The 123,571-nt window shown below is 48.4% G+C and overlaps 5 protein-coding genes across 7 annotated transcripts; 4 read left to right on the forward strand and 1 right to left on the reverse strand.

Annotated features, from left to right (window-relative positions):
- The first annotated feature begins 10,300 nt into the window (after positions 1–10,300).
- Positions 10,301–22,581, forward strand: PCMTD2 (protein-L-isoaspartate (D-aspartate) O-methyltransferase domain containing 2). Its single transcript, XM_048322323.1, has 6 exons — positions 10,301–10,572; positions 12,952–13,280; positions 14,553–14,655; positions 16,435–16,606; positions 17,433–17,556; positions 19,072–22,581. Exons 2-6 carry the CDS (start codon positions 12,974–12,976, stop codon positions 19,452–19,454), a joined length of 1,089 nt encoding a protein of 362 aa, XP_048178280.1. The 5' UTR covers positions 10,301–10,572; positions 12,952–12,973; the 3' UTR covers positions 19,455–22,581.
- Positions 22,582–23,450: 869 nt separating this feature from the next.
- On the forward strand, positions 23,451–71,567 carry LOC125335051 (peroxidasin homolog). 2 transcript variants are annotated; one of them, XM_048322320.1, is made up of 23 exons: positions 23,451–26,151; positions 36,012–36,083; positions 43,618–43,689; positions 43,933–44,004; positions 47,035–47,106; positions 48,634–48,705; positions 50,209–50,378; positions 52,426–52,543; positions 54,069–54,238; positions 54,704–54,976; positions 55,142–55,258; positions 57,384–57,542; positions 58,699–58,811; positions 60,026–60,182; positions 61,753–61,861; positions 62,621–62,778; positions 64,031–65,534; positions 65,998–66,132; positions 66,689–66,897; positions 67,666–67,780; positions 68,131–68,224; positions 68,381–68,487; positions 69,774–71,567. In XM_048322320.1, the coding sequence occupies exons 1-22, from the start codon at positions 25,988–25,990 to the stop codon at positions 68,474–68,476; spliced, it is 4,221 nt and encodes a 1,406-aa protein (XP_048178277.1). In that variant the 5' UTR covers positions 23,451–25,987; the 3' UTR covers positions 68,477–68,487; positions 69,774–71,567. The 2 variants fall into 2 exon arrangements, with proteins under 2 accessions (XP_048178277.1, XP_048178278.1); XM_048322321.1 differs by lacking the exon at positions 69,774–71,567 and having other exon boundaries at positions 68,319–68,402.
- Positions 71,568–73,227: 1,660 nt separating this feature from the next.
- Positions 73,228–81,131, forward strand: LOC125335052 (tyrosine-protein kinase Srms-like). Its single transcript, XM_048322322.1, has 8 exons — positions 73,228–73,708; positions 75,947–76,068; positions 76,926–77,092; positions 78,005–78,143; positions 78,619–78,777; positions 79,678–79,859; positions 80,014–80,170; positions 80,538–81,131. The coding sequence occupies exons 1-8, from the start codon at positions 73,353–73,355 to the stop codon at positions 80,729–80,731; spliced, it is 1,476 nt and encodes a 491-aa protein (XP_048178279.1). The 5' UTR covers positions 73,228–73,352; the 3' UTR covers positions 80,732–81,131.
- Positions 81,132–86,271: 5,140 nt separating this feature from the next.
- PPDPF (pancreatic progenitor cell differentiation and proliferation factor) lies at positions 86,272–88,893 on the reverse strand. Of its 2 annotated transcripts, none has more exons than XM_048322182.1 (5): positions 88,779–88,893; positions 87,927–88,015; positions 87,047–87,121; positions 86,786–86,882; positions 86,272–86,586 (listed from the first exon to the last, which is right to left on the reverse strand). In XM_048322182.1, exons 2-5 carry the CDS (start codon positions 87,979–87,981, stop codon positions 86,475–86,477), a joined length of 339 nt encoding a protein of 112 aa, XP_048178139.1. In that variant the 5' UTR covers positions 87,982–88,015; positions 88,779–88,893; the 3' UTR covers positions 86,272–86,474. The 2 variants fall into 2 exon arrangements, with proteins under 2 accessions (XP_048178139.1, XP_048178138.1); XM_048322181.1 differs by lacking the exon at positions 88,779–88,893 and adding an exon at positions 88,462–88,662.
- Positions 88,894–102,686: 13,793 nt separating this feature from the next.
- EEF1A2 (eukaryotic translation elongation factor 1 alpha 2) lies at positions 102,687–115,800 on the forward strand. Its single transcript, XM_048321859.1, has 7 exons — positions 102,687–102,909; positions 106,973–107,152; positions 108,189–108,485; positions 112,626–112,776; positions 114,156–114,412; positions 114,499–114,733; positions 115,453–115,800. The coding sequence occupies exons 1-7, from the start codon at positions 102,766–102,768 to the stop codon at positions 115,578–115,580; spliced, it is 1,392 nt and encodes a 463-aa protein (XP_048177816.1). The 5' UTR covers positions 102,687–102,765; the 3' UTR covers positions 115,581–115,800.
- The last annotated feature ends 7,771 nt before the right edge of the window (positions 115,801–123,571 follow it).

Genomic DNA, 123,571 nt, shown 5'->3' on the forward strand with positions numbered 1-123,571 from the left:
GGGAGAATCATAAGTCCCAGGAATGCTGCAGGCAGAACTCCTCTGGGCAGGACTTGCCCCCTGCAACCCCAGTGCTCCACATCCCCAGGAGTGCAGGAACACCTCTGCTATGGATGCAGGTTGAGAGAGCTGGGGTGTTCAGCCTGGAGAAGAGAAGAGCCTCTTCCAGTGCCTGAAGGACCTCCAAGAGAGATAGAGAAGGACTTGGGGAAAGGGTGTGGAGGGACAGGACAGGGGGGGTTGCCTTCACACTGACAGAGGGCAGGGTTAGATGGGATATGGGGAAGGAATTCTCCCCTCTGAGGGTGGTGAGGCCCTGGCACATGTTGCCCAGAGAAGCTGTGGCTGCCCCATGCCTGGAAGAGTTCAAGGCCAGGTTGGAAGGGGCTTGGAGCAACCTGGGATAGTGGAAGGTGTCCCTGTTCATGGCAGGAGGTTGGAATGAGATGGTCTTTAAGGTCCATTCCAGCCCAAACCATTCCAGGATTTCATGATCTTGTGGCTTTGTGCTCCCACAGGTGGTGTGTGAGCAGAGGAGATGCCACTGGGAGTGGTACGGGAGATGCCAGCCCTGGGATGCGACACAGAGATGGACACTTTTCCCTCCTGGATTTCCAAAAAGCTTCACCAAACTGATCTCTGAGGTTTAGCTCAAATGCTGGGCAGTGGCTGGTTTTTGTCAACAAGATTCGCTCAGTTGCCTCAACCCAACTGTGATGTTCGCAGATCGCCCTCCTGGAAGAACGGAGCCTTTTCTCCGGTAAGAGTTTCTGTTTTGAAGCTGCGGCAATGAAGAGAATTTTTGACTGATCACTGTGTTGGAGACATAATTTCTAAAGTTGCCAAAATTCAGTTTTGCTCTGCTGTAGCTGAGGTGAAATAGGGTAAATCACGTTAAGGCCATTTGGAGCTGAGTGAATTGGATCAAATGGGAATTTCAGGCAGGTTCATCACCAAGAAATTCAATTGTCTGATTAACTGAACTGAACTTCTCTGTCTGTCCCTGCACGGAAGCACAAGCACTGCTGGGTTACAGCAGAAGGAGGTGGTCCTACCACAGGCATGAAGGTAAAGGGAGCAGAGTGAAATACAGCCAAAAAGGTAAGAACTGCAGTCAGAAAAGCATAGAGAAAAGTTTGGGTTTCCTAAAGATTTCCTAAAACCTTTCCTTGAGCATGTACATGGCCATGGGTGCTCACTGGAAGTTTTTTTGCCTTCATTTGCTGTCTGCAAGGTGTGCTGGGGCAGTAAACTGGCAGAAGCTTAAGAAAGGCTTAGGATCCCTTAGCCAGTGGTCCCAAATGCCTGAAAACAAACACCCCCAGCAAGGAGGACTGCTGGAGATGGAGCCATGCTTGCTCAAGAGTCCCAAGGGCAAAGTTTGAGGCTTTGCTGGACATAACTTGGAGTTGACGGGATTTTGTCCCTTTCTCACAGGAGGAAAAGCAGCTGGACTCATGTTCACTTCACCGGCTGGCACATTGTTTTCCTGAAGGGCACGTAATTGTTTTATGGGGGTTTCGCCTGACTTTGCAGTGCCGAGCAGTTCCTTGTGCCAATATTTGATTATGATGATCGAGCTAATAGACGTGCTCGCCTGTCCTTCCTTAACGAATTGGCTGAGCTGGATAATAGAGCGCTCAGATTTGTGCTAAATTGCAGCTCGGGGAGCCATCACTGGGAGATGTTATCTTCTTGGAACTGGTGTCCTTTATCGCAGGGAAGGGAATTGAATTGGTTTAAGATGGTACACTGTCAGTTTATAGGTGTGCTTAGGAGAGCTCTTAAGCCTCCTGCAGCGGGCGTAGGGTGAGAGCAGAATGTCAGAGCAGTATGGGATTTGGCTTCAAGGATGCCAGGGAAAAGATACTCGTCAGCATATGGTTGTCTCTAAACATGTCGATAAACCATTGACCAACGAGCCTCATTTGGCCTCGCTGATACCACTGTTAATTGTTAAAAGCTGCTAATGACCCATTCCTCCAGTGGTACCTTCCACTTGTCAGCGTTGACCTAATCTCTCCCAGAGCAGCGCTCCAGCCATGGCTTTCAGCTGTAAGCAGCGAGGGGGGGGTTCTTTCCCAGCCTCGTGCATTTTTTCTGATTGTTGTTCCCCTTGCCCCACAGCTCCTCTGAGTGAAGCCTTGAACCACCTCACCCCACTCCCACAACCAAGGGGTCCTGAAAAACACACAGCTGGGTGGTCAGGAAGGGGTTGCCTCATTCCCATCAGGTTACTGGGGAGAGAAGGCCACTTTGCTCTTCAGAGATGCCATTTAGCATCAAATTCATCCCCTCTGGGCCTCAGAAAGACAATGCTGAGGCTGGGAAGCAATGGGATAGGCTGGAGATGACACCGCAGCCAATGGAGCAGCCCTGAGCTGGAAATTGCTCCAGCACAGCTTGGTTGGATATAAAGGCTCTGGCCTGCACTTGTTAGCACACTCACTTCTCCTACACTTTTACGAGAAGATATATCCTAAAATGACCTCCCACTTTGTACAGAAGGGCTTGTGGGATTGAGGCTTTGGAAAGCATGAGGATAATGCATTCTTCAGACAAACAGCTCTTGTTACTCCAGCTGCCTTCATCCCTGTCTCTCAGCGGGATGAATAAACCAGAAATTGTCGTAGAAACGGTAGTATCTGTTTTAAAGACACTTTCGACCCTGTCAACAAGGAAGTATAAGAACCTCTAAAGCCTGCCTTCATTTCTATGACTGCAGTGCTCCTTTGTTTAAGTGACAGGGACTATCTGTGATGACCTGAGGAAAAATGAGCCATGAAGGGGCAGAACAAGGACATATTCTCTGCCTGAGCTTCCCCAGAAGGACCTGTCCATGCCAAGATGCCCTCGCAGCATCCTGCCCACAGCAGGTTAACAGCAGCACATCCTTATTGAAACCAGGATATGCCAAAACTTTTCCTTGCCTCTTCCTTACTCACACCAAGGCCCAAAGTCCACCTACACTGAGCATGAGACAATGGTTTGGACTCAAACAGGGGCTAACCTGGCCTTAGCACTGCAGGGGAGTTGGTTTTGCTAAGACAAGTCCAAGATCAAGGTCCTCAGGTTTTGCCATTTGTTAGAGGACTCCTTCTCAGGCTCCAATATTTAATAATCCAGCCTAATCATGCTGAGGCTGTTTAGCAATTAAATAACATAAATCCAGAAGCTAGATTAATAAACAGTCTGGTCTGTCTAGAGCAGTCTACAGGGTGGAGAGGTAAAACTATAAAATATTTATTACCAGCTTGGGGATGAAGTCATTAATTTAATAACTACCCATTGCTTTGCTTCTTACAGTTGTTAGCAGTCTGAAGGTTGCAGAAGATTAGGTGGGAAACTTACTGCTTCCCTGCTGAGTGGAGCCTTTCCCATGAAAGCCAGGGCCCAGCTCCCATCTGTCACCCCATTACGTTTGGAGGTGGTGAATATATTACTGTGCCGCTTCCCAAAATAAAACAAAACAAAATTTCTGCTGGCCACATGGCAACCCTCCGTGGGATTTAATGATGACACTGCCCTTTGTGCACAAGGCCACTTCCAACAGCTGTAGAGACTGAGGCAGGGGGATCTTTGACCACACGCACGACGTGGCTCCCACGGTGAGCACGGCCCCAGCAGCACCGCCAGTGCAAGTGCCTTTGGGGACCAAAGCTTTGGCTGCCTCTTGTCCTGAGATGTCGGGAGCACTGTCTGAGCCTCCCTCATCAAGGATTTCTCAGTGGGTCTTCATGTTTTCAGGAGAGGGAACAAGGGTATTAGTTGTGTCCCTGCTGTGATGTGATATTGGGGAGCATCCAGGACTTAGATCCACGCATCTGCTTTGCAGTGATTATGGCTAGAGTCCCCTGATGAGCGTGGTCCCCCGCTGACAGCTACGATTTGCAGCGATGTTGTAGCAAAAGTCATGGGGGGAGAGGGAGGGAGGGCGGCTGTGCGCCCTTGGCATGTTTTGTCATCAGTTTCATCCAGGGACAGCACAGAGGTGCCAACTGAGGGAGTGGGGTTTGAGCGGGAGCAGCGTGTGATGTGGGACATCACTGCTGATGAGGGGCTGAAACACTGCTAATCCTCCCCAATGGCTGCACTGACAGCAAAGGTAATCCAATTCCCCGAATAATTTAATCAAATTGTTAGCCTGTTTTTTAAAATAAATAAACTAAAAACAGGCACGGCCTGTGAACACCAACCACAGCATGGATGAACACAGGGGTGCAGCCAGCCAGCCCTGCCTGGCCTGTGACTGCTGACTGGCTTGGGAGGGACCAGCTCCAGCAGCTCTTAGTGTCCACCCCTGTTCCTGAGAAGGGCAGGGGAAACAGCTCAGGGAGTACTGAAGGGTCCTGGGGGGCTCCTGTCTTGACAGAGCTCAGCCACCAGCCTTGGTAGAACCCTGTTGTCCATGGGCATCCCCATGTCTCGGAGAGCTGCAGAGCCACAGGACTGATCCCAGGCAAAGCAGGAATGAGTGGGAATCCTAAGTGGGTGCCTTGAGGAAGTCAGAAAGGTCAACAGGAGAGAAGGTGGGCAGGGATGGAGAAAGGCATCTGTGCTGTCCAGGCGAGAAAGGAAGACAACAGCTGTAAAATAGTGCTCTGGCTTCTGAGGCTCCCACAAAGGAGATCCTTGCATGAGGTTTGTGGGCAGCTCAAAACAGACAAGTCCAAACCTGGGTCTCCAAGTACTGGAGATGAGAAGCTCTGGACAGATGGATCAAATGAGATATCTTGGCCTAGATTTTGCACTAAGGTTTAATGACATCACGCTGTGCTTTAGCACAGAGAGAGTGAGATTTTAGGGGTACTTTTAGTAGGGTAGGGAGGAGAAGGAAAGAGAGAGAGAAAATTCTCATGAATCACAACAGACCTGCAAGATATTTCTATTGTCACCCCAAAAGTAACAGAAATGATTCTGCAGAGCATTCACCTCAATTTTTCTCTCACAGCAGACTAATTTGGAACTGTCAGCACAAGTATCTTTGTCCTGACCATCCTGTACATCCAGCACAGGCAGGGCTAACTGCAGAGGCCCCACTCCAGTATCATGTCATCGCATTACCCTTTCATTTCTCTTATCAATGCTGCCATTCAGTTCCACTCCTTTTTCCCAGCCCTTATCACAGTGAGCCAAAAAAGTGCAGACCATCAGTCAGGAGGGAAAAAAAAAAAAGAAGAACAGGTGAAATTCTGATTTTGTCAGCTAAAATAGCTTCCAGATGAGCTCTGCCCACAAAGAAGCTGAATCTTGGTGATTTAGTTGCCAAATTTTACATTTTCTCCCTCTCCCCCATCTCTCCTCTCATCTCCGAGCTCAAAGTGGAGTCCTGACACTGCAAAGCATTAATAGAATTAGTGTCCTGCTATAAACTGTTCACTGGGGCTTGTTAGCTCAATTGTTGATGCTAAATTCTTATCAGCAGAGACACCTAAAAGAGCATTAATCAAGAAAGGCTGAACTCCCTGCTTGGGTCACAGAAATTTAATTAAACCCCAAGTAAAACTAGAAAATCATTTTGAAAAGAGAAGAGATGAATGCAAAATGTTTTTCGTCATTTGACTCTGCACCTCGGCAGTTCAAATCCTCAGCCGTGATTTCAAAGAGAATTTTGCCACAGAAAAGGTTGAGGGAAACACAGACAAGACTCTCCTCTGTGCCTCCTTTAATACAAGGTCCTGATGCTCATCCAGGGTAAATAAAATATGGAAAACCACCAATTAAGGCCTGTTAAAGACCTGCACCCACTAATGCAAAAGAGCAGAATGCATGACCAAGCAACACAGTGATCTCCTTGAGTAAGGTTCTGTTATGGTTAAGGTCGTGTTATGGTTATTCATTTACAGATTTGCATCTATTTTCCATTTGCTGTGCAAAAAGTCTCATGCAGCAAACCATGTATTTGGCAGATGCAGAGAAATATCAGTATTGGTACGACCTCGTGCGGGATATTGTGTGTATTTCTGGGACCTCTCCTTGGAAAAAGAAAAGATTAATTTATCCCTGAACAGGTGCAGAGAAGGACTGGCAGAGTGATTAGCAGAACTGAGAGCCTATCTTAGGAGAGGAGATTAAAAGAGCTTGGCTTGTTTAGCCTAGAAAAACAAAGGTTAAGAGGGGATATGATTACTTTTCATAAATACATTCAGCGTGGGAGGAAGGGGAATGATTTTTGTTAGAGGATAATATGGGTGGGAGATCAAATAAGGAATAAATTTCCACTGGAAATTTGAAGATGTTTTCCTGTTGCTGGAGGAGGGAGGTTTTGGAAAGGCCTTCCGAGCAGGATGGATGAGCCCCTGTGGTCTTTGAGGGGACAAATGTGGCTAGCTCAGCCCGACCAGTGAGTCTGCAGATAGGACACGTAGGACTGCCAAAGGCAAAGCAGGGAAGTGTGACATGGCTGCCATCTGATTGCATTTTTATTATTTATAAATCCATAAAGTCCATCGATTTTATTTAATCCATGAATCACTTGAAAGATCCGGGAATGGTTTTCTTCCTCCATCAATATGAAAAGCTTGGTTTTTGAGGATTTTTATTTGGCAGTCACCTCCTAAATCACGGCAGATGGGCCACAACAAGGCAGCAGAGGGACAGGACAGAGAGCTGCTGGTGCTCCTGGCAGTACCAAGAAGAGATGAAACACCTCTCTGCTCCATGTCCCCACTGCCAGGGATGTCTGGTGACACCTTCTCCCACTCTCAGCCAGGCTGCACCATCTCCTGGCTGCCTTCCTTCGATGACACACTTAAGTGAGATGAATCCAGGGCTTTAGGAGTCCTTTTTCCATGTGGCATTGGTTACGCATGGTGCAATCCAGTGGAAATCAAGACATATGTTCTTCCTCTTGCTTCAGCAATTACTCACAGAGCCCTGAGATGAAGTGAAGCAAGAGGACACACACACACACACACACACACACACACACACATAGATAAATATATATATATATGTATATATACACACACATATATCATATATATAGATCCTTTGCATGGGCAGGAGGATCTCAAGCGATTTGCTGTCAGCGTGTTAATATTAATTCTAGTGTAAATGCATATGTCTGCATGCATTTGCATATATGCACGTGTGTGCATATGCATATATGGAATATTTGCATATGAAAGTGGTACAGAGCCAAACTGACCAGAAAAGACAACACAGCATATTTTACAAAATGAAAAAAAATGGTGAAAATATACCCCTATGATTTAATGCTCCCCCAGCTCTTAATTTATGTGAGTCCTCCTGTCACTCACTAATTACCCTGTTGACTTAACCAACCATCTGTATTGCCAGGCTGCAGGTCAGCTCGGTCTGCTGGGCCCTGGCTTGGGGGCTAAAAGGCATTTCTACTGTTTGATCTTCCAAATAAATAAAAACATCTCATTTTAACTCATCATCACTAAGAGTTCAGAAGTTAATTCATGCTGACTGCTGTTTTGAAAATACTTATTAAAGAAACTGTATTAAAAAAGATGAAGGTGGAAACTGTAAAACACGGGGAAATAAAGACAAGGAAAAGCAAGAAAAATCTTGGCTTCAGCTTGGCCTTATGAAAATTGCTCACTCTCAGCAATTATCTCGGCTAATGAAGGATGGAGACTGATTCTCTCTGGTAAGACCGTGGTTGCTGAGAGTCGGGACTCGTGCCTGTGAGGGTCCCTGCCCTGCCCCAGCCAGGGAGAAGATGCTGAGGTGCCACCTCCGAACCCCGCGGCAATGCCTGTACTGCTGGGGACACCTTGTGGTGCACGGCTGAGAGAGAAACGCTGCGATTTAAGTGCCACCAAACCCTGCTTTCCCAATCCTACCCCTCTTTTTCCATTTCCAGGGGCTGCTGGGGCTCTCCAAGCCAAGGGCAGCTGCCCACAGGCGTTCGCAGACAGGAGAGAGTCACTGGTCTATTGCTGACTGTAACTCCTGGCTAACAAAGCCCCAGTGAGCTGTAAGGAGGAAAGGAAGGTCTTTGTAAAGAGTAGGGAAAGAAGAAACACAGAGAATCAGCAGCTGGAGATCCGTGGAATCTCAACTGTTCTTTTTTTCTAAGTGTGGGGCTTTTTGCAACATTATCAGGCAGTTTTTGGTATCCTCCAGAGCTGGAGCCCCATGCTCTAACACCCATGGAGGTGTTTTCAGCCATAGCTACACTCTCAAAGAGAAGAGATGGGAAAAAGCTGCCAGGGGAGGAGAACCAATGGGAAGCTGGGGATGAGCCCATGGAGCAGTGCCAGCGTGGCTGCCTGGGCACAGCTTGGCACGAGGGATTTGGGCCACGTGCAGCAGAGATGTGCAGGACTTAGAGGTGCAGAAAACAACCTGTCCCTGGAGGGTGACCATGTCCTTTCAGCTGCTCCCTCCCCATGGTGGTGCTCCTGACATGTTTGGGGTGCAGGCAATGAGGTGGGGATTTGCAGTGGGTAAATATCCTCCCTGTGTGTTTCTCCTGGCTAATCCCTGTAATTCTCTGGCTGGAAACAGGGGCTGCAGGTCTCACTGATCTTGGCAGTTTAAGGCTGGAAGGAATCATGAATACACCTGGGAGGGCACAGGGTACTTGGAAATTCCTTAAACACTCTTCAACTCCTTTCTGGGCTTCCTGAGGACTCGTTGCTGCCAGAAAGAGGCACAAGCAGCGCTCTCCTCTGCCCCTGCGAGCTCTCTGCTGACAGCACAGCTGCTTTAGCAATAATTGCACATTTTTTTACCCACCTTTTATTATAACAATTTTTGCAAACAAAAAAAACCCCCAAAAAACCAAAATCCCAACTGCTATTTTCCAAGTGATTCCAGCAGCGAGGGGAGCAGATGCTGAATGGAATCACACGTGCAAGGAGTTTGTGTGTCCTGCGTTTGCAGTTTCCAGTGCATTGCCATTATCCCTGAGCCTTCTCCGTATGAAAGATGAGGAGAGCGCAATCACCACGGCCTGGTTTGGTTGAATCAGCAAGGAGGAGTTTCAGAGCTGGCTCTCCACGAATAATCCCATTCTCCCAGGCAGCTGTCTTCTGCAAAATGAAAGTGCAGACATCTACAGTATTACCCTGCGCCTGTTTGCAGAGTCTGCTGTTATCACGTTAATGAGGGGAGCTGAGATAATCACCTTAAAGCATAAATAAATCTCGGATGCTGATTCACTTTCTCCTATTTGAGTCTCATTTACCAGGGTAATTCTTATTTCTTTTCCGCTGCGGGCTTGTTGTGTCTGCCAAGACAGCTTTTTTTCCACAATTCATCTCCAGAGGACTTGAATTAAGAGGCCTCTTGTCTTGTTGCAGTTTTTCCTTCTCATTTTGCAGCATATGAAGTCCTAGATCCAAGGCCAGTCCAGACAATTTTATTTTATCTGCAGCATCAGCCAATGCTGGGTGAGCCACTTACATATGAAAACAAAGATACACTTTTAGAGGATAATTTCTCTCAGACAGGTGACAGGAGACACCTTTGCAAAAATTTTCCCCAGGTCACTGAAGGAGCTCACACGGGAGTGTAAAATTTAAATTCGTGGCCTATATAACCTTGGCCTAAATAACACTCAGTTGTGGGACAGGGATCCGTCACACTTGCCACAGATGGCAAGTCAGATACTGTGGAGTTTCACAATATTCCATATTTCCCTCAAGCCCCAGCCTCTGGAATCAGGTGAATCTGCATCTCACTGATTTATCCCTCAGTAAATTCACATCTGGCATTTACGGTTGCAGGAGGGCTGCCTGTGCCAGCTGCTCACCGGCATCTCCCCAGCCCCTCGCTCCCTGCATCCCGTCCCGCATCCTGGGATGTCCTGATCCCACCAGGAGCTGGGGCAATGCGCTGTCACAGCGGCATCGCAGGGCACGAGGCTGGGAGAACTGGGACAACTGGGAGAACTGGGACAACTGGGCGATGAGTTGGAGGAGCAGGTGTAGAGATGAAGCCTCGTGCTGCGAACAAGGGAAGGGCAGAGGGTCCGGGAATGGGGAAAGGCATCCACGCTGGGATGGGGAGATGTTCCCAGGAGCAGTGCGATGGGACAGACGGCGAAAAACGAGAGTCACAGTCTGTGTCTGGCCCTGGTACGCTGCACTGAGTGTGCATGGCAAGGCTGTGGTAGCGGAGTGCTTTCTGGGAGAAGTTGCTGGAAGATTTCCCTGGATCTGATGGGGTCAATTCCAGCCGGCTCCATCCCTGGGACTCCCCTCACGGAACAGCCGTGGTACAGTCCTGCCCCCCGCGCCGGCTCTGCGTGGTACGGTCCAGGGGGGCAGCAGTGGTGTGCTCCCTTCCCCCCCCACCCGCGGCGGTGGTGCGCTCCGCGCGTGCGCAGTGCTGCGGCCGGCGCTCAGCTGGGCAGTGTTTACAGCCCGAGCGCGCCGGCCTGGGCTGCGCCGAGCCGAGCGGAGCCGAGCGGAGCCGAACCGAACCGAACCGAACCGAGCAGCACGGAGCCGAACCGAACGGGGCCGAGGCGAACCGAAACGGGCCGAACCTAACGGAGCCGAGCCGAGCCGAACCGAACCGAAGCGAGCCGAAGGGAGCCGAACCGTGCCGAACGGCGCCGAGCCGAACGGAGCCGAGCCATCCGCTGAGGTACCGCTGTTGCCTGAATCACTGAGCGAGCTCCCCTTGGCTGCTCCCCGTGCCGTGTCGGGGCCGGGGTTCCCCGCAGGTCTGCTGGCCGTGAGCAGCTGCAGTTTTGTGCCTTTTGTATTGTTTTGAGCCCTGTCCTGAGCGTCGGGCGGCGTTGGTGTGCCTGGGCAGGAACCGCTCCGGGTCCAGGTGTTGTTGCAGGCGTCTGAGCGCAGCTCCTGCCGTCGCGCTGGGCCGGTTCGTGTTCTGGTTTGTTTTTCTCGAAGGGGAAGGTGGCAACGAGGGGATGTTTGAACACTCAAAGGCGCCTCTGATGTCTCTGTTGTGGGCAGCGACCCGAATTTCTGCGTGTGGACTTGGTCCGTGCTCACATTTAGGGAAATCGCTGTTTTGCATTAGAAGTGAGGAAAATGCACCTGGGTTTGCTGCGGAGGGAGAGGGTTTTGTTTTGAAAAGTTTAATAAAAATAAGCTCTACTTGGTTCCCATTTCCCACCAAGTGAAGCACAGATGTGCAATCACATAAAGAGAAGAGTTTGAATGTCAGAGTTTTAAGTTCTGCCTATAAAGCCTGCATTTTACTGGAAATAAGTTAACGTGCAGTAAAAGCGATGATTTCAGAAGGGACTGACACCTGTTACACTGTGGATATTCCTTGGTCCCATTGTCAGAATGTCTCAGCCAGCAGTTTTTGTTGTTGTTTTCCATGGTGTAGAGCATGGAAGAGCACTTGTTGTCCATGGAGCTGAGCTAAAACCAGGTCAGACCAGTTGTCCCAGTGGGGCTTGCATACATCAGCAGGAATTTGTTGGGGATCCAAAGTGGAGCACTGTTAAAGGCACAACTTCTTGTTCTTGCCTTGAATCTAACAATGTAGATTTTTATACTTTTTTTTTTTTAAATAGCAAAAAGAGTGGAAGAATGAAGGAGGCCTAAGAACAAAAATATATAAAAGAAAGTCAAGGGAATCAAGGCCCTCGGTGAAGAGAGTATTTTAATGTGGAATGTTAAATAAAGACCAAAGATACAGGCAACCCTGTGTTGCAAATGCAATGAGGTTTTGTGTATGTAAGAGGAAGGGGAAAAAAATAATTGGTAGATTAACCCACCTGAGCCTTCAACCTGATGTGTTCCCACTGTGAAGTAATAAAACACAATCATTTTTTGTAGATAAAATGATGGAGTAACTGTAGAAAGGGGAGGGGTGGCATTTTATTTCAAGTTTTTTAATGGTCTTGAACTGGATTGATGTGTTTGAGACATGAATGGATTAAAAACTGGCTCGAGTTCTCTGCCTAAGTATATCCTGTTTTGTGTGCCTCTACAGGTAATCAGAATGCTGTGTTATTTGAACAACTGTGAAATTTCCTTGCGGTCAGGTAGCTTTGCTTTGTTTCCTCAGAAAATGAAAGTGTATAATTTGCTCTGGCTGAATGTAACAAATAAACCCCAACAATTTCGCTGCAGGCAGATCTTCTGATCCCAGGAATGAACTCCAAAGCTTCTGCTTTGTGGTTATTACTGTGAGCAGGGAAAGGCATTGTAAATAAACACGTTTGAAAAATCATGGTGTGCTTTCTGGAAGGGATTTTGTTCTTAACATATGAGAAGGGGAGAAAAAGTGAGGTTAATTTTGAGTGGTTTTCTCCCCCTATACATTTTCCTTTAAAACCTGTGGGCTGCAGTGGGAATTCTCTCTGGAGCTGCCGTCTGTGTCATTAAGTGCTTTACTAATGGTGGTGGCTCAGGCTCTGGAGATGAGCTGTGTGAAATTGCATTTGCTAAAGTGCATTGGCTAAAGTAAGCAAGGTTGACAGGTCAGAATTTTGTTGGGTTTTTTGAACCTCTGTGCAATCAACATCCTGATGCATGTTCAAAGGAAATGTAATTTGAGATTTTTCTGGATTTCCTGCCTGTGTCTTAGTCTTTTCAGTTGCCATTGATGCTGTTAGAGGTAGAAAGTCTGTGTGTGACAAGAATTCTGACAGACAGCCCAAACTTGCACTGTTGTTTGGGCCTGCAGTGAAAAATGACCCATAAGCACAGGAGCTGGAATAATCCTTTATATAAAAGGGTTCAGTGGAAAAGCTGATGTGCTGGTAAAACGGTGGGAGGGTTTGAAGACAGGCCTTGCACATTGAAATTGCTTATTGTGATTTTTTTCCCCCACTGGTGTCAGGTACTGGATGCCAGCTCTGCTGCCTTTTGTTTTCCATTGTTGGGATGGGGGACAGGAGTGCTGGGGTGAGGTTTTTCTGGAGCTTGTGGCCCTTGGAGTATGTAAAGACCTCTCTCAAAATACTCCATGTACAGCAGCGTAATCTAGTGTTGGAGTGCACGTTCTGTACCTCACCTTGCTTTGTTGTTATTTCACTTTCAGTGTTTATAGGAGGCTGCTGAAGATGGGAGGCGCAGTGAGTGCGGGAGAGGATAACGATGAATTAATTGATAACCTGAAGGAGGCCCAATACATCAGGACAGAGCTGGTGGAACAGGCATTCCGAGCCATTGATCGGGCAGATTACTACCTGGAAGAGTTCAAAGACAATGCTTACAAGGACTTGGCATGGAAGCACGGAAATATTCATCTCTCAGCACCGTGCATTTACTCAGAGGTGATGGAAGCTTTGGACCTGCAACCAGGGCTGTCGTTTCTGAACCTTGGCAGTGGCACTGGTTATCTGAGTTCTATGGTTGGACTCATCCTGGGTAAATACCTTTTCAGTCACATTAACTGTTTGTGTTAGAGCTTTAAAAAGAGATTTTGAAATCAGGGATGAGGCATTCCTCCACTAATGGAGCTAAAAAGATAGCTGGGAAAGTAAAGAATGTATTAATCCAGCTCGGCAATTTATCAGGATTCTCACAGCCTTCTCTTGGGAACTGGATGGGACCCAGATTTCTGTGGCAGATCAGAACAGGCACCGATGTCGTGGTGGCTGTAGGGGATTCCTGCAGGTGGGGACACAAAGCTGGGTTTGTTTCCACTTAAGCACGACCCCAGGTCAGGATCAGGAGTACAGTGTTGAAACTGGGACTGAGCAAGTCCACAAAAAGCTGTGACTGCACCTGCTCTGTGCCTGGTTTTTGTTCATTTCTGTCTAGACTGAGACATGTTTGAAATCCACTTTTGACTCCTAACTGCCCAGCACACTGATGGGAATATTGTCTGGGAAGCACTGTAGTGCAGCAGAACTGATTCTGTGACCACATCTACAGTGGCACAAAGCAAATCATCAAAGTGTAATTGGACAATTTAAATTCCCCCTGCAGTGTTTCAGTCAGAGTTGTGCTGCCAGGATAGATACAGCAAATGGCTGTAGGGTCCTTTCTTCAATTTTGTGGGAGTGTCCGGAATTTTAAGTGCTGGGATGTTTATTCTCAGGGTGAAGTCTCACTCTCATTTCCCATTTGTGATTTTCTTCTAGGTTTGTTGGCATTACTTAGGATACCAATATGTAGCTCCAGGGCTTTTATATTCTGTTTTGCAAAAGTTACCCTGTCAGTTCTGAATAAAAAGCATGAGTGTTGAACAACTTCTATATTTTCCAATTTGTTTTTGCTGTTAGTTGAGGTACAACGTATGATGACTGTTCCTGATTTATTGCAGAGATTTTTAGCATATCAGCAAGGGGGTATAAAAATAACATGAATGTGCTAAAACATGCAGGCCATTGGAATTTTTTTCCAGGTGGTCACTTTCACAGCAATGGCATCAGTGTTTCCCTCCTATAGAGAAGTTTCCTGCATAGTTAAGAGCAAATGATTCAGAATCAATTGTGCAGAAGAGGCTCATTTGCTGCCAGAAATTGCAGGTATAGGATTGCAATTCCCATTGTAGCAGTGAGAGAGCTGACCCTACACAAACACTGACTCTGACACTCATGGAACAATCTGCTGGAGGAAGGAACCCAAAGTGTATCGATCCTGCTGGATTTTGTGTTGCTGCTGTTGCCATTCCCTGGTGTTCTGCACTTGCAGGTCCTTTTGGTGTTAACCACGGTGTGGAGCTTCACTCTGATGTGATCGAGTACGCGAAGCAGAAATTGGATTTTTTCATTAAAACAAGTGACAGCTTTGACAAGTAAGAATGTAAAATGCCTGTTGGGATTAATTTTGTGCTTTTGGCTTTGCTCAGGGCAGTTCTTGCTCCCATGTGGCCCTTCTGGATTCAGGGTAATCTGAGGATTCAGGCTCCTTAGGCTTGCTGAGCTGCAGTGTGTGACCTTTGAAGCTGGTGTGTGTCGTGGGGGAGTTTCGGAAATGTTTGCTGTGTTTTTAATAGCACTGCTGATGTTGCAGGGCTTAGAGGGAGCTGAAGAAGTTTGTTTATTTTTAAATGCACTTGCAGTAACAGCTTAAAACTTGCAAATAACAATACTTGGTCGTGCTTGTGATCTGAGAGCCTGCATGGTGATGAGATTATGAAGTGGTTTCTGTGCTGGCCTAATATGTTATATCTGAGAAGAAGGAAAAATGGCATTTTAAAATATGAAGGTAGTTTTATGATGATTAAGTTGGTACTAAAACTGCCTGGGGTTTGATTTATGTTCTTCCTTAGATCCTCCATTCTGCTGCTGTCACAAGTAATAACTTCCCAGCCAGATAACCATTGCTAATAGTAACCTCAGCAGTAAAAGTTGTGGCTGTCATATTTTTGGATCAGTTTCACAGTTTGTTCAAACGGGGAAGCAAAGCATCTGTGAATACCTGATATCCTCCTGTCCTGGGAGGAAGAAAATTAAAATCATGACATGCAGGATTTTAGGCTATTGAGCCTTTTGCTGTTCCTGCTGCCTTGGGAAGCTGCTGAGGAGGGGGTTGTATTTTCTGCATGTTGGCAGCAGACTGAAGGTTTCTGGCATGGATGGTGCTCAACAGGGTTTTTTTCAGTCATGTTGTTATTGTTTGAGTAGATGTTTTAAGGAAGACTGTCTTCTCTCTCCAGACAAATATAGCTATGGAGCAAAAGCGAGCTGAATTCAGAAATCAACATGCCTGGAAAATTGGCATTGCTGAGTGATGTCTGCTGGGTTGTGCTCCTGGAACAGCGTGTGCAGGAACTGTTCTCTGGCTGCTCTGAATGTCCAGCACTCTTTGCAAACCCAGAAAGCTCCAGGAAGTGTTTAGGAATAAATAGGTGCTATGTTGAGCTGCCGCTCAAGATACCTGTAAAAGAATGGATGTGTTGAACACCTATCAAAATCAGCCTTTAAATGTAGGGCTTAAAACTTAGGGAGTTTTGGAGCTTGTAAGAAAACCAGAGGCATCACAGAATCACTCATTTTTCTCTTAAACCGAGTCAGAAATGCTGTAGGCAAAAGATCTTTTTTTATGAAGGGTGAAATCACAGTTCTTTTGAAGCTGATGGCAAAACTTCCATTGGCTTCAGCACAGCTTACTTCTGTAGCATCAGGTGGTAATTCCCAGATCTAAAAACCAGTTAAAAGCTTTTGAAAATAAAATAAAAATAAACCCAGGTGCAGTCCTAAAAAGACTTTGACATTTGGAAGCACAGGTCTAATATTTGTACTTGCATTTTATAACTGAGTCAGCATCAGGTGACTAAAAGTAGCTCATTCTGAAGAGTTACCTGCAGCTCAAGTATGAAATTATGCGTCCTTACCCTTTGGAGATTTTAATCCATGAATTCTGACCTCACTGTTCTGTGGTTTTGAGACTTCTAGCTGAGGTCTGTTACAATAATGTCTAGAATAGATGGGCTTTGGAGGAGAAATACTGTAAAACTGTTTTGGTTTTTTTTTTCCAAGTTTTTAATAGTTCAATTTTTCCAGAATTGTGAAAATAATCTATGTGATAAATTGTCATATTCTTGTCTAATACAAGTCTTCTTCACTTTCAGGTTTGAATTTTGTGAGCCATCCTTTGTCACTGGCAATTGTTTAGAGATTTCTCCAGACTGCACTCAGTATGACCGTGTTTACTGTGGTGCTGGAGTCCAGAAGGAGCACGAGGACTACATGAAGAACCTGTTGAAAGTTGGGGGAATTCTTGTCATGCCTCTAGAAGAGAAGGTTGAGTGCCTTTTTACTCATATTTCAGTTATTCTTAATTTTGAGCTTGGTTTAGTCAGTAGCTGCTCCTTTAGCTTGCCCTTGTAGCAGGCTGAAGAAAGAATTAAGTGCACCAGTTTTCACTAGGACTGAAAACTGAACTCTGCACATTCCTAGTATTTAAGAAATTTGTAGTTCTGCAGTCTTTCATATATTGCAATCTGTTGTTAATTACAGTTTGACACTGCAAAAATGTGAGCTAGGTTTTGTTCAGTTCTATAATTTAGTGTTCTTTATGGCAAAACAAAACATTTTGCACCCTGACTGGCTTGTGAAAGAGCATGCAGGATGTCTCTCTTTACAAGTGTCAGTGGGTTCTTTTTAGTAAAAAGTGGGTTAAGTGCCTGACCTTTTACCTCTGTTGGGGAACTTGAGAGGAGCAGGGTGCAGGGTTTTTTCCCAGTGCGAGGCTGTGCAGTGGGTCAGTGTAGGAGATTTGATCCGATGACCTTTTCAGGAGTGAGTGCTCGTGGTGACTCAGGAGTTTTCTCAGAGGTCAGACACAGCTGCTCTGGTCCAGCCTGGAGGAAGATCCGGGCAAGCAGAGTGACCCAAATTACCAGTGCCCATGCTCTGTTGCAATAGATGAAGTTACTTGGGGCTAATCCTGCAAGGAGTTCTCAGGTTTTTTTCAAAAAACCACCATTGTTTCTCCTTATCACCTTTTACTATTGCAGCTTCCAGTACTTCAACTTGTCCAGGCAGAAAAGTCATTTGTTCATTTTTTTTGTTCAAAAATCTCACTGTAGTTCCCACAATGGACAATAATCTACCTGTTTTGCTTCAGTTGACTAAGATAACTCGGACTGGTCCTTCTGCCTGGGAGACGAAGAAGATTCTTGCTGTTTCTTTTGCTCCTTTGATTCAGCCAAACCATGCAGATTCAGGAAAATCAAAGCTCGTTCACTTGCGTGAGTACAGACATTTGTGAGCATGAGGGAGGTTCCTTCTGCTGCTTGGCTGTGAGCTGTAACATCCCTGGGAATCCTTTCAAGGAAAATTACTCCAAGCCCTTCCTTTTTTTGAACAGTTGTCTGTCTTGTGCAAGAATTGGAGTTGTATGATCTAGATTCTAAATCACAGACTCACAGAATGGTCTGGGTTGGAAGGGACCTTAAAGATCATCCAGTTCCAATATCCCTGCTGTGGACAGGAACACCTTCTGCTGGGCCATCATTCTAAACACAAATGATTTCTTGTGAAGTTGTACCTGGACTTTGCAGGGTGTTTTATCCTTGTTTTTGCACATTCTGTTCCAGTCCTGAATGATTGAATCCTGTCGTGGTTCTCGGGCACTGTGCCACAAGGAGGGGAAATACACAAGCAGTACCTGTGAACAAATGTTCTATCTGCTCAAAGATTCTCACCCTCAGCAATCCAGAATTATCCTGAACCTGGAATGCTTGAGGGATACAAGTTGTGCAGTTCTTGGTTAGCTGTTTGAAATGCTATCAGTGGCCCCAATCTTTAGATTAAGACTTCAATGTCAAGAGGCCTCTTAAGAACACATGAAGACAGAGGTACTTTCATAAAGAGATTAGTCAGGCTTTGGCCTTAACCTGGAAAGGTGTCTGCAGGACAGAGAGGAGCTCAGGAAACAGTGTACAGCATGCTAGAAAGTCCAATAAGTGCATGTTTCAGCATGATCTCACTTTGTAGTGAGACCTGCATGTAAATTACATGTAATTATTTCCTGCTTCCTTCACTCAGGTCCCCGGAAAGCTCACTTGTTGGCAGAGGACAGGGACTTTTTGTATCAGTTTTAATTCATTTTAGTTCATGGATCTGTGTGCATCAATACATTTTTTAAACATTTTTGCTGCATTTCTGAGCTGGCAGCAAATAAGTGCAGAAGACAGAATAGTCTTCCAAACCATTAATGTGGGAGGCATTTTAATACAGGAACTTACTGTAATGTTTCTATAATTACTTTTACAAAGTGGTTTCCAGCCTGTCTTCACCCACTAAGTCTGAAGCAGTTTTTGAACAGCATAAATAGTACTTGTGTTTTATAAGTGCAGAGCTTGGCAAAGCTGAAGGAACTGTACAATAGAAAAATCATTTTATGGAAGAGTTAAACAGACTTCAGGTCTAGTTATCTACCACAGGAAAATACCTTATTCTGTGTCATTAAACAGTCACAGCTCCCAGCACTAAGTCTGCATTCATACAATCTTTAAGATTACAATAATTGAGAACTTGAAATCAAAGTAGGAAGTTTTTTAATGAGAGAAATGCACAATTAAATTTTGTTTGGAAAGTTGCAACACAGTTTATCCGAGTTGACAGGAGCTGAATAGAGCTGTTTGTGTAATCCCAGCAGGGAATTCAAATGGCCTAATTTAATCTGAGCAAACAGAACTTTTCCTGGGAGTACTTTTGGGGGAGTTTCTCTGTCTCTGCTCACGGGTTTCGTTTGGTTGCAGCCCCCGTGGCCGTTCGCAGCCTGCAGGACCTGGCTCGCATCGCCATCCGAGGCACCATCAAGAAAATCATCCATCAGGAGGCGATGAGCAAGGCTGGGAACGGGCTGAAGAACCCCCCCAGGTTCAAACGGAGGCGGATCCGGCGCCGGCGCATGGAAACCATCGTGTTCCTGGACAAGGAGGTGTTCGCCAGCCACATCTCCAACCCCTCGGATGACAACAACAACAGCGAGGACATCGAGGAGGAGAGGCCAGAGGAGGAGGAAACCAAACCCTCTGAACTAAAGCCAGACCCTCCTGTAAACTTTTTGAGAGAAAAGGTCTTGAGCCTGCCTTTGCCTGATCCCTTGAAGTATTACTTGCTTTATTACAGGGAAAAGTAGTTTTCCTTCTTCTAGAAAGCGGGAAGTAGGCAGAGAATAAAGTATTCCTTAGGGCTTGACAAACGTGTCCCACTTGCTTGCCTGCGAATGTGACACCCGAGGCAGTAGGCTGGCTGGGGAATGTGGCTGCTGTAAACTTCGACATTATAGCTTTTTTGAGTTCCTTCTTTCTTCTCAGTTGTGTGCTATAGTTTTATCCTACAGCAGGGATTCCTTAGGAAGCAAGTTGGTGAAGTGCTCAGCTTATGGAAAGGAGGATTTAATTCCCTTAAAACTAACTGCAGGAGATATTCCTAAAAATCTCATGGCTGCTCCACTGAATATGAGTTTGGAAAAACTCCTAAGCAGTTCCCCAAAGACCTTTCCTGTCTGTGCTCTCTCCCACTAAACCTGCCATGTGTTTGCCATGGTGTGTGTTTAATGGAGGATGAAGATTATTAGTTAAAACCTGACCTGGCAAATCTTGTTTCTTCCAGTAATCTGAAAAAGCACAACTTTTACAGAAAGGAAAGAATTTTTGGCATTACCCTTGTGGCATCCAGATTTTGAATGAGAAGGAAAGCATCAGCTCCCCTTTGGTTGGTCTGTTTTGCCTATAAATTATGTATAATTTTTCAGTGAAAAGTGTTTTACAAAATGCTGGTTTTTAATGGAGAACACCTGTTCTGTTGAATGAGTTGGTGGGTTTTTTTTTTTTTAAAGCACAGGAGGCAAGTGAGGAATTGCAAAGCTGTTTAGCTTTGACAGGATGCAGGGGTAGTTAGGGTTGGGACTGTTGTCTCTGGAAATGTTTACAGAGTAATTCTGAATGGGGAAAGGGGTAGAGACGAGCTGCAGAGCAGTGAGTTTGTGAAAGCTGAAAGCAGAATCTGGGTTTTGCTGTTGTGTGAGATAACTTAGATCGTCTGGGCTGTACAGAGTGTGGTGCAGAGCACCAGCCTGAGCAGTAAATCAGCCAAACGGAGTTTTGTGGAGAGTCTGCAGAATGTGAAAGCAGCCTAGAGAGCCAAATTGGTGCAGTTCTTAGGTGTGTGTGTTCCTCTGTGTGTGCCCCTGCTGTGGCAGGGTGGCTGGAATGCAGCTCGTGCACAAGAGTGGAATGAAATTACTCAGCTTGGCAGGTAATTTTATTCCTGCAACAATGAAGCAGAAATTTTAACAGGCTCACGTGGAAGGACTTGTCACTCTGCAGTTCTGTGGATGTGAGCTGTAATTTTTATTCCCAAGTCTTTCTGTCATGGTGATGGAAGGAGATGCTATGGAATCATAGGATCACAGGATGGTTTGGGTTGGAAGGGACCTTAAAGGGACCTCATCTCGTTCCAACTCCCTGCCATGGACAGGGGCACCTTCCATTAGGCCAGGTTGCTCCCAATGCTATCCAGCCTGGCCTTGAGCAGTTCCAGGAATGGGGAGGCCACGGTGTCTGTGGACAATAAAATACTGTCTTTAGAAGAGGTTTACTTGGTTCAGCCTGTTTGAAAAATCTACCTAAACTGGTAAAGGCTGGAAAGAAACCCTGGAGTTTGTGTTGATGTGAAATAGTCCTAAAGCTGGGGGGCTGGAAGGCTCTCCCAGTAGGCAATGAAGCTGAGTTAAGGCATTGCCCCATCAGAAGCACTTAAGTTGGTATCACTTTGATATCTTTTGGTTTTTTTCATGTGTGCTGTCTCCTCATTTTCTGAGGAGGAATGAGTGAAGACTGTATTGCCAAATGGTCCTGAGTTGCACAACTTGCTTCATGAAAAATAGTTTCCAAGTTCTGTGTGGCTTTGAAAATAAATGAGTTGCTTGTATGTCTAAGCCTGAAGTGGAGAACTTTTCCTTGCTTAACAGGATTTTTGTGTTTCTTTGGGAATATTATCTGATAATCCTGTATCATGTGGCTGCTGGCACATAACACAGTCATAGGCTGGGTTTTGCCTCTGGTTTCCTGTCTCCACTTCTGGTCTCAATGGTACCCCCAAGCTGTCTTTCTCCCTTGGATTTTGATTTCCTTATTTGCAGTGGGGCCGTTCTGTGGCCACTGAGCTGATGGTTTCCTGTAAAGGTGCACGTCCCCGTCCTGTGATTTTGGCAACTCCCATGAATTTCTTTCTACAAATGCAAGTCCTGAATGTGGTGGTAAATAGAGGCTTAATAGAAGTGTGTAATTATTCTCAGTGCTTCCCTACAGGCTGTGCCCTCTTACTGGTTGGAAAATTCTGCTTAATAGGTGTCGTGCCAGGTATGTGCCTTTCTGGATTGTGGCACAATTTCCACACCCCTCCATAGTACAGGGTGCCTCCTGCTTTTGGCTGCCAGGTCATCCTTCAGTTTAGTCACAACACTTTTAAAGAAGTTCCCTTAAAAATGACATTAAACTTCAGGTTCCTGTTAGTAAGCCTTGCAGAGATTCTGTTAAAGCTGACTGGTTGAGAGAGGATTATCTTTCATTTATCCCTTGTTTCATTTTTATCCCCATCCCAGCCCCAGTTGCAAAAGGTATTTTATCAGATTTTTCACCAGATTTGCCTTTTTTATTGCATTTGCTAGATTTTTGTAGCTTTCTATAAGATGCATAAATACTGCTATTTTTTCCTGGATAAGGTTGAATAAATAAATATATATATACAGGAAATTTATGTTCTAGGTTGTCAAATTGTCCCCTTGTCCAAAAAAACCACAGATCTAAGCAGATAGTAGAAATTTTATGTATAATATAACTGAAATAGTATTGCTTATAGCCTGTAAATAAAGGGCAGTTGTAAATACATTTTCCCTGTGCGCAAGCACTTGCACTGTGGTTTTGTAGGCATTTCTAACAGAGGGGTTGAGGCAGAGCTGGGTTTGTATGGATCTGTGAGCTGTCCAGGAATTGTACCTGCTTTGTTTCCTTTTGTGTTCTAAGTAGTTGTCACTTTTTTTTTGTGTGTGACTCCTTTTACGTTTTGATCCTGCAGTAAATTTGCAAAAAGAACTGAACTTCAAGCTGCTTTAGTCATGAGTGTGTAAGCTGAAAAATCTCTGTATAGAAACGAGAGTTAATTTGGCCGGCCTGAGGCATGCAGAAGTGTTATGCATCTTAAACTTTATTAATAAGTGTTTCTGTATCAATAAATTCAGTAAAGACTTTTTAGCCTTCTTACCATGGCTTTGCATCATGTTGTGATTAGAATACTTTGTAGGTGAGTGCTTATTTCCATGATTGGAGGTCAAGACACAAAACCATGAGAAAAATTGCTTAATCATGTGGTGCAGGTGCATAGTTTTAGATGAACTCTGCAGAATGTGATCTCTCAAACCTGATGAATTCCAAACCTTGATGTCATGCAGTTGTGCAGGATGATTTTTGGGATCAGCACACACAGAACTGATCTAGATTTAATGTATCAGAGTGGTTAAAGAGTGAACTCACTTCCCTGGCTGTTTTGAGTATAAACAACACATGTCAAAAGGTGATTTAGTCCATTTCTGTACTTCAAGGAGGTGCCTAAGCCAACCATGTCAGGAGTTTGTTCTGTGCATTGTGAACTGCAGCTCCCCTCTTGTCCCTGGGCTCTGTCTGAGTGTTTAATTAACGTGGATTTTTAAGAGCTGGTGTTCAAGGCTTTCATTTCTCCAGCACTGAGAACAATATTTTGGTTTCAGCTGTGGTAGGAATCTGATCATAATAGCAAATACAGCTGCTGCTAATTAAGTGAATCTGTTAACCTTTATTCCATAGCATAATTGCCTGTCTGTATGTTTCTTCCTGTCATCTGTGTGTATGATAAATGTCCTTTACCCAGCTATAACAGGAGATTAGTCCAACGTTAATGTTTTCCTTCACGTGATGCGTGCTGAAAGAAAATCCGTTTCTGCTTTGGAAAGCCACGGATGTGTCATACCAATGGTATTGGAAATTAAATTTGTCAGATGATGTTTATGTTCACTTCATTGTAAAACGTAACAACATCACAGTTCCCTGGGGTATAGAGAGGGGGCAGGTCCCCTGAGGGAAATCATTTTACTGCAGAAAAAGGGACAGAAGGGAGAGTTAAAAAATAAAACAAAGGGTGAAGGGGAGAAAAACCCCACCTGAGGGAACCCCCCCAACTTTCTTGCTTTCTACAGGTGTGAAAAGCCTGTGTAGCAGAGGCTGGAAATGCTGGAGCATGGGACACAAGTGTTCACTTCATTCCTGGTGTTCAGGAGAGAAGTTTTGGTTGTTGCTCAGGGTTGCACGCTCCTTTTTAAAGACTTTGTCACAGTGCTGGAAAATAAGAGAAATTAATGTGAGAGTAAGGGGCCTGGGATTGCTGGTGTTCCAGAACTCCCACCAACATCCCGTTTGTCATGAGGGGAGATAGGCAAGGCAGGAGAGGTGTGGTGAAGGTCAGGTGAAGATCTGCCTCTCAGTAAAGGTGTGGGTTGTAGAACTTCCCTTCTTGCACTGAAATGACTCCCTGTGCTCTGTTAAATCTGCTGACTTGGCTCAAGATGCCATCCTTACAAAGTAGTGGGCAAATACCCCTCAATCCTTCCCAAGGCTGCTCCCCCACAGCGCAGCCGGGCTCGGAAATGCGATTCCACAGACCGGACTCGTTCCACAGAAATGGGACTGAGCCCTGGCCCAGCTCTCCTCTTCGCAATACAAATAAACCTGGAAAGGATTTTTTTGTTGTTGTTGCAGAGGGTTGGTTTAGAGCTCAAGGTTTGTGCACCACAGAGGCAGAAAACAAAAGCTTCCTATTTGCAGAGCGGCCAGATGTGCCAGGGGAAATGATGGCTCCAAAATATTGACGCATTGTTTGGAGAGAGCGTTTTTGTTTCTTTTCCCAGCTTTGAAGAACAGCTCCTACCAGCTGTGCTACCCTGTCCTAGCAGAGTCCAGTGTGCTTGGGAAGGAGATGATGTGGGGAGCAATCAGGCTGGAAGAACAGAGAACTTGAGTCAGGAAGATTTTCATGTAACGCGCGTATCCTGGTGCACACGGAGGATGTGCTTCTAATGCACTTAAAGCCTTAAAGGGGAATTAAAAACTGTCATGTTTAACCCAGAGCAGTCTGATCTCAGCTGCCAGTTGTTGTATAAAGGCTGAAGATGATAATTTGGCCTTTTACAACCCATTTTTGTAAGCAGGGTTGGCCTGGGTTGGGTTGGGTGGCCGCTAGAGGACACTCTGCCCAAAACCATGAGTTCAGTGAACTTGGTTGGATTTCCAAGCAATGGCAGGGCAAACAAACAGCAGATTGCCTGAGGACTAAGTGCAGAAAGCCTGCAGTATAATTCTCTTTTATAGCTGGAAAAAACATCTTTTATCTTCTATGGCATAAAATTTTAGGTGAAACCCCAAACCCAATGCTCTCCCCAAATGCTGCTCAAGTGACAGAGAATCTGAACTGGGAAGGTTTAAATGTCACTCTCGTGAAGTACTGCTTTGTCACATCGATTATTTTTTAGTGTACAGTACAAAGCACCTGTGCAGTTTGATGGGAAACCATCATTTGATCTTCCAGGCTCTGTGAGATGGTGCCGTGTTTGAAATTCCTCAAGTACCTTTATATCCTAATGTGTTTTAATACCTCCCTCCTGCTCAACCCACACATTTAGGATCTTGTAATAACTTGAAACCCAAAGATAGGCTGGTTTCACTGTAGCTTCTCTATAAAGGTGATTAATTCAACTGGAAACAAATCCTGCCTTTTGCAACTCAGTTTTATCATCCAGTGGGGAGAAACAAGTGGAGGACTGCATTTCCTACTGCTCAAAATCAGTTGATTTTATTGTTTGTTTCCCTCTTCATCCCTCAGTTGCCTTGAACTTCTCAAAAATCCTGACATTCTTCCAAATGACATCCTTGTAGAAAGAAAGGCCTTTGAAATGAATCAGCTTTCACTCTGCCTAAGAAACTTTACAGATTCCAGGGTGGGGTTTTGTCTTTATTTGCAGGTTTTTTATCTCTGTTAGTGATACCTCCCTTTTAAAATCCCTTATCTGTAACATCCCATGCCCACATCAATGGTTGGAGGCATATTTTTGCTTGATGTTGTAATTACATGTGATAAGAGACAGCCTTTATCCTGAAAGTGTTACAGCACAATACATTTGACAGGCTGCTAGATAAGACTCCCTATTTAGTCTGCAGAGAGTGCTAGGGCAAAAAAATGGACATAAAAACCTTGGCCCTGCATCTTTTGCATCCCAGCTCAGCCCTGGAAGCACGGGGTCATTTTTTGGTTGCTGTCCATGGAGGTGCATTGTGCTTTCAGACAGATGCCCGAGGAGAAGGTGAGGAGTTAACTTGCTGTTCAAAAGAAGCAACAAGGTGAAAATAGATCAAAATGAAGAGTTTGTATTTCAGCGCCACAATTAGAGAGGGGTGGGGGCAGTGTGAGCTCCAGTGATGTGCAGAATGGCAGAGAGGGTGGGCGGTTGGACTGTCAAACTGCCTTAATTTAATTGCAAACACATGCTGATGAGTCCCCTCCTCCTGGACCTCAGGGCTGGGAAACTTTTTTTGTCAGCTCCCTGCAGCTCAGAATTGAGGCAAATACGCTCCAGCAAACACCATGCTGATCAAACCTTCAGCTCTTGGAGGCTTTTTGTATTTTCTCCTCCTGCCTGGTTTCTCCTGCTCCTGCCCCAGCCGCTGCCTGTGCTTCAGGACTACAGTGAGATGCATGCATCTGATGTTGGAAACCATCCCCGAGATCCCGCCCCAGACAAACATTCTGTGAGTAACCACTTCATTTTCCTGCCTTTCTTACCTGCTTGGGCTGTAGAAAGAAGGGAGAAAAAAAAAAAAAAGCCAAGGCCAAAGGCATACTTTTATCCTCCTTTTTTCGCCACAAGAACTGCCTCGAGAACTGTTTTGTGCTTTTAAAACATGAAACAGAAACTGCTTCTTTTGGCATCAGTTCATTGCTAATAGGACAATCAAGGGAATTGAAAAATTTAATGAGACTAATTCCAGGGCAAGCACTGGAAGACCGTTTTGGGGAATCAAAGGTCAAAAATATTAAACTGAGCTTATGGAAAGGAGCACAGTTTGCATTTTAGGATGCTTTGTATATGGGTGTAGGGGAGAGGGGAAAAAGAGCAGCTCAGGCTTTTGTCTCCAGTGACACAAACACTTTCCTTGTATATACAACACCATTTCAGTACTGAACTTTTAAGTACTGGTTGTCCGCTTTCTATTTGAACTGTTCAAACCAAAGTTAAGGCTTATTTGGAAAGTAGCAACTGTGGTAACTCAATTCCTTGAGAAATAAGAAGGTGAGGGAGCTGGTGGCTGGGTCCATTCAAACAGGAAAGGTGGAGGAAAAGGATGTGTAATGCTTGGAGACTCCTAAAGAGCTCTTACTGATAGGTGCAGAAGAGCACTTCCCTGTGATTCTAAACTGATCCTGAATTTAAAGGTGGCTTTACGATGCAATGGCACATGAGAAAATCTTTCCCTTCGTGCTGCTCTTATCTGATCCCTTGGCTTGGAAGACCTTTTTTTTTTAAGTAGCTGGAAAGGCTTGTCAAAAATGAATCTTCATTCTCATCCTCCTTAAACTTTGCAAAACTTTTCCAACACGAGTTTGAGCAGCTTTCCCCTGTGCTTGTAACAAAGTCAGTTTTATCTCAGCTAGCACATCCATACTGGCTTTTCTCCCATAAACATCTCACTAATACTCCTAATGCACTTTCTCTGCTGGCAGCCTGTGGAACATGCTGTGGGCAGGATGCTGGCATGGGTTTGCTGCCATCCAGGTCTGCTTTAGTGGGTGCAGACCACAGAGGTTTTTGCATTAGTGGCCCACTAAGGATAAGATCTACGCTTGCTACAGCTGCCAAAGCTTTCTCACCCCCTGGGCTGGTGCTGGCGTGGTTATTTTCAGCGGGACCCTGCTCAGGACTTGCTCACTGGGCAGTGGTTATGTGCTTTTACAGTAACTTGCAGCATCTGACTCTTCACACTCTCACCAACATTTTCTCCCCCTTATTCCCCTTCATCTTGAAATATTAAAATATTTAAAATACCCTGACACTGATTTTAGCAAAGTAACTTGTTCCTCCTTGTTTAAACCTAGATTTGTTTGAGGGAAGGGTTTTTTCCATTGGCTGAACTGAGGTATTTCTGAGATCATTGAAGCTTAACTCCTGTTCTCTGAAATGAAGCAACGTTTGCTGTCACAGTGGAGCCTGAGAGTGTTTCTGCTAGAGATCCTTTGAGTGCGGAGGGAGGGAAGTTTACTGTGTCACCACCTCTTTCCCAGTTCTGGAATGGTGTGGTTCCGAGCTCCCTCTGGCAGCAGCACACGTCATTCTCTGCACCACCTTGAATGGGAAACTGGGTTTTAAAACATTAAAGGAATAGTATAGGTGTGAGATATAAAAATTGCAGTATTGCAAAGGAAGATCACTTTTCATAGACCAGTATTTTTTAAGGTGGTTTATGCATTTTATTCTCTTTTACTACTGTCTGCATAATTATAAGCAAATAATATGTTGGTGATCAGAGATCCTCACAGACATAAAGATGGATGAGCCTGGTGAGTGCTCTCTGTTGGCAGATCATGGGCCTTTGTGTGGCAAGGAAAAATGCTGACTTTCTGGCTATCTTGAAGATCTAATGTACAAAAATACATTTCCCAGCCAGCATCCCATTGTATCTGTTATAAATAGCATTGGAATAATTAAACTTTTTTTGAATTGTGGAAGATCAAGGAATGCTTCTTAACCAAGCCCTGACTCCTCCAGCTTTTTTGGCATGTCAGTGTTTCTCCTGGGAGAACCCTTGTGTCAGACTGAACATTTGGAATTATAGCAAGAATAGTCTTGATCACGGAGTTATTCTGAGCAGAAAATATGGGATTGGGATATTTTCCACAGTTAATCTTTGGTGTGAACAGGACTGAGTCTGTGACTGCTGCTCCAAACACCGATCCCGGGCTCCAGCTCGGTTCCCTTGAAGAACAGCTGCAGTTTCCAGATGGAGTTTCCTTTTAAGTTGGGAGTTTGGGACTTTCTGACCTCCATGACTCCATGCCACCCTCTCTAAGAATCCTGGAAGAGTGGGGAAGTCTCCTGGCTGGCACAGGCTGTGCTTCACCATTGGCAGATGGCCCCTGGGGCTGCAGCCAGCTGGCGGCACTTGGAGCCGCCCATCGCCTTCTCCGAGCGATGCTGGGATTGGCATGGAACCAGCTCCAGGATTGATGAGCTGTTACTGGCTCCTCTTGGGTTGCCATTTCCCTCCTCCCTTCCCAATCCCAGCTGGGTACAGCTGAGGATCTGGCCCAAAGTCTGGTTTTAGCGATAGACTATTTATCTTTGGTAATGGAGTGTGCTCACTTTATCCCGAGCAGAGAATAGGATGGCAGGAACGACTACACATGGACAGATAAGCCATAAAAACTCATTGTGTAGAACTGCAGATGTATTTTGGCTGTTCAATTGGAACACGATTATCCAGATGTGATCTGCTGGTTACCGCTGGGATTCAGGCAGTTCTTTCAGCCAGCAGCCCAAGGAAGGGAACAGCTGTGGAACATACACTCCGAAAATTTCAATAGGTCTTTAACCTTCGCAGCCATTTGTTCAGCAGTGTGACATTTAAACAATAAACTTCGAAACGTGTGGGCATGAGTAGAAGAAATCCATGGAAAGAAGTTCCCCTCTGGCTGGCAGCTAATGGATTGCAATCCAATTATCCGTGGGTTATTCTTCTTTCTGCATTATGCAGGACACATAATGAATGAGTACTGCTGGAGGAACATAGCTGAGGGCACAGGGCAGGATCTGGGATCTGAGCACATCGCTGGCATGAACTGAAGGTGACCCAGTTGTTCACAGACCTGGTTGCTAATTGGGCAGTGTAAGCATGGCCAGCTTGACAAGTTTTGTTTCCCTTCATCGTTGTGCTGCTTTTGGTGCCTGCTCAGTTCCTCCCGCAGGAGGAAGGCTGGAGTAGGACAGGGTGTAGCTCTCTTAGTCTATTAATGAGCACAGTTTGGAGAAGGAATTTTATACATTTGTTGGGGAAAGGTTTACTGAGCAAATGAGTTCTTGGAAATGCTGCTCTGTTTGTGGTCTCTGTCGTGTGTTTTGGGTTGAAGAAGGGATTACTCATTTCCTCTGTGTGTGATAATCTTATATGCAACCATTAAATGCACACCCACACATTCTGCATGTGCCAGGTAGAATGTGTAGTATTTAATCCATATCAAACCTTCTAGAGGTGACCAAGAACTTTATGTTCTATTTTTAGAAGTCCCTTCATCGGAAGGAAAATAGGGAGGGAAGGTATTTCAAACATACTTTCCTTCTAGAAGCATTCCAGCCTCTTTTCATGGAAGCATCCTAAGTCTTGTGATTGTAGCTACCTTAAGTGTTTAAAATCCTACTTTCACTGAACTCCCCAGTGCTTCAGCAGCTGGTTCACACTTGAATATTTGTATTTTTGTTGCCCTCACCACATCCCTCTCCCCATAGGGATACCAGGACTTTTTCCTGTGCTCTTTAAGGAGAAGTCAGTATTTTTTGGTGAAAGAATGTGTGTGTATTGTGTGTAAAAACTTTAATGATCATGCTCTTAAAAAAAGTGAAAGACTGACACTTAAGCTACACAAGACCCAATATTCAAGTGTTGATTTTACTTCCTCTGAATCAGGATCAGAACACACTTCAGGAGGAGGGAAAAATTGTCTTCCTTTGATGCAGGCAATACCTTGGGTAGTTGGTGCAAAGGAATTATGCATCAGGTTAAAAGAGTCCTTGCTGCCATGAATGCCCAAGAATAGACTCAGCTGGTTTGAGTGGGATCAGACCTTAATCTTCATCCCTTTCTAATACATAGTAGCTCAAACATTGCTGAATTCAGCATCTTTTTATGTAATCTCCCTACTTAAATATGTGTTTAGGACCAAAACTATGTTTTGGAGGTGTTCCTTGTTGCTCCCCTTCCTGGAAAGAGCTAAAGGGATGCCAGGTGGCATTTGAAATGATTCCACCAGGAATGAGGCACCAGCAGATCCCTCCTGCCCTGGCACTGGCCTCTCAGGCATAGCATTCCCTCCAGTTTACATGCACAGAAAAAGTGGGATCAAACCAGCTTGGTACACTGGCTGCTGGATTATGGTCAAATTCCTGCCCCAGCTGACGCAGAGGGAGCCCTTTTGAAAATCTGACTCCTGTTTGTGCAAGTTGAATCTTAAAAAGCTGGGTTCAGGAATGCCTTTGGTAACTTCTTAATTAAAATCTAGTGTTCCTAGAGCTTCAGAATAAGTGGCAATGCAACAGTGAACTGCAGCCTGTTCTGCTGAGTGAGGCTCCCTGCAGCTGCTTGTTCTCCACTGTTTCAGCCATGATCCCATCATTTCATTTCCTTGTATCTCCATGTTCAACATATCTTCCTTCCTCTTCACTCTTTGAACAGTCAGATCTTGATGTATTAAGCTGGTAACCAGGACTTGGAAGATCCCCAGCCCTGAGCCTCCCCATGGTCTCCTCATCTGCCTTGCAGTGCTGGCAGGGGTCAGCTGTCCATGTAGGGGTTCTGGGATAAAGGCTGTCATTTATTAAAGCCATCTGGGGACTCGTGTGGGACAGGGACATTCCTGAGTTGGGGAGCTGATGACAGTGAGTCTGGAAGACTTCATTTCCATCTCAGCAAGGCAGCTTTCCCTTCCTGCCAGGACTGGAGTGGTTTGGCAGGACTGGGGAACCTGCAGAGCTGACTGATGTTGTGCAGATAAGTGTGAGGAACAGCTTCTTTCTGATAAGTGTCCTGGCTCTTCTTGTATATGGGAAACTTGACTTATAGGATATTTTTAGAATATGTTTAGGATGTCTTTCATGCCCTTTCTTCACTGGAAACACTGGGAGGAACTTCAACATCTTCTCTGTAAAAGCACCTTTACTCTGGATGTCATTGTTGGTAATGATTGTGTGGCTGCCACTTTCCAACCAGTTCTGGGCAGAACTGTCAGCATCACTGCTGTGCACACAAAGGATTCTTCTACAAACCCCGTAATTTCCATGGAGCTGCAGTAAAATGCCTCTTGTAGCTAATTATCTGCTTAGTTAACATAGTAATACATGAGTCTGTGAAAACCTAAATAGATTAAACAGAAGTGGAAGTTTCTTGTAAAAGCCATTGATTGCTTTATATGCTAATCACTGATAATTATTTAACACAAGGCTTGCAGGGATGATTGTTCTGATAGCAGCTGAGAGGCTCAGACAGATTGAGTGTCCTTCTGTAAAGACCCATTTCCCCATCCATTTGCAAATTCTGGCATTCTTTGTAGCCTCTGTTAATAGTTCCCAAATTCAGAAAAGGTGACTTACTTCACAGCAGATCCCGGATTGTCCACGTATTCCAGGTCACTTTCCTGTCAGCTTGGGCACGAGGGTTTGGTGAGATTTTCAGCTGAGCCAGTCAAGCTGGTGTTGTCCAGAGGGATCTGTGTTGGGTGATGCTGCTGTCCCAGGCCTCCACTCTGTGTGAAGGTAGAAGAGGATCCAGAATCCTTTAGCAACAGCTGTTCCTTGTGGGAAGGTCATTTGTAGTCCCAGACTGCCGGTCTTGAAATCATGGGGGAGATTTAAATCACAAGGGATTATTTTTTCCCCCCATTTTTCAAATTCCCGGGTGGAAAGAAGTGGGCAGGAGGGAGGGAACCCAGCTGCTGGGGCACAGGGCAGCTGGGAGAAGCTGCCCTGGGAGCAGCTCCGTGGTGGGTCCCTGTAAAAACCACATTTATTTCTGAAAAGAAACTTAAATTTCCAGAGTGAGGGCCCTGGGAATAAAGAGGAACAAGAGTTTCTGTGTGAGAGGAGACAAACTCTGTAGGGAATGTTCTCAATCAAACACATGCAAGCCAGGGAATTCCCAGTGCAGCCCTTCATTGCCAGCGATGCTTTAGGCTAAGGCAAGGTCTGGAGTAAAAACACTAAGGATGAGCCAAAGTATTGGGGTTTTTATATGGTAAAGAGGAATATGTAGGCTCCTCTGCATGCCCAGGGACTTTCTTTGCTGTGCAGGGACCTCCACATTGGTACTTTTATTGCTGTCTGGGGTACAGGGAGCAGAATAGCCTGCTCCATCCTTTGCCTCCAGGGCTGGATCCACCTACCTAAACCGTGTGTGGCTAATGCCTGTCTCATCTGCAGTCCACTGGGTGGTTTATGAGCCTTGCTAATTGCGATATTTGAAAAATCCCCTGAACCTGCAGTTTTAGCCAGTGACCATTTGCCCTTTCTATTTGTAGCAATTTCCTGACATAGTTATTGTATCTATTGCTAAATAAGCAATTTCAGTTCTTTTCATTGTCATGTTTTCTAGACTTCAGATCTTTCCTATTGCTTTCCTTTGGATTCTCTCCAGTTATTTCACATCATTTCTTGAAATGAAGTGCTCAGAGAAGAGATGCAGTGTTTCAGTTCCATTTTTGTCTGTGGGGAAAGCTGTTGCCTTTGTGATGGTGAACAATCCAAAAAGAACTTTGCAAAGGATTTAAAGATAGCTGGGCTCTAGAGAATCATCTAAAGGTCTTACTGGAACAGAAAACAGAAGAAAAATTTAATTATTTCATTAAAATAATGAGCTAAGTTTTATTACATGCTCCTTGGGGGTGGTGTAGTTTAAAAAGAACAGGTTGTCCAGAGAAGCTGGGGCTGCCCCATCTCTGGAAGTGTTCAAGGCTAGGTTGGATGGGGCTTGGAGCAACCTGGTCTAGCGGAATGTGTCCCTGCCCATGGCAAGATGAACTTTGAGGTCCCTTTCAGCCCAGACCAGTTCTGTTCTATGATTCTAAAAGCTCCTGCATGAACCCAGCCCCGCACTGCTCATTCAGCAGCAGGAATTGTCAGGAGGCATCTCCACCCCTGTGCTGCTCAGAGCAGGAGCACCACAGAGAGGTGGAGCAGCCACGGGACAGCCCTGAGAGCTCTGCTGGTGACACGGGGTCACTCCTGCCAGGCTCTGCCTCCCAGCTGTGCTTTGTTTCTCTCCCAGGTGAACAAGTCACCACTGGGGAGCTCAGACTTGCTTAGAGGGCTCAAGGCCGTGTGCAAACTTCCACAGCACTGTTTCCAAGGAGTCCTTTTTGTCAGGTGACCGAAAAAACAGCCCTGGGATCGGTGGAGCTTGTGGTTTATTTTCCCCTGTGTTTTCAGAGGTGTTTTCTATCACCTGAGTCCTGGCTTTGGCTTTGTTTCAGCCGTGGAAGCCCAGTGCCTCTGTGTGAATGCTGGGCTGTGAAGGATTGCATTGTCTTTGTTCATTAAAATACTCAGAGGCTTTTTGTCCCCACCTTCAGCCAGTGACCCGAAGTTGGATTTTACACTTCACTGCCTGCTCCCTGCTGCCTTCCTTGAGCATCACCAGCTCCAGCCCTGACCCCTGTGTGTTCCTCCCACGTATTTGTAATGTCCCCTATTACCTGCAGCCAGCTGCCGGGACTAATTACAGGGCCCTTTACAACCCCCTGGGGCAGCAGAGTTGGTGTCTGTGCATGGCAGGGTATAAATCAAGTTTGCATTTCTTCACCTTTTTTCCTGGTCTAGTCTTTCCTCGTTTCCTTTTAATGAGGCCGTGGAAAACAGGCAGCATGTTGTGCTATCACTGTTGCCAACATTTAATTGTGTTTGGCTTCATGGTGGCAGCCATTGCCTTGAAAAATCCATAAGGATGCCCTCAAACTCACATTGTCGGGGAAGAAGGACACGGAACTCCCTCCGAGAAGAAGGGCAAGAAATGCACATCTGAAGCAATGCAAGTTAAGCCAAACACACTTGAAAATGTCAGAGGTGAAGTTTCTGTTAAAAACTGAAATTCCAAAGGGTGATCCTTTGGGGCCGCAGTTTGCAGTGGACAGAGAAGGTGAATTACAATTAGAAGTCTTGTGTTTTTTTAAATATTGTGAAGCTGTGTTTCTTTCTGCCCTCTAATTCTTCTCTGTGCAATATTTACCACTAAGAGAGGGGAAAGATTTCTTTCTGTATTAGACTTCTGAATCCTTTGGTTGAAGTGGAAAAGTTAAAGGAAAAAAGCGCAACAGAAAAAAACAAATTCCACGGGCCCGTGTGCTGTTGCATCCAGTGATAACAAAGGGCTAACAAGGCAGAGATTTGATATTTCAGTATAATTTAAGTAAAACTGCCTTTCATTTTCTGCCTAAAATGTAAGAAAATTTATTATTAATCTTTTCGCATAAAATAACTACATTTTGCAAACTGTTAACCTAAAGAAACACTACATCTTGGGACAAAGGTTTTAAACTGAAAGAAGTCAGGTTTAGATTAGGTATTAAGCAGAATTTTTTACTCAGAGGGTGCTGAGGCCCTGGCACAGGGTGCCCAGAGGAGCAGTGGCTGCCCCTGGATCCCTGGAAGTGTTCAAGGCCAGGTTGGATGGGGCTTGGAGCAATCTGGGGTAGTGGAAGGTGTCCCTGCCCATGGCAGGGGGTTGGAATGAGATGAATTTTAAAGTCCTGTCCAACCCAAACTATTCTATGATTCCATGGTCTTAAAATAAAATCAGCTTTACTCCTTGTGCAGCCTCTTCCTGAGTACTTGCTCCAAGCTGTTTCATCCCCCTTGGGTCCTCACTGCCAGTTTGGGGTTACCTGCAATGAGTGCACCTTTTTCTAATTTGAGTTTTATAAATGCTGGGATTCTTGTTGATACCTGTCTAAAAACAAGTGTTGAACATGCAGCTATTTGTAGAATCCTTGGTTTAAACTCTGCGTCCAAGTGTGACTTTTTACCACCAGAATGGGCAACCTGTGCTTTTTCCTCTTAAAGCAAATGCCCTTAAAAAGCTGCCTTAAACTGAAAATTAGCTGTGTATTCCCTAAATGTGATAGATCAAGCAGTGCAGGAGAAAAAAAATCCACTTAATTGTGTGCTTTGGACAGAAACCTGCAGCAATCCCCGTTTGTCAGCCTTTTGTGGTTTGTTATAATACACTGGACCACGCAAGGTGCCAAATCAATGCACGTTCTCTATAGAAGTGTTTCTCCTTGGTTAACCAGGTTAAACCACTTAGCTCTTGTTTTATTATCCCATTAGCAATCCAAACCCCATATTTTTGGGTTCCAAGCTGATGTAGTTCCATGGGCAGCCCTTGAAATTTGCCAGAATCCCCATGGCTCCAGTAATTCTAATTGAAGTTGGCACAAATTTGAAATGCAGGCAGCGATAAGCTGTTGTAAGTCTTGGAGCATTGCAGAGCAAAATGGGAAATGCTTATTATATGAGGTTATTTGAGCAGATTTAACCATTTTAGGGCACAGATAGTTTTGGTAGGGAGCTAAATTATGGGTCCACGTGATGATGGGTGTTGCTCTACAAATCAGGATGAGATGCAAGAGTAATTGCACATGGGGGGTTTTGATGCAGACTTTTTTCTAGTGCTTATGGGAATGATCCCTTGAGACCTTTTAGAGCTTAGTTTTCTGTGGAATTAGAATAAAGAATTTTCTCAGTGGAGGCTTGTCCCAGCTGTTGGCTGACTTTGCAGGGCAGACCCCAGCCATTGTCCCCACTCCTCCACTCCCTTCACTGGTCTAATGGCTTGTTTATATCCTCTGCTTTTAGAGATTTGCGCTTCAACCACATCAAGGAGATACAACCTGGAGCCTTCAGAAGACTGAAGAACCTCAACACACTGTAAGTTGCATTCTGAGGATATCCATTTATTACTTGTGTTAGTACTGTCCCCTAAAATGGCTTAAAGGTGGCCTTGGGCTTTGAGTTATTTCAGTCAAGTTGTGCATATCCAGCCAAAGCTTTAAAATTCCCTCTGTTCCACCGTGGATCATGTTTCTTACCTGTTTTTATTTAAATGTGGTGTTTAATAACTTTCATTTTTCACATTTAACCTCTGTGTTCAAAAATAAAATATGGTGAACTCTAGCACAGACTGAGGGTGTTTGAGCAGGTATGGCCTGGGAACAGCCCATGAAAGCATTTCTCACCTGGGATCAAGACAGTGCAGGGATGAATTAAAATCTTCTTCCTTTCCATGGTCTCCTCTAATGAATGAACCACATCAGTTGCTCTACATGAGTTGGACTGAGCATCCTTCAAATGCCATCTTGCCCCTATGCCTTGCCCTAAAAGAGGTGCCTACAGCTGCCCTGCTCCAGGTAGAAATGGGGGTAGAAAGCTGCCCCTCCAGCCTTGTATCCCTGTATGTTGATACTCTCACATCACTGTACACACTGCTCCACTAACCAGCTTCTCACTCTTCCCAAAGGAAATCCTGGGAACCTCTGCTTCTTCTGGCTGCTGCAGGGCTGAGGGTTTGGAGACAGATCTGAGTGCATCTGCACCCCGTAGCCAAGGAGCTGAAAACACACCAGCTCCCAAATCAGAACCAGAAGCTGTGTCAGCACAGCACTGTGCTGGATGTAGCTGGGCTGTTGAGACTCAGATCTAATTATTTGAGCTGTGACATGGTGCTAACAGCCGTAGGATTTCCAGGTCCAAGCCGGAATTCCTCAGCGAGGCAAAGCAGCTCCTTTGGGAACCTGACAGATATTCACACATTCATGATCCCAAATGGCAACAGAAAGTTCAGGCTGGTTTTTATTGTCTGGCTTTGAGCGATCTGAAGTCCCTGATCCTGTGAAGGTGGCAGAGCTGAAGGAAGGCAAGCCTGGGCAATAAGGCATTCAGTCAGCTCCAAGCAGTTGTAGGAAAAGTGGGATTACAGCAGGACTTTATTATAGAGACCTGCTCAAGTGTTATCTTTGAAAGACCAGCATTTGCCAAAGATTGTTCCACTCTGTGTATGGGGCTGAGTGGCCAAGCCATGACTGCAGGATGCTCCAGAGTACCTTGGCTGTGGCCCAGGACAAGTGGTCATGGAGTGGGCTGGTCAAAAACTTTACTGCCACTGATGCTGTTCATCCAGAACAGCCCAGGTTAGTCTCACAAACTGCACCATGTGGTACTTAATTGCCAAAAATAATAAGGAAGAAAGGATGCTTTGGATGGATGTCTGTCATTTGAGATAGGGTCAGATACAGCGAGAAATGAGAAAAAAATATCTAGAGAGATAATAGAGTCCAAGTCCGTAGGGTTTTGCCTTATCACAAAGCTCTGCTGAGGCCTCTTGATCTCCAGCCCTGCTCTTCCACCCCTGGAGCTCTCCTGAGTCAAGGAAACAAAGGGTTTCAGATGATGTCATCTCTGTGTGATGCAGGCAGATGTTTGGCAGCAGCTCCCAGGACCACCAGGCGAGTTTACAGCCGAGCTCTGGGGAAAATGAGGATGCTGGCAGGGCTTCCTGGGACAGATGCTCCACCCAGCCTGCCAAGCTTTGTAAGGGGTCCTAATTCCTGCCCTGCCAGCACCTTGGACTGTCCAGGTCTCTGACCTGTGCAGGACTTTTGCTTTTGTCTTTCTGACTCCTCCACTCTGCATAGGGGTAGATACAGATAGAGCCTGGCTGGGGGGGAAAAGACCTGTCTCTCTCTAACACCTGTTTGTGCTCCATGAATTTCTGCAGTTCCTTTTCCTTTCTGTCTCTATACTCTCCTGGACAGAGACCTCAAGGACAGCAAGTCCATGAGCAGTACCAGAAGGAATAGGCATGAATGTACCCCCTGCCATCCCTGATCTCATGATTTGGGATGCCAGGCCAGTAAGAACAATGCATTTTCACAGGTGCTGGGCAGACACTCCTGCTTTCCCTAAACAGTGTCCTATGGCCATTGTCAGAGCTGGAATACTGGACTAGGTGAAACGCTGCTCTGAAAAAATACTGCATTTTTATAATTGAGTTCTGAAAATCAACCTGATTTGCCAAGGAAACCTTTGTTTAGATAGTACTTCTGATGCTTAGTTGTATTTCCTGGTCTGGCCAGCAAACTGGAACACTCAGTTATTCTCACACTTGTAGTAGTTAATTCCCACGGCTGAGGAGCTTGATAGCTGACTGAGGGAACATTGGACCTCACACTCCTGAAGCAAATTTCTCTCCAGGAACTTTGGTTTGTCCAATTCCCACATCAAAACTGACAAGAGCTGAAGAATTTGCTGATGTTTCTTAGATGGTAAATTTTGCCCAAGGACTTGGATAGCTTTTCAAGTGATAAAGAGAATGAATCCTTTCAAATCCCTGGGAAACTTCCTGGGAAAATTTGTCCAGAAAATTTGAAGTGAGAGGTTTGGAGGATAGAATAGTCCGGGTTCCACGTGCAGACCTCTGAGCTTGCAGCTTTCTGCCATTGAATTTAAATAAATCTTCCATAAGCAAATAAATGTTTTTTAAAGAGCTTTTTCCACTAATGGCAGAGAAAGAGCAACAGATTCTGGTGAAGCTTCTGTTCTCCATCTCCTTTAGGGCAGGGTGGCTGTTCTGTATCCAAGTTTGACAGTTTATAAACCACCCTGAAAAGGAAACCTTTGTAGCCTGTGTTGGATGCAGGGAAATGGGTTGATAGGAGAGGAGCCTGTGTGGATGTCCAGTGGGGCTGTTCAACAGTTCAAACCCTCCCCTGGCTCCTCTCTGCTTTCCTCTGGTGTGGGAGATTTGATAAATCACAGAGCACTACTTTAGCATTAAAAACAGGAGCCCTGTTTGTGGAAGAGACACAGTCACTGTTTGCTTCCAGCTGGGGACTCCTGGTACAGCACCACAGGTAAGGAGCAGTATCCCAAATCCTGCACCACTGGGAGCTTCTGTGTTGGCTGTGTGCCATTGGAGAAGTTCTCTTGGGCTAAACGTCTTAGACAGTTGTAAGATTTCCTCGTCCCTTCCTACTGGCTCTGCTCTGTTCCCATCTGTGCAGACGTGGTGTGTATTTTTAAACCCTTAATATGTCCCCTTGGTACAAAAAAAAAAAAAAAAATAGGGTAACAGGGAGAGTGAGGCAAAAAAACCTTCATGTATGCCATCCACAAAACCCCCTCAGCTCCAGGACAGCTGTTTTGCTGCAGTTTGCCATCACTTGCTGCATGGCTGAAGCCAACATTAGCTCAGAGCAGCTGCTGGGCTGTGGGAGAGAGAGGAAACTCTGTGAGCCCATGGTGAGGCACAGCCTCTCGCTGCTTCCCAGTTTTTGCTCCTTTAGGTCATTTTTGGGTGGGGATGGATGATGACACCCCTGTGAGGCCTCTCCTTACGTGTTCCCACAGGAGTCAGCGCTGCCTGGTCAGCCCAGTTGGTTCATTGCTGTATTTTCAAACCACAGCCAAAGGGTTGCTGCTCCATGGGTCTCTCCAGCACCATCCACAGAAATGTCCAACCCAGGGACCAAGGTTTCTTAACATCTCCAGTCTGCATTTTGTCCTCCTGAGACAAGAGCACCCTAGGGAACAGCGACTCTGTGGAGACCACATTGCATGTGCCTCTGCCTGGCCCTTTGCCCCGTCACTGCTCACATCATATTTCTCTTCCTGCTTAGGAGAGAGCAAAAGCACTTCTGCTGAGCCCTGCAGCTCTGCTTCAGGTGCTGCTTGTGAAGGATCTCAGGGCAAACAACAGCAGTAACGTGGAGTTTCTGTCTTTTACCCTCTAGTAACTCTTGACAGAATGTGTTCCTGCCAGAAAGGAGGGGATGTCAGAGCCTGCTTGGATCTCAGAATAGGAGTTTCTCCCTTTAATATGGGAAATGGATATTCCAGATCATTCTGTCAACAAGGGAGAATGAGTGGTTGAACATAAAACTCACTTTTTCTCCCCCTCTAAATACACTACGTGATGATTTCTATTAGTGGTGTGAGGAAAAAAATAGCTGTTTTTTCACAATGACTGTAGCATGTGGTTTGTCAAATGAAAAGAGGAAAGAGAGCATGGTTTGAGTCTGAATTCTGTACTGTCACATCATTTAATACATTCTTCAAAACAGAAAACCACTCATTTAATGCAACTTAAGCCTGTGCCTGGCAACCTGGGGAGCGGGTGGGGAAGGAGAAGGGAGAGGCAGTCAGGACATAAAACCTAAAGGAAACTGAATATGAAACGTTCTCTTGGTGAATCTGGGCCAGATCTCATGGTGCTTGTATATCTCAAACGTCCCAGAAGAGTTTTGCAGGAATAAAATCTGTGGGATTGAGTTCTCCTGCTCATTTGGAGTCCAATTCACTGTCTGGCATGAAAGGGAATGTCCCATCCTTTTGCTAGGAAATGTGCTTCTGATACTTTTAATTTAGCCTGTTTAGCTACAGGGTGTGCTTAAGATAATGATAGTGATAATGATCTTTCCAGCCTCTGTCTGCCAGAGCATCTATTCCCGGCAGATCTGGGATCTCAGCTTTCAGCCCTCTAAGGGCAGCAGGAATTTGGGCATTTTTGCTATGGATGGCAGCTGGGACTGATAGGCCCAGGCCATGCCAGGATTTTGCCCACTTCTCTGCCTGAGTGAATTGCACAGGAGTCAAGGAGCAGACAGCTGTGCAGGAACTATCCAAAGTCTTTCTAGGAGCCACATGTGCTGCCTTATCCATGGATTTCTCTGAAAGCAGCATTTTGGATTAAGTGGACTGTTAGGGACTTCATCAATTATCTCACTCTCAAATGTTTTCCAGGACTTATTCTTCCATTACAATGGGGAATTCTGAGACAGGAAGCAGAGATGGCTTCTTCCATGCAGTTTTTATTCTTAAATCAGGCAATGAACAAATTTTTAAGTATCAGACGATGAGATAAGAGCCCTGTGTGCTGCTTGCCATCTGAACTTCCAGGATTCATCTTATTTGGCTGGGTCAGTGATTACACTCCCTTGAACTGTACAAAATAGCCAAGACAACAAAACAGACTGGGATAATGCTTTTAAATAGCCCCAAAACACAGCCAGACAACATAATGCAGTTTGAAATCCCAGTGGAGATCAGTCCTGGTCTGAACTCTGAGCATTAAAGATAACAATCAGTGAGGGGCTCCAGACTGTGGTGCTGCATGGGGCTGCTCAGGCTGTTGGTATGACCCTGCTCACCTGGTCACTGTCACCTGTCCCCTGGGAGGCAAATGGCCAATGCCAGTTGTGTGACAGGTGCTCACATCCATGGGAATGACATCGATGCTGGCACCCGTCTGTCAGCCCTTTGTGTGCTCAGAAGTGTGGCCAAGGATCAGATAACAGAGAACAAGCTGCCTTGGTCGTGCTCTGGCCAGAGATGAAAGTTGATAGGGGCAGGGAGGGAAGCACTGCTGGTACCTGTGTTGTCTTTGTCCTGTGGGTAAATAGACAAAAGCCCTCTCCCACACTGCTCTCAGGCAGTTATTTCCAGCCCTTGGGTGTTCAGTCATCAAACCAACTTTCGGGTTGATGCTCAGATGCTGTGTTTCCACTCAGCATAGCTGGCTGTCAAAGCAGGATCGTGTGTTCCAAGGACTTGACATCACTTTTGCATGCTTATGAGTGAGCTCGGGCTGTTTGACCTCAGCCGTGTGTATGGAGCCATTGCTTCCAGCTGTGCTGGAGCTTTGCAGCAGCACTGCCTTAACCTCTCCAGGCTGCCTGTGCCAGCCCTGGTGATGTGCGGTCTGGCAGTGGCACCCACATCCATGGTATCAGGGCAGCTAATCCAGAGAGGATAGTCAAAACAAGGAGAATGAGGTTTTTCTCAGCCCCTTATTACCTGACTTACAAAGTTGTTTGCTCTTAAGTTTCTCATATGCTGTTTTTGACTCTCAGTGTAATTCTCCACCTGAGAACAAACTGGTGGAAAGCTGGTGTGACTCAGGTGCCTGGAGACAACTTGTGAAGCTGCCATCCCATGTGTGTGCTTCTGACATCTTTTATCTCTCCTGTCATCCCTGAGGTGTTTGATTTTACCTTCATCTTCTTTTCCCACAAGTTTTTTACCATTTCTCCCCATCTCTTTGTCTTTTCTCTCCATCCTTTACCTGCACAAACTGTTTTTCCTCAGGAAGTGACATTGGCTCATAATGCCAGAGGCTGGCTGCTCCTTCTTCTCCAGAAAAGTGGGGCAGAAGATTGGGTTTTACTGCGGGGAATGTGCTGAACTGTCTTCTCACCTGCTGCCTGGTGGCAGATTGTTCCTGAGGAGCAGCGCAATGGCAAAAATCAGTTTGTGAAATGCACATCCAGTGCACGTATTGAATGTGAACCAGCGTTGTAAGGTCTGGCTGCTTGCACTGGGAATTGCTGTTTTTCCTATAACACCAGAAAAATAAATCTTTGCAGTACACAGTCACCGACTCCCTCTCTGCCCACAGCTCCATTTAGGAATTTTAAAAATTAGTGTGGCTGGTGAAATCTTTGCTCTGGGCTATTCAACTCTAAAAGCTTCACCAGCTCTGAGCTTTGCCAGATCTGAACATCAGTGGGACGCCGCAGCGAGAGACCCGCGGGAGCATGGCCAGGCAGCCACGATGAACAGCTAAACTTTGTGTATTACAGAGCTATTTATAAGTGATTCATCGTGTCTTCTTGGTGTTGGGCTTGGCAGGGGCTGCAGGAGAGTGTTCTGCAGGGCTCAGCTGTGTAGTTACACTGCTGCACACTGTGGTTCTTACAGGGCTGGGCTGTTTCTGGTCACTGGCACTGGCCACCATCTGCATGCACAGTCATGGCAACTGCACACACAGGGCACACACGGCTTCCCAGTGCCATGTGGTGCAGAGGTTTTGTATTGAAATCTGGCACAAGGCTCCCTAGACTGAAAGAGGCTGTCTCTGAGCAGCCTCAGGAGTCAAAGTTGAATTTATTTCTTTCTCATTTGCAGGTATCGGTTACAAAGTGGTTAGAGCAAAGCCATCACCATTTTATAGCTCCTATAACTCTGCTGAGAACTGGTGTTTAAAACTGCATTTGTTCTTTTAAAAACTGGCTCTACACTGCCCTGCTCACTTGTTGAACACAACCAGGCACCTCCAAAACCCATCGTGGCTGTACAAGAGTGGCAGCAATGGTTTAATACCTCACTCCCATACACTTCTGTCTTTGTGGGTCCCTTTCCCTCATCCCTTTCCTGGATAAAATTGTCAATTTGGGGTGAAAACTGTGGCAAAAGGTAAGGAAAATTCTTTGAACACTGCAAGCACTTGGCAGCTCGCATTGACCTGGCTGGTGTGAGTACCCAAACTTTGACTTTCCAACCCTGTTAAATCTTAAATTCTGTGACACCTGAGCTCAGGATTTTTCAGTGGGCATCCAAGAACAGACGTGCTACAAATCTCACATGTGATGATTTCACCAGCTGCATTTTTCTTTCTTGATTTGAACAGGCTGCTGAACAATAACCAGATAAAACAAATTGTGAGAAGATCCTTTGAAGGTCTGGACAACCTGAAATACCTGTGAGTTGGTAGCTCATTAATTTCTTAACCTCTTTAAGATCTAACAACCCACTTTTCATGTTTGCCAGTCAAGGATGTATTTTCTGTGTTTGGAGTTCAGTGTCAGAGGTATAAAACACGGCTCTTGAGTCCAGGCAGTAAGTTCTGCTTTGGGTTGAGGGTCACTGCTGTTTCCTGTGACTTTCTAGAACACAACTGCTGATCAGTTGGCCTAATGCTGTTTCTTTTCTCTCCTTTTGAAAGCTACCTTTATAAAAATGAAATTCAGAGCATCCAGCAACATGCCTTCCATGGGCTCCGTTCCCTGGAGCAGCTGTAAGTACAGATGAGCCTTGTTTGTGTGCTGTGTTCCCAGGCTCGGAGAGCAGCAGGAACTTAGCGAGGGGTAGGATGAAGCTTGTGCTCTCTTATCATCCAGATTTGCCAGACTACCCTGGGTTCATTTGAAAACAGCTGGTCTGAGTATTGGATTTGGTTAGGTAATACCGAACTTCCTACGGATGTTCCGCATGTTTTCTCCCGCCCCTAAACCTCTGGAGCATAGGAAGAACCCTGCTGTGCTTCTGATGGCCTTGATTTGCAAGGACCTTATGATGGGAGGAGAGAGGGGTCTGCAGGATGGCTGGAAGCAGAAGGCAGCTGCTCTGCTGGGTTTGTGTCTGGGGATTCCTCAAGCAGAGAGTCAGATCTGGTCCTTTACTTAAACAGAGGGTGCTGTTGAGTTTCTCTCTCATCCAAAGCTCTGCTGGGAATGAATGGATGAAGTACGAGCTGGGAGCTGGGGCAGCTGAGTATTCCTGGGAGCTACCAGAATGGTGGAGCTCCCATGCTGCAAAGCATCTAGAAATTGCAGTGGGGGAAGATGATGGATCCAAACCAACACAGTAATGACCTTCCCTCAAGCTGCCTGGCACTCTGTGCTGGATCTGGGATGAAGGGAGCCTCGTGTGTTTCCCTGGCAGCTGGAGTCCATCACAGTGACACTCCAGCAGTCCCCACTTGCTCCCCTTCTGTGTATGGCAAAACTCTGCTGTTTATTCAAAGAAGTTTTGTTTTTTGGCTCTTAGTGCTCCGTGCTTGAGGTGAGTGGGCAAACTTGTATTAAAATCTGGCACAAGGCTCCCTAGACTTGGCTTTTCCTAAACTGAGATTGGATTTTTCTTGCTTGGGACTGGTGGAGAGAGTGTGAGCTTGTATATTTGAATCGTAGATACATGGAATGGTTTGGCTTGGAAGGGATCTTAGAGCTCCTTTTATTCCAACCCCTTGCCATTGGCAGGGACACCTCCCACAAAGCCAGGCTGCTCCCAGCCCAGTCCAACCTGGCCTGGGATGGGGCAGCCACAGCTTCTCTGGGAAACCTGTACCAGGCTCTCAACACCCTCACAGGGAAGAATTTCTTCCTAATGATTTATTCTTCCTAAATAATTGAAATGCAGGAATTACTTGCATCATCAGAGAACAGGGATCAAAGGTGAAACTGGTCTAATCCCTGAATTGTTCCCAGCCACAGCATTTATAGGGCTGGAATGTAACCAAGAGTTTTGCTGTAAAAGGAATAGGATCCAGCTTGTTCTCCAGGTTGACAGAAGGAGGACAGAGAGCACAAGAGGACAGAGCACAACTGGAAGTTTCAGGCAATCCTAACAATAGGTGTGCCACCAAGCTTGTGTACAAGGTGGTTTTTCATCAGCCAGCTCAGCAAGGATGCCTGGGAGAAAATTTAGGAAGCTGAAACTGGCTCTAAGCTGAGCTTAGAGAGCTGACGCTGCCCACAGGGATATTTTAGCAGTGAGCATTCCAGACTTGATGTCACGAATAAAAAAAAAAAACCAAAACCAACAAACCCACAAAACCAACAAACAATCTGCTAAAGTCCCATCTGTTTTCAATCCCAGACAGGCTGAGCTCCAAAAGAATTAGCGTTGCTCAAACCCTACCCCATTTTCCTGTCCCCCACAAGCCAGCTTTTCAAGAAAAAGTAGAACCCAATTGATGGACAGGATCAGATGCTTTCCTAAAGGTCCAAAGCAATCTCAGCAGACATCTGAGACTGATTAGAGCATGTCCCTCTCTTCCCCACTGTGACACTCCAGTGCAGAATCTGAGTCATCCTCTCCCAGTTTGAGCTCTGATACTGGACCATTTATCATGAATCCTTCCATTACAAATCAAACAGCCATGTGGAGGCTTAGGCAATTATTTCTCAAGGCAGTCAGCTACAATAGCAGAATGAGCATTTGTAGATCTGTGGTTAATCTGTGTCTTCTGTGAAATTTATGCCTGTGTGAAATAAAGGAGAAGAGTTTAGGCAACTTTGGGACTGTACAAAATCCACCTAAAGGTCAGGAATGCGTCAGTTGTGCTGGTGAATGTCACAGCTCATGGCAGCAGGGAGGCTCAGGTGTTGTGGTGAGTTGCTCTGCAGGCACCAGGTTTCTTTTCTTGATGGCAAGGGATGACCTGGGGCAGGCAGGAGGTCCCCCAGGCCTCTGTAGTGGCAGGTCACACTTGAGATTTTAGTGGAACTAAAACCATTAACCCGTGCTAGCAAGAACTGGGCTGTCCCTGTTGATGTGTCATTCGGATCCAAGTGTTCCAGATGACTGCGCCTTCCCTGTTTTTGGAGGCTGTGCCTTCCCTCCACAGAACACAGCAACCCCACACCAGCCATTTGGAGATACTTCTGCTCTTGCTGGGTGGATGCACATCCTGGGAGCCCCTGTTCGAATAACAGATAAATGCAGGCTGGAAAATACCTTTGGCTGTATTTGGTCCCACTTCAACAAGGACCAATTTCAAAGTTTTCTTGGGTTGTTCAGGGCCTTTTTCTTCAAATTAATACTCAGCAAACTGATTGTCCACTCAGAAGTGTTGCAATTCCTAGGCTGGGAAGAAGTGCCTTATTGTGAGGCTGTTTCTCCCTCCCTGTCAATCCAGGGGTGTGCTGAGAAAGGCAGGGAAAATTCCTGTACAGTGCTTGGATGGCAGCAGCTGCTGCTGGCTCTCCATGGGCAATAGTTTCTTCCTGTCTCTTAACAGTGCAACAGTTCACAGGGATGGTGGTGTTGGTCTTCAAGGAAGAGCAAATCAGCAAATCTGTCCTTTATTCTTTTTGTGTTTGAGTTTATTTACAGAGAGAGTAAATAATTGACAGGATAGGGAAAGGCCATGTTTGCTACTGTGTTTGCATGTGGAAACTGGAGACACTAAAGTGGATTCTGGCTTCTCAACACCTGCCCTGAGATGAGTGTGACCAGCTGGGGGGCACTGGTGGATTGATCTGGGATGTTCTGTCCCTTAAATTGCAGTCTGCATGATTTCTGTGTGATTTCTGTATCACAGGTACCTGCATTTCAACAACCTGGAAAGTCTGGAGCTGGAGACTTTTAGTGACCTGCCTAAACTTGAAAGGCTGTGAGTAAAGATGGGCTATTTCTTGGGACTAAGAGGGTGAGGAGAAGGGGGAGGGGAAAACCCCTTTATTTAGTGTAGCAGTTTTGGTAGCACAGAGTGTGGTCTTCAAAATGCAAAAAAGCAGCTTCTTTAAAGAAAGAGGTTTTACATAATTGCCGAGTAGGAGGGTGACTGAGGATGTGAAGGGAATTTCCCATTTTATGTTATGTTCACGTTTCCATCTAAATAGGAGTAAATCTGCAGAAAGTCCTACAGCTGGTCAAGCCAAGTGAAATTTTACTCTGAGCATAAGGTCAGCAACATTAGTCACTGTTGGGCAAAGTGAGCAAAAAAAGGGGGTGGAAAAGGGATAAAGTCAGAAGAAAGTCTAACAAGAAAAACACACATCCTTCTTGAAAGCAGTAGGGAAATGGAGTCTCCTGCTCCCCAGGATTGCTTCTAGCAGTAATGCAGCCACCAGCACAACAGTCCATGTGTGGTTCCCACTCCATGGAGAAACCAGCAGACTTCTCTAGGCTGTGTGGAAATGTGCCTTATATCCATACATGCCAAGGAAATAAAATTGTGGGATCCCACACCCTTAGGAAACTTCAGACCTGGATCAGTACATGGCTGATCTCAGTCACTGTGTTGGATCCAACAAAAATTCTGGATTTAAATTTTAAAGGAAGGTTTTTCAACATCCAAGCTGGGCAACCAGGCTGAACTCTGGTGCACATGTGTGTGCAGACATTTGCACTCGAGCTGTGCTGCTTTTGTGTTCTCCAAAAAATTCACCTACTAAAATTGCTTCATATCTTTTATCAATTGCTTCATATCTTTTATCAATGGTCTCTTGTGAGCTTTTGGTGTAACCAATGTAAGTAAATTCCCCCACCATTATGGGAATGGGGAGTTAATTATCCCCTCTTGGTCCCCACTGATACATTTTAGCGCAATCAGGGTTTTTCCTTAAGAGCTGAGGAGTTTTATGTGTGGGCTGAGATTCTGAAAATGAGAATTTGCCTCAGTTTTGTTCAGAGATAAGCCCAGTTTAGGTGGCTGTTGTCTGAATTAGATTTGCTCACGGATTTGGGTTAATAACTACACAGAGTTTAAGGCAGGAGTTGTCTAACTCCAATGGCTGCCTTTGTAAAATTGTCATGTCATCTGCGCAGGGGAAGGAAAAGGTCCCTTCTAAACTGGAGCTGACCCAGGCCCAGAAAACAGAGGGTGGGTCCAATCTGAGGGGATTTTGTGCCCTTTCTCCTCCCTTTGCGAAGAAACTGCAAGGGTCCAGTTTAAACCTGTTCCATCACATCCTGAGTCAGTGTTTCCAGCCCACACCCGCTCTCGGCTTTGGCACATTACATCACACCCACCAAGGGATGAAATCCCTCCAGCTCATGGAAACAAACACGGAATTTAAAAACTGAGCTCCATTTTGATGAGCAGCCTTTGCATTTAAACTGAGTGGTGACCTGGGGTGTTATCATCCTCACAGTGCAAATACTGAATAATGTTTTGGCATGGCTTCTCCCACTGCAGATTCTTGCACAACAACAAGATTTCCAGGATTCACCCAGGGACATTCTCTCAACTGGAATCCCTCAAGCGACTGTAAGTAAAAAACATTGCCTGCAAAGAGGACTTGTTTATCTTCAATCAGATGGGCAGGACCTGAGGAAGAATGTGCCTGGTTGGCAATGCTTTTAGTTGTTGCACTTCTAAGGCCACTGCTAAGTTTATAAAACAGTTTTGATTGGACCTGAAAGCTTATTTAAGCAGTTAGAAGTTTCTTTATTCTAGTGTCTAATTATAATCAGCTTACAACTTAATAATGCCACAGGAATGAACGTTCCTGGAAAGTCTTCAGAACAGTTTGAACCCATAAAACATCCTTGAAAAATGTAGAAAGTCCAGGTCATGGATATGACCTTGAACATGTCTGTAGATCAGGATCTAACATGGAAAGAAAAATCATAGTCATAAAAGAAAAGGCTTGTTTTCTAGATTGAAATTAGTCAGAGGATGCCACGGTGCATGATTCTTTTTCCACGCAGGAATTCCCCAGGGTGCTATTCCCATATAACCTGTCTGTCTCTTAAGCTTACTTCTTTCTTGCTTTGGTTTTATGATCTCTGGAAATAAGTTCTATGATGTATTTGGGGGGAAAAAAATGCAAAAAGTAAAGAATTTTGGTGTTCTGCCATGATTTTCAAGTACAATTAAATAATGTATTTCTCACTGCAGCCCTCAGTCATTTCTGCAAGCAGGTAAAATGCTTCACTTCTCTTTAACAGGGAATATCTTGTGAAATGCTGTCTGTAGGTGCCAGAGAAAAAGCTGGGGTGTCTATAAAATACTCAGTCATGGCCCTGTGTGAAATCTCACATTCTCAAATATGTGACCCTGAAAGTGTTAGACTTTTCTTCCATGTTGTTTTTTTTTTTCGGATGGCCCCCACCCATTGACTGTAAAACTGTCAGTGAGGAAGGAGGCACAAACTAATCCCCCTGTAGTCCTTATTTATCCTCACGGATAGCACTGCTCGTAGGAATGAGGTCAGTGTAGGGAAGAGGCTGGGGGCACTGGTAGGTCACTGGAGCTCCATTTGCTGTGGTTCAGGCTTGTGTTACAGTAATAAAAGTTCTTCCAGTTGTGCAGAAATGCTGCAACTCCTCACAGCTGGTTACAGAAAGGGACTGATCCCATCCACACATAAATCAAGGGGAAGATTTTTTTGGCACTAAAAGAGAAAAGCTGTAACAGAGGCAGTTCTTACAGAATTCAGTAAAGGTTGAAATCTCCATCCCAGAGTAAAACCCAATATTTCAGTGTCTCAGTTAGTCAAAAAATGCATAATCCAGTTTAACTGAATCATTTCTATTTGAAACTGGAATGGTTGATGGTAATGCTAGTTTTACAATTAAACCCTTCTACTAGTTAACCATCCTGCCAATGAGATATCTCAAATTTTCACTTGGGATATGATCAAATGCAGGGCAAACCACCCAAGCGACCCTTCACTCCAGAGGACTGCTCCCCTCCTGTGCCCTGGAGAAGGAGGCAGCACAGCAGTTGGAGGCTGGGCACTGAGCTGCCTTCTCCTGGCTCTTGCAGGCGGCTGGACTCCAACTCCCTGTTCTGCGACTGTGACCTGCTGTGGCTGGCAGAGCTGCTGAGGAAATACGCAGAGCAGGGCAGCATCCAGACAGCTGCCACCTGCGAGGCTCCCCGGGACCTGCACGGCCGCTCCATTGTCACCTTGACCGCCCAGGAGTTCAACTGTGGTGAGCGAGGTCAAACCCCTCCATCGGCCACCCTCAGGCCCTGGAGCTGGCCTTTGGTTTGGGAATTGCTTCCTCCATCCCTTTTCCTCCCTCTTTCCTCTGCTGGCATCCTGATTTCTCCCTCCTTCACTGCTGAAACGGGAAAATCCCAGTGGGGCTGCAGGAGGAAGATGACATTCCCAGAGGTGTTGGAGGCAGCTCTGTTTTGGCTGGTGGGTGTTGTCTTGGCTTTTTGCATAGAGTAGGGCTGGTAAAGGATCTGCTGCAATAGTGGCTAAACCAGGAACCAGAGGAAGTATCCCACATTAGGCTGAACAGAAGAGGAACACTGAGAGAGCTGCAGTGGCTGGAAACACATCTGGAAACCTGTGGGAGAGCACAGAAGACGTGTAGCTGTATGCTTTGTTTGACTGTGGTGTAACTGATGGCTCTTGTTAGGCTGTTATTCTTTAAATTTAGAATTTTAAACTTGGTTTTATTCTGAAAAATCCTAAAATTAACTGTTTCCCATAGAAAAAAGACAAAGCTCTGATTTTTAAGTGGAGGTAAGTTAAAACTCTGATTTTTAAGTGGAAGTTGGCACAAGCATTGGCTGTAATTCCATGGTACTTCGCTGCTGGTAGAGTCAGTTTGAGAAATTCCCACTCACACAGGCTTGCTGTTAGCATCCCTCCTGGATATGCCAGTCCAGCTGTGCATGGCCCTGCTGTGAGCCAAATGTGTGAGCTCAGCTGGATTTTGAAGAGTTCTCCATTGAATTCAGCTTGCTTTTGTAAAAAGTCTTGACCATTTCACAGCTTAATTTCGGGCACAGCCATGCAAAGAGTTGAGCTGGCACAAATGGGTCTGTGACCTCAACAGAGGGGGGATAGGAAGAGCCTAGGGAAAGCAGCTGGGGACACATGGAGTGGCTGTGCCGCACAACAAGCCGTTCCCAACACACCCCCAGTGCCACAGTACAGCTGTTAGTGCAAATTTGTTCTGGTTTAGGCATGGACACACAGTGGGGTGTCTGTCAAATCAGCCAGAGCACCTGGTGGGAAGATTTTGCTGGCATTTGGCTTTCACTCTGGTGGTGTGCCAGCTGGGAAGACAAATGATACAGAGTTCAGCACAAAGCTCTACCCATGCAGGTGGCTGATATCTGAGTCAGTCTGAAAGCTGCTGGTACCATTAACCCATGGCTTTGAGCAGCTGTGAGCCAGAGGCGTTTTGTACTGTGGGGCAGTGCTGGGTTTGGGCTGTGCTGGCTTTGCCTTTGGGGATTTTTTCTGAGCCATTAACTTGTGGAGTAGGGAGTGAGGATACTGACCTTCCACTGGAGGGAGTGATAGGTTCTCAATTTTAGGAATAATCCAGCTGGTTTTACTGGATTACTGGTGAGCATGCAGGCTGTGAAATGGGTAAGCTTTTTGCTGAATCAAGATCAAGCATTCCAGGGCTTGTCCATAAATTCCTCCCTATTTTAGCACATCCTTTCAATGTTTAACTTGCTTGGTGCTGGAGTACATCTCAAAGTGAAGAACACAGTGAAGGGCAGGATGATGAATTAAGGACATAATGAATGAAATCCTGTTGGGAGGGAAGTGGTGTGATTTGCAGGGATCTGGCTCTGTGTTCAGGTGGAGCAGGAAGCTGCAGGCTGCCAAGGGCAGAAAAACAACCCAAGTGAGGACGCTGCTGACTTCTTTGCTTCTCTGGGGGGAGACAGGGACCAGCTCTGTAATGAGCCACTGTACAGACAGATCTGTGGGAACTGATCCACTGCCCAACATACTGAGAATAGGAACAGCAGCTATTCCCCAGGGCTCTTAGTGGGTTCGGGTGAATGATGCTATTCCTTCATGACATTCGCAGGGGTTAGTGAGTTTTGGGGTGGCTCTGAGCAGATGCTGCTGTGCCTAGGGCTCTGCTGGTGCCTGTTTCTTGGGGCACTGCAGGATGAGTGTTGCAGGATGGGTGTTGTGTGCCCCACCATACCCCCAGTTGGGCTGCAGGTGGTTTTGTGCTGCTTTGGACTGGGTTGTGTTCAAATGGTGTTTTGCAGAGAGGCCTCGAATAACCTCAGAACCCCACGACGTCGATGTGCTCTTGGGAAACACAGTTTATTTCACCTGCAGGGCAGAAGGCAACCCAAAGCCTGCCATTATTTGGCTGCACAACAAGTAAGTCACACGCAAGGAGCCCTGGGGTGGCAAAGGTTTTCAAGCGCTGAGCTCTTCAGTGCCTGCCTGTAATTACAAAAGCTGTTTCACACAACGTTAAAGAAAAGAAGGAAAAAGAAATGGTTATCCCATGGGCTATATTTACCTTCCTTTTAACAGCATTCTCTGGTGACCACGTAATCCAAGTGGTGTTTTCATCTGCATTTGGAATATTTCATCTGCGTTTGTAATGGATTCCAAGAGCTTATAACTTTCCTATAAACATACTCTGCAGGCTGAAAGCAATTGTCTTTTGATCAGGAAAAAAATAAAATTAGTGTTTCATGTTGCTCTCAGCCACCATGCTTGCCATTTGTTAACTGCTGAAATGCTTCTCACTAAAGGCTGACCGTGTTAGGTATGAGGTTTCTTTCCAAAGGGAAAAATCGCTGTGCTCCACTGAAGGGTGGAATTTGCAAATTCGTGTGTAGGTTATGTGCTAGATGCCAGAGTGTTCTGGGAAATGCTACACAATAAAATATTCTGTGCTCAGGCAGTTGCCCACTGTGGAAGAGAAGCTGCTTTGCTGCTTTACGAGCTTCTTGTCTGGTGAAGCCTGAGCAGGGCTTGGTTATTAATAAAAATGATCAATGTGTGCTTCTTCAGCAAACCCCCCACCAGGCAGAGTTTCAGCCCGGAGCAAAAGTTTATGGCTGAGTTAAGTCCCTTTGGAAGGAAGGTTTTGTTAGGGAAATGCTGGCAGGCTCCCAAAGACAGCATTGTAAGAAGGGTAATGATAATAAATGTTCCACAAATGAGATATGACTGGAGTGAGGAGACACCAGGGGAATTAAACAAATGCCCAGCAAGCAGATTAGATTGCATAGTGGGTTCAGCCTTTGTCCCAGGGGGAGAGAGGTCCCTTCTTCCCTTTCAATCATCTGCAGCCATCCAAGATTCCTTCGTGCTGGGACAAATGGGATGCAGCACTGGGACCTTCTGCCATGGGCTGGGATCCAGGAGTCACAGGTCATTGCAGAAAGAAGGAAGATGTTTCACAGCTCTTGGGCTGGGTTGGAGTCCAAGCTGTGTTGGGGTCCCATGGTGACTTCTCAGAGCTTTTTGCTCCTCTGAGGCCTTTGAGCCTTGAGTTTGAATAGCAATGGCTGCACACAAGAACAATATTAATTCATTGTTAAATTTGCACTTAGTGAGTAAGAACAGGCCTTCCGGGCCAGGATGCCCTGACAATGGCAGTGATGCTGTGACATGGGAACAGAGTGCTCTCCTGATGAGCTGTAAATGTCCTGCCTAATTAGTAGGGAGAGAAAAAGCAGCTCACCCAGGGAGTAAGCTGGAGCTGGAGCTGCAGTTCAGTGCTGTGAATCAGAACTCTTGCTGCAAATTTCACAAAGTCTCAGAATAGCTCCATGGAACACCAACTTACTGCCATGCAAACAAAGCCCCCAGAAACCCCAACAGCTCGAGGGGGAACCACCAGCCTTTATTCCTTTCAGATTTTGCCTGTTTGTGGCTGTTTTTTCAGTAATAAGATTGACATGAAAGATGACAGCCGCCTGAACCTGTTGCAAGATGGTACCTTGATGATCCAGAACACCAAGGAGTCGGACAAAGGCGTCTACCAGTGCATGGCCAAGAACATTGCTGGGGAGGTCAAGACACAGGAAGTCGTGCTGCGCTATTTTGGCACCCCATGTAATTGAGCTTTGTGCATCCCTTGACGACCCGGCTGAGCTTGGGGGTGGGAGTGGAGCTAAATCAGAGTCAGTCCCAGCTTTGTATGTGCCAAGGTGTTCTTGGTGTGCTGGGGGACAGAGTGGCTGTCAGCGAAGTGAGGCCTGAACTTAAGGAGTTCCCACTGGAATGGGAAAAGGGGTACTTAGAGATGGAAGGTAGTTCAGCACTGGGGAGGGAGTTTGAAGTCTGGGATGAATTCTACAGCACAAGGGTGAAGGGGACACGGGCGTGGGGATACTCCAGCACTGAGTGAGTGGGTGTGAGGAGGTGGTAGGAAGGTGCTGGGGGCATTGCTCAGAGCAAGGATTTGGATGTCAGGGAAGAACCAGAGAGGGTTGCTGGGTTGCAGAGGAGTCCAAGCAACTTCTGCCCATCAGTGAGCAGGCAGCAGAGCTGGTTCCTAAAGCTTTCATTCCCTTCCAGCCAAGCCCACTTTTGTGATCCAGCCACAGAACACTGAAGTGCTGATTGGGGAAAGTGTCACCCTGGAGTGTGGGGTCTCTGGGCACCCCCACCCCCGCATCAGCTGGACCCTTGGCACGGGCTCTCCTTTGCCACAGGACTCCCGTTTCACAATCACCAGCTCTGGAGGCCTCTTCATTCAGAACGTCACCTTCTCGGACCAGGGGCAGTACAACTGCAATGCCAGCAACTCCGAGGGATCCATCCAGGCCACAGCAAGGATCATAGTGCAAGGTGAGGGCTCCCAGGCTGGTCCTGTGAAGATTCTGTGACATTTCTGGGATACAGTGTTTGGTCAGTGGGGTGTATTTGAGTCTTGTGACTGGTTCTGCTCCCATGAACTCCCCGAGTTTGCTGCCTGAGTGTTTCCTGCTGCTCAGTCACTGCTTTCCCTTCCAGATTCTCCCAGGTTTCTCGTCATTCCCACTGATCAGACAGTAACTGAGGGACAAAGCGTGGATTTCCCCTGCTCTGCTGAGGGTCACCCTCCCCCAGTGATTACCTGGACAAGGGCAGGTACTGCCTCACTTGACTCGTGGTTTCTCTCTCCCAGGCCATCATCCACGGGGTGTGGGTGGGAACAGCTGAGCTGCTGGTTCAGCGTGGTGACTTGCAGGGGTGGCACAGGACAAACTGTGAACAGCACAGACCTAGTCCCACGGGGAGGTGTGTTGTAGATCACCAAGGATGGTGTTAAGCACTGTGGAAGGAGCCTCTTAGATCTCTGTCACAAGGTAGGAGTGTGATGGTTTTCATCAGCATGGAACCCATGGAAAGCCTCACACTTCTTCCTGCAGAGGCTTCCCACCTCCTCTGAAAAGGCAAGGTCTGGACACTCCAGATCAGTGGATATCAATCACAGAATTGTTTGAGTGGGAAAAGACCTCTAAGATCATCAAATCCAACCTTTAACCCAACATTGCCATGTTCACCACTTAACTGTGTCCCTAAATGCCAAATGTACACTTTTTTTGAGCACTTTTGGGGATGATGATTCCACCACTTCCCTTCGCTGTACCACCATGTGCCAGCTCTCTGTCATTGTCCTTGATTTGCTGCCATTGGGGACACACATTGCAGAAGGGCACCATTCACTGACACACCTCAGAGTTTTCTCTTAGCTTAGGAAAAAGGATTTTGGGACAACAGGTGGTGGTGAACTTTAAAAGTCTCAAATAATTGTTAGTGCTGGCTCCACTGAACTGATCTCATCCAACACTTTCTGGGACAGGAGCCAATAATGCTTGGCCCAGAGGTCCTCCAACTTTTCCTTATGCTTCACAAGCCGTAATTAATGGTTTAGTGCTGTGGAGTTTGTGGGTATTGTGTTCCAGCTTCCACAGCAATGGCCCTGACACAGAGTTAAGAAGGACCAGCTGAAATTCTGCTCTGCCAGCATGTTCTCCATCTCCTTTAACCTGTTTTCCTCCACTTCCCAGAAAATGTATCTTAGGCATGTGGAAAGGAGCACGATGACAAGAAGTAAGGTTCATAACTGCTCTGCAACCAGGTTTGCACTCAGAAATCCTAAATCAAAAGTCAGCCAGGCTTTACAGCGCTTTCACATGCTAAAAGCAGGACAAGAGGAGGGGAAGTGGTGGAGCATTGCTCATCTCAAAGCCACTTTTGACAGCGTGGGGGGATTTTGGTATTTGGAATGAATAAATAGAGGTTGGATAAATGGAGGGAAATGGAATACTAAAAAAAAAATTTGTTAAACTGATGAGTTTTAATAATGTTAATTGGGTTTGTTAAAGCAATTTAGGTTTCAGCTTTTCTCCTGAAATAAAGAAAATATTGAAACAACAGTTTCCAAACCAGAAAATCAGACCAACATATTTAGAAAGACAATGCCAAATGTTCCCATTTATTTGATGAAACAGACAGTTTGGATAATTGAAGAGTGATTTGCTATCCATCAGGGGTCAAAAAATCTGCAGGTTGCACTAAGAAAATACTTAGGAGGAAAGAAAAAAAAGTTCCAGCTCTTCTCAGCTGATCTCAGCTGATCTGTGTGTAAAGGTGATATTTCAGGGTGATTGATGCTGGAAAGGAAATGAAATGTGTAACTCACACAGACCCTTCCAGTGATGGTGATGCCTTCAAAATCTAGAAACAAAACAAAACACTTTCGAGACAATATTAATATAGGAAGTAATATAAAATCAGGTCTTTGATTGGAGGCCTCCAGGTGCAAATATGGCAAATTGCACACCGAAAATGCATTGAAAATGCACATTTGTTGAAGCATATGTTGGGGCATAGGGCAAGTACAATTTTATAAGTTCAGCAAATTAGCATAATTGACAATAATCCCCAATTAGAAACACAGGTAATGAAGTAATTCCCCCTCTTGGTTCGACCCGTTCTGAAGCTCCCTCCTCGCTAGTTGTTTATGCCTAATAAATGAGAAGATGTCTTGGCAAGGTGCCTTGTCCTTGATTCCCCAAGAAGCAAGATCAGAACTGGCCCACAGGAATTTGTTTGCCTAATAGGAAAAGTGCTGGAGTTAGGAAACCACAGAACTATACAACAACAGTCTGCAGAGCCACGAGCAGACATGAAGAATACATCAAAGCAAAAACCGTTTTGGCATCGATGGGATGAGGACAGGGAATTAACGAGCTGCTCGTTATCCCAGGTGGGCCCTTGCCGAGTGACCGGCGGCACAGTGTCCTGTCCACGGGCACCCTGCGGGTGGGCCGGGTGGCCCTGCACGACCACGGGCAGTACGAGTGCCACGCCATCAGCGCCATCGGCGTCAGGACCCTCGCGGTGCAGCTCTCGGTCACCCCGCGAGGTGAGCTGGGCACAAGGGGCTGCCAGAGGTGTGACACTGATTTGGTGTTATGGTAAATAACCATCTGAGCAGGCAGGGAGCTGCCCCCTTCCCGATGGGTTGGGATTTTGCTCTTCCCTGGGAGCAGACATCCAGCCAGGAGGGCTCCATCAGCTGGTGGGAAATGTTAGAGAGGTTGCCAGAGTGGCAAGGTTTGTAAATTGGAATAAGCTGCTGCAGTTTGGGAGTTGATCATCGGGAAGATTGCTTTGGTAAAGGAAAAACTAGATAATAATAGAGTGTATTAATTTAATTCTTACATATATATATATATATATAACTTTTTAAATTTTGTCTCTCCTGCAAAATTAAGAGTAAAATTCTTTCTTAAACAAAATCTTCTGCAAAACATAATGTTTCCTTCTAGCAAACATTCTGCCTCTAGATACATTTGTCTTAAACATTCCCTACCAGGTCATAGGTTCAATCTAAATTTAGGTTTTCTAAAATCAAGACTCTGTAAACCACAAGTCACACAGGGATGCTTTTGTTTAATTAAGGCTTAATTTCTTTTTTCCTTAATTTTTTTAAAGCTTTTGTTTAATTTTTTTTTTTTCCCTTATAAATAACCCTTCTAAATAAGCAAACTTCCTTGCTTGTTCACAAATAGGGCAGGGTTTTACTAATGGTAGACTGGAGGGAAGGAAACTCTCTAGAAGCATAAGTTAGTGAAGCTTCAAGCACAGAATTCACAGAATATTTTAAGACCAGGAAGATCAATATAATTACTTAATCTGGCCTGACTAATACTTCAAGAGAGCCTCATCCGATAATTCCCGAAACAAGTCATGATCCCTGTTTCAGCTGGAGCATCTTTTCTAGAAAGCCTTTGAATTAAGGATTTTAAATGATGCAGCACATTCCTGTGTAATTGCCCCAAGCAGAGACACAGAGGAGCAGAAAATAATGAACATAAACTACGTAAATGAATGAAAAGAGAGCTTGGCAGCGAGACAGAGAGCACAGGGTGAGCGGCTGCCCCTCTGCAGAGCCCTTGCAAGAGCAGCAGCTCAGCAGCTCTGCTTTCTCCGTGCTGAGATGGTTTTTTACCCACAGATTTCTCTATTTTCCTTGATGCATTTCTTACCCCAGTGGCTTTTTTCCCTGTGTTGCACAGTGATCCCCGTGTTCCTGCATCCCCCCCAAGACCTGGTGGCAGAGACAGGCCAGGATGTTGCCATTTCCTGCGCTGCCCAGGGAGACCCTCGGCCCACCATAACCTGGGTCAAGGTATGTGATGATTTCATGTCACTGGGGAAAGGGACGGCTCCTCCGGGGGAGAATGAAACAACTCTCTCCTTCAACACCTCTCCCAGCTTCATTAGTTTCATCAGTTTTGCAGTACACATGGGATAGACACCAACATTTCCACTGATTTGGGGTTTTTGAAAGAACGTTGCAGTTTCTCAGGCTCAAAGCCATGCAGCAAATATTCTCCTGTTCTTCCTTCCAAAAGAGTCACTTGAAGCCAGTGACATTCCAGGATGTTATAAATACTTGATTGACAATCCCTGGAAAAAATAAAAAAACCTGAAAATTGATTTTTTTTCTATGTAGTTTGTCCATATTTTCAGCATTTCTGCTGATGGCATTGGATGATGCTTTTTGGCTCCAGTTTTGACGAGGCAAAGCCACAATCCCTCAGAATCACGCTGCAGCCTGGCTGCTCTTTCCAAGAATTCAATAGGTGAAGTTCTTCAGACTTCTTTCCTGCTGTGCTGTAGTACAACACTTGGGACCTTCCTTTATACCTGCCCTGCCTTTGAGCACAGACAGGCACAGAAAATGCTTGGGCCTCACTTACCCCACAGATCTCTGGTGGAAGGTGAACTTGCCGCTTTCTGTGGGCTCAACCAACAGTGGGAGCAGAAGAAAAAAGCCTGGAAGGGCATCAGAGCAAGCATTAGGTTGGGGCAGGGCAGCAGAAAGATGTTAAGAAGCAGGGAAATAGAAAAGTAAAACCTAAAGTCACTTCTACCACCAGCCAGGCTGAGAGGTTGGGTTTGAGTGATGCTGTCAGAGCCAGCAAAAGCTGGGATCTGCTGCTCAAGGCCAGCAAAAATCCATCAGTTTCAGGTTGGCCAAAAACTGAAAACATTTTGACTTAATTTTGTGCCATGAAACTTTTGTGAGGGCATCAGGGTCTGGGACTTGTTCCAGCCAGCCTGACTGTGTGGGGTGTCTGTGTGGGGTGTCTGTGCCCCGTGGGGAGTTCCTGGGCTGGGCCAGGGGAAGGAGCAGAGCAGGGACCTCCTCACCGTGGGTCCTGTCAGGACCAGGTATCCTTGGACTTCTTTCTGGTTTCCCTGGAAGAGCAATGCTAACATCTGGTGGCCACATTCGTTCATCACATCCATCCCTGGATTTGCTGAGCAGGCTGAAGGCTGGGGTAGTGGAAGCTTTCTATGCTCTGACACAGCTTCTGTCTTTTGATGGTGCAACAGGAGGGCATCCAGATCACAGAGAGTGGCAAGTTCCACATCAGCCAGGACGGGACCCTCTCCATTCAGGACCTGGGTGTGGCTGACCAGGGCAGATACGAGTGCATAGCAAGGAACCCCTTTGGCTTCACCTCAAGTGCCATGCAGCTCACCATCACCGGTACCGTATCTCCCGCGCTCTCCCCGAGCCTTCTCTGGCTCCTGTGTGAGGAGGTGCTGTGCTGTGCCGACAGCTATACTTTGAGCAGATAATTACGTAAGAAATTATTTCTTCAGCTTCTTTGCAGACAGGTCCCTTGGATCGGAGTCACTCCATTGTGAAAGCCCACGCATCTCCCAGCTGCCCCTCGCTGTTTGCTCAGCTGAGCTGCAGTTGCTCCCTGCAAAGCCAAAGGTGTTGTCTTAAACCTCCTTCTGCAAGCTCAGCTGTCAGTGTCCATGTAGTTATTGCCTCTGCTGGGAGGGAGAAAGTTATTAAAATGTGCTGACACGCTCACAGAGCATCATCTGACTGAAACCTCACACGCTGGGGGAGGCAGGAGCAGAACGACATTGTTGGCTGCACATACAGGGGTTTAAATGTCTGCTCAGTCATAAAATCATAGAATCATAGAATCAGTAAGGCTGGAAAAGGCCTCCAAGATCATCAAGTCCAACCTTAGACCATGTACCACTCTTGGGAATGGGAACTAAATCTGGTTTTCAAGCTCCTGCTCTGTGCGTTAGTGAAGATGTAATGAACAAGGAGGCGTAACTCTCCTCTGCTGGTCAAAGCAGAGGTCAAGAGTGGATTTTTTGTACCTCTTAGAGGGTAAGAAAACTGTCAAAGGAAAAAAGAAATCAAAGGCAAGCAAAAAAGTTTAAAATATAAGTGAAGAGCTGTTCCAGAAACAGCCAGAGTGGATAGTGAGTCACTTATTAGGTGAATTTAGTAACATTTTCCATACAGGGGTTGTAAGCAAGGAGCTGAAAATGGTCTGAAATGTCTTTGTTGTTTGAAATTATTCCTGAGACAATTTCTTGGTTTATTCTTGATTGGTGCCTCATTCACCAGCTGGCTGTAGCATATACCAGTAGCCAACTGGGAACTGGTTTGTTCAGCTGTGACAAAGGCCCTGGCTTAAAAAATGCATCCTGTAGTAATTTTAAAGAAGTGATGTCTTTTTACTTCTAAAGAAACAACAACAACAACTTTGGTATTTTTGATTTAAAATGATGTAGCAGAGATGTTTATACTAACTTTGAACTATTATTATCATCATAAATGTCTATTAATTACTACCAATAATTAGTAAGTAAAGTGTTCCACAAACAGAAAATTAATGGATGAGCAATATATTTAAATTAATTTCATGAATTTGAGAAGTACCTTTGTGGGAAGTAAATATATTATTTTGGGCTAAGCCACTGTGATTTGTACATTTTCTTTTTACAATTTAACCACTAACCAAAACAGACATTTTTTTTTTGCAAAGCTGTACAGGAGAAAACCCTGAATATGTGCCCACAGACATCTCCTGAAAAAGCCACCTTCTTTTTCAGGCAGCTCACATTCTTCAGAATATCTGTCTTAAAAATAAATTCATGGTGTTGATATTGCAGATGGAAACGCAGTTTGTTCTGCAGTGAGGTCACTCTGGGGCTGGTGCCGATGCACCCTTGAGCTGGGAGGGCCAAATAATATCCAAGTAAATTGAGGGTGTTTTGTTGTTTCTTTGTGCTTGGGGAAGCCACGGACGTGGGTCGGAGCGGGGACACTTTTGTGGCCACGTCGCTGCGCGAGGCCATCAGCAGCGTGGACCACGCCATCAACTCCACACGCACCGAGCTCTTCAGCAAGTAAGTGTGGGAAGTGCCTCGAGCTGGGGCCTGAAGCAGAAAAGTGTTGAAAACCCACAAGAAATGAAGCTTTCTGAAAGCTCATTTTATCACTGACAACCCGCAAATGAAAGCTACGGGATTGTTTCGAGTGTTGGAGGTTGAAGCTGCACCATGTAGGATGTGATAGAGCTTCCCAATAGGCATTTGGGACTCTGGAAAAATGAGATACACAAGCATCATCTCTTAGGTCACTTCTATCTGCATTTTGTCAGCTGGAGTTGGTTCTGTAGATAGTGAATAAAAGAGAAAATAATCAGAGTAGTCATTTTATGAATGCAACTGACTTTGTGGAGGGTGAACAGAAATAATAATATAAAAATTCTAACCATTTCCTCAATAAAAAAAAAAATTCTCAAGTGAATATGATTCCCTCCTCTTCTACCCCAATATATGTTTTTATTGGAAGGATGGATAGTTTGTGTTAAGCCCAAAACCTTCTGGGTTTCAGCTGTTGAAAAGTGAAAAAATAAATCGCTATCGCAGAAAAAACCCAGAGATACTGAGAGAATTAAATATGTGCATTTTCCTGGGGAAATATTTCTCTTCTTTAATCATCTGCAATGTGCAGGCAAGCCACGTTGGTCTTATGCACTAATTTGGGGACCAAGCACTAGACCAGGCTTAGAGCTTGACTCTTGCTGCTTGTAAGGTCTCACTGCCCTGAGCAGAGTTGATTAATTTTAATGATCCTGCATCACTTTTAATTCCTGGAAATAGGCGCCCCAAGACTCCCAATGACCTCCTGGCTTTGTTCCGCTACCCGAGGGACCCCTACACCATCGAGACAGCCAGGGCAGGGGAGATCTTTGAAAGGACCCTGCAGCTGATTCAGGAACATGTGCAGCAAGGGCTGGTCGTGGACATGAATGTCACAGGTAGGAGAGATTTCATTTCCCTTCTTAATTTTGTGCTCAGGATGAAATGAAAACAATGATGTGTAGACATCCAGGAAGTTTAAAATGTGCCAAGGTATATAAAAAATCCCTATAAATGTTGGGTATATGATGAAATGTGTTGTCTGGGTGGCAATTCTTTCTATGTCTCATGGTTTCTTTAATAGCTGAAGGGCTGGTCTTGTGTTCACAGAACTGATTTGATACCCAGGCAATGGTTTGAGATCCCTGTTTTGTAAAGGTTCCTCAGATGGCTATAAAAGCCCTATTCCTTAAAAAATATTAACCAACTAGCTGATGAAGGAATATCCTTGTGGGTCTGAAGCTCAGACCCTCAAGAGCATAGTCTGAGATGTTTCCTGCCCTCCAAATGGCAACGAGAACAATGCTGTGAACTCTGGGGTATTTGGGTGCTGTTACAGAAGAAGAGGGAATATCCCTCCTCTCTACTACTTTGACCTCTTAGCTACAAACTCAGGTAAGTCCCAGCAGCTCAGGTTCCTTCTATTGAAGCAGGATAGCAAACAACAAAGCAACATAATGCCAAAATTACCTAACGAGGTCCAAGCATGCAGCAGCTGGACCCCAAAACTTGCTGCCTGGGACGTCCTTGATATACAGCAAACATTCTGCATGCTTCTACCTATACGTGTGATTCATCATGGAGCAGGCATGTGTGTCTGGGACCTGTAAATATTTTTTCCTGCCTGGGTGTATTCCAGGGTGTGAGGAGTCTCTCTCCAGGCAGCAGGTCTGGTCTGGGCTGGTTGGACTGCCAGCCTCTCCTCCTCATTGCCCTGTCAGCATCCACACAATGCAGCATCATTCAGCGCTTTCGGTGCAGCAGTGCCCTGGCAGTCACCCACAGCTTCCTGCTGCTCGTCACGTAGAGCTTGGGTGGGTGATGGAGCTCATGGTGGCAGCAGTAACCCAGGGAGCCATAAAATAAACCTAGAATAGGGACTGAGACCACCCCCACAGTTTGCTCTGCCAGTGACAAGTTTCCAGCTCTGTGCAGTTAAACTCTTTCTCCCTTCTTTTTTGCTTTGTGGGCCTGATGCTATCCTGTGCTTCCTTTGTTTCCCATAAATTCCACAGCAAAAGCATGCTCAGAGCCCCGGCCATCCCATGCCTATCCTGACAGGGATTTGAATACAGAGCTGTTCCATGGGACAGTGGGAATCGGGAGGCTGCAGGTGATGCCTGACCTGGTGCTTTGCCCTTCCCTTTGCAGGCTATCGCTACAATGACCTGGTGTCCCCTCACTACCTGACCATGATCGCCAACCTGTCGGGCTGCTCCGCCCACCGCCGCACGCCCAACTGCTCTGACATCTGCTTCCACAGGAAGTACAGGACCCACGATGGCTCTTGCAACAACCTCCAGCACCCCATGTGGGGTGCGTCCCTCACAGCCTTCCAGAGGCTCCTCAAACCTGCCTACCAGAATGGATTTAACCTCCCCCGAGGGTTTTCCTTGGCAGAAGATGCCAGGGATCTGCCCCTTCCTCTACCTCGCCTTGTCTCCACTGCCATGATTGGGACCGAGACCATCACCCCCGATGACCAGTTCACGCACATGCTCATGCAGTGGGGCCAGTTCCTGGACCACGACATGGACCAGACAGTGGCAGCCATCAGCATGTCCCGTTTCTCAGACGGAGCCCCTTGCAGCGAGGTGTGCAGCAATGACCCTCCCTGCTTCTCCATCACGGTCCCCGCCAACGACCCCCGCGTGCGGAACGGGCGCTGCATGTTCTTTGTGCGCTCGAGCCCTGTGTGTGGCAGCGGGATGACCTCCCTGCTGATGAACTCTGTCTATGCCAGGGAGCAGATCAACCACCTGACATCCTACATTGATGCCTCCAACGTTTATGGCAGCACGGAGCAGGAATCACGGGAGCTGCGGGATCTGAGCGGCCAGAAAGGGCTGCTGAAGCGAGGGCAAGTTGTGCCCAGCTCGGGGAAGCATCTCCTTCCCTTTGCCGTGGGGCCACCCACGGAGTGCATGAGGGATGAGAACGAGAGCCCCGTGCCGTGCTTCCTGGCAGGAGACCACCGCGCCAACGAGCAGCTGGGGCTCACGGCCATGCACACGCTGTGGTTCAGGGAGCACAACCGCGTTGCCACCGAGCTGGCCACCCTCAACCCACACTGGGATGGGGATCTCCTGTACCACGAGGCACGAAAGATTGTGGGTGCCCAGATGCAGCACATCACCTATGCCCAGTGGTTGCCCAAGGTCCTTGGGGAGGCTGGGATGAAGATGCTGGGTGAGTACAAAGGCTACAACCCCAATGTCAATGCGGGGATTCTCAACGCCTTTGCCACGGCCGCTTTCCGCTTTGGGCACACCTTGATCAACCCCATCCTGTACCGACTGAATGAGACCTTCCAGCCCATCCGACAAGGCCACATCCCCCTGCACAAGGCCTTCTTCTCCCCTTTCAGGATCATGCAGGAAGGGGGGATTGACCCCCTCCTCCGTGGGCTGTTTGGGGTTCCTGGGAAAATGCGGGTGCCCTCTGAACTCCTCAACATGGAGCTGACGGAGAAACTCTTCTCCATGGCACACTCTGTGTCACTGGACTTGGCCGCTATCAACATCCAGAGAGGGCGAGACCACGGCATCCCACCCTACAATGACTTCAGGGTCTTCTGCAACCTCTCCTCTGCACAGGAGTTTGAGGACCTCAGAAATGAGATCAAGAACTTGGAGATCAGAGAAAAGCTCAGGAGGTACTGTAGCCTAGATGTGGAAGCATCGAAATTACTGGAGACCAGTCAGTGAAAAGTTCCTGCTCCTTCCAGTACACCCATGGAATAACCTTCCCAGATACTGTCCCCCACAGATGTTAAGATAGGGTAATAACTGTGGTTTAACAATGGGGTAAGACAAATGAGGTTTCTCCAAGTGATCAGTCTGGTTCTGGGTGGAATGTTGTCAGGCACTGCTGTGGTGTAGCTTGGGAGCAGATTGAGCCTTGGAGCTATTTTCCAGTCAGACTAAACTGCGTCCTATCTGCCCTGGCTGCCTCTTCCAGGGCAGGTCTTTATCCCATTGTCTTTTAGATAGAAGCATTAAAAATATTGTCCAGATGAGTTCCTGACATACAAATTTCTATGTTGGTATCAGATTTATATTATCTCTACTCTTTGAGATCCTCTTAACTTTTTTTTTTTAATATTGGTTATCCTGCAGTTTATACGGAACTACCAAAAATATTGACCTGTTTCCAGCACTGATGGTGGAGGACCTTGTCCCTGGGACCAGAGTGGGACCAACACTGATGTGCCTGTTAACGACTCAGTTCAGAAGGCTGAGAGATGGAGACAGGTATTATCATTCGAGTCACCCCAAATCCTTTGGTTATTCTGTTTGGGAGGTTTTTTGCCTTACAGGAAGAAGCAGAATCTGTAATTTTTAATTATTTATTGTCTTATGATATGAGGAACAGTGTTCTCTGTCCAGTGTATTTGCAAAAGCACTTGTCACAGTTACTGTCAAGGTGTCCTTTCTTGATTTAGTGATTCTCATTTCACTGCAGAACACTGGGAATCATTGAGGATGTTCCCAATATCTCATGAAAATGCTAGAAAATGTCCGCAGGAGCTCTTTCATAATCCCTGTTTGCTGCTTGTGTGAACGAGACACGTCTTTGCTTGGTGATGCACTTAGGGCAGGAGCATGGGGGTTTGTGGGTTCAGAAAAAGCTATCTGTGTTTGCAGCCACCTGACACCAGAGCAGATGCTCATTTTGAGGGGTGTGGGTGCTGCCACACAGATGTCGGGGAACTCTTCTTCCTCTCCCAGCCTCACTCACTCACTCACTCACTCCCTCACTCCCTCTTCTCCCACTCCTGAGTCATGCTGTGATTACACCCCACTGCAGATTTTGGTATGAGAACCCTGGAGTCTTCACGCCGGCGCAGCTGACTCAGATCAGACAGGCGTCCCTTGCTCGTGTCATCTGTGACAACAGTGACCACATCCAGCAGCTGCAGAGAGATGTGTTCCAGGTGGCATCGTACCTGCAGGGCATGGTCAGCTGTGAGGAGATTCCTGCCGTGGACCTGCGCCTGTGGCAGGACTGTTGTGAGGGTAAGGAGAGGGATGCTCTGGCACTCACTGGTGTGGGCATCACTCTGGATGGCATTTGTCACACACCACAGCAGCTTTTATGGCATTGTAACTGATTTCTGGCTGCACCACGAGAACCTTGTGTCAGCAAATGGGTGCAAAGGGAACAGAAAATAGAAGAGAATAGAATAGAATAGTATAGAATATTTCAGTTGTGGAGGACCTGAAGCAATCATCCTGTCCAACCGCCTGACCAATTCAGGGCTGATCAAAAGTTAAAGCAAATTATTAATTATGTCTTAATTATGTCATTATTATTATTATTATTATTATTAATATTATTATAATATTCAAATACTTCTTAAACCCCAAGAGGTTTGGGACATTGGCCACCTCTCTAGGAAGCCTGTTAGCTTCATTTAATCTGTCTGAAAGCCCCACCTCACTGAGGGCTTTGGTCTCTGGCTGGGGGAGAGACTGAAACAGGACATGATCCCCACCACGTGCCACTTCACAGATTCATTTGGGAGCCTAAATCTCTGCCATTAAAGCACAGATCCTGCCATGGTCCCTCTGTGCTGCATTCAGGGTGCAGATGTCCATCTGACGCATGGGAATCCATGAGTGATGCACACCCTGTTCCACACCTTTGTTGCCTCCTTTCCTCTGGCCCAAGAGATGTGTCCAGGGTGGATAGTGCAGGAGGGCAGCACTGCCTTGTGCTGCTGAAATTCACGCAGTCCTGCTTTAACACCAGTGCTCACTGCAGACTTTCCCTTCCTTTCCAAGACTGCCGGACACGAGGGCAATTCAGGGCTCTTTCGCAGCGGTTCCGAAGCAAGAGGTCTCCTGGCTTCAGCTACCCAGAGGAAAACCCTGCCAGGCACAAGGCTGACTTGCCCAGGTGTAGTATCACCCCTTCTACCTCCATTTTATGAAACAGAAGTTTTTAATAACTCAGTTCATTCAGGCCTCTGAATCTGGTGCTTTGCAGAGGTTTGGGGTAGGGCTGGATCAGTAGAGAGGTGCTGAACTCAGCCAGTCCTCCAACACTTCAGTGCAGAGCCCAACTCTGATGAGTAAATACCTGGGCTGAGGGGCTCTTTGGCTGGCATCCCTTGGCAGGTGAATCTGGCAGCTGGGCCCTCCCTTTGATGCTCACTTGGAGGCTGCTGTTAGAGAAGGCAGAATGATTCCCTCACCCAGGAAGCTGCTGTTTGCATAACCCCTTTTACTTTTTATCCCCAACCCTAGAAACGAGGTGCCTTCCCCAAGCCCTTCCTCCAGAGAGAATCTTGAGTCCCTTGTGGCTGAACTGGAGAAGACAGTCACTTCTCTAAGGAAACAGGTAAAACTTGGTGTCCCAATGTTTGTCTTTCATGGAGTCATGAACCTCAGTGAAGAAAACTTGAGCCAGCATTTTCTTCTTGTATTTGGGACAGGTTAAAGATTACCTGTGCAGTGGTGCAAACTCCTCTCAGGGCTGCTGCTTTCTCACCCCCAGGTGAATGCACTAGAGAGCCAGCTGAGGTGGCACCACAGGAACACCAGCACACGTGGACAGGGCAAGAAGACTGGGGACAAATGGAGAAAAAGATGACCACGTACAAGGTCAGTGTGTTTGTTCTGGGCTGGGGCCCAGTGGGATCACTCTGGGGGGACACCTCAGCAGTGTTCCCATGCAGGAAGGAATGGAGCAATGAGATGATGAATGGGACATGAGGTAATAGATTTAAATGCAGCAGGTTAGACACTCGTTTCTGCTGGTAATGATCAGTGACTCACTGGAATGGGTTGTCTGGGGATGTGGTGGCGTATCCATTCCTGGAGGTCTGTTAAGAACTGGTTTGGCAAAGATGGGGAAAGACATAAGTATAGGATGGACCGGGTGGATTGGGTGAGGTCTCTTGGGCCTATTCTCCTGTGACTCTGGGTAGGTTTATTCTAACAACATTTAATGTCCTAACCCCAAATCCAGCAGCCTCTGAAGGACCTTTGTGGGGAGAGATATCATAAAGCTCGGTGATGGAGTGGATGGACTGGTTCCTCCCCAGGGAAACAAGGACATTTGGGCAGATGGAGCAATCCATCATTTGCTTACAAACTGGCAGAGATTTCCCCTCCCCATGAGTCACTGTGCTCCTCACTCCTGAAGGCACCAGTCCTCTGTTTGCCCGAGCCAGGGCAGCACAGCTGTGAGGTGTCTGTGTAAAGTCCCTGTCAGCCCCTGCCAGCCTGGGGACTCCAGCTGCTGCTCAGCAGTGGCACAGTCCTGGCAGAGAGCTGCCAGAACTCCAGGTGTTCATGGGCACAGGGAGCACAGCCTGAGCTCCCTTCTCCTGCTTCCCATGGAGATCTCTGCAGCTGTGAGAGAGAGGCTGAACAGCTCCCTGGCACCTGCCAGTCTGGAGAAGGTGTTGAATGGTTTTTATGTGTTGCAAATGATTTCTCCAGAGACAGGAGCAGAGGAGTTTTGAGAAGTGCAGTTCTGCCAGGCAGTGTGTACTAGAAGGAGCATTCATTCTCTGGAAGTTAGATTAAAGGATGGGGCAAGCAAAGGCTGATCTGTGCTGATAAACTCAGCAGAATGCGGAAAGGGAAGCCTGCAGGTTGGCCAGGCTGTCTTTCAGCATGATTTGGTGTTTTGGTCCTTACAGATTTTCTCCTCAGTGACTCTGCTTCAGAAATGTGACAAAGAGTGCAGTGTGACTTTCGGGTTGGCTTTTCCTTGCCATTGTTTCAGATCCTTGATGAGCCCTGTGTTTGCAGGGTCCCTGAAAAGTTTTGCTGTGGGTTTAAAAGTTTCCCTGCCCCAGACCTGCCAGGCACTGTTCAAACAGCTCGCTCTGCCTCCAGCTGCTCCCACAGAGCTTTTCTGCTTTCGTGTGCCATTTCAGGTGCCCTGTGACCTGCACTCCTGCTCTCCACCAGCCAGTCCAACCCACCCCTACAGGGCTCAGAGAGCCACCATGAGACCCCATGATGCTGTGCCTGCTCTCACACCTCTCATACCACTCCCTGTCCCAGGACCACTGTACTTTTGCCTGCATTGAACCCTCTGCACTGACTGTCTATGAGCCCCTCAGCCCCTGGACCCTTCCTGCCCTTGTTGGCCTCCTGGGGATGAGCTCTGCCCTCGATGATGAGAGCCCAGAGTCTGCCAAGGTGCCTCTTTCTTCCACAGTCCCCAGGAAACAGAGACAAATTGAAGCTGCTTTAATGCCACTGTTCTGCTCCGCTCCTCTTCCCATGCACCTCTGTCGTCACCCGTCACTCCTTGTCGGAACTGTCCCATGGACACCCATCCAAACCAATTCATTAAGAGGCAAAACCTTTCTCAAATGCACTGTGGTGCCAGGAAACATCTGGAAAAATCACTAAAAAAAAAAGATAAAGAAACATGAAGCCCAGAAGAAATCCCAGTCATCTTCTGACACCATCAAAAAGACCAAGAGGAACCTCAGGGTTGGGTGTTTCAGGATGGGGTGCCAGGCACGGTGTGGCCACCCTTGATCTCCAGCTGAGCTTTGCCAGTCGTTGGTGACAAGTGGAACATTCTCTGACCCCACGAGTGACTTACCATTTCTCAAAACCATTTTCCTCAGCATGACCTGCATTCCCCAACTTTCTGCCCCTTTAGGGGCTTAATTGGAATTATGCTTCTCTTCCTTTTTTTTCCCCTCCAAAAAGGCTCTTTGCTGGAAGATGTATTTCGAGTGTAAACGTAACAGGACCTGGAATAGAACCTCAGCTAATTAGGTGTAATGGGCACTCTCATTAGTGGAAGGGAGCTGCTGGTTTCTGTCAATTAGGCTGGGAGGCCATGCTGTGGTGTTTGACACGCGGGTGTACACAAAGTGCTGTTTGTGTTTATGGCTCCCCAGTGCTCTGCAGCCAAACCAGGGCTGTGTAGGCAGCTCTGCTGCTCAGGTCTGCTGGTTTTGGTGCTCTCTGGAGGTGCTCTTTAGTGGTGCTAGAACTGAAGTCCCTGTGTACCCACCACAACCCCAAATCTGTGGACAGATTGTTTTTTAATACATCCTTGTAAACTGGCCACAGGGACTGAAGAGAAAATACTTGACCCATCAGATCTCTGTACCTTCCTTATCTTTATCACTTTTCCTGCCTCCTCCCACTTTCTTTCCCACAGCACAAGGACCAGAAACTTCTATGAACATGCTTTTTCTTCTTTACTTTTTTTAGGTGTTTTATAGTACCAAAAGGGATTCAAGGCAGCAGGGATGCTCCTGGAACTGAATAGGAAAATAAAAAAAAAAAAAAAAAGATCTTAGAAAAAGGTTGTGATTTATCATCTCCTTCCTGGCATGGAGCTGAGCTTTGTGTGTGTGTCCTGTGCAGACAGAGGTTTGCAGGGATGAGTCTGTGCTCTGCATGTCTGGTAGGCTCAGCTCAGAGGCAGTATTTAGTCCTCAGGGATGTTTGTCATTTGGAAGTACTCTTTCATTTAGGTGCAAATGAAGATCCAAAGCCTTTCGTGTTGGAAATCAGCTGCACTTGTCTATCGTTGGTACCACTGGAGAATCTAATCTGGCATAGGTCAATAAAGGTAAATCAGGTCACAGTCTCCTTCTGCAGACCAGACGTTCAGCAAGTCCTCATTCAAAACAGTGAGGCACAAATGTTCCATGCTGGATCTGATCAGATCATCTTTCAGGGTACAACCAAGCAGCCCCTTTTGCTCCTGTTGGAGTGTGACGTGAGGAGCACACTGGTCTCAAGGGCTGCAGAAGGACAGCAGAGGGGATGTCCCTTCCCTTTGGTTTGCAAACCCTTCTGTGCCCCATCCTCAGTTGCCCTCCTCATGCTGAAGTGGGAAAAATGCACGGAGACTTTGCGCATCCCTGTGTGGCACTGGGGGCGAGGCTGTGAGCTGGGCACGGGGGCAGATCTTGGGGGACTTACCCGTATATTCAGGTGCTACTTGGATAAGGAGGGAGCAGAATATTTTATTAAAGACTCCCTTTCTTCCCAGTTCTCATCTGTTCAGGAATGCAAAGGCCATGCTGAGGAGTGCTCTGTATTCCTGCCCTCTGCCCTGGGCATCTGTGCCTGGGAGAGGGTGAGGAAATTGCTGAGTCCAAAACCCAGACAAGGAAATCCTTTTGCAGGTTTTTGGCCATCACGGGACACCCAGGATGCAGGACACAGCATGTCTAGAGCTGTTGACCCAAGGGTGGGTCCAGCTTGTTCCTCACACCCCACACGGTTGCAGTCGGCAGCCCAGACTTCTACAATTAATTTTTCATATTCCTTTTTAAGCAGCCTCTTTTAAATCCCAACTACACACCCAAAATGAGCTACAAGGACCAACTGCAAGCAGAGGAGGATCAAAATAATGGACTCAAGGCCAGGAGTGGAGTTGACAGGCACAAAACTCCCACTAATTAGATGGAACAGTTAAATGACAAAGTCCAGGTGGTGGCTGAGGGATTGGAGTTGGGATTTCTCACTAGAGCAGTGATCTCCAGGTGGCTTAAAGTGCACATGGAAGACGTGAGGGGGGAATCTCTGTCCTTTGGCTGATGGCTGTGGGCGGTGGGATTTGGGAGGGGGGTTGGAGCATGTCAGTGTCCGAGTGTGACCAGGGCTGGGGAAGTGTGGCTGTGCTGACACAGTGAGAGCTGGGGGCTGCATTCCAGGGCTTGGCTCTGGATGCCATGCTGGCCCTGCATCAGGCAAAGATCTCCTGTTTCTGAGTGGGACCCATCTCTGATGGAAGCTGAATGATCACCAGACCCTGGTGGTTCTGGGATGTGAATTCCCCAGTGACCCTCTGCAACAGGGAATGAGAGTGAGGAGGCAAATGCTTTAGTGGGGTTACTCTGGGAAGTCATCATAGACTGAAGGAAGAAAGGATCCAGTGTTAGAAACCCCCACAATATCCACCCAGGAAATATCCAAACACTTCAGATCTCTTCTAAGGTTATTTCCTTAATTCTGTTTTAACTCTCCCACATTTGTGGATGCAATTATTGTCCTATGGAAAAAAAAAATAGCCTCCCACACAAGTGAGATAAAGACTATTAACAAGAGTCAGCCACTTGTGACAAGAGCAGCTTGAAGAACAGAGAGCTGTGTTTATGGTGCTCTGGTAAGAAGCAAAGAGCACACTTTAAAATAATGATTAAATAAAACAACAGCCTTCCTCCTTCTTCTTCGAGAGCAGCAAGCCCGGCTCCAGCTGTGCCTGTCTCCCAGATGTGCCCGTGGCTCTGAGCGTGGGACTCCTGCCTGCAGACTCGTCCCGCCTGCAGACTCGTCTCGCCAGATGAACCAGTTTCACTTTCAGAAATAGGAAGTTCGCCGGGAAGGGCCGGCGAGCGCCCAGACGCGTGCGGGTAACGCGGGCCGGCAGGATGAGCTTCCCGGCCGGCGGCAGGAGCCCGGCACCCCCCCCTCCCCCGGCCTCCCGGAGCGCGGTGGCATAGCCCACCGCATCCAGCGCTTCACCGGGGATGGAGCAGTTCGTCAGGAAGCGTTTGACCTTCCTGACATCTTTCTGGAACAAGCTCCGTCCCCGCTCCGTGACGGAGAGCTGCTCGCTGGGATATCTTGGCTCTGATTCCGTTTCGCTGAACTCGGAGGCGACTTCCATTTCCTTCATCCCCAAGTCCTCTCTCTGTATCGCTTTGTACGCTTTCACAGCCCGGAGCGCCGAGGAGCTGAGCATAAGCGCAGGGGACAAACTGCGTGTCCTCAGAGAAGAGGGAGAGTATGTCCTAGCCCGGCGGCTGCTGGGGGAGCCGGCCACGGGCTACGTCCCTGCTGCCTACGTGGCCAACCTCAGCCAGGGCACCTCCGCTCACCGCCCGTAAGTATCCGCTGCTCTGGATCCACAGAGGGATGGAGGCTGGGCTAGGGTAGCACATCCCTGCTCAGGGAAAGGCAGTGCTCACCCTCCCCAGCGGCACGGAGCACCAGATCCTCATCCCCTGCTTTGGCCATCAGCGGCGCTGGGGCTGAGCGGGGATCTGCCCTCCCCTGGGCATCCCTGCCCTGCAGCCCCTACAGCTCGTGGCAGTGGAGTGGAGGTGTTGGGCACAGCAAGTGAGATTTGGGGGATGCGCCAGCGGGGAGAGATGCCAGTGCCCCTTCCTGGCTGCATCACTCTCGCACTGTGGCTCTGGACTGCGATGCGGTGTGATGGTGGGCAGGGGTGCAAAGGCTCCTGCTTGCTCCGGCTCCTCTCCCTGTTGTTCTGCGTTAAAGGGGAGACAGGAGGAAGGCAGGGAACTGGGGAAACTTGTACCTGAGCCCTGCCGGCTCCAAAGGGCTTGGGAGCACGGGAAGAAGCAGTTTGGGTTGGTACCTGCCAGGAAGCCCAGAGCTCTGCTGCTGCTGCTGCCATCCTGCTTACTCAGGGCTGGGGGCTTCCTCCCGGTCGGTGCCTCTCCCAGCCGACACGGAGCTCGGGGGATGTCTCAGCCCTCTGGCAGCTGGAGAAAGCCCAGGCTCCTCGTTGCATAAGGCAGCCTGGTCCCGACACGTCGGGCAAAGCGCCCCGAGACATTGCTGTTCCCTCTGTACTCGGCCCTGAGACATGCCGAGTGCGGGCAGCGCAGAGCTGGGGCGGGCGTGGCACCCTGGAGACCCCTCCGCGCTCGCCCTGTGCTGAGCCGGGTAAAGGAGAGGAGCGGGAGAAGCCCGGGAAGAGTCCCCGATGTGCAGGGGCAGTGATGGGAACCAGTGGGATGCGAGAGACCCTCCCTGCGCGTGCTTTGAGGAAGGCAAATCCAGTCTGGTTGGGCTGTGCTGGGACCACACCGGTGTGGACCGTGGGGTCGGCTCCCTCCCTTATTCCCATGGCACGGGACCCTTGGGCAGGCTACAGCGGAGCGTGTGTGTGTTTGTGTACGTGTGTGTACATGTGTGAGCACCATCCGTGAGCAGCTGGTGCCCAGCCACATCTCGAGGACAGGGACAAGGGCGATGCCACGCCGTGAAAGGCAGACGGCAGGAATGTGCCCGGCTTCCCAGCCGGAGCAAGCCGTGAGCGCACAGACTCCGCGGAGCCGCAGGTCGAAGCTGGGTGGTAATTTGTTCACCTCATCACATGTAATTTCCTGCGCGGCTTCTCAGACGCTGGCGATCCCAGCTAATGACGAAACTTTCGGCTTCTCACGTCCTGGTTGCCTTAGGCTGGATGAGGCTGCTTCTTCCTGTGCTTCCCTCTATGTCGGAAGCCAGCCAGCCAACCTGCCTTTCCTTACAGGAATTCAGTGATGAATCTCAGTGATATGACACAGAAGAGGGATTTGGCTGGGTCCTCCCCCCGGCTTGGTGCTGTGAAGTCCCCAGACAGTGCTGCCACAGCTGGAGCAGCAAAAGGCAATTGCCAGGGATGTTTCCATCGATGCCATTTGCTCATGGGCTCAGAGCCGGTTCTGCCCATGAGCTGCAGGTCAAGAAGTGCAAAGTGATCCTGTGCCTGCAGATGTTGCTCTCATGGCAGGACACAGGGACAGCCTCTCCAGAGCACCTTCCACACAGCACCAGGTGGTTGGTGCTTTATTTACCACAGGCTGTCAGACCAAGAGTGTGAACCTCACGGGTGTGGGATGGACCTGAGACCTGGACAACTTGATACAGCAGTGTCCAGACACTGATGGAGGAAATGCCCCATCCCTGGCAGTGTTCAAGAACAGGTTGGATGGGGCTTTGAACAACCTGGTCTAGTGGAAGGTGTCCCTGCCCATGGCAGGCGGGGTGGAACGAGATGAGTTTTAAGGTCCCTCCCAACCCAAACCATTCTGGGATTCTCTGATTCTATGAAATGGTCTGCAGGCAGTGAGCCTCAATAAACTGCAGTAAGTGCCTGTAAAGCACTGCCTGGAACAGCCCTGATACAGGCAGCCACATCTACAGGTTCTGAGACACAGACTGGCCACTGTGCCACTTGCTTGGTGGCTGTAGGGATGAGCAAACAGTGGGATCACAGCAGCTGCTCCCCCTGTCTGGCTCAGGAGGTACAGGATCCCCTGAAATGGATACAGACCCATCTGTGCAGCAACCCCTTGCACCACTCTGACCTCTCTGCTCTGCTCCCCAGCTGGTACTTCAGTAAGATCAGCCGAAACGAAGCGGAGCAGCTCCTCCTCTCGCCTCCCAACCAGCATGGCTCCTTCCTCGTCCGGGACAGCGAGAGCAGCAAGGGCGAGTACTCTCTCTCAGGTGACTTTGTGGCAATTATTCAGATAAAATTAGCACAGGGAAAGGTAGCAGGCTGTTCCTGAGGGGCAAATCCTGGTTTGCTTAGCACGGGGTGAAAAACGGGAGTACGTTTAAAGCACTTTTCAGCACCTTGTTGAAGGGAATTGGCTGCTTTCTGAAGGCAAGGGGAAAGTTAACAGAGCAGGGATGGATTGTTGAATCACTGTGGCAAAGGAAAGTGCGTGGCTCCTGTCCGCAGTATGAAAGCCATAAACATTTCACTGCAGCCTAATGATGGTTTCGTGGCACTAACTTCCAGGGTTTCATTCCAGCAGCTTTTGTCATCTGACGGTTGTTTAAAAATATGCTGCCACTCCAGATTACCAGGGCCTGGGCTGCTCCCACATATTGAAATCCAAATTCAGGGGGTTTTGGACCAGAGTGCCATTACGATCTGGTTTTATCCCCATAAAAGCAATCCTAGGAAAACCATGGCAAACTCCACATCCCACCTTCAGTCTCTGGGCTGTGGGAGTCACAGCTGCCCCTGGTTTATCCTCTTTGAGCAGCTCCACTATTCTCTGAGCAGCCCATGGTGGAATTATGCCTGACAATAAAGCTTATTAATTATCCCTGATAATAAAGCTGTATGGTCCAAGGAGCCTGGCTCACAATGGCCAGGAGTCCTCTGGGCCAGGAGGTGGGAGCAGAAGGGATGTGGGGAGTGGGATGGAGCAGTCCAGGGGAGAGCTGTGTTGCTTTAGGTTAATTAAAAGACTGGGAATCTGGAAAGGAGAGAGGGTGAAGTCAAGCAGGGAGATGGGCAGGGGCTGATCTTTGCATGAGTTGAGTTTCCCCCAACCTGGGCTTCCCCACAGTGCGCAACCACACGAAGGTCAGCCACTTCCGAATCTGCAAGAGCCCCAGGGGCAGTCTCTACATCCAGAAGGGACACCCCTTTCCCAACATGGAGGAGCTCCTCGCCTTCTACACGGAGCACTGGAAGGTCATCCAGAGCCCCCTGCTGCAGCCCTGCAGCCCCGCGGTGCGTAGGCCAGGCACAGCTCAGCCCTGCTCCCCGGGGTCACCGGGATGGAAAAAAGGAAAGGGAAACGAGGGAAACTAGAAATAATTAGGCTGTCCATTTGGGTTTTGAGCTTTATTAAACTAAATTTAAAGCCCACCATTAGTATAGCTGCCAGCATCACCTTTCATCAGCCATGTTAAGGCTGGGCATGGCATTTACCTGCATTTTTGACCAGCCATTTTCTGCAATGTCTTCTCCATCTCAAAGACTGGAAACCAAGTTGTTACAATCCCCTTCACTATGGATTCTGGAAATACCCATGCTTCCAATTTTTTCCTGGGAATATAAGAAAAAACCACATGGCTTTTATAAAGTTTTCATACCAATTAGTGCAGCACTCATAAGTCTAATTACAGTATTAATCCCAAATTGCCAACTCATTTCCTGATTAGAATTCCATCCACTGATTATGACTTGGAAATAGCAATTAACCATGTGAATAATCCAAGAGTGAAATTGAAAGGTGTGGGATAAAAGAAAGGCTTAATGAGCTGTAGTCTAAATCAGCCATAATATGCAATAATATTAATTCACTCATTTTTATTTATTGGTGGAGATGGAGAAAAGGCACTTCTGAGGTCTGATGAGGAGTGAATTATAACTTGAACTCCTGGTATTTTGTGTAGTCTCCAAACTCTCCCCCTTGCACACCTGGGCTCCCAGCAGGGGTCATGCAGAGGATGCCCCAGGTGTTTTGTGCCCACAGTGAACATTGAGGGAAGGGCAGTGCTCGGGCTCAGCCCCTGGGCACACAGCTGGTGAAGCATCGTGCCCTGCTCCTCTGTGGGCACCAAGGGCTGGTGCAGGCTCCATCAGCAGGTCCTGCCTGGCTGGCTGGTCCAAGTGTGCCATTCCATGTCCATCTGGCAGACTCCCCCCGAGAGGGACAGCTGGGAGCGGCCGCGCTGGGAGTTCACCCTGCGGAGGAAGCTGGGAGAGGGCTACTTTGGAGAGGTGTGGGAAGGGCTGTGGAGGAACACGGTGCCGGTGGCCATCAAGATCATTAAAGGTATGTGGAGAATCAGATGTTAACCGTGGCCAGCTGAGTCTTGTTCACTGCTGTATCATTCACCCTCCTTCATTTCCTCATCCTCTTGGTCACTGTGACTGTTTTATCAGGCAAACTGCAGTAGGACCTGGCCAGGAGCCACTGGAATATTTCTGTGCACAAACCTAAGCTTGGGCTGCATCCCTATAAAATGGCTCCAGCCAGTGGGTTCGTGATAAGTGACATCATGTCAAGTCAAATGGGTTTGTGATACATAAAATCCTGATGGAACTATGATCCTGAAAATGGGATCCAAAGCCCCATGGAAAACATCAGCTCTGAGACACAGGTTGTGCACACCTGAGCTTTGAGAGCGGGGGGGGTGGGGGCGGGACGTGAGGAGGTAAAAAAGGTCCTCATCCCAGTTGGAGGTGCTGAGGTCCCAACATCGTGTGAGAAAGTGGCTCACAAGGGCTGTGTTGGCTTTCTCCCGCAGCTGACATGAAAGCAGAAGACTTCAACAAGGAGATTCAGAACCTGAAGCGCCTGAGACATGAGAAGCTGATCCAGCTGCACGCTGTGTGCTCTCTGGAGGAGCCCGTGTACATCATCACTGAGCTCATGTGCAAAGGCAACCTCCACAGCTACCTCAACAGTGAGTGCTGTGCTGGCCCCACGGGATGGGGGATCCTGGGGCACTGCTTCCTGTGCCCCAGAATCGCCCTGTGAATCCAAATGGGGACCCTAAGAGAGTGCCAGTCTGGTTTCTGTCCTGTTTGGATAACACAGCAATCCATGGGCACTTGGTGGAGATGGTCTTGGGATCACAAAGTCTGGCATGATCCTTTGGGTGTCCACGTGGGCTGGGTTTGTATAAACCCTTGGGAGCCAAGCATGTTGGTTGGGACCTTTGTCCCTCCTTCTCCACCCACCCATGGTCTGCCAACTCCCACCAGTGCACAGAAATCTCACTGCCATGTTTGGGCAACTCCACCTTCTTTAGGAATGAAACAGCCAAACCTCCCCATGGGTTTGTTTGTGTGCAGAGCTCGTAACAGGCCATGGACCACTCATTACCCAGTTTAATTTTCTTGGCCTTTATTTTCCTGACCCAGCACAATCTGCCTTAAAAGCAAACAAAACAAACCGCTCCCACCAAGACCTGTTTCTCTACAGGGTACTCCCCCTCCCACCCACACTGACCTTGTTTCTGACTGTGGCTCCAGCAGCACTTGGTGCCGGAGGAGCTGGAGCTTGCAGGTACAACAGGTTCAGAGGCCTGGAGGGAGATTTGCATGGCAGAAGGTCACCTTTGGCTTTGAATAAGCCATGGATATCTGTGTCCTTGGTGCTCTTCAGAGCCCGCCCCTGTCCCATGCTTGAGGAGCACATGGCAGTGCTGAACGTCCCACACAGCACAACCAGGACAGTTTAGGAGTTCAAATTTGAAGTTTTACATGTTTCCCATGTCCCATATTGTCAACACAGGGTCTCCTTCCAAACCAGAACCCCCATAATAGATTGCCCCCAATGCTTGGATTGTCTGGATTAACAGGTCCTGAAGGGAAGTCCCTGGGCACCTCCCACCTGCTCAATATCGCCTGCCAAGTGGCGGATGGGATGAGGTACCTGGAGGAGAAGCACATTGTCCACCGGGATCTGGCAGCCAGAAACATCCTGGTGGGAGAGGAACTCACCTGCAAAATTGCCGATTTTGGACTTGCCCGGCTCCTCAAGGTCAGTTCAGCGGGATGCTCTGTTCCCTCCCTCCTACCCACCAGCTCATAAAGTTGCCCCATGCTGGAGCCATTCCTTGCTGTCCACTTTCCCCAAAAACCATGTCTCTGTTGATCACCCCATCCCTCATGTCCCATCTCCCATTGCTTTTCAGGATGACATTTATTCCACCAGCAGCAGCACTAAAATCCCAGTGAAGTGGACGGCCCCAGAGGCAGCCAACTACCGCACCTACTCTCTCAAGTCCGACGTCTGGTCCTACGGGATTCTGCTCTATGAAGTCTTCACGTATGGACAGATCCCCTATGAAGGTAAGGCTGCCACCCCACTCCTGTGCCCTCCATCCATCTGCTGGGCAGCTCACCCATGATCCCCAAAACCAGAGTGTCGTGAATTGTTATATTGTCGCTTCCCCAAGGGATATGGAAGCAGCTTCTGGAGCATGAGAAAGTTACTGTCCACTTAGGGGATGGCTTGGAGGGATATTCAGTGGCTGCAGAGTGGGTGCAGGAGCTGGGGGCAGGAAGTTGGTCTGGCTCTCCCACATCCTTTCTTCTACCACCCCTCTGGCAGAGAGACAGCATTTCACAGCACCACCAGTGACATCTTGGCCACTGCAGGTGTACCTTCAGGGCATCCTTTGGGGACATCAGACTAGGAGCATCTTCTTCCTTGCAGGAATGACGAACCAAGAAACCGTACGGCAAATCACCAGGGGCTACCGCCTCCCCCGGCCCAGCCCCTGCCCTCCCGAGATCTACAGCATCATGCTGGAGTGCTGGAGCGGCAACACGGAGGAGCGTCCCACCTTCCTGGCCCTGCGGGAGAAGCTGGGCTTCTTCTACAGGCGGCTGCTCAGCTCCCTCTCCTGAGGGACCCCTTCCCACCATCCTTCCTGCACAAGCCCCTCCAGGCCAGCTCTTGCCAAGAAGTTCCTTCCTTCTGGTTTGCCCTCTGACAGGCCTATAAGGAAAGCACATCCCCCCAAAAAACAGCATGTGGCCCCTCACAGTCAGGGTGCAGGGAGGCGGCCAAGGGAAAAAGCAGCAATTTGTGGAGAACTCGTTGCCAGCGCTTGGCTGTGTAACAGTTTGGAGAAGGCCCACAGAGGCATCACTCTGAGTTTACATCTTCATTTGCTCAGTAGGGTGGGAGGTCCCTGCTGCTCCCCACACCAACGTGAAGGTTTGCAGTTCATGTTCAGTTGTGGCTCTGCTTATCTTGTAGTGTGTGTTCGGTGTATTTATCAATAAATGTGTGTGCATCCACCCACAGGAGTCCTTGCAGGGCATTGCTGGATGCTCCTCCCTCAGCACGCTGAAACTCCCTCTCAGGAATCATGGAACAGCTTGGGTTGGAAGGGTCCTTAAAGTTCCACGGGCAGGGACACCTTCCACTAGACCAGGCTGTTCCAAGCTCCATCCAACCTGGATGTGAAAACTTTCAGGGATGGATTCAAGGAATCCATCAAGGACAGGTTCAAGGAAGCACTGATTTGCAACCAGTCCCACTCTTGCAACCACAGATAAAACCATTCTTGTGTCTCTTTGGACTCTGTTCATCCAAGTATCCTTGTGTGCCTCTGCTGCCCCTTTCCCAGGCAGCAGCCCCACATGCCCCAAGGACTCTGCACAGTCAGCTCCTGACTGGGCTGCTCCACTCTGGGTTCTTGTCTCACTCACCATCGTGTGGCTATTCCAAGAAAAATCTATGTCTGGGTTCAAATACTGAATGCCTCCTTATCCCACATGCAGGCAGCAAAGGTAAAACACTACATCACCCTGTTTTTATCCCACCCATGGGACAGGCCAAGAGATACTCCCACTGCCCCCAGCTCCTCCCTGATCCCAGGATATGGCCTTGCAGGGGGACCTTGAGCCTCTGGTCCCTCCCAAGCCGGGGCAGAGTTTGCTCCAGCCAAGTCCCTGTTGCCCGCCTGCCCGTGCATTCTCCCAGAGGCCGGGCTGTCCTTGGCAGCAGTGGAAGAACACATGGAAAAGCAGCACTGGGAGCAATGCCAAGGCTCCAGGCTGGTGCAGGCAGGGGCAGCCCGAATGGGGCTGTTGGAGCCCTAACACATTTGTGGCACTGGTGGCAGGAGCAGACATGCTGTGGGTGAAAGGCAACTGCCAGAGGTTTAGAATTCCTCCTGACAAGCCCATTTTGCCTGTTTGCAGGTGACCAGTGGGACTGAGCCAACAGCAGCGTTGAAATTTATAAAGTTAATAAAGTTTATGCAACACTCCCCACGCCTGGGCAGCATCCGTGCTGCGCAGAAGAGCAGAAACAAGTCTGGCTGTTAATTGAACAAGCCTCCAAGCACGAGGGGCCTGGAAAGGGGAGGCAGGAATGTGGTTTAGGGGTGGGATAAAGCCTGCTCTGTTCATGCCCACAGAGCTGCAGCCCTGTCCTGGGAAGGCAGTAGCTCCTGGTTAGAGTGTTCCCAGGTGGAAAAAGTACCAGGCTGGGTTTGGGCATGGTTGCAAGAGGAAATCCTCACCTTACTCAAACATTTTGTAGCCTGATCAAACACTGGAGCAGAGAGCACACCCATGCACAGCCCGGGTCCTCTCCTGCAGGAAACTAAAGACTGAAGCCATATCCAGCAGGTGAAGGGCTATGGCACACTAAGGAAGGGCAGGAACATGCCTGGTGCAGGCACGGTGGGGCTGATGTAGCACAGAATCACAGAATGGTTTAGGTTGGAAGGGACCTTCAAGATCATCTTGTTCCAGCCTCCTGCCATGGGCAGGGACACTTTCCTCTAGACCAGGCTGTCGAACAGCAATTAAGACAGTAAATTTGCAGGTCAGGCTGCCACCAGATGGAGCTCAAAAATAAGCAGGAGGAGAAGGGTGTGTATGGGGTGATGGGGCTGGTGTGGGGCTCAGCCATCCATGGTGGGGTACCTGGAGAAGCCCGTGGGGCTGGCAGGGCACCAGCCCGTCAGACATATGGCCCAAAACCAGGTCACTCAGCAGTCACGGTGACCTCTTGGGGATGTGGAGGGGGAATATGGGGATGTGATGACACGGTGCTGCCCCACAGCAGTTTTCCTTCCTCCTCCTCCTCCTCCTCTGCTGCATGAAAAGCCAATCCGCAGCCTGGATTTTCCCTCCAGCATGGTCTGCTGGGTTCTGGCATTTCTCTGAGTCTTACTTGCTTTATAAAAGTAGATAAACTTGGTGGCCAGGGGTGGGGAGCCCAGATTTTCCTATCTGCTGCCAGGATCTCAGCCTGGGCTGGGCACTGCAGCCCCTCTCCCCCCAAAAAATCGGAACCAGGTTTTTCCTTAAGTCCATTCCACAAAGGCAGGAATGCTGGGGTCCCAGTCCTTCTGGAACCACTCCAGAGTGGGCATTGCAAATCCTGTTGTTGGTCCTGTTGTTACAGGTATCTCCTGCTCCATTTGCAGCCTGGCATGTGCCCCGTTTGCAGATTCAAGGATCGGAGCCTTGACCCAGTGGCATTTGGAAGCAGCCTCAGGCTAATGCGATGTATTTCAGCTGCACAGCTCATTTCTATTTTTAAGGTCCCACGTCAGCCTTTGAAGGGTGAGGGGGAAGCAAGGCTGCTGGAGGGAAATAAACCAAACCAAAACAACCCCCAGCAGCAAGAGGCAGGGAATGTAAAGAAATACTTCTCACTGGAGGTGGCGGGGTGGCACGAGGGCTGCTGCAAGGGATGAGAGTGAGCAGAAAACACCAGTGAGTTTTGAGCAAATATGTGAATTAACAACAGTCAAAACACCACAGAGGGAGCAGAGGTGGGCACATCAGTCCCAGTGGATTTGATGCCATGGGAGGTGCGTGCTTGCCCCTCCAATATCAAGCCCTATAGGAAGAAGGGGATTGCTTAGGGAGGGGTGCTGTGTATGGGGAACCCCTTTGATTGTCTTGCTTCTACTGCCCAATGTTTCCCTTGCTATCCCACCACAGCAGCAGCATGAGGACACAGGAAATCAGCTGGAATCATAGAATCACTTAGGTTGGAAAAGCCCTCTAAGATCATCGAGTCCAACCATTCCCCCAGCACTGCCGAGCCCACCACTAACCCCAAGTGCCACATCCACAGGTCTGTTAAACCCCTCCAGGGATGGGGACTCCACTGCCCTGGACAGCCTGTTCCCATGCTTGGTAACTCTTTCAGTGTGAAAGTTTGTCCTGATATCCAACCTAAACCTCTCCTGGCACAACCTGAGGCTGTTCCACGACATTGTGAAATGAGAGTTTTCTCTCATCACTTGTTACTTGAGAAGAGAGACACCCACAGCAGTGAAGATGGAAACAGGACAAAAATAAACATGCTTGGCTGTCAAATGCTTTTCCAAAATATGTCTGAATGCTGTGAAGGGGAGAGAAAGAGCCTAAAAGCCTTTCAACCCCAAGCAAAAAAGGCAATGCCAAGGGCTTTGCCCTCAGAAATGCCATGAAGCTGCCCAGGAGCACATCTGGGGGCATCTGGACTCTCCCTGTATCTTCACTCCCAGCAGAGAAGGAGTCTGAGTCTGTGACACTTCACAGACATTCAGAAACACAGCCTTGGATTCTGCAGGGTTTTTCCAGGCAGTTTTGCTTCACTGGACAGGGAACCATGGGCACAAGGGCAGCCACTGACAGGTGCTGCAGTCCCTGCTGTAAATCCAACCCACCCCAGAGCAATGTGGGAATGAACTTAACTGCCATCCAGCATCCAAAACCTGGATAGGGGAGCATCCATGTGCTCATGGCATCGCAGAGCAGCTCAGTTAGAGTTGGATCAGGCTGGGGAATGTGCCCAGATGAAAGCCAGGGATGTAGGATTGGTGCCTCTGCTCTGTGACTGCCTCCCCTGGGTGCCTGGGGACAGTTGCTGGGTTTGTCCCTCCATGATCAAGCAAATACAGTAATATTGACTTTACCTTTGTGTGTCCACACTGATTTCCAGGCTTGCAAAAAAATACTTGTCTCTCCAAAATATGTGGCTTTTGCTAGGAACCAGGATCAGAGGAGATCCCTGAGGCAGCCTGGGGGTGAGCAGCACCCAAAGGGCTTTGCTGGGGCATGGGAAGACCCTGGAGAGGTGCCACAGCCACACTTTCCAACCAGCCTTGCCGGCTCTTTCTCAGAAAGGGTCTATTTTATCTTTATTTCCCCATGTTTAGGGAAGTTTAAAGGCTGCCATGTGCTTCCTGGGATGTGCCGCCCTCCCAACAACAGCAGTCTGCTGCCCCACTGGAAGTCACATCCGATCAGTTGCTGCCATGAACATGGGGGTCACCCTCAGGGTGCTGGCAGCCCCTGGGGTCCAAACTGTTCCAGACTGCTGGAACCCCCCTGAAGCCATTCCCCTTGGATGCACACACTTACACAGGGGGAGCAGAGGTGCCAGTGCTGCCCTGGCCCCTCCAAGGCACAGGGGACACAGACCCTCTGCCCCAAAAACAAGGACCCGTGCCTGGGGAAGCAGAGCTCAGTGAAAAGCTTACTCAACACTTTCCACTGTCAGAAACAACAGAGCTGGAAGTGACCCTGGATGCCCCTGCAGAGCAGACAGAAAACAGAGCAGCCACGTGCCCCCAGCTGCTCCCTGCCCTTTTCCCTGCCTGCCTGGGACACCAGGAAGGAAAAATCATCGCTCAAGGGTCCCATGGCCTCAGCTGCAGCCCCTGGTGCATGCAGGGACAGCCCCACTCCTCATGCTGTGGCGAGAAGCAGAGCAGGAACATTTGGCACCTTTAAATCAACCTCTGCCAAGTTTTTTTACTTTCCAGCAGGAACAAAGTTGCTCCCTTCATGCAGGCACCTGCAGGCTCTTGTTTTCCCAGCTCTCAGAAGGATCAAACAGCCAAACTGAGTAATTTGCAGGCAAAAATCAGGCAAAACAGCACTTGGGGCAGTGCAACACATGGGCCAGCTGGGATCCAGGGCTGCCAAACCGAGTGCAGCCCCTGAGCTGCCATCCACACCATGAGCTCCGGCCCGATATCCAGATCCACAAAATGCATGTCCTGAGCAAGCCTTATCTCTCTCCTCATTATGGAGGGGTCACTGTGCACCCAAATCCTCCCCCCAGCCCCAGCCACACCTGCTCAGGCCCTGGCACTCGCTCCTGCCCCTCGAGGTACCAAAGCAGAGCAGGGCAGCCACGTGTTTGGGGAGCAAAACAAGTTCAGTGCCAGCAGGGGCAGGCTGTGTAGCCAAGTAAGGAGAGAAGAGGGTGAGGGAAGGCGTTTGCAACACCACCACAGCCCAGCCAGATCCTCCTCACGTGCAAAACACACACGGCCCAGTGAGTCAGGCTAGCACGTGGTATCTGGCACCACTGCATCCTGCTCTGCGGCCAGGAGCCGTGCTGTGTCCTGGTCCAGCCCCACCAACACCCCCAGCACCGCTCTGCTCCCCCCTCCACAGACAAAGAACAACCCACAGCGTTTTAAAAGGCTGCTCAAGTTTATTCGTTGCCATTGTACAAGTTCAGGAAAAGCTTTGGGAGGGCTTAGTTACACTGGGAGAGAGTAAAAAAAGCCGGAGTGGAATTGTCGGGGTTGCTGCACTTCTCCATCAGAAAGCAGCACCTTTTCCTTGGAGCAGCCAGCTACTCTACAGGGGAGGGGGGGAGCAGCCGCCGACCCGCTCACACCGAGGGCGCCGCGCTGGACTCGCTGACGTGGCGCCTCCGTCCCGCGCCCGGGGCTGCCACCAGGGCACAGGCCATCGGTCCTGTGGCCACCCGCAGAGCTCCCAAGCTGCAACACAGAGCAGAGAGAGAGTCAGCACTCATGCCAACCCCGAAATGCGGCGTTACTGCTCTGCATTTATTCCTGCAGCCCTGGGCATGGACATGGCTCATTGGGTCAGAATGCACCTTCGGGGATGCAGCGGGGATGTCCCCAAGTGCCCTGGGTGCTGCATTGGTGCTCCCCTGTGTCACCTCTAAGCACTCACCTCTCCTGGGACTCTGACACCGTTGTCATGGCTGGCTGAGTCGTCTTCCCAAAGAAGAAGCTGGCCCACCACTGGCCGGGGTCAGACTTGGGCAGGTCTGGGGAGCAGTGCATGACACGGACAGTCCAGGTCACTGCAACCTGGGCAGCCCCATGGCCACCCCAGCCTCATCCCACAGGAGAGGCTAGGTCACCTCCAGTAAGATTTCCCAAGGAGGGACTGGGAGCAGTGTCTCCCTGGGCCACGACAGGTGACACTTACCCAGGCCATGGGGGATGACCTCCCCAGAGTACTCTGAGCTGCAGGAGCTGGTGCTGGATGTGGAGCTCAGGCGCCCTGTGGAAAAATCATGGCCATCAGAACCACTGCTGAGCCATGGTCATGCCACAAGAAGGAAAGCACAGCCTTGGCATGGCTGTCCCTGGGTGCTATTGCTCAGCCTCATCACTAATTCGCTCCAGTACTTGCCCAGTTTAGGGCCAGGCCAATAAAAACCTCAAGGAAGGGAATACTGGGGAGATTCCAAGAGCAGGGAGCAGAAAAACACCTGAACACCTCTGTAGGAGAAAAACTGCAACCCCAAGGACATAGTTTAGTGGCTTTGAGAGGCCTCTGCAGATGAATTGAGGCCATGAGGATGCAAATTCCTGTGTATAATCCATGTGCTTTTAGTACAACAGCTACGAGCCTGCTGCTTGTTTCAGCTCAGGGGGAATCCTTTAATTCCCTCTGGTTTAAGCAATCCATTAAACCAGAAAGTCTCCCCTGGCTGAGGTACGAGGAGCTACCATTGCCCAGACTGGTTTAGCAGCTCATTTCTGAAGCAACAGTGCAAGGTGAAAGTGCAAGGTGAAACCATCCACTCTGGCCCCTACAACCCTCCTAACAAGTGAACGAGATTTGAGCCCCCTCACCAGCTGGTACAGCTGGGCTGGGGGGCCCAAAGGGGGGCTTGGGCAGCAGCACGGACACTGCTGGCTGTCCCCTTTTCTCAGCAAATGCTCACATGGGGCTGCAGCTGAAAGCACAGACCTGAGCTCAGCTCCATCTCTGCAGGAGCCACATCCCTCACACCTGGCAGAGATCCCCCATATGCTCACCCACCACCCCAAGCCCACGCCGGCCCCCAGCCTGCCCTTACTTCTGCGATAGTTGTGCGTGGCCATGAGGGAGCCGCTGGATGGAATGGATGCCATGGTTCCTGATCTTGGTTCTTGTGCAGATCTAAACCTGGGAGCATAAAGGCAGCTGTCAGCACCCACCCCTGCACCCCCGAAAGCTGCAGGGGTGTAAATGGAACCAATGTGACTTCTGGAGAAAAGGGACGTGCAACCCTGCACTGGGAACGGCGGCTGGTGCTCACTGCACGTGGATTAAATCCACAGAGCTCCAAGAGCTATGTGCAAAACCAAAATAATTCCCCTCATCCACAACCGCCTGCCCAGAGCACAGTCTGCACAGCCCCTTCCCGACCCCCCCTCCTTCCAGGGTGTTTTTCTTGCAGAAATCCACCTCCCCTCCTTGGATCAACATCTGGAGTTACAAAATCCCAGGCGGATGTTGCATAAGGAGCAAAGAAACATTCAGTTGGGGCACATACCGGGGCTGTTCCTGCAAGGAGCTCCAGCCCCAGCCTGTCCTCAGCAGCCTCCCCATCACCCACAGCCGGTACAAACCTGCCTGCCTTTAATGTGGTGAAATGTTCTGAACTGGGGAAGTTTTGTGCCTCTTCCGGGTACAAACCACCTTCCTGCCAGCAGCTGACTCTTCCCACAGTCTGACCCCTTCTTCCCCAAGAAAGCTCTTAAAAAGGCTCAGGGGGCCAAACGTCCCAGCTGCCAACAGCTGGCGGACACCGAGCCGCATCCGGGAGAAGCAACCTTTCCTCAGAGGGGAAACCGAGGCACGGGCAAGTCCCAGCGCAGCCCCCTGGCAAAGCAAACGCGCCGATCGCTCGCTCGGGGCCGCCCCGTTCCCCCCGCGGGCAGCGCACCTGGGCTGTGTGCGGGGTCCGGCGTGCGGGGTCCGGCGGGCAGGGCAGGGGGTCCGGGGCGGCGGCCGCTGTCCGCTCGCACCGCACGGCCTGAGCCGCGGCGCTGCCGCTCCGCCCCCGCACGGAGCCTTTATCCGCTCCGGACGCGCCCTCCCGGCGGCCGCCAATGGCAGCGGGGGCGTGGCCGGACACGCCCCTGCCACCCGAGGGGTCGCGATTGTCGCGGCGGGGAGCGGGGACAGCCCCCAAGGCCGCGCGGAGCCGCCGCGGAACGCCCCAACAACGGCCGGATCCCGGAGAGAGGGGATTGGAAATCCTGCCCGCCCTTCGCCTTTGAGGTGGTTCAGCTCCCGTTCTGAGCTGGTGAAGTTTTGTTTTGGTTTTTTTTTTTTTCTCCTTTCAAGCGATGCCGCCTTTTACATGAGGGTAAACATGAAAAATAAATAAATACGGATTCGAGGGATTCCAAGCTGGCTGGGCTTTATCGGTTTTGGGAAGGAACGCTTTATTTCAGAGGATAAACTTGCAACAAGGCCAAAGTACAACCTGCACCACAGTCCAGCTCCTCCGTGTTTGGGCACCGGTGAACAATCCTGCTCCATAAATCACTGGTTTTGTGGGATGTGAGTCTGGGAGAGACAAGGCAATGGATGTGTGTACAAGGAAGCAGATCCGTGTAAGAGGAACGGAAACTTCACAGAAAATTTCTTTCTGTATGGAATGGAAATGGGGTTGAGAACGAAACACTCGGAGAGATGCCAGAGCCTTGGGGTATCTCTGCAAAGGCAGTTTGGTACTTGATATACCTAAAATGTTACTCTTTTTTTTCTCCCCTAAAATTCAGTAATGCTCCAGAGCAGAGCTCTGCAGCCCAGCATACTGAGGATCTGCAGTAAAATCCTGCACTTTGAGTGCAGCTGTGGAAAAGAGCATTTTTTGGGGGGGTGATACTTCAACCATTTCAGGGATTGGAGGCAGAAGGGAGCCCACCTTGCAGCCTGGGGTGGTTCTGGCACAAACTCCCAATGCAACAAGGTTCACTCCTCCCCCGGTTAGTGTTTTTTCTCATTAATCTGGAGTTATTCTTTAAGCACCAGAATGAGGAACCAGTGCCAGGGGAGGCAGCCCTGGGTTGCTCCAGGGCATCGATCTCCCTGCTCAGCTCATGGGGCAGTAAAAGGGCCGAGGGTGTGTTTCTCAGTGGGGTATGACCGCCCCAGCATGGGGCCACTCCATGTGAGCCATGTCCCTAGCTGACCCAAGAAGAAGGCCACACTGTCCACTGCCATGGCAACATCCTGTTCTACTAGCTAAAAAAAAAAAAAAAAAAGATCTAGTGTGGAAATGTGGAAAAACCCACAAAAACCACAGGACTTTGTGTTGTAACACCTGCTATTGCTCATGGCTTGCAGCAGCAATAATCTACCCTGTATTTGGCACAAATTGTATTGTTTGCTATGACAGTTGTCATGTTCCAATTCCAAAATGCAGGATTTGACTATTCTCTGATTGGCAGTAATATAAAACAGCACATTAGCTTTATTTTACTTGCTTTACAGAATTCCATCACAAAGTAAAATCAGAATCTGTCCCATTAAATAGGCATTGAAAATCTGGACAAAAGTCTCAAACCCATGAAACAGGTGAAAGTTTTAACATAAGATCACATGGTTTTCACAATTACTTTGGATTAATTTTAGGATTTTTTTCTGTGCCTGTCTGAAATTTCCTGGGTCCCTCATGACTGATCTAAATAACTAAAATACTAAAGATTTATTGCCATAAAAGGATTTCTGTTTTCCAAGTGATAAGAATTTTATGACACGTATTGATCTACTGAGGTGGTAGTAGTCACTGAAAGATGGATCATCCCATTTATTTTTTTGTCCTTTTTGCTATTATTATTTTATTGAGAACATGTGAGAACAATTGGCACAAAACCTTGAGATGCTGATAAACTGATAAGCCGTGCACATATCCGAAGCACTAGTTGATCAATGTATATTAACTAAGGTTACTTGGACAAGGAAATTTAATACTTTCCACATCTCCTCTTGGAAATAAATTTAATAGTCTATCTCACCTCCCATGTGTGTCCCAGTAATCACCCTGTAATTTTTTTTCCCAATTAATTACAGCCTTTTAGATGATGAATGGAGTCTTTCTCATGGGGACATGAAGTCAGAGTATTGCTTGGAAAATGCAGCCTTACCTACAGATTATTTCTAAGCAGATTTTTCCCTGTGTCTCACTCATCTCAATGCGTGTTTGGAGACTCCAGAATTTATTCCAAGCTAGTTTACAACTAAATTAAAGGACGGGAAGGAAACACCAGAAGGAAGATTTCATGCAGTTTGTCAGTGTAAGCTCTGTTCTATTGAGGATTATTCCCTTGTTTTTGGGGGTTTTATGATCTTTATTGTGATTTAAGGAGGAAAGTGCACAGGATTTTTTTTCTGTGTTCTTTCTCTTCCGTTCATGTGACCTCCCTTCCTCATTTTTCATTTACAATGCTCGCTCGGAGAACACACAACAGTGGCAACATTTAGGAGCAGGGAAAGATTTTAATTGTAGTCTTCCAAGGCAATGACGACGACGAACATAAACCATTCTATGTGAATTATGTTACAGCAGAGAATCTCACTGAGGAATAATGAGGAAGCAAACAGAAAATATTTGCAGGAAGGGAAAATTGGAGACAGACCAGACTGCAGATTTCTGTAGGATCTTTTTCCTTAAGCCATATCCCAGCCATGCTACAAATATATCCTAGAGCAGGAATTAACTGCTTAAGGAGGTCGTGCTAATGGGGATGGTTTTAAAGCATGAGAAATTTTGCTGTTTGTGTTTCAACACCAGGGAAAGAGGCATCATTTGGAGTCCACTAAAGTAAATCTCCACGCAGACATCTGACAGGCATGAATATGTGGTGTGCATAAATAAATGCATACTGTGCAACAGAATTCTTATGGAAATTGCCATATTGCAGAGAATGTATTTTAAAAATACTCAAGGTATCAAAAGTGCATCACCTCCTGTGCTGCTTAGCTGCTCCTGGGATATTGGGGGAACGCTTGACATCTCAGTGTTCCTAATTCTGTCAGTGGGCCCCACTCCTGGTGTCACTGAGTCCAGCTTTTGACCATCACAGGTAATTTTTCCCTTTAGTATTGAGTTTTAGGTCTGAATTTAATTTAGACTGCTTGTGTGATCAAGTTCATTCAGTGTGGGCTTCACTTAATAGATGGGCCAGGGTTACCACATTGATTTGCATAGAAATTAGAATTGATCAAAACTAAATTATTGATTATTTCAAGTTGAAAACCACCCTCTTCAACCTTGCATTCCCATAGAGCACCTCCTAATTGATGAGCTTTTATCGTTACAGAAGTGGTAACATAATAAATGCAGGTAGGGTGGGATTTTCTGGTCATTTTGAACATTGTAGAATGGATAATAAGTTTGAATCTGAAGAATTTCCCTTTAAATGTTATGAAGACCTGATACATTCTGATATTTTCAACATTATTTGGGAATGAAAAAGGCTTGATTTTCTGCTTCACATTAAAAATGTGGTTTCCCATTTAAAAATTGATCAATTAAGCTTTTGATGTTGGTATTCATGTGTTCTTATTTATTTGAACTTTTTGTGGATATTTTTGCTAGTAATTCCATGGGAAAGTGACCTTGTAATTCAAAGGTACCGTATATTTGCTACATTAAAAGTGAGGTGCTGCTCTGTTTGTTGCTGGGTTGTGTTTTCTCTCAGGATGGCACCACTGAATTTTCTTGGAGAAAGTTCCAGTGCTGCAGTGTGGGGTGGAGGGTGCAGCTCAGCACACCCCGGCTCCTGCCGGACACGGGGAGCCATGAAAAAAACGGGACAATTCCATCCGGGATCCAGGCTGGGGGAAAGAAATCCGGACTGGACTTTTCCTGGAGTACGGAATGGGGAAAAACCCGGACTGGAATTTTCCCAGAACACGGAATGGATACGGGGGGAAAAGCCCGGACTGGATTTTTCCCGGAGTACGGAATGGATTCTTGGGAAAACCCGGACTGGACTTTAAAAAAAAAAAATGTAATGTAAAGAAAAATCCGGACTGAAGATGATAGTACCGGTTACCTCTCAAACTCAGAACAGATCTTCATTCCCTCCTCTCCCTGCACACCACAAGAACTCATCCTCAGAGCTGAAGAAATCGACCCGGTTTATTTGTAACATGTCCCTGAAATGGAATTTAAAGATTCCGAATATTACTACCCTGAGTACCTCCCACCCCCATTCAACCTGTGGGACCTGAAGCAGCTGGCCATCTTTGTCCATGTGGAAGGGGAAATGGATTTCTGTCCCAAGCCCACGGGATCTCTAGAGAAATACATCGAGTACCTGGTGCAGCTCATAAACAAATCAGAAATTGCATGCCAGCATTTTGATTTAAAAATGCATTTTTGGGAGATCAGAACCAGTTCTTAATGGTTTAACAAACTGGACTGAAACAAACCAAAATTCCCCATGTATGTAATTTGCCAGGCACAGTTTGACAGGCTCCCAGTAATGGCTACATTTTTTCTGCACAATAAATACCAGCCTTGGAGTCACACTGTTACTTCTGTTTGGAATGGCGCTCTAGGTGTCATTCCAAAACTGCCACTCAGCCCCTGGGGACTGGCTCAGGTGACCCTGCCTGGTTCTCTCTGCTACCCTTGGCTTCAGCTGGAGCAGAGGAGACCGACACTGTGCCAGATGAGGATTTTTGGAAGGGCTGTTTCTCACAGAGCATCCAACAATATTCTCCAGGCAAATCTTCTCTCCATGATGTAAACTTCATTTCCCATACACATTTACATAAATTTGCTGGTGTTTCTCTGAAATTTCAAACACAAGGTAATCTCTGTGATGGGACACAGCTCCTTGATTTATTTGTTTACATTTCATTAAGCAAAACAGAAATGTGAGTGCTCCTCACAAGATTTTTTTAGGACATCATTGAGGACACAGGGATCTTTACAGAATTAAATCAGACATTCTGCAGATTCCTCTGCCCTCCTTGTAGTTTTGTGGGATTAAAACACATCCATGCCATTGACACCTGTCTCATTATCTTCAAATGGCAGTCCCTGGACTTATTACCAAAGTAGTCAGGTTAAAAATGATTGTTGAGGCTTAACTATTATTCGATTGCCAGTAATGTTTATCAGTGCTCTTTGCATTTGAACTGACTCAGGGGAGATTGCAGGGGGCAATAACTGGGCTGATCTGGCTCAATGCAACGTAATTGCAGGGTCACTCATGAGGTGTTTTCTATCATGTCCTACAGTGTAAGACGTAACCAACAGCAGTATTCTGTGATCATCTTCACCAGCTGTTAAACTGGGTGGGGCAGTGATCGCTATCTCCTACCATGACTCATCCCTGATAAGCTCCCTCCAGGTGCTGTCTCTGTTCAATGGGCAATCAAGGACCCACCACGTGACTCATAGAATGACATCATCCCACTGTGAGCTGCTCCGCCCAGGGGGAGGAGCCAAGCATTCCCACCTGGATATAATCTGGGGTTTGAAACAGCACAAGAAGCCTTTACCTCCTGAAGTCCTGCAGGATAAGAGCTACTACTGGACTGTCTGGTGAAGACCAGACCCTTCTACAGGATCCCTGCTACAACAGGACCATTTCATTTGGACTACCACCACCCTGGCTAAGAGGGTGTCATGTTGTATCCTGACCCTGTCAGTGTTTTTGTTCTATTTCATTTAGTTTAATTTTCCTGTTAAATTATAATTCTGGCTTGCAATCCGCCACTGGTTTGTTTTCAAACTGGCACGTTATCAGTTCATAAAGCTGCAAATGCTTTTTGGAGTCTGTGGTAGTGCTGCAGTGAGGCACTTGACCTGAGAGTAGCCAGTGGAGGTGGAAAGGCCATCCCAGCCCATGCACTTGGAGAGCACTTAACAAAAAATCCCTCTTTTGTTTGTGTGTGACCGTGGGGATATTTTCATGCACTGAAAAAAAAGTAAGTTTCCATGAAGAGTTCCCAGAAAACACCTTATATGATAAAGTTTTAAACATTAAAACTGATGTATAGACACCAACCCTCCAATAATCTCTCTGATGTTCTCTCTCTGATTCTGTCCACAGACAATGCCACACTGTTGTTAGAAAAGCAAAGGAGGGGGAGAAAAGGAAAAAAAACCAAGGGCATTTAATGATGAATTCTAAAATCAATTTCTTCCCTGTCCTGCCCTCCCCCCTTCAGACACTGAATTATTTAATGAAAAGATCTGAGGGCACATGAAACACATTACAAAGGACGATGTCAGCTGGGGTCTCCATTACCACAATCTTCTTGTGTGGTTTTTTTTCACTGACAGTCTAAAACCCAAACTAGCCATATTATTTGATGGAGTTTAAAGAAGCAGAAATTTTCAGGGGCAGGGATAACAGTCTTGTTTGTAATGAAAGATAAGCTAATTTCCTTTGGAGTTTTTAATTGCAAGACACAGGGAAGCGATAAAACAACATGAACAAATGGTCTAGAAAGTATATTTGTGATTGGGTGAATTTGTGATGCCAAACTGGTGGCAGCAATAGTGGATCAGAGGAAGAAGGAGGAGTTACTGGGCCAGAATCTTGTTTAGACAGTGCATTTTTGGGGCGAAAACTGCAGACTGGTTACAGAACACTTGTTCTGATAAATCAAGTTAGGAGAGCCTCAAATACAGAACAGTGCTAAAAGAGTTGCTCTCCATGTTACCCAGCTGAGTTTCTAAAGGGTAACATATCTTCTCATCTGTGATGCTGTAACAACCCTCAGCTGCCAGTGCCATCAGTGGAGACACTCTGGTGTGTGACCTCACTTAAAGATACCACTGGTGTGTTTTAAATACATTGGAAAAAAGAATTTGACTTAGATATTTCCCCTATTTTTATTGTGTATTGATATTAGGGGTCTGTTACCAGAAATTTAGAGATATTAGAGCTCTAGGTAGATCCTGTTTTGTGGAAATGAGAAAGATACAAAAATGCATTTGACTTTTTTTGAGTTTGCTTTATTTAATATGAATTGTTCTTTGTATTCCTATTGCTGGGAAGATAGAAACTTGCTAGTGAGCTATCTGGGAAAGTCAGCAACATTTATGAAAACCAGGCAATGTTCTGTGTAAATTATTGAATATTGGCACGCACCTGGCTGAAAAGGTTGAACTAGAGATGAACTAGATCTACTCAGAGGTGGGACGAAGCCACGCCCACTCATCCTGCAGATCTAAAAAAGGCTTAATTTATGCTTTAGGCTCCATCCCGCAGTGTAGCCTCTGTCCTGGTGTCTGTGCTGTCATGGCCACTGACGGGAAGGGCTCTGCTTTTCCTGATGTCTTCCCTGGAGGACAAACATAAATATTGTGGGAGGTCTGCATAAATAAATACTTCTTTAAGCCCAGATAAATTAAAGAATAAAAATTCATGGAGTACAGTTATGGTCTAGAGTCAAGTCCATAAGTTTAGTGATAAATTTTGGGGTTTACCAGGGTAAAATGCTGCCTGAATTCAGAGCTGCATTTGCTGCACAAACCAAGGTCGTGCAAACGTGGGAGACTGATTTAGTTTAAATCTGGCTCATATATCAGTAACAGAATTGTTAATTGACTACAGAATCGTTTATAGCCACTTACACAATATCAAGGACTCTGATACTAAATTTACAAGTTTGTTTATCAGGCTGGTGAACAGGAAAACCCTTTCCTTGGAAGCTACTGCAGTTTTAAATGAATTCATTGATATAAAGCTGCTATGTCAAATTCTCAGCAATACACTCCAGTTCTGCCTAAGAGAATGAATCTGTGCCAGTTTACAGTGTCTGAGACTTTGGTCCCATGAGTCCATTTTTAGATTCACATTTTGACTATAATTGTATTTTAAAGTGTAAGGCAGAATATTATGTGGCATTTTCTTCTACTCTGTTAAAATGATCCCAGTATAATGGAAACAGGGGGAAAAAAAAAAATCACTTATTTAGGCAGTTTCCAAAATTGCAGTTCTGCAGAAAGGAGGGAAGTGAGTAGTTATATTTAAAAACGTTGGTAAATTGTCAGGAGCACGGATGGAAGAAGAAATGGAAGCGGGAATGTCTGCACAGCTTCAGCAATGAGTCTGTGTTTGTGGGCACTGCGCACACGTGCAGAGCCTCCTGTTGGCACAGCCAGCTCTGTGCTCTGGCAAAAATGCTGTGGGTTTGGGAAAGTTTTGCTTTGCATTACACTCACTTGACTTTACTTAACTGTGCACACATCAAAACCCTTACTCCTCTATCTAACAGAAAAATGACTTTGAAATATACACAGTCATCTTTCTTGGGTATGTATGAAGATAACGTCAAGCATTGTGGTATGTTCATTTATGAATAATTCATCCAGCTGCACAGTTATTTATTACTATTATTATTATTAACAACTATGTGTGTATAGCTGGAAAAGACAGGAAGGCTGTAACTGCTGCCTCATGAGAGATGCTTGATCTTAAGAATTTGGTTAGACCAAGATGTGTGATGTGAGAAAGGGAAGACAGACAGTGATAAATAGATCCGATGACAGAAAGGCTTTAATAATGTTGATGGGGAGAAATGTCATTTGTTTGAGATGATTGCCTTGGGAGCACAGGCTACTGCGAGTTCCCTTGGCAGGAGCTGAGCTCGTCTGCTGCTCTCAGTGAGCTGTGGCTATTCAGAGCAGCAGTTTACATTAGAGCATATCTGGATATTCAGAGCACCAAGTCTACATTAGAGCACATCTGGCTCAGCTCTGCAGTCTCCGCGTGGTCATGGGAGCTGAGATGGGCAAGAATGTCAGGAAAGGGCAAGAAAGGCTGTCCAGGTTAGACCAGCCAACCAGAGGAACCTGCATGGGCCCAGAGGCAGCCCTGTTTGAAAACAGACTGCAGAATTCCTGATCTCACATTATTTAGCTCTCTGAGAGAGAAAAGAAGGTGTGGAAGCAGAAAACAAAGAAGCAAAGAGGAGTTTCACAGCAATAAACCACTCTCGGGCAACATTTTGCTTTTATATTCCCCCTGCAATTCAGAGATATCACAAACACCTCATTGAAATTACATCAAATGTAATGCCGTGATTTACTTCTGGCTTAACTCAAGGAAAATATTTACACTTCATGACAGAACTGGGTAAAGTCTCAGTAACAATTAATCTATATTAATTATAATACCTATTTGCTGTGTTTAGACTTTTAGGAGAGCATGTGAGGAAATAAACTGAACTTAGTGCTGGTGCAAAGTTATTTATCTTGAATTCTTCTTTATGCAGTAAAAATGGAGTACTGTAGGACACCTTTGGTCTGCTTTTCTGATGGCTCTTGCATGAGGCCGGGCTGTGCTTCTTCCTTTCAAGGACTATATCTCTATTTCTTTGCATAGAAAGAAAACAGCAATTTACAGTCATCCCTCTGTCCAGCCCCAGCTTTTCACTAGTGAGAGCAGAGCTTCTGGAGTAACATCCAGGCTGGCATTCCTCGTGGCTGCCATCTACCCTGCCCAAACCACCTCCTTCAGAGGAGCCCTTTTATAATGACAAACACACAAGTGCTCAGTGAACTGAACACTCACGGGCAGAAACACCCCCAGAGCCAGGCAAATCCAGGCAGGCAGCCTGGGGTGTTCACATCCCAGATCCATACAAATTAACCAGCACTGTGGATTATTCCCTCTCCCAGTCACACTGTGTGGGGCCTCTTGCAGAAAAAAATAAATTCCAGTTGTTATGTATGGGCAAATTGAAATTTTAGTACCATTTAAAGCATCAAATCTCAACTCGGGCTGTGGGGCTGGATGGGGTGGAGGTGATGATGATGATGAAAGGAGTAAGAAGTCCCTGCCATGTTTGTGTGCAGCCTGCCTGTCCCTTCAGGGGGAAGGGGGATTTCTTTTTTTTTTGAGTCACCCTAAATCATTTGGTGGTGGTTTATGGGGAGGGTGAATCCAGCCTAAATATGATGTAGGGGAATTGTTTCAGCTGGGCCGTGGATCTGATGGCAGATGGAGGGAGATGAGGTGCTAAACTTCAGCCACCCTCAGATTTTGCTTGCTCGGGTCTCTGTTATTTTACACAGCTGAACATTTAAGGGCAAATTTACACCATTTTTGTGAGGGAAAATTATTGCACTCAGGCGTGGCAGTTGAGCTTGATGGTCCCCAGGGACCTCATGTGTTCAGTGAAGTCCTTTGCCCCCAGTGCCAGCCAAACCTGGGCACACAGCTGTGGCTTTAAGCCTCTCGAGGCTGGGGGTAAAGTGGCTTAAGGGAGCTGGGATTAGCCAGGTCTGACAGCCCTCTCTCCTACTCAGGTCCTGGACTATTTATAGGCTGATGAGCCGCCAGGCTCTATTTCAGTGCAGAACAGGCCACTGCCCAGTTCCCTTCGTCCTGCCTGGGAAAAGGGGTGGAAACTAAAATTCTGTTTACTGGAGAAGGAAAGGAGACAGGAGCAGTCCATCCCACGCTCACCTGGCAGAGGTGACCAGGATTTACTCCATCTCCACCTTCATTGTAAAACCCAGCCATTACTCTGCTGAGGGCAGTTCCCAGGCTGCCTCAGCCCTTCTGTAAAAAAAGGGAAGAGCACTAAAATATGGATAGGAAGGATAAGGGATTTATAAACCTCTCCCTCCTCTATGTTATCATGCATGCTGTTCATCTCCAGCCCATCCAAAACTGTGGTAAAGCTTCTACCCCTGTCCCAAAACTAGGCTGGGGTAATCTCTTTAAATCCTCTTAGAGCCTTCTCCTTGGAAGTTTCTTTTTATTTTTCCTGGCATTCAGTGCATTTTATGTTGTGCAAGGAATGCTTCATAAAAACAAAAGATAGCTTGACTATCATATTTCTAAGAAAATACCAATGAGCTATAATATTCATTAAAAAAGGCCTCCCTTTAAGCACTAATGAGAAGTTAGGAACATTTTTATCCACATAATGAGTAAGTTTTTAACCCTCAGTCTAGGAAGGTAAGAGTATCTTCATAAGGGTATCTAATTGAGCTGTTACATTCACTGGAAGGATGGTCTGGGCCATAAAATTAGTCTGGATTATTTCATATCTTTATTCAAAATTAGCTTTCTTTTGACCTATATTTGGTTTTGGGACACAGAAAATTTTGGATTGGCCTTGGAAATGCACAGCTGACACAGGTATGAATATTCTGACCACTACATATTGTTGTTTTTATGCAAAGAAAATGTCATTATATTACTGAAAGAGATTACTTATGGTTTCCTTGTCCTCCTAGGACTTGAACCCCATTTGCTGTTAAATGAGATGATGTTGATAAACCACAAATTCTTGAGCAGCCCCTGTCCATGTTGCAGGTGCAGAAATCTGTTTTGCTCAGTTTGTCCCTTGCTTTGCCACTTGCTCCTGGGCTGATGCGTTCCCAGGGAGGCAGAGATGTGGGGCAGTGCCCTCAGCATCTGCCCATGGTTGTGTTTGTGCCCTGCAGGGACCCCTCTCCTCCCAGCCCCTGTGGGAGCACAGCCCTTCTGCACCACTGGCCCCAGTGGGGGCAGAGCAAGGGATGTGGGATTTGGTGGCCCCCTCCAATCCCAACCCTGTCCCTTCTCTCCCAGGCTGCCACAGGGGGTCCAAGCCCCCCCTTCCATAATTTCTCCTGTCTTCCAAAAAGCCCTTGCCTCCATCTACCTGTCTTCCCCCCTTCTCTCTATCTCTAGTCTCTCCATCTCCTCCATCCCTTCATCTCCCTCTCATGTCTTCATCTTCCAGCTCTCCTATTTCTCCATCTTTTATCCTCCCATCTTACCCCCATCCCTCTATCTTCCATCCTGCTCTTTCCCTCTGATTTCAGTCTTCTTCCCATCCCTCCATTTTCTATTCCTCCACCTCTCCATTTCTCCTCCATTTTTCCCATCTTTCCATCCTTCTGCCTCCAATCTCTCCACCTCCCTCTCACGCCTTCATCTTCTGTGTCTCCTGTCTCTCCATCTTTTATCCTTCCACATTCCTCCCCTCTCTCCGTCTTCCGTCTCACTGTTTCCCTTTGACTTCAGCCTTGCATCTTCCCATCCGTCCGTCTTCCACCCTTCCATCTCTCCCCACCTTTCCATTTCCCCCATCCCTTTATCTCCCATCCTTCCACCTCCCTCCCATCCCTACACATTCCCTCCCAGTCCCCCGTCTCTCCCGCCTCTCTCTTCTTCTCCTCCTCCTCCTCCTCCTCCCCCCGTCCCCCCCGCGCCTCCTCCTCCTCCTCCCCCGCCCGGTACCGCATTGCCGTAGTGCGGGGGGGCCGCTGCATTGCGCTGCCGCCGTCGATAGGTGGGCCCCTCCCGCGGAGATAAAGGCGGCGGAGCCCAAGCCGGCAGCCTCTGGCCGCCCCGACCGCCGCCCCGGTAAGAGCTGCGGGACCCCGGCGGGATGGGGGGGACAACCGGGATGCAGGGGGGGTGTCCTGCCCCAGGGGCTGCGGGGGATCAGTGCCCTCCCCACCCCGTGCGTGGGTGCTGTCAGCCCCTGGGGTGGGGGGTACCCCGAGAAGGGAAAGGATGGGGCTGGACCATTCCTTCATCCCGCAGGTGCGTCTTCCCGCAGGTGGGAAATAACACGCAAGCCGTGGTGCTTCAGAACATGAAAATCCTTCTAAAGGTTGTGCATGAGGAGGAAAACCTGATAATCCCCCCGAGCTCCCCCCTTGTTCCCCCCACCCTGCCTTTAGAATCATAGAATCCTCGAATGATTTGGGTTGGAAGGACCTTAAAGATCATCTCGTTCCAACCCCCCTGCCATGGGCAGGGATGCCTTTAGCTCCCTAGGGAAGGAATAAAAAAAAAAAATCCCCAATTCCCAAAGAGATCCTGCATCTCCCCCCGTGTGCCAGGGGTCTGCAGGGGGGAGAGGGACCCGCACCCAGGACTGGGAGCTCCGGGACCGGGCATCACAGTGGAGCCGCAAAACGGCCAGATCCGGGCTGGCTGGGTTCAAGGGCAGGAGGGACGGGACAGCCGCGGCTCCTGCTGCCCAGGGAAGCTTCTCGCTGGGAATGTTATCACCCGCATGACTGAATCGCTATTAGAGCAGCAAACTCCTCCTGACCTCCTTTACTTCTATGGGCAGATTCGTGAAATTGGATTTTATTAGACGTCAGATTAAAGCTCCTAATTGTGCCCGGTTTGTGTGCAGCTGCAGAGTCATGGCAACGCCGGGAGATGCCAGGACAGCTCCCCGGATACATCCGTTTGCGTTTTTAGCCTCCTCCCTCTGTTCCATCCAGTTTCATGGCAGCAAAATATAATAAACCCCCCCAGTGCAGGCTCAGAGGAGCCCTCGGCAGCCCCACTGTTGGCAGCCCTGCTTGGGGGAGCAGGCGAGGGCTATTTTTGTCCACCCCATTTTGCAGACGCCCAGTTGTCACCTGAACTGTGCCCAGCTGGGGAGTGGTGAGGGCAGCCCGGGAGGACGGGCACCCTCGGCTCCTCCCAGGGCACCCACGACATGGAGGAGATGCCCTCGGGTTTGGAAAGAGCGAGAAGGCAGCGGAAGCAGCGCTGAGTCGCAGGGAGGTTTTCCAGGGAGGAAGGGCACCTTCGAAGTATCGATGACGTAGCCCTGGGAACTGGGGGTCTCCGCGAGGGCGGTGGAGGGCAAGATGCCGAAAAACACGGCATCTTGCTGAGACTTGGAGGCTGGACGTGGCAGCCCGAAATAGCCCGGCTGGCCTCCTCCGGGGGCAGGCTGGCTCTGACCCAGCACGGGCAGAGCTGCCAGACGAGGCCGGGCACCCCCGGGCGCGTTGGTCCAGCGGGAAGGTGGGGCGAGGGGAGGACAGCCTTTCCCGAAGGGCTGGGAGGGGGCTGGCACAGGGGGGCTCTTTTGACGCCTGCCTCTTCCCCCGCAGCCTCCCCCAAAAGGCAGCTGCGTTCCCACCGCCCTCCCCAGCGCCGCCCGCCCCGGCCAGCCCCGCGTAGCCCAGCAGCATGGGGAAGGAGAAGACGCACATCAACATCGTCGTCATCGGGCATGTGGACTCTGGGAAATCCACCACCACCGGGCACCTCATCTACAAATGCGGGGGCATCGACAAACGGACCATTGAGAAATTTGAGAAGGAGGCTGCCGAGGTGAGGAGTCCGCCCCTCAGCCTGCCCCCAGCCCGCATTCCCTCCCGCGGGGATGCTCCACGCTGATCCCCGCGAGTATCCCGCAGGCAGTATTCCCCTTTTGCTGGTGCTGCCCTTCTCTTACCTTCTATTTCTCCCTTTGTTCCCATCTATTTTTCTCCCTTTGCACCCCTGGGTCTTCCCGACTTCTCTGGCCTTGGGAAAATAGGCCATTTGGGCGCTCGCCACCCTCTTTTCCGGAGCTGGGGGACTCCCAGCTGCCGGCTGTTAATGAGGGCAGGGGCACGGCGAGGTCTGCAAGATGGGTTAGGGAACCAGCAGTAATCACCAGGATTCTGGAAAAGCCACAAATCATGCTGCTTCAAGGCATGAAATTCCTTTTAAATACGGTGCACGGGGGGGAAAACCTGATAATCCCTCACTGCCGAGGTCAGGGCTGCCTGAATTTCACTCCCAAGCATCAGCTTCCAGTGCCTGCTGGGGACAAGGTGCAGCATCAGCTGAACCACTCATTTGATCCGGTTGAAAAACCCCATTCCCATTTTCCTCAGGCAGGTGGTCTGGTGTGTAGTTTGATTGGTAGCCTATGCTACAGAAAAGCTGGCTAGAAATCTGAGCATTTAAGTTAAATTCTTTTGTTTGACCCTTATAATGGGGGCATTTGTAACAGTTTTATCGTGTGTGCATTTAGAAGCTGTCACACAGCAAAGCACCACCCGATACCTGCAATGTGGCAAAGCCCGAGGTTAAAGAGGAAGAAACAGTCTTGGGAAGAAAAATGTGAATTGGGAGTACTGAGAAATTAATGATGGTAAATTCTAGAGAGGTGGGTGAGCCGGGAACAGCCTGGCTGTGTTATCCATAGGGCAGCTCCTGTCACTCAGAAGATGGCTTGTCGTCATCGCTCTGGGAATCTTTAATGCAGATACCCCTCCTTTCTCCTTTCTCTTTTTTTTTTTTTTTTTTTTTTGGTCAAGATCCCACATTTCAGTCACCAAAAAAAAATTTACAGAGCTGCCACTCTTGATTTCACATTTTGCTGTCTGTCTTAACCTTTTAATTTGCTGATAGCATCTGAGCTAAATCCCTTATTTTCCTGCCTTACTTTCAGCCTTTTTTCCCCATCCTTGAGCAAAGAGCCTATTCCTTCATACAAAATGATCCCTTTCCCTTGATTTAAAATGATTGCTGATATCCTTCCATAAATTCCCCCCTTTACCTATAAGGTCAGATAAGGCATGATAAGGTTATCGTCGATGTGATTGCAGTGGTTTTAATTGAACAGACACTTTCACTGACTTGCCAGGATCCGCGGGCACTGGAGGCTGCTATTAATAGCCTATTGACTGAGCTTACAGACTCCATTTTCTGATGCAGGGCTGGGGAAGGGTTTGCTTCCATTAGGTGGCATTCACAGGAAATGGAGGCCTGCGTGCACCCAAAAAGCCAACAAAAAACCCAGGGTCTGTTATTTTATTTAAGAGAAAAGAGTGAGGATTTCTCCCTTTTTTTTCTTCTGATTCAAGGGCAGAAGTAACAGTATCTCTGAAAGAGGAGTTGTTCTGTTTTTAAAAAAAATAAATAATCAGTATTTGTGGCCTCCAAATAGAAAGCTGTCCCTCCGCTGGGGTTTGATCAGGGAAAATCAGGCTATTTCTGGCACTGAACAGGGAAGGTATTGTGCAGAGCTAGATAATACCCTGGGTTTTTCAACACCAGCTCTGGGTAACTGAATACACCCCGTGAAAGGAGGGAAACTGCTTGCTAAATAAAGGATCTCATTTGTCTTCACGTTACGTGTGATGCTGAGCTCTGGGGGGGGGTCTCACACGTGATGAGCAGCTGGTTGTGTGTGTGGACATGGCTGATGGCAAGAAGGTGCTGATTCCCACTTATCTGCCATGGGAGAGCCAGGGGTCTACTCTGTGCCTCAGTTTCCCCTTCCGGAAGGGAGGGAATAGGCTGCTGATGGGGGAGAGGCTGCGGGATGTGCTGATTGACCTCCTGCCCGAGAAGAGCCCATTGTTAATGCAATGCACAAATGCACCATTCCCTGCTGTATCTCCATCCCCAGCAGTAAATGAGCACACTCTGATGACTCCACCCTGTTCCCTGGGAAGGGGGAGTTTGATGTGCATGCTGGAAAGGGTTAACTAGGCCCCATCCCTGGAAGTGTTCAAGGCCAAGTTGGATGAGATTTGGAGCAACCTGGTCTAGTGGAAGGTGCCCCTGTCCATGGCAGGGGGGTTGGAATGAGATGACCTGTGAGGTCTTTTCCAACCCAAACCATTATTTGATTCTAAAAACCTCCAAGCTCCTGCTCTACCCCCTCCCTAAATCCAGTGTCAGGAGGATGCTCAGGAGCAGAGACTTGATTCTGGATTTTTCCATCCCAGTGAGAGCTCACAGCTTCCCAGTGGAGATGGGGCATCACCTCCTCGACCTGGCATCCCCTCTGAGGAGGGGAAGTCTTGCCCCTGGCTTTAGGATTTTGCCTGTAATCCTCCAGAGCAAGCTGCAAAGTCATTGCAGCACTCAGCTGTTATGAAACAGGCTGTCACCATTAATTCCTTGTGCTGGCTGGAAACAGGGCTGGAGTGTGGGAGATGGAGCAGACCAGCCCCCAGGCATGGTGTGGGCAGGCCAGGTTTAGACATGATGCTGCCTTCTCTTTCTTGGGGAGGCTCATCACTGGAGCCTTTGGTACCTGCCACTGGGAAGTGCTTCCCTCTGACCGGTGATTGGTAATGGGCCAGAAGAAACTGTGGTTGCAGAGAACGGAGGGATGGATGGATGGGAGCAGGGTATCACAGCTCTGACCTTGCATAGCAGTAGACCATTAAATCGTCTGCAAATGACCTAAATTCCTTTCTCTGCCTTAAAACTCCCTTGTATCTGAGGCCAAGAGCTGAAGGCCGCGGCCCATTGAACCCCTCGCTTTGGCCAGGCTCCTCTGGCTGCCCCAGCACACAGCGGGGTCAGCAAGGGTGGGCTTGTTGTGCCCCATCTCCACCTCGGCAGGATCCCAGCTCAGACTGGGAGCATGACCTCCATGCTGGAGGGAAATCCAGCTCTCCCTGGTGCCATGACGTCAAAGGGCTCCAACCCAAAGGAGAAGGCACTTCAGAAGTGCCACTGTGGTTTTACCAGGGAATGTGCTTTATCACTGGCAGAAAGATTTACTGGAGCTAATCTCCCCCAGCATGATTTCCTGCATTACAATGTTGGCTGAGATTTTGGCCATTTGGCAACGACAGTTGGTCTGGCTGCAGCTCACAGTAGCTTTTCCTGTGAATTTGCACACTCTGTGGCAAAAATCAATCACATTTCTGTTCTGCTCGTAGCAACCATCCCTCATTTCATTTTCTTTTAACCCATTCCACTCCTACACCCCTGCCAGTTTTGGGCTCGCTCATGCAGCAATGCCCTTTCCCCCTAACCAGCTGCCTCACAGGTCTGAGTCATGGATTAAAATCACAGAATCAGAGAATCATTTAGGTTGGAAAAGCCCTCTAAGATCATTGAGTCCAACCATTAACCTAGCACTGCCAAGCCCACCACTAGACCATGTCCCTTCATATGCATCTCTGTGAAACCATGGGAAATAAAATAAATCCCATAAACAGACCTTTTTCAATAACTCCATTAAGGTGAGGAGATGGGATAAGTATATAAATATCCTCTCAGAGACATCTAGTGTGACAAGAAGCAGCTTTCCATGTCTCTGTACAGGATTTCCCAGCAGCAGTGCAGTATCCTGGTGTTTCATGGAGGAGTCCTCATGGGTTGCTGCCTTCAGGTCCTGCCCATCCAGCCCTACTCACAAATTCACTTCATTCCAACCTCTCCTGCATCCTGTTGAGGAACATGTTGAGAACAACGTCTCCTTTCCCCTGTATTTATTAGTAAATAGACCACAGCTCTCACTGAATTTAGGGAATTTTGCCTTTAATGTTTGCAGTGTGACCCTGTGTGAGCTTGGGAAGTGCCCTGATGGGTGGGAGGCCATCAGCAGTGCTGTGGGCTTGGGTTTCTCACTGGTTCTTGCCTCTGTGTTGGCTAGATGGGGAAGGGGTCCTTCAAATACGCCTGGGTGCTGGACAAGCTGAAGGCCGAGCGTGAGCGTGGCATCACCATTGACATCTCGCTGTGGAAGTTTGAGACCACTAAGTACTACATCACCATCATTGATGCCCCTGGCCACAGGGACTTCATCAAGAACATGATCACTGGAACCTCCCAGGTGAGAAATGGGGCCCAGGGGGCGGGGGCTGCTGGAGGGGGGAGGCTGAGCCTTGTTCACAAGCCCAAGGTCACATAGGTGCAGTGGGAGTCCTTTTGGAGGTGGGGAGTTGAGAGAGAAAACATTGAGGAGTGTCCAGCAGGGTCCACCCAAGAGACTGATGGCACCAGAGACCCAGCACGCCAGGGTCCTGCACCTCCCTGGGTGTCTGGGACAAAGGGTGTCTTTGGGCACAAAGAGGGGGTTTCTCCACCCCATTTCCACCCACGTGAGAAGGTGGGATGAATGTGGCCTGCCTGGGATCTGGGATACTGTGAGCTACAGGCCTTTGTGTGAGGGTATCTCCACATTATTTTAGCCTCAGCCAAATGAGATATACAGGAAACTTCCAACAGTCCACTAGGTTTTATTGGATAAAGGAGGCCCCACAGATCTTTTCTCCTTCCTTTTCCTCAAAACAGCTGTCTTTGTCGCACATCATATTGCCAGACCCAATGGTCTACCCTTCCTGAGTAGGGTGGTTTCCTTTCATTGCACTGTGGGACATTCCTGCATCTCCCTGTGACTGGTGGGTGCTGGGTGAACCCCAGCACATGCCCAGTGAGATTTCCATTGAGGTGCCAGCTGGGCTGGGCCTGGCTTTTTGCCAAACCCAGGCAGCTTCTGCTGTGTATTCTGGGTACAAAAGTAATCTGGGGAACAGTTTCCATGGCTGGAGTCACACCCATCACCCAGAGAGGTTTTTTGTAAGACTTCAGGGGGGTTTTAAATAAAACCTTGTCTGTAGATGATCAAGATGAGGTCCTGGTCAGAGTCTTGCATCCAAGAGGGATCCACCCCGGTTTCCCACTCGCAATGCACAATGTGGGTCTGGCAAGTCGGAAATAGCACAGCTGGGTCAGTTTTGAGGTGGATCAGCAGGATTATGGGTAGCAGCTGGCAGGGAGTCATCTGGAACTCCCTCAAAGCCCTCAGGAGTGTCACCAGGGCCATGCTCTCTGGGGACAGCAGCAGCTCATTTGCTCTCTCCCCCTAGGCTGACTGCGCTGTCCTGATCGTCGCTGCCGGCGTGGGTGAGTTTGAAGCTGGCATCTCCAAGAACGGGCAGACCCGCGAGCACGCCCTGCTGGCTTACACCCTGGGGGTGAAGCAGCTCATCGTGGGCATCAACAAGATGGATTCCACAGAGCCCCCTTACAGCGAGAAACGCTACGATGAAATCGTCAAGGAGGTCAGCGCCTACATCAAGAAGATCGGCTACAACCCGGCCACAGTTCCCTTCGTGCCCATCTCGGGCTGGCATGGAGACAACATGCTGGAGCCCTCTCCCAATGTAAGTGTGCCTTGTGTTAGACTTCTCCCCCCACCCCGGGGATCCTGACCCGGGCTGAAGATGAACTCTGTGCTCTGCAAACGTTTCATGTGCCCGTTGTGCACAAAGGCCCATGCTGGCAGCACAGATGATGTGCTATGGAGCTCTGCTTGGCCCTGGGCAGGATGAATGGGCTCACTGTTCATGGGTGCTGTGCCCTGGCCAGGCACCCCAGCAGCTAAACATGAGCATCTTCAGGAGATGATCTTGCTGGCTTTGCTTCTGGGCCGGGACTTGAAGTTTTTGCCTTGTCAGAACTCACAGTGACGTTAGAGCAGCAATTGTCACTCTCAGCAGGAGCAGCAGATGTGTTTTTAGGGCATTGTTTTCTGAGGGGAATAACACAGTCTGGTGTCAGGCTTGGAGCAGCTCCCCCCTGCAGCCAGGCTCCCTCATGCTGGGTCTCAGTCCCCTTTCCCACTGATGCTCTGTGTCACTGCCATGGCCAAACCTCCAGTTCCAGTGCTGGGATCTCACTCCCACAGGTGATGTTTTCTTGAGGAAGTACCAGGTTTTCCATGCCAAACCCAAAGTTCTGTAGAGCATCCATTTGGGGCTGCTCCTTTTCCAGTTGGTTTTTACTCCCTCTGTGATGAGGATGGTGGGGAGACAAAGGCAGGGTGCTCTGGGGGGGGCCTGTGCCATCAGTTCACACAACAGAAGGAAGAGCTTAGGAAGGATGGAGGTTTTGGCAGACAGGCTGCCCATAACACTTGTTATTCTGACACTGGTTTTGTTGAAGGAAAAGCTACCCCAGGCTTAGTCTTCTAAAGAAGTGATGGGCTGGAAAGTCCTGGCCAGAGGAAGGTCCCTGCTCTTCTGATGACTTCTGTGTGACCTTGAGCAAGTTGCTCAGACCCCAGGAATCTCTTGTGAAACCAATGGGAAATTTGATGCTTAGGGGGACTTCAGGACATCACCTGTGGATTACAGGGCAGGGCTTTGTGACAAGGGAGGCAATCCATGAGTCCAGCAGCAACTGAGGGAGGTCAGGGATCACAAGCCTGGGTGAGGGGAATTCTGCAATGCAAGCTCACACAGTCACAAAACACAGCTCCTGCCCTGCACAGGAAGGGCAGCTCACTTGGGATGGTTTGGAAGGAAGGAATTATCGGGGTGCTTGGGAGATTCCTGTTCCCTGAGGAGCAGAGCTGGGATAAAGGTCAGCCACGGCCATGCCAAACCCAGCCCCATGGTTCCTGGGTGCCTCAATCAGGCAGGCTCCAAATGTCAGCAGCTGCTGGGCTGGGAAGATGATCCTGAACAATTCTCCTATTAATAGGCTGCAGAGGGGAGGCACAGAGCAGGAGCTCAGTGGGCCCCTTCCTCCAGAGGGGTCTCAGGGCAGGTTCCCAGTGTAATGTGCTGCCTGACAGAAGGCAGGGGGTGAAATAACTCTCTCCTTTGTCCTAAGGAGGCAGCTGGCTTCTGGGTGCTGCCTGAGCTGGGGAATTGGGAAGAAAACCTGGCCTGGTCTGGAACAGCATGAGCTCTGCTGGAGAGGGTGCAGGGACAGACTCCTCCTCCCCACATTGCACCATCTCTAGGAAAGCTTAAGCAGGAACCTGGTGTAGATGTCTCTTCTCTCCTTCCTCGCCTGAAAAAGCTCTGATTATTTTCACTTGTAATTTCTGGACAGGTTTCACTGAAGCACAAGGCAGTCAAGTGACTTGTCTGTCTGTCAGGGGACTTATCAGAAAGTGGGGATTAGAGCCATGATGTCCCTGCAGCTCCTGTTGCCTCTGAGCAAGGGGGGTGTGGTGGTATATCAGGCTGGAACCAGCTCTGTGTGGGAGACTCCAGCCCACATCCCTGTTGCACAGAATCCCAGGGCCAGCTGCAAAAAAATGACAGCTGGGCCGTGCTTCCATCAAAGTTTTGCACTCGAGAGCTTTTTGGGAAATGGGGTGTTCTGTGAAGCAGCTTTGTGATGCTGCAGCTGGCAGAATGGGGCCGTTCCATGTGGTTTGGGAGACTTTCACCCCATGGGATGCTGCAACCCAAACACACCCAGTCTCTGGTGCTAGGGAGTGTGGTGGCCTGGGGCTGCAGCTTCAACACTGGGGTGCGTGGGTGGGGGTGTTGAGGTGCTCATGGGCTGGGGAAAGTCAGGGAAAGGCAACTGCTCTGTACAATAGACTTTGAGTGAAGAAGAGCTGGAGCTCAGCTGTTATTTTGGGGGGCCGGAGCCTGTCTACCTGCAGGATTTGGTCAGATCCTGCTTTTGCCATAGGAGTGGTAGAGTAGGAATTGCTCCTTGGGAAGCAGATTTGGGGAATACATGACCGTGGTTTTATTTGGGTGGCCATAGGAGGCAGCACAAACCAGGTTTTACAGACGCTTTTCACCCTGAGGCCATGCTGAGGTTTCGAAGAGATTTGTTCCCGGAAGGTGTCTAAGTCTTTATCTGATTCTTGGCTTGTCAGAAGTTCCCTGGAGAGAGGGATGGCTCTGACAGCCAGGTGTCATGGGTAGAGGTGGTCATTTCCCCATGTGCCAGAGCTGTGTGGGGCAGAGGGATGGGAGCTGTGGGCACTTGGTGGCTGTCATCCTCGAGAGCAGAGCCCGTGGGCAGGTGGCCACGGGGCAGCTGCTGGCACAGGTCCCTGCCTGGCGTTTGGGCACTGCCACAGCAGAATGGGGGAAGGTCTGAGTCATCCTGCACATGACACGAGGCTCCCTCGATGCCTGGATGGAGTTTTCATTTAGCCAAGCTGTTGCCTGGTGCTGGGTCTGGCTGCAAGGCAAGAGCTGCAGTGCCCTGGGAAGAACCTGCTGCAAAAGTGTCCCCAGGCTCCTCCTGCCACTGCCACCAAGAAAGACAAGTGGTGTCAGACATGACCCTCTGAAGGGGGCTGCCCTGAATGCTTTGGATGCAGGCTGAATTCCCTGGCTGTGTCCAGTCTTTCCCTCTCTCCTTCCCAAAGCTGGTGCAGATTGCAGGACAGGAAACCACCCTTGGCATAGCCACATCCTCCAGGGATGGCTGTGAAGCTGGGGGCACTTTGGGGGTCTTGCTTCACCCCAGCTCCCCATGCCCACTGCACTGTGCCACTGGTGTTGGTAAGGGAAAAAAGCCACATCCACAAAGTGTGTGATGGATTTGGGACACACGGGAAGCATTTGACTCTGGAATGGGAAAATACAGTCTAACCCTCTCTGTGCAGAGGCAGGGGAATGGCCTTGCAGACTCTGATCTCTGCTTGTTGTATTAGGGTTGTCTCAGACCCAGGACTAAATTTTTCTTGCTAGCAAGCTCCAGGTGCTGCTACACCATCCAGATGTGCAGCATCATCCCAATAAAGCACTGCAGTTCCCTGCATTAAACCATGGCTGCTGCCGAGCACATTTCCATTCCTCTCCACCTCTTTCTGGCCAATTTTTAGTTTCAAAGGTCGGGAGAAGGGAACATCTATGAAGAACAATCCTGCCTCTCAGCAGCTGGGTTTCCAGCATCCTCCCAAGCCAGGGGTTTAGAATCCAGACCTTGGGGGGGTGATAGCAAGACTGAGTGGGGAGAAGCGTTTGTCTGGGGCTCGCCTTGAAGGAACTTGGTTCCCAGGACTGAAGGTTGAGCACTTTGTAGCTGGGACTTGGCTGCAGACCCTGTGTTCCCTGTGCTGGAGGCAGCATTCCTGGAGGCTGGGATCCAGGCAGCTGGTGCAGTGCCCATGGATTGTGTTGGAAGTGGGGCTGTGAGTTTGCTGGCTTTAACCACTTCCATCCTTTTTCTCCTATTAATGGATGTCTTGCTCATTTCTAGAAGACAGAGGGAGAGATTGAGCAAAGGGGGGCAAATAAGCCTGCAGGGATGGTGGAGTGGAAGGAGCTCCCCAGCCCCCTGGTAAAGCCAGGACATGGCAGGACTGACTGTATGGAGGTTGTCCTGGTGGGACATCTCTCTGGGTTCACCTCTGGGTGCTGAGGACAGACACACTCAGTGAATGTTGTAAGTGTTCAAGGCCAAGCTGGATGGGCCTTGGAGCAACCTGGTCTCATGGAAGATGTCCCTGCCCATGCCAGAGGGGTGGAAAAAGATGGTCTTTAAGGTCTCATCCAACCTTGTGATTCCATGGTTCTCTGTTGCTGCTCTCTTCTCAGATGCCTTGGTTCAAAGGCTGGAAGGTGGAGCGCAAAGAAGGCAACGCCAGTGGCGTGTCCCTGTTGGAGGCCCTGGACACCATCCTGCCCCCGACCCGCCCCACAGACAAACCCCTGCGCCTGCCCCTCCAGGATGTCTACAAGATTGGAGGTGAGCCCTGCCACTCCTCTGCCTTAACTGGAGTCTTCATTCCATGGGAATTTGGGAATGACATTTCCAGGTGTTGGGAAACTGGAGGGATTTGATTCTTCAAACCAGAGATAATGTTGGAGAAAAGGGTGGTAGCTGCAGGGCAAAGGCCCCATTTGAGCCTGGGCTGTCTGGGGTGGAGGGGACGTGCCCAAAGGTGCCCAGGGACCAGAAAGGACCAGCAGGTTTGTGAGCTGTCCCCAGGGAACACATGATGCCAAAATGGCTGCAAATTTGTGTGTCCCAGAGATCATGGCTGGCCAGGCAAGTTGGAGGCAGCAAAAAGCATTCTGTGACCCAGATGAGGGACAAGACCAGCAGGGAGGGCCGCTGAAGCTGGTGGAGCTTGGCTGTGACCTGCCGAAGCTTCCCAAATGCTGGTGTCCATCATCGGCACGTCCTCCTGCCGAGCTGTGCCAGCCATGTAGGGAGCGCCGTGGCTGACGCGTGTCCCCTTCCCTCTGGAGAGGTGATGGGGACACTTTGCTCAGCTATAAATACCCTGTGAGCTCTCTGACCTGCTGGCATAAGTGGACAGCACTGCTGACTCCCTGGGGCTGGATTAGGCAGGCACAGCCTTCTCCAGCCCATTCCCACACTTTTCCAAGGATACATGCACTGCAAGGGTTGAACATGGGATTTAGCAGGGTTTTTTATGCAGGCTGCTCTTGTTTGCAGTGGAGATGAAAAGTGGTTAGAGGTCTGTGTCCTCCCCTAGCTCAGCTGGGGCAAAGAGATCTGGTTTTACTGGGAGGCAGGTCCTTGGGGAGCTGAGACACCGTGGGAAGAGGGAAGGTGGAGGCAGCAGGGTGGATGTGGAGGAGCAGATGGGTCCAGCCAACCTTCTCAATCTCTTCAATGTTGTTTCTCTCCATCATTCTTCACCTGCCTCCAAAGGGGAGTTTTCCCAAAGTCTCCTGGTGACACAGGCTGTAAAAGATCCCAATCATTTTCTGACCCTCATTTTCTGTCACAGCTGGTGGTGTGGCCATCAGGGATGCGTACAGTGTTGTTGCACGCATGCTATGATGTCCTAGTCCTCCATGCAGGAGGTGCCACAGCTGCTCCAGGAGAAGAACTTTTGGGGCATGTGGATTGAGCAGGACTTTCTGACTGTGGGTTACTTCTTTTTTACAAAACTTTGAGTAGGAAGGATGGACTCATAACAATTTTCAATACCCCAGTGTTGATCTGCTGAAAACTTGGGGGTTTTGGGCAAGGAGCAAACATGTTCTTTGGTGAAAACCACTGAAGATGTCTTGCTTTTGCTGAATCCAGGCTCTGGCCCAGCTCTGACCAAGCAGATTGAACTTTGCTGCACTCTGTCCTTGTCTCTGCAGGGATTGGCACAGTCCCCGTGGGCCGAGTGGAGACCGGAATCCTGCGGCCTGGCATGGTGGTCACCTTTGCCCCTGTGAACATCACCACTGAGGTGAAATCCGTGGAGATGCACCATGAGGCCCTGAGCGAGGCTCTGCCTGGGGACAACGTTGGCTTCAATGTGAAGAATGTCTCAGTGAAGGACATCCGCCGCGGGAACGTCTGCGGGGACAGCAAGTCGGACCCGCCGCAGGAGGCAGCGCAGTTCACGTCTCAGGTGAGCAGGGCTGGTGATGCCACCATGCCTCATTTGCCACCATGCCCAAGCTCCCAGCCTTGCCATGACACTGCTCTGTCCCTCAGGTGATCATCCTGAACCACCCTGGCCAGATCAGTGCTGGCTACTCGCCCGTCATTGACTGCCACACTGCACACATCGCCTGCAAGTTTGCCGAGCTGAAGGAGAAGATCGACCGGCGCTCCGGCAAGAAGCTGGAGGACAACCCCAAGTCCCTGAAGTCGGGTGATGCAGCCATCGTGGAGATGATCCCTGGCAAGCCCATGTGTGTGGAGAGCTTCTCCCAGTACCCACCCCTTGGTAAGGGAACGGCTCTTTGGAGGTCTCCTGTGGAGGAGCATGAGGGCTCTGTGGGTGCAGAGCTCACATCAGACATGCTGAGCTTCTCCCAGCGGGATGGCGAGGGAGCTGAGGATGTTTTGTTGCTGCCCCATGTGCTGGTAGGCTGGGGTGGGGCAGGCTCTCTGCCGAGCTGAGTTTCCAAAGGCTGGGTTTTCCCTCTGGGAGCAACGAGGTTTCCTTCACAGTTACTAAACCCTGATAGTTTCTGAACACAGAAACATTTTTCCAGTTTCCTCCTCTCTGCCCTAAAACAACTAGTCAGGAGAAGAAAGAGGGAAGTTTGCTCAGTGGAGGCCACCTTTTAAAGTAGGGAAGTGCCATGCTTGAGTTCTAGGATGGTTTGGATTGGAAGGGACATAAAAAAGCCATCTTGTTCCACCCCCTGCCATGGTCAGGGACACTTTCCACTAGATCAGGTTGATATTGCACATCTGGAAGCTTCAGCAATGCTGGGAGCTTGCAGAGAAGAGATGGGGTTTAAGTTTAAAAAATATTAATTTAAATAGAGGGGAGCCTCAGTACTGGTGGTCAGAGAAAGGATTTATAGCTCAGGAACCTGCTCCAAGGGCAGGGGTAACACATGGCACCATGAGTGGAGGTGTAGATCCCACTACCACTCTCCCAGAAGAGCTCAGCCTCAGAGTCTCACTCGCATTCCCCCTCTCTCCGTCCCTCAGGCCGCTTCGCTGTCCGTGACATGCGGCAGACCGTGGCCGTGGGCGTCATCAAGAACGTGGAGAAGAAGAGTGGTGGAGCCGGGAAAGTCACCAAGTCTGCCCAGAAGGCCCAGAAGGCTGGCAAATGAATCGTGGGCTCCCAGTGCATCGCGCAGAAACCATCCCTGACACCAGGACGCTGCCACCGTCTCCCCCGGGCGCACGTGTGCACATCAGCTTGTAAGAGTTTATATGTCAACGACTGGATGCTCACCATTAAGGTCCAGTGGAAATTCTTTAAAAGGAAAAGCATGTTCCAGCGTTTGTGAGGCTTCATGTTAATTTTACCAATAAAACTGGTGCAACATCCACAGTGGAAAAAAAACCAACCCAACAAAACCAGACAAACCCCCCCCTCCCAAAAAAAACCAAAACAAGCCAACCAACCCAAAAGGTGTGGAGCTGTGTGTGTGTGCATCTGTCATTGAGAGGGGCTGGGTTGGGTGGGGATTGTGTAGTCCCACCTAGAGTAGATGGTGGGGTCGGCACAGGAGGGCCTGGGATGGAAGTAAGGAGGAAGGAGGGCAGTTGGGAGCCCATATTCAGGGCGTTAGCCAGCACCCAGCCCTTCCCCAGCTTGCACCCCTTGACCTGGGTGATTCCCCCAGCCTGAAGCAGCGACAGCTCTCACAGCAGTTGTGACACTCTCCTTAACCAGCTCAAGATTCTAAAATCATTTTCCAGGACCTTTATTATATTTTTTTCCATGCAAAATAGGCTTAAATTGACCTCCTAGTTATGCCACTGAAAGGAAGGAAAATAGAGCACCCCATGTCTCCTGGAAGGGCGAGCAGCATCACTTTTGGTCTCTGTCATACCCCATCATCTTGGGAGCAGTGACTGAGACTGCCTTCTCTCCCCACCTGCTGCTCTGTCCCCAGGATCCCCCCGCCTTTTCCAAACAACTCAACAGCAACATTTCTTCCTGATTGAAGCGCAGACATGACTCAGGTCTCACAAGAAGCCCCAAAACTCATGGTCTTCACCCAGGGCAGTGTTTTGACTTCAATCACAATCTTGCAGCCCCAGGCAACGTGTGCACCTCTCCCAGCTCCACTCAGTGCAGCTGTCCCAGTCCAAAGGGCTGTGGGTGCTGAGTAGTTGGGATTGACCAAAAAGCAACAGCCAGGAGCTGTGAGGGGAAAAGAGTGGGAGCACCGAGTGTGAGGAGGAGCAGTAGATGGTACAATGGACCAGGCAGAAGGAGGGAGGTGGTGTGAGAGTTGTGCTGCCACTACAGCATTGTGGGGATGTTTCCAAGGGCCATTTCCTCCCTGGAGGAGGCATTAGCAGCGTGCTGGGGCATCCTGAGCTTGTCTGTGCCTCTGGCTTGGCTTTCAGGAAGAGACAGTACTGGGAACAGGCGGCCCTACATAGTCTCTGTGAAGGGCAGCATCGTGCGAGGCCCTTCCCAGGAGAGCTCCAGAGGCACAAATATCATCACTGCTGTTTGTGTCACAAAGCCCTTAATGATCCTAATTAACATCTGATGCTCTGCAGCACTGAGTGTCCCCAGGCAGAGCCTCAAGGAGCTGACATCAAGCTGAATTACAGAGAGCTCTGCATGAACTCACCCTGCCTGCTCCCCAGACACTCTCCCCATCCCATGTCCGGGTCTGACAGCCATGGACATGGACCGGCTCCCTGGGCTAAAATCCCCAAAACTGTGCACAGGCCACCAAGGCTCCTCACCCCTCTCCGCACACCCCACATCCACCAGCTTCATCCACAGAAACCAATTTGATGCCAAAGGTCTTTGCAGTACTGGGCTCTCTGAAGTGCTGTGTCCTTGGCATTCCACAAATTGGAAGAGGATCTGGGGATCCCTGCGAGGCACAGCACAGCCACGGGGGAAGGCTGTTTTCCCACTGATAGTTTAATCTCATCTTCCAGCTCCTCCTGCATTTCCCAGTTCCCAAGGCGTGTTTTCCCTGAGACAACTTGTGCCTCTTCCTGGGTATTTGCAAGCAGGAGAACATCCTCATGTGCATGATTTTCCTGCATCCTTAAAAGCAGCACCAACAGGAACTCCTGTGGGAATATCCCTCCCACGCTGTTCAGGAACCTCCAGCTCCCTGGTGCCCCATGGAAGCCAGCTGCTGGCACAGCAGGAGTGAGCACCACCGTGGGGTCAGGGGGGGGACAGAGAAGAGCAGGAGCAAAGTCTGCACCTCTCCTGCTATTTTAAAAGCAAATACAGGCTTGACAAAACCACGGCTACGTTTCCATAGAAATATGCCAGGGGAGCTGTGAAAGATACTCTGGGAGCACTGCACAAGTGGTGAGGTAATTAATGATGGAACTGCAGAAAAGCAAAAATATAAAGCCAGAGGACTTAACTCAGACTTGCTCATGGCTCAGAGCAGGGCCATATTTTCAGCCTCATTTAAGTGTGGGTTGGCACCCCAAGTGATCTGCAGGAGCAGAAAGAAGAGATGGTGCCTGAAGTGAGATCTCAGCAGTAGCAGCAGCGTCCCCCATTTTGGGAGGTTTGGGTCAGGATCTTTAGCGAGACAGAATTAACAGATATATTGTGATTTAAACCTACTTCAAAGCATAAGCATTTTCCCAAAAGAAAAATATGCTGCATTCCTGGGCATCTCAACGCAGTATCAGTGAAGCCACAGCCTGCCTCCAGCCAAACCTTGGGTTTGAATCCCTTTTGGATCAGTGTTTTGGGACTGGATCAACAACCCACCACGTGCAAATCATTGCCTGGCCCCACAGGGCTTGCAGGCAAACAAGCAATGGTGCCCTTAGTTTGACATGATCCACTTTGGGATCCTACCAAAATGATAAGCAACCCAACAGGCCCCTGAACTGGACCACAGGTGGATTTTGGCAAAAAATTTTGAGCAGTGAGCTCAAGCTGGTTTTGGAACTATCAGCACCGTGTCAGAGCAGGTGGGTGTACGTGACCCATGGCAGGTGATAGAGCTGTGGTGGTGAGATGGATTTCAAAATACCAAATTCTCCTCCAGTTGCTCCCTGCCATGGGCAGGCATGCTGGGGCAGGCATGCTGGGACCCCACAACCCAGAGCTCAGAGGCATTTTTTCATAGCAACATTTATTGTTTTGGAGTCATTTTCCATCCCAGTCCTCCCTGAAGGCGTCGCGGTGGCTGCTTCCCGTTGCAGGCTCATCGGTGCCATCTCGTGGAAACGGGGACAAAGTCCTCCTGGAACAGCTGCCAAGCAGAGGAAATCCAGACCCACGTCCCTGATCCTGGCAAGGCAGCACGTCCAAAGCAAAAAGAACAGCCCGGGGAGACGCATTGAGGACCAGAGTTTGCAAATGTGATTGTATTTCCTGAAATTAAAAACTGGTGGGAGGAAAATTACTCGAGGTTGTAGGAAAGTCAAAAACCATCAGGGTGGGCTCCACTGTACAGCTGGGGATCAGCTCTTCAAGAGAAGAGAACCCAAAGGACCTGGAAGAAGAGGGAAGAAGAGAGAGGTGTGTGAGGCTGGATGTGAACCAGCACCCAGTTTCCCAAAGGGACATAATCTCCACGGTGCAGCACAGCCTGTGCACAGCATGGCACTGATGCCTTGGTGGGGGTTTCTGATGGAGAAGGGAAGATCCCAGGAATGGGACCATCCTTTAGGTGTGAATGGACACCTCTGCCAAACCCCAGCCTGGTGCTGGCTGCTCTTGTGGCATCCACCGGAGATGAAGGAATGAATACTTCTTCTTTCCCACCTCTACGCTCGTGTCTGGCTGTGTGCTGTTAATAATTTAAGGTAAGTTTTCTTAATCCACTGGAGCTGATTGGCTGACTCAGCAGGCATTTGGGGCTGCTCTAAAAAATTTATAAGGCTTTTGCAAGATTGCAAGTGGAATCCAGGCTGCAGATGCTGAGCTGGGGGAATTCGAACTGCCTGGTGCCCTTCTGCACTTGGAGGGGAGTTAAAGCATCAGCCACAACCTCTTGTCAGCCTGGGCAGGTCCCTGCAGAGAGGGGGCACAGGCCACACGTCACTGGCGTGCAGGAAACCTCTCCAGTCAGGGCAGTTGCTCTCCCATGGCTCCGTCATCTGTCACCAGATTTTGCTGAACCCTAACCCCACGCAGGCAGTGAGGTCCTGCCTGTCTCCTGCTGACTCAAAAGTCTTGGTGGCACCTGGAGCATTTCAACAGCATTTGAAGACACACCCCACTAAGGGAGAAAAGCAAATTAGCATCTCCTGACCTCCCATTCCGTTTCTGCTGCCTTGGATGTCAATGTCACTGACTGTCAGGGAGGCCAAGGTGCCCTTCAGCCCAGAATTCCCAGAGGACATCACCCAAGGGGGTTCTGCCATCACCTGCTGGAGATGGAGATGCTGAATCATCTGTGGTAGAGGTGGGAACGATGCACATGCAGCACAAAGTGACTACACGACCTCAGAAAGAGACTTCATCACTGACCGATGTCTTTCCTTGTGTCCCAGCAGGTGCTTCTCCTCTCGTTGGGAAGCTGCACAGCACATTCCACCTTGCAAAGCTGCACTGCCAGTGGGCAGCTCTCCATCCAGCGTGGGTGTGAATCACCTCTGCTCTGCTCTCCAGCCCAAATGTCTGGGCTTGGCCTCTTTCTGAGCAGATCCACACAACGTTGGGCACTCAGGTCTGAGCAGATGGGGCTGGGGCCATCCCCACAGCCTAGGCAGTGCCTGGCCCAGTGGGGATGAGGAGCTCTCCCTGGGTTTAGCCTCCTTGGGGCTGGACACAAATGCCTCAGACTAAACCTTCTTAGGAAAAGAGGGTGGGCCAGACCAAAAGTTGGGGCAAAAGGCTGATCAGGGCAGAGAACATCCTATGCCTGGGTGGGTCTCACCTCTCCATCCTGCTTCCATCACACCCCCTTCACAAAGTCCATCAGCCATCCTTGGCCCCAGAGGTACAAATTCAGAGAGGAGGGTGGCAAACCAGGCCCTCCCCTCTCCCCGCTGGCATTTCGTAAAATGCCAAGGAGCAAACCTGGGAGTTTTTGACTCATTTCCTTTAACCACCTCCCTCTGCATTCCCCCAGTGTGAGATCCACATTTTCAGGTGCATCTGCAGCCAAGGGAGCACAAAGCAGCAGCTCTGGCCAGGGCAATGCACCACGTCCCATCCTTCTCTTGGCCTGCGCCCTACCCTGTGCAGAGATATTGCTGAGCTGAAGAGAAACTGGAGCTGTAGCACAGCCCAGGGTCCAGCTCCGGGCCAGACCCCGCCCTTCTGCCTCGGGTAGCATTTGGCCACCACTCCGATGTTTTACGTAGAGGTACAGCAGCATCTTCAAATAACTCATTTCAGCTCTGCTCACAAACACTCCTTTGCTGCCTACAAATTTAGGATGGCCTGGTTTTGCTTAGTCTAAATGATTTGCAATCATCCCGTGTCTGGCACTATTCTCGTGCCTTATATCTGCTAAATGTTCTCTGCAGTCCCGGCCAGCCACAGCCGAGCACCAGAGTGATGAGTCTGGAAGCAGCCAGGCTTTGGGATGGGAGTACAAGTAGGGGAAAGAGAAGATCCCCGGATATCAGCTTTGTGGGGATGAGATGGGTGTGACAGCAGTTACTTCGCACAAGCTGCGGGTTTCTGAGCTGGGTTTTGGTGTGGGGCGGCAGTGCAGGGGACACAGGAGTGTCTGTGCCAGCCCTGCCACCTCTCACACATCAGCGGGATGGGAAGATCCTCTCCAACGCGCGCCAGCTCCTGGGACACAGCCTGGAATTCTCCCCCAGCACCGACCTGAAGGACTGCGGTGACAAGAGAGGGCGGCTCATGCCGGGCGGGAGGCGGCTGTGATTTATGGGGCCGCACCGGCCCCTCGGATGCTCCGAGCGGTTCCCATTAGAGCGATGGCTGGGAGGGAAGCGCTGCCGCAGGTCGATAGCTTTGGTGTCCTCCCCGCCCATAAATCTCCGCGGGGACCACGGGGGATGTGCAGGGAGCGGGGACAGGGAGGGGCGGCTGAGGCTGAGCGCGTCTCCCGGTGCGGCTGAAGTCCCTCTCGCGGGGTGGCCCGGGCAGCCGGGCTGTGCCCAGCTGACAGCTCCTGTCAGGCTACAGACACAGCTCAGTTTTAAAGCTGCCTCCCTTGCTCTGCCTGTACACGCAGGCGAGCACACAGAGATGCTGAATGAGAGGTTTTGAGGGCACAGCCGGAGCGTCCGGATGCCCAGAGGACAGGAACAGCCTTTGGAGCAGCGTGAGCAAGACAAAGTTGCGAGAACAAAGCAGGGGCTGCATGAAAATCAGGCTGGAAGTGAGGAAATGTCACCCTGCAGGCGCAGCACCCGCATTTTTGCCTGGGGGAACGTGCCCAACGTGCTTGATCCTGCTTTGCCCAGCACCAAGATCCCGAGATGTTTAGCGGGTGCTTCCCAGACAGGATCCAAAGTGAGCCCACAAAGAGGCAGTTTCATGATCAGTAGAACCAGGGGTGTCCATTTTCACATGGATTTATGTTTTGAATAATGTCCTGTGGGTTCTCTGATGTCCATTATTATCGTGCCCATGCATCACCATTTCCCGCAGTGAGGAGATTTCTGCCCTCTCTCTCATCACATATTCTCACTCAAAGCCATCTGAAACGTCCCCCCTATCTTTAATAGAGAAGATAAAAATTGCCCAAAAGCTCTGCAGTTATTAAAGGAGGGAAGGGAGATGCAGATGCACATACACCAGCTTACCTAAAGACCTCAGGTTAAAGATAAATAAATCATAAACCCTTGCCCTTTCACGTTCTTTTGATTTCCCAGGTGTCCAGGCTGAAAGACTGAAGGCAGCCTGCAACAAAAGCCCATGGTGCAGAGAAACTACGAATTTAGTTACTTCAAGAGTTTTTCTTTGCAGATGACACATGGTGTGTGCTGTGACAGAGGCAGGAGCATGGAGACAGCCACGTCTGTCTGGCAGCTCCCCAACAGAATACTTCAATTTTTTAACCTGAAACGTGGATCAAAAGCAACCCTCCTAACTAAAATCAAAATCTAATATTCCTTCTTTAGCATTTTTGGAATGGAAAAAAATTACACGGAAGAAACGGAAAGCAGATTTTTTTTAGATTTGGAAGGGGTTTTTTTAAATCTCTCTCAATAATGAAGGGGTAAAATAATTCACCTTAAATCTTTTCAGTATTTTAGTAATTGGGTTTGGTTTTCTTACTTGCCACATCTGGAGATTTTGACATTTCAGCAAGAAACAAAAAAACTGAAAAAAAAAAAAAAAGCTTTTGCAACAAAAAAAGAAAACAATTTTTTCACCATGCAGGTTTAGAGCTTTTGCATCTCCTCATGCTGCTCCCCTCCTGCTGGCAGGGACCCTCCCAGCCAGCACCTTGAACCCCCTTTCTCTGCTCTTCTCTAAGGAATACCCCATCCCTGGGACAAGATACAATGGGATTATCTCTTTCACACACCCCTTGTGATCCAGCACAGCTCCCCAAGTGCTGTAACCCCAACAGAGCTGGAATCCCCTCACATCCTGCCCTAGCATCTTGTGCCCTATACACCAACCCCCCTTTTATGCCCCAGCACCTACCAAGGTTGGGCTCTAGAAGGTCCCTCCCAGCCCAGGACACCTGGGACCATTTGGAGCCCATTTATTTGAGCTGGTTTCCCTTCCATGGCAGGATAAAGCACAGAGCAATCTGATGTGCTCCTCCTTGCAGAGATGATGTGTCAGAATCAGCTATTTCAGTATGGGCTTGTTTCTTTTGGATGACAACCTCTAGTCCCTAAATATTCATGCAGGTTTTGATTCAGCTTTGAAGCTGGTGGGAGGCAGGTGCTTGAATGGGAACAAAGCACCTAATGGGCTTTATGGGACTGAGTCCCAGCCAGGATGCAGTTATGGTTCTGGGAGGTGCTTTACTGGGAGCAGAGCCAGTCCTTAGCTGGGTTCCAAGCTCCTGAAACCAGGCAAGGCTGGAAGAGCTCCTAGGTGAGACCAAGTTTAGTTTTGTTGCTGTAAATTGGGTATTGTGGAGAGCCCAGCGCTGGTTTGGAGACACGGGAAGGGGGCTGCTGGTGGGAAATCTTCTCCATCTCTGAGTGGTCATCCCCAAGGAGCTTGTGGTGGCCATCAGGGTGTGGGAGGAGG

This window comes from Corvus hawaiiensis, chromosome 17, assembly GCF_020740725.1.
Source record: "Corvus hawaiiensis isolate bCorHaw1 chromosome 17, bCorHaw1.pri.cur, whole genome shotgun sequence".
In the NCBI taxonomy this organism is placed as follows: domain Eukaryota; kingdom Metazoa; phylum Chordata; class Aves; order Passeriformes; family Corvidae; genus Corvus; species Corvus hawaiiensis.

Excerpts from the sequence above, each read along its gene's own strand:
- EEF1A2 (XM_048321859.1), top strand. The coding sequence starts at position 102,766 with ATGGGGAAGGAGAAGACGCACATCAACATCGTCGTCATCGGGCATGTG. Across the intron at positions 108,486-112,625 it reads TGCTGGAGCCCTCTCCCAAT|ATGCCTTGGTTCAAAGGCTG; the intron begins GTAAGTGTGCCT and ends CTCTCTTCTCAG. Across the intron at positions 114,413-114,498 it reads CAGCGCAGTTCACGTCTCAG|GTGATCATCCTGAACCACCC; the intron begins GTGAGCAGGGCT and ends TCTGTCCCTCAG.
- LOC125335052 (XM_048322322.1), top strand. The coding sequence starts at position 73,353 with ATGGAGCAGTTCGTCAGGAAGCGTTTGACCTTCCTGACATCTTTCTGG. Across the intron at positions 73,709-75,946 it reads GGCACCTCCGCTCACCGCCC|CTGGTACTTCAGTAAGATCA; the intron begins GTAAGTATCCGC and ends TCTGCTCCCCAG. Across the intron at positions 76,069-76,925 it reads GGGCGAGTACTCTCTCTCAG|TGCGCAACCACACGAAGGTC; the intron begins GTGACTTTGTGG and ends GCTTCCCCACAG.
- PPDPF (XM_048322182.1), bottom strand. The coding sequence starts at position 87,981 with ATGGCATCCATTCCATCCAGCGGCTCCCTCATGGCCACGCACAACTAT. Across the intron at positions 87,122-87,926 it reads CACGCACAACTATCGCAGAA|GGCGCCTGAGCTCCACATCC; the intron begins GTAAGGGCAGGC and ends ATTTTTCCACAG. Across the intron at positions 86,587-86,785 it reads GTGTCAGAGTCCCAGGAGAG|CTTGGGAGCTCTGCGGGTGG; the intron begins GTGAGTGCTTAG and ends TCTGTGTTGCAG.
- PCMTD2 (XM_048322323.1), top strand. The coding sequence starts at position 12,974 with ATGGGAGGCGCAGTGAGTGCGGGAGAGGATAACGATGAATTAATTGAT. Across the intron at positions 16,607-17,432 it reads TCATGCCTCTAGAAGAGAAG|TTGACTAAGATAACTCGGAC; the intron begins GTTGAGTGCCTT and ends GTTTTGCTTCAG. Across the intron at positions 17,557-19,071 it reads ATCAAAGCTCGTTCACTTGC|CCCCCGTGGCCGTTCGCAGC; the intron begins GTGAGTACAGAC and ends GTTTGGTTGCAG.
- LOC125335051 (XM_048322320.1), top strand. The coding sequence starts at position 25,988 with ATGCTGATCAAACCTTCAGCTCTTGGAGGCTTTTTGTATTTTCTCCTC. Across the intron at positions 36,084-43,617 it reads CTGAAGAACCTCAACACACT|GCTGCTGAACAATAACCAGA; the intron begins GTAAGTTGCATT and ends TGATTTGAACAG. Across the intron at positions 66,133-66,688 it reads AGGCTGAGAGATGGAGACAG|ATTTTGGTATGAGAACCCTG; the intron begins GTATTATCATTC and ends ACCCCACTGCAG.